Consider the following 144,179-nt stretch of genomic DNA (forward strand, 5'->3'; position numbering starts at 1 on the left):
TAACTCATAATTAATATTCGTTAAAATATACGCTTAACAATATTCATGTCAAATGTTCCAAATAGGTTTATGGATGACTGGAGTGGTTCATTGTATGGGTTCCTTGAGCCTTAGTCTATGCACAACACAAAAAGTAGATGTCAAGAATGTCAACATTACATTGAAACATGGGTCAAGGAATGACATCGACAAGTGTACTAAGGAGCTTACTTGAATCAGTAAATCAAATACATGTTGTACAGTGAAAAAAATTTGCACTATAAGTACCTAATTATAGTTTTTCGACTTCAAGGCACATTGACAACTTGTTGTTCTGTGTCCACGGGACAATATTGTTGTTTGGTTTTGTTCTTTGCATAAGAAGCCTGATTTGCACATCAAGGTTGCAAATGACAGGTTATTTTTCAATTATAACTCAATTACTATATACCAATTGTAGCATAACTGCAAAATAATTTTTATCTTACATACGCTAACATTTTTGTAACTAGTGCAATGAAGACATTAACCACTAGTTTGAATGGTAAGGCTGATCAACCTGTACCTCGGTGAATTGAACCAAAAGTATGTCATTCGTTCATCAATAGGTATTTCCAATTAGTGTCATGTGTAACTTTGAAAGTACAACATGGTAAATATATTTGATATTGCATTTAGAGTCATGTTCAAACCAGAGGCTATGAGTGTGGATATTATGTCATGCATTGGATGTGGTGCATAGTCAGCGGTGGTTTCAAGAATGAATGAAACATGGTATGTTTACTATAACAAGTTATAATTGTTACTTTGGTATCAATTTGTAATTGAATGTTTGATGTACGTGACTAATTTGATATTTTCAATTTTGCAGTTGTTTTATGATGGAACAACATTAGACAATGAGTCCATGACAACACTTCGCAAGAAATGGGAATCATATTTTCTATAAGTTAAAAACATGGCATTTAGACAAATTTAGATGACACACTACGATATTGTTTCCAACGTAACATTTTTATTGTCTACATTATAAACAATTATGGTCAATCGACATTTAATTCAGCAGTAATATATATTTGTTTATTAATATTTGTCTGCATCGAAGTCCTTGCAGAATGGTTTGTAGTTGCGATGTGTACTTGCGTCGATAGGATATAAGTGTTTTTTGTGGTGGCACACTATGCATCAAAAACTCATTGTTATCTGAATTTTGTTAGTCCTGTTGACAGTGCATCTCATTGGGACAAAAATCAGGTAAGACAACTACATTCCATAATTTAGTGAAATTATTTATAGTTATATGTTTTGTTGAAATGTTAAATTAATGAATTCTTTTTATGTATATTACAATGTCATTGGTGCGTCAAAATTACAAATTTCAATGGGAGTGTGGACCACTTTTTCCTTTGAAATGGTAAGGACTGCTCAGCTACCAGTTCCTGTAATAGAAAATGTTTGGTAAGTTTGATTTACGAAAATCACACTCAATCCATTTGCTGTTGGAATTTTGACATGCTCTTTTGCTTACTATTAGCTAGTCAGGTCTTGCCTTTCATATTGTCTAAAGCTATACACATTTAATTAATAATAGTGAATATTATTGGCAAAATATTAATTCTATTTTGGTGTTTAATGTTACAATCACAAATATGGGTATCAAAATTTTGGATCACTTTGGGCAATTTACAGTGACAGTGAATATGTTTGCCCATAAGCCTGCTTGAAGCTCACTTTGACTATTTTAAGGTTTTTCAGAGGTGAAAATAGTTAAGGGTGAGTGATTTTTGTGCACTCAGATAATTGCGGCTGCTAGAGATGTCCAGGAAAAGATAGAGATATATTTGCCTTTCAACATTCTTCCGTTGGAGTCTACCGGGGCTTCTCAGTCTATTATGTAGCTTAAAGAGGAATGTCATCTGCCGTGATTCATGTTGATGTCAATGTTGATATTGAGAGTTTTGTTTTTTTTGGCTTTGCACTCACTTCCTTCCTTGTCTATGTTAACACCTTGTAGATTAAGGATCTCTGTTTTTGCTCCCTGGAATACTCGTGCCATGAATTGGACAACTTCATTTCAGCAACAAAGGTAGACAACTGGAGAATTGGATCTGCTTCATTGGCTTAGAGCCATATTTGGGTTTTAGGCATGTCTTCTACTCCCAAATACAAAGGGATACGATAAGGATTGTGACTTACTTCTTCATCTTTTGTATAGCCCCCACAAATTGTAAATCTATTTGGTTTATTTTGGCTCATAGGGACAAGGTTAGGAACTAGAGACAACATTTGATTCTGCTTCTTGCTAACTCTCACATAAGGCTAAACCCCAAACCCGAGCCTCTTAACAAGGCATCTAGCTATATCTCGCATCTTCATGTACTAGGCAAAATATTTATACATTTAATAGAGCTAAACCAAAAATCAAGAGAACTTCCATCAAAGTTTGACTTAGCTATTAGGATAGCCTGCTTTGCTTTTGGCCCATACTTGAAATTTACTATTGTTTTCTTCTTCTTTCTTTAAACAATTGCAACTTGATGATCGAGCTGTTGATGCAGTGATGAATAATATGTTTAAGAATTACAAAAGCATGTCATCATGGTGACAAAATCTAGAGTCTGTTGATGCACAAAAATCCAGAGTGAATTCATGGTCAGAAAATTAACTATTATTTAATTTTCACATGCCATCATGCATCTTAGTTAGCCATTTTGGTTTTATAAGTAATTGTATGACTCATCACTTAACAATACTTGTTATATAAATTTGTTTCAAAACCATGGGAGAGGAATCAAATCATTTTGTAATTAATCTTTATGATAAGATTTATAAGCATATGATATATACATACATACATACATACATACATATATATATATATATATATATATATATGTGTGTGTGTGTGTGTGTGTGTGTGTGTGTGTGTGTGTGTGTGTGTGTGTGTGTGTGTGTGTGTGTGTGTGTGTGTGGTTGTATATATATCATCCTATGAATTTAGGTTATGGACTATCACAAGTAAGTGATTCTTTGATGGGTAAAAGAATTGGAGAAGATGATAATTATCATGTAAGGGTTTCTGCCATGAAGATGAAGAAAATGAAAGCAATTGTGATGATGACGGAGGCAAGGTTTTGCTTCAAGACTATGAGTGATGTAGATGTCTTGGATGATGGCTACAAGTGGAGGAAGTAAGGACAGAAAATGGTAAAGAACACACAGCACCCGAGGTATACTCCCTTAATTGAAATTTATTTCAATTTCTGTTTTGGCTTTATTAGTGAGTGACTGCATATAGATCAACAAAAGGTGAAAGCATATTTTTTTAAATCCGATATGCTCTCTCTCTCTGTCTCTCTATCTCTTTTTGTCCAACCTCTTGACCCCTCTGATCTTTGTTTCACACTTTTATCATAATTGAATATATGACTCACTATTGGTTTTGGGAAGGTTTAATTTGGGTTAGCTGACATGATTATAATCATTAATCATATTAAAGCTAGATAGATTTCACTTTAATTATGTCGTGGGGGGGGGGGGGGGGGTTCTTTAAAGCATTTTTTCTTTCTTCTTTCTTTTTTGTAAAGTTGACGATGTAAATCTCCCAAAATAGATGGATTTCACTCTTACATGTTATGGTATGTATATGATCACAAAAACACAAAGCTATTTTACACCAAAAAGAAAAGAAAAAGAGAGAACTAAATAAAACTTATCTCAGTTGTATGTTATGGTATGTATAAGTACAAAAAGATAGTTTTTTTTTTACACTTTGATGGCATTGCTACTCTAGGTCTGTGCTAAAGTTTTTCCCCACTGACATCCATCCCTTCATAGGATTTTCGTGTCTTGAGGAATGTTTTGCAGTGTAGAAACAAAATTAATATATAAATTGATGGTCCTGTTTGCCATTGTTTGAAGTTGAATGGGAGTAGTGATTATTGTGAGGTAGAACTGCTATTTCTGATTTACCTCGTATTGTCATGCATATTGAAATAGATTAATGCTAATGCAGAAGTTGTTGTCTGTTGTAGGTGAAAGGGAATTTTGATATATGATGGCTTACATAAGTGCCCTGCTTAATGTATTTCTTGCAGGACCTATAGTTTTTGGACCGGTCATAAGCACTACTGCACTGATTGCCAACCAATGTATATGATCATCATGTGCTATATTGAGTTGAGTGGGAGTTAAGGGTATTATTTGCAAAATCTTATATAGATGGCAGCCATGTTTATTTGTAACTGAACAAGTGCGCACCCATACTTGTGAGTGTTTTAATTAAGTATGGGCTTTCTTATATTAGAGTTATACACAAAGTTCATGCCTCTTGCCTTTGTTTTTCTCTGGTACAACATACCAATTATATGGACCGACCATGATATGCCCTGTTTAATTTCTATCGTCTTTTTTGGGCAAAAGGTTTTTTTTTTCTAGTGCTGCCACTAAGTATGAACTTGTAAATTAGAAGTTATATATATCCAAAAGGTTGAAGGAAAATATATAGACTAGATATGTTACAAAACTTTGTAATCAAAACCCTGACCACACTAAATAGGGCATAACTTGTAACGAGCTTATTCAAATTAATTTATTAAAAGGTTCTCTTAAAAGGTAAAAATATTAATCTCTTCAAATACAAATATTCAATTCATAAACTGATTCATTTTAACAAATGTTCTTTGTTACACAAACAAACTTGATGACCAAATGTTGCTACTATTTTCAAAATAAAGCTTCCAATCCAACTAAAATGAAGTTTTCACTGGTCAAATGTGAGTTAAGTAATACAATGGGCTTTGTTCTTCAAGTCTTACAAGCACTTGTTATGTGTCTTCTTGATGTCAACATTACATCTTAAAAATTTACAAAAATGGCAGAAAAAAAACTCGTTACTTATATTGAACATATGATTTATTATTTTCTGTTTTTGGTGTCTTATCTAAGAATTGATTGAAACAATATGCAATTCACTTTCTGAGTTTGGTGTTCTTGGATTTGAATTGGGTTACTCAATGGAAAATCCCAATTCATTGATAATTTGGGCGGCTCAATTTGGTGATTTTGCTAATGGTGTTCATGTGATATTTGACAATTTTTTGGCTTCTGGTGAGGCTAAGTGGCTCTGTCAGACTGGGCTTGTTGTGTTACTTCCTCATTGTTATGATGGCTAGAGCCCAGAGCATTGAAGTGCAAGATTGGAACGCTTTCTTCAGGTTCTTTTATGAATCTATGTTCTAATTATATTTTGAGCATACTTTTGAGCTTCTGTTGATTTGTTCCATTTACTTGAGTTTGAATCTTGTTGCCAACTTTGACTATTGTTTGCCCTCTTTGTGTATGTGTTGCCAACTTTTACTATTATTTGGGTTGATCAAATTGATGAACACATATCGGTGGTTCTAGTGCATCCTATTATATGTGGTGTACTTTGAGATTCATATGTCAACTTGAACTAAGTGGCACTGTTATATAAAAAGTACTTTGTTGATTGCATGTTGTTTGTTTTGTCTTAAGTGCACACACATATACAAAAGGAAAAAGTGAAAAAAAGAAGATCCAATTGCACTATATGAGAATAGTTTCACATTTGAAGTATGGCATTCTAGGTTGGTTTACAGTCTGCCACCTGTGGGCTATAATACAAAAGGGAAAAGTGTAATTTGCAGATTGTGAATGTCATAACTCTTGCTAATTTTTTGCATGTTCTATGGAGGAAAGTTGGTACAGTAAATTGATTTATTTTTTTAGTGATCAACGAGGCTGAAGCCCAAAAAGTAAATGGGGTTGGGGCAGGAAGGACTAAAGAAGTAAACAACCAATCTCCTCTTCCAGTATAACTCACCTTCTAGTGAAGATATTGGAACTCCTTATACATGAGAGTAATAGTGACATTTTGGGAATTCCAAGCTACAACAATCCCTCTTGAGAAACCACTATCTTTTGAGAATCTAATTTCCATAACCACTTGCAAATCTGGATGGTGGATACCATATATTGCATGCAATAATGAAAGAAAGCACTACTAACAGTTCCAAAGAAAAATATTTTATTTCACGAGTCCACTAAAAATGATCAATATTCATATTAGACTCCCTTCCAGCATCTACATCTACTACCAAACCAACAATATCAAAATCATTTTCTAACTCCATACTGTGGTTATTATGAGTAGATCAAATGACAACTAACTCATCGCTAGTATTAGGCATGTACTCAATACTCATTAATGTCAACATTAGAATTAAGATCTTGAGGGGGTTCTCCATTAGACTTTGATTACTCAGCTTGCTTTTCATCCATAGTCATCGTCATCTCCTGCACCACCTAAAACCATATCCTTACAAGTCTAACTATTGGTCCCTCCACCACATCATTATAGGATGTTGGCAATGAGGACACATGAGAAACTTTGATCATCACCTTTGACCTTCATGCTCCTTGCCACCTGATCTACTTCCACTGTTAAGATCCCTTGTTTTTCCATAATAGGGAAAGCTTTGTCGTCCACTTAATTAAAAATTAATTGATTTAATGGTTGCTATATCACTTAAAGTTATGTTCCTTGTTTTCTCATACTCCGTTGCTTTTGTTCTTGCAGGTATATAGAGATTTTCACAAACCTCTGATTGTAATGTCCCCTAAGAACCTACTTCTTAGCAAGGCTTGCAGATCAAATTTATTTGAATTTGATGATGTCCAAGGCCACCCAGGCTTTGGCAAATAGGGAACTAGATTCAAGCGCCTTATAAAAGACCTAAATGCCCACAAAGATGTTTAGGAGGGTATTAGACGTTTAGTACTTTGCTCTGGAAAGGTATGTGGTACTCATTAAAAACCAGCTATCTGCATATCAATATGTTTTTATGCTTTTTCATTCTGAAAAAGGTGTTTATGACTATAAAATTGGACTATGCCTTGCAGGTTTACTATGAACTTGATGAACAACGAACAAAGGTTGATGAAAATGATGTTGCAATATGTAGGGTGGAACAACTTTGTCCTTTCCCTTATGACCTTGACCAATGAAAGCTTAAACGATCGATATCCAAGTATGTATAATTATAGTTAGAAAATGTTCCCTGGAAGTAGATTTTGATTTCTTTATTTTTCTTGTTGAAGGTGTGTATGAGGTATAATTTGTCTTTTGTCTAGGATATAATTTTCTTGTTTGTTCTTCATTTATAGGTAGTGTTTATGTTTATACCTTTATATTGCATCTCTTACCAAATAGCTCGCTCATATCCCTTACTTTAAAAACAAAAAGCTAGCCCATACCCATAGGGAGATAATTTCACTTTTTGCTGTTAAGCATGACTAACTTTTGCAATAGGAATATGAGGAAATAGTGTATGCACTCACATTGTGAAAGATTTTTACATTGACATCCAATCACAAACCATCATGTATAATAATTGTAATAATTACTTTAGAAGTCTTACCAACGATAATTTCTGATTGATTGACAGTGTATAAAAATTAGTCTCTAGAAATATATTTGTTTCGCCCCCTTTATGGTTTTCATACTTATATTTAATTTTGTTTCTCGTGTAGATGCTGAGGTTGTTTGGTGTCAAGAAGAGCCAATGAACATGGGTGGATCTTATGTTTTACCCCGACTTATATCTTCAATGAAAGCTGTGAATAGGAAAGGTTATGACGATGTCAAATATATTGGTGGTGCTCCATTCGCGGCCACAACCACTGGTTTCCTTAAGATTCACCAAAAGTAGTAGATTGAGATTGCTGAAAAAGTCGTTCAACAAGAACCAATCAACTTCCCATTTTGAAAAATCATTTGCACATGCATCCATATTTTTTGAGAGGGGTAATAATGCATTTAGTTTAATTTATCCACCACGTAAGGGGCTATAGTTGGAAGGAAGGCGACCTCCTAAATTTGCTTTTGAGTTTTGGCTGATAAATATAATATATAGTAAGTGGCACAAAATAAAAAAAAAGTAAAAAAAAATGATCATTCAAAGATGGTTATGTCGTAAAACTGTCTTAGAATGAACAACTTTCTAAGACGGTTTTGGCGTCTAACCCGTCTTTGATTGTGGAACATTCAAAGAACGTTCTGTAGTAAAAAATGTCTTAGAAAGAGGTCCATCCTAAGATGTTTTAACGATAAAACTATCTTAGAATGCTCGACATTCAAAGACGAGTTATACGCCAATACCATTTTAGAATGACCTACTTTTTAAGATGGTTTTGGCGTCTAACCCGTCTTTGAATGTTGATCATTCTAATACGGGTGAGGGAACCATCGTCATAGATACTTCCACATTCTACGACGCTCGCTACAACGATGGTTTATAACCAACTTCGAATGTCGGAAATAACCAACGTAGAATAGCTCTTTTCTTGTAGTGAAAAGATAATATGACTCAAAAAATTTGTGCATTAATGCCTGCAACTAAACTTATAAGTTGGAGATATAAGGTTGGTTTAGTACTTAAGGAAGGGTGAAGATAGAAGAGAGATCACGGGTTCAAATCCCCAACCGATATTTTTAATAAAAACTAACAAACTAACATTTGTCGATAAAAATATTAAATTTATAAGCCTTTTAAGATGTGATGCATAATGCAAAATCAAATTAATTAAAAACAAATGACAAAGTCAAACTTTGTTTCAAATGATTTGAATATGTTTATTCACTTGGCCTTGGAAAAGAAAAGAAAAAACTCTTTATCAAACATCAACTATGCATCTTCTTAATTCATTGCTCACCTAATTCTTCATCTAACTTAAATAAAAAACATACACTACTAAAAAACACAGATTCAACGACGATTATTTTCTACAGTCCACGATGTTTTTAAATCGTTGTCGTAGCCAATGTCACACCACTTTCAATGACAGTTTATTAACCATCTTAGAAGAAAACACTTTTAAGACGATTATGATGTCGAAACTGTCATTAAAAAGACCATATTCTAAGACGGTTTTGATGTCATAACCATCTTAGAATGTGAGCTATTCTAAGACGGTTTCAGCATCATAACCATCTTAGAAGATCTCACATTCTAAGATGGTTTTGACCTCAAAACCGTCTTAGAATGTGACCTTTTCGACGACGGTTTTGACTTGACAATCGTCTTAGAAGGGATTTCTTCTAAGATGGTTTTGACATCATAATTGTCTTAGAAGATCCCCCTGCTAAGACGATTTTTGTGGGTAACCGATGTGGTTTTTTTTTTTTTTCATTTTATTACACCTAAAAAATTAGATAGGAAACCATGCATTTCAATTCAGCTAGTAATAAATGACATCAAAGGGGTAATTACTATTCTATAGTCTAATCACTATCTAATCAACGTTATTACAGCTGATCAAGTGCTAATATTGTAACAAATGTTAATTTCGCTAGAATGATGCCATTATTTTGACCCTACCTTCCAATATTCTCCCTTTAACATTAAATTATTAGGTATTACACTGCTTAGTTACCATATATATGAAGCTTACCAAGAAAAAAATCTTGTCTGAGAAAGATTAAGGGAGAAAAAGTGTTTTAAAGGCCTAAGTTAAGCATGGCATATAACCACAACAATTGTCAATCTTTCATCATTTTTCAAAAGACCAAAGAACCAGATTCGTACATCAAGTATAAGCATAACATCAATATTACTCAAATACACAAAAGATAGTCACATGCAAAGGCATGAAAGATTTTTTTCCCTTCATTTTACCATTCATCTCACTCCATTATTACCATCACCATCCACTTAAAATTTATCAAAGGGAGTAAATCAACTACAATGAAGTTGTCAAAGACCATGGATCACATTCCAATGCAAACAACCTAAGTTAAAACAAAATAGACAAGAAAGGCACGTGTACTAACTAGGTTTGATATTTTATTAAAATATTTATAAAGAAAGAATACTATGAAAAGGCAGAGATGGAGAGAGACAGAGGACAAGAAGAAGCGACCTAAGGGTTTTTTGATTGCCATTTTTAAAAACAATTGTCTATTTTTCAAAACAAAAAAAAACTTATTTAATAAGGTTTGTTTGTTTTTTTATATATATAAAAATAGTTTATTAAAGCTTGTTTTGAAATCAAGAAAATCAACACACTGAGGCTGAGGTGCCAACATAATTAGAATTTCATTCTTGATTGTGATGCCTTTGCAATCCAATTTTGTTTTTTAAAAAAAGAATCAAGAAAATCATAAGAACATAAGATGTTTTCAAAATTGTACTTTTGTTTCCACAGTGGCAAATGTGTAAATAAGCCATAACAACTTCTCCTTATCCTTTTAATTTTGTTTTTGAAATCACCTGATCAAACAATTTTTTTCTATTATTCTTAAAAATAGTTTCAAAAGCTATTTTGCAAAATAGTTTTGAAAAAGAAAAATAAAATCAAGCACATACACAAATTCTTCATCAAATATTAGGGCAGAGCTAATTAAAATCACAACGGAGCACACTTATAATGCAACTTGCCTAAAAATCTCAGTTGAGACTGAAGCTGAGCATAGGCCTTAATTCTAAATATTTATGTTAATTATTAAAATGTTCAAAAAACCAGATGATCAAGTAGAAAACAAATGCACATTTGTGAATAAACAAGAACATCATCATATGAAGTATACAAAACATAACATCTGATGCTCCAATAGTGAAAAAGCCATGACTATCATCGACAAAAGATGGCTAGAGTTTATCACCTCAGCAACAATAGCATCCTAACGGTTGAAATCTACAACAAACATGTCTTTTGTCCCAAACAAGCTATCAATTCTACCATTTTCAAATAGCTCTTCAAAATGACTGAGGGTCATGCCAAAAAGTTCTTCATAGTTCTCAAGATTAAGATCTACTTCATCCATGTTGAAATCATCATACTGATTATCATCTTCACATAGTGCAAGGCATTTTGTAGTAGGACAATAAAACTGTAGATTGAAAATGAGATATTAGAAATGTAAATAATATGATGAAATTATGAGAATTTTAATGTAGAGCATTAGAATTTGGTTAACTCATTTCATTAAACAAGACATAAATCGGAAACTAATTCCAAGAAGTAGTAAGGTTTTAGCTCCAAGAAGAGATCCACTTGCACAAGTTAAAAGAAGTCAGAATAAACCCCGCATATGCCCAAGTCAAGGACCAAAGTATAGGCAAAATGAATTTGACTAAAAGTAAAAATTGCACTTACGATATTTGTTGGCATGCTGAGACAAGGCTGACCACCCGTAGAACTGGTCATTTGGCATTTGGAACTCCTCACCCAACAACTTTGAATAATTAATTAAAGTGAAAGAACTAGACAAATCCAAATTTGATTTATCTTCCAAAAGAGATGTTACTTCATCTTGAGATTTTGACACATCTTGCTCAGTATCTAGATTTATGAGCTTCTACATAATTCTAGATGCCTAAAATAAAGGTGAACATATATCAAAGAAGTGAATCTACGTTTAAACAATTTTTTACTAATAAAAATAAGTAAGAACAGTCAATTTTCTATTATTTTGGAATTATGAAGTAGTTTCCTTTCAAAATTTATTCATTGGTAAGGTGAAGCTTTCGTCATAATTCATTTACCAATCAAAATGAAAGTAGGGAATTGTCTGTGTATCACAAATTCCATGACCAACAACCACAAGAACCATAAAATGGAAGCACTTCATCAAAAAATTGTGATACCACTTCCTCTAAAAGCATTAATTTAAGTTATTCAACCAAGATGATCTACACATATGGCAACAATAAAACCAAGAATGAAGAAGGCCACACGTAACTGTAGATGAGCTCTTGAGCCAAATTTGTGGGAGACAAACCTGATGAATCAAACTCATATACAAAGCCATTGGAATATTGGTAGCAAGGAAAAAAAAAGATATTAACTCCCATATTGGGAGGAAATCTCGTATGCTTTTTTGGAGTTTTTTTTCCCTTTAAAGTGTGCATAACTTGTACCGCACAATAATTATTATCATAAATCAAGTTAAAACCAATATGCCATGTATATATTAACAAGCATATGTAAATTTTTCAGATTGAAATACCTGAATTCCTTGTAGCCTAATAAACTGTAGAAACCCAAAATCCATGCAAGAAGGCTAGAAAACTTCCATTCTTTGGAACAAATGAAGCTATAAAAATTGGTAAGTCAGAGAAGATCATGACTAGAAATCCTTGAGTGGGGGAGAAAGTGCCACTTGTGAGTTCCATAATAATCTCCTCTCGCAGAAAGAAAATTGAATTTTAGAATATTCAGTGGTACTAGAATCCATGTGGCGTACATGAAACAATCTAATAAGCAAGTAAGCCCAAGCACCAGGATCCTGAAAGAGTGAGCCTGGTTGTTAAAATATGTTCTTCATGGATATATCATTCTCCAAAAGCACAATAGTGCTTTTTCCTGCTTAATGATATTTTGTAATTTTCATCAGAACCAAAGAATGAAGTTATAAGCCAAGGCTATATTGACTATAATTGTATCAAGGTCTAATAATATAAGCGTGGGAATCATAAGATCCTACTCTAATACGAAAGCAATATTCAGAAATGGAGTAATGAGAATAGTAAGATAAGGCAATGTGAACAAAAATAAATTTTGTGGCAAAGTCTAGTAATTTTAGGTTTTTTTGTGTGTGTGTGTGTATATATATATTATAACCAAACTTGATTACATAAACTAATTAGTTCCTTCTAGTTCACAAGGAATCTCTTTACCTACCATGTCCACACTGGATTTTATGTTAACACAATCAACTAAAGTTATTAAGTATATGCTGATTCAAATTATTCAATCACATCCAGGACCTAAGACAAGCTTATATAGATCTAGATATGCTTGTGCTTAAAGCTGTTAATTAGCCTATTTTGAGTACCCACTTATAATTATAGAAGGTGCATCCCACTCATATCTCCTTCAAAAACAAGAACTTTGTGAAGTACATATATTTAATTCAAAACATAAAACCTTTCTTAATTTTGTATTATCATCCCTCAAAACTACAACAATCTATTGCTGCAAAACACGTCACCACCTCACCTTAATGAAAATCAAAACCATCTAAACAAATACTTATGGTACAATTGTGTACTTGTTGGGTTCAAGGAGTTTAATGGCTCAATTGAAGCAATAAGGCATTGGGGGTGGTACAACTCAATCATGACCCTAATACTTGGCAAGCATATACTATAAGGGGTAGGAATAAAACTGTTCAATACAAGGATGATGAGAAGTCACACTCAAAGAGATACAGAAGAAAGGGGTCTATCATAAGTTGAGCAAAGGTGCTTTGCAATGTCTAAACTAAGGAGCTATGGGTTGGGTTGAGATCCTTACGACATTGATTACACATTGACAAGAAAAGCCCCTAGCTAGCATCTCAAGGAAGTGGGTACAAATATGGGTACTTACCCATATGACGATGGAGGCACACGACGATGGTGTGACACGTGAGAAACACATGTTCAATAGTTAGTGAGTTAGGGGGAGTGAGGGCATGATGACATATGAATACACAAGCTGAGTGAAGGAGGGTATGAGCGAGAGACAGTGGGTGAAGGAGTACACGACAAATAGTGGGGGAGGAAGTGCATGATGGCTAGTGGGCAAGGGAGACTATGAGGTGAAGGAGGGCATGAGAAACAACGATAGATCAAGGGCATGATGGACATGGTGAGCTAGGGAAAGGTGATGCAGTGACAATTTTGTAAATAAAATGAATGGAAATCACTACGGTTTTACGTAAAATCGTCGTCGTTTTTGTTTCATTTATTTACAAAATTGTCACTGCGTCATCTTATAAGACGGTTTTGCATAACTGTCGTCGTAACGACATTGTTGAATTCATTTTTTAGTATTCGAATGAAAATAATTCATTTCCTCTAATTACAAATTTGTCACCATATGATATTCTAAGACGGTTCTGCATAACCGTCTTAAAATATATGTCATAAAAAACTATATTTTTAATAGTGATATCTGTCAATAAAAAATGATAAAATATATTAAATTTGCTTGCATAGGCTCAACCATTCTCTACTTTCATAGAAAAAATTGACCAGGTCAAATGGTTGATGTACAATCCACTTTCCCTAGGTTTGAATTTGATTCTTTCAATTTGAACCTGCCTTGTGGGGGCTTTTGTTATAATGTATGATTTTTCTTGAAATATTGAGGCAAAAAGGAGAGCGTTGGTTGAGATCCTTTAAAATTGAAACTATATACCAACACACACCAATGGATGCTCTTAAATATGGCTTTTCTTCAGTACCATAGGAAAATAAAAAAGCATCAATTGACCGATTTCACAAAAAGAAAATACCTAATGTGATTAAATATTGTGCTTGCTTTCTTGGATATAAGCTTTATCGTTTACTTGAATGTCTTTTATATTCTTGATATTTCCTACACGCATCAGATATTGCCTAAGATATTTTATTTTATATAGGCACAAACAAAGTGCCTTAGGACATGGTTACTGATTTTTTTTTTGGTAACGATATGGTTACTGAATTAATTTAGTTAGAACATCAATACAAATATTATTATCTCGAAGACCACGTCATTTTTTTTTTTGGTTTGAAAAGACCACGTCATTATAATCAACCAATATAGGGAGCGAATAATATGATTGATGAACAGATTAGAGTAGTTAAGTGGAATATCGTCACACAATATTAGATATGTCTAATCCTTGATTTGGCAGTTTAACCGTTCCTTGATTTTATGAAATAAATTAAGAGTGTTGGCACTTTGCCAGTTTATACTTTGCAAAATCACATGTATACATCAAGCAGACATACAAAATAGATAATATATGGTCTAGTGATCAAACCTTAGGACACTTGGAAAACATGATAGACACAAGTCATGTGAGAGTGCAAGAGAAACTCTAACATGTCTTAAAATACTTATAATGTTCTAATTTATTAACACCGTAACAAAAATATCTAAGAATGAGTTTGTTGAATGTTCTGGACTCTAATCCATGGAAGGGTTCACGTTAACTGCTTCTTTGTTTTGGAATCCTTTACCTTTTCTTTCATTTTCCTAAAAACAGATAACAACAAAACCTTTTCCCGTTAGGTGGGTCGACTAAATAGATGAAAAAAAAAGATCCTATATTGCTATGTGTCAAACTATGTTTATAGTAAAACTATTGACCTCAAAATCCTTGTTAATGATTTCGCCTATAATTTTTCTTGGTCTCTTTCTATTTCTCGCTCAAAATCCTTGTTTGACCCCAAAACCCCACCATTGCCCTAAAATCCCAGCTCGCCTACCACTTTTTATAACACTACAACACAACACTGTTTCTGTAAAAGGCTCCCTTGTTCCAACTCAACCCTTGCACTTTTCTTTGGTTACGTGTAGCTGAAACATCAACACTTCAGTAATCTTTGAACCTGAAGCTAATCCAACATCCTTGGCCACTCTCTTTTCCGGGGTCATTATCTGTTGAGTGCCTTATTGATACCCATGTGAGACATAATAAGACAACAATCCAAATGCAGCCAGGCATCCAAGGAAAAATGAATTTCAACAAATCCCATCGTAAAGAATTTCACTTGACATAGATACCATGAAAACTTGAAGACTCACCCTTGTTAATAATTAAGTTAATTCAGCATGTACATATCACTTGTTTTGAATGGTGAGGCAAACAATAGAAAAAATTAAAATGTCATTGGAATTTCCTTCAATATGGTTTTCTAGCATGAAGCATCATATCTTTCCAAAAACTTTCAGGCTTCTAAGCATTACCAGTAATCTCCACAGAAACATGAACCATTGGAGAAATGATGAAACGTGCTGAAATCTCTGACAATGATGTTTCTTTCCGTAACCTTAGAAATAAATTTTAATGCAGAATGGCAATCGGAGCAAACTCTTAAATTTTTCTTGACAACGATTGGCATCCCAGTTGGACAGGTTAGTAATAAAAATGCCACGGTTAGCCTCTCGCTGTGATAATGAAGAAGCTTCTCCTTCAAATTGTCATCCATTTCAATCAGAACTGATTCTGTTTGAATTCGCTTTATCTGATCAAGAAGACTATCAAGCTTTTCATAAATTTCTTTCTTTTGAGGATGAGACCAGTCTTCAACCCCAAACACATGGGTTTTATTTCTAATATCAACCCAACTATAACCTGGCAACTTGTTCATGTTGCCATTTTTTTATCATCTTCCTCAAACTTCGTACATCTTCCCATTGTTTTTCTTTTGCGTAAATATTTGAAAGCTAAACATGAGCCACACTATTTTCAGGTTCAAGCTTCATCAATTTGTCTGCTGCAAGTCAGGCCCTTTCCATGTCCCCATGAATTTTACAAGCCTCAAGAAAAGAACACCAGCCAAAGGCATGTTATTTATAAAGTCTTCTGCTTCTTTAAGCTTTCCAGCTCTACCTAGCAAATCAATAGCACAACTGTAATGCTCTTCTTTAGGGACTACCCCATAAATCTTTTCCATGGAATTAAAGTAGTTTAACCCGTCCTCAACCATTCCTGCATGGCTACATGGTTAACAAATGTTACTGCATTTGGTTTTAGTCCCCTATGGATCATCCCATTAAAAGTTTCAATGGCATTTCTTCCTGAACCATGGTGAGCAAAAACACCCACTAGTGTATTCTAAGCTATTTCATTAGGATTTTCAATCTCATCAAACAATTGGATTGAGTGGTCAAACAACCCACACTTTCCATACATATCAACCAGTGTTGAAGAAACAAAAGGGTCTCTGTCAAAGTTGAATTTGACAACTTGGCCGTGGAGCTGGCTCCCACGTTCTAGCTTTGCTTGGTTAGAACAAGCCTTGATCAAGCTAGTGAATGTAAATTGATTGGGTTCAATTCCCCTCCTCTGCAAGTCAACAAAAGTGCTTAAAGCCTTCTCAATTTGATCCATCTCAACATAAACATCAATAATAGAAGTCAAAGACACTATATTTCTCCAACCAAAATGGCTTTGGAAGACATTTGAAGCACTTACCGTATCTCCAGACTTTGAATTCATATCTGTCAAGGCATTTCCTACAAAATTCTCGCATTCGAATCCAAACTTGATAATGATAGAATGAAGGGACTTCCCAAAGCTAGAAGCTTTAAGTGCACTGCAAGTACTCAAAGCGCTACAAAGAACATGCTGATCAATAGAAACACCATCAGTGACCATTTTCTTATAAGCTGTTAAAGCTTCTTAAAACCTCCATTTTTCACAAAGCCATCAATCACTGACGTCCACAACACTGCATCCTTACAAGGCATTTCCTCAAAAACTTTACAAGCATCAGACACCTCCACACACTTCTGAATACATATCAGTCAAATTACTACCCACAAACAGTTCATAACCAAACCCACATTTGACAACGAGACAGTGCACCTGCGTACCAAACTGAATTGCCCCAAGTGAGGCACGAGCTTGAAGCACACTTGCAAGTGCAAATTGGGTGGCTATTTCTCCTTCAACCCTCATTTGAAAAAATGAACTCAAAGCCTTCTGAAACCTCAAATTATGAACAAACCCATTAATCATGGCTGTCCAAGAAATCATATTTCTCTTTGACACTCTGTCAAACAGCTTGATGGTGTAATCAAGCTCTCCACATTTGGAATACAAATTGAGGAAGTTATTGCTCAGAAAGGTGCATGGCAAAAACCCTCCTCGGATCAGCCTAGCATGCAACTGCTTTCCTTTGTTTAACTCTTTGGTTCGTGCAAAGGTTTGGATAAGGTAAGCCACTATTTTGGTGTCACTTAGTTTGTGGCCAAATCCAAAAATATTCTGAAAGTAAAATGCCAAATCAGAGTGAATTATATGAACACAAAAAAGAAAAAAAGTTTAACTAAATGGAGTGAAAATAGATATACATACATACATACATACATACATACATACTAAAGTTGTAAACTAATCCCCCAGAAAAAAGAGTTATGCAGAGAATCAAGCACAGGGCAAAGATAAGAACAGAACCAAACTCTTGAAGTAAAAAATTAGGAAAAAGAAAAAACCTTGAGATTTATATGTCTGCATAGTTGAACAAAAAAATTAAGCACTTTTGCATTTCTCTGTCATGATTTTATACCTTTCCATTTGTAATAATTAAGAGGGCATATAGTTTCAGGTGTTAAGTTTTAACAGGAATCGTGGCATGTAAAATCATATAGATTAGGATATGTATATAACAATAAAAGTTTATTGCTGTCAAATAATGTCAATTACCCTTGAACACATTTGTTTGGTTTGATGAATTTTGTCACATGTTGGGTGAGCGTATGGAACGTTTTGAACACTTAAAAAGAACATCACTGTTCATTTGTTGACGTGCCTGCTACTGAAATTCTGATTTCGCGCAACTTTATATTTATGTATTCGACCAATTATCAGTTGGTTTCTAGTACTAGCCCAGAGAAAAAAATGGTACTAACTCAACTCCTTTTCTTTTTTGTTTCTAACGTTGCTTCTCTTGCAAACAATTTTGTTCTAAGACACAATAGATACTGAATGCGAGCACCTTTTTCAATGGCAATTAAAACCTTGATTAACTATGTTGTGAGATATTACTTTCTTCCATTATGATCTAGATCTCGAAATGTTTGTCTTTAACATAAATGCGAAAAAGGTTAAACCAAATTGGTTTGAATCCTACTTACCTTTGTCATTGTCATTTAGGCCATATAGGTGAGAGACACATCTTTAAGCTCCATAAAGATGAACTCTTGGATCCGTTTGATTATGAATTTTTGAGTTGTGTGAATCTTGTCTGTTGAAAAAGATGACTAAGACCCCATTCATCGGTCAAGGTGAGAGGGCTATTGATCTTTTGAAAGTAATACACAGTGATGTATGTGGTCTCCTGAATCGGCATGCTAGAGGCAGTTTTTCTTACTTTGCCACATTTACTGATGACTGTAGTGTTGAATCCACATCCCTTGCTTGAATTATGACAAACTATTAACAATGCAAATTATAAAGATGATGAAATGTCTGTGACGACTAATAAATTTGCTAAGTGTTTCAATGATACATGTGCATTAAAAGCAAAAATAAGCAAGCATTTTGATGAGTTTAGAATAGGCTTAGAAAGGATATCTTAGACATGCTGTCAAGAGTAAAGCCTCACTACTAGAAAAGTGCCAATTTCTTGCAGAAAAAAGTCCGCAGGAAATTCCTGCAAATTTAGTTATGAAAAATAATCCGAAGGAATTTCTTGCGGAATTTTATGAGAAAAATTATTTCAAGGAAATATTTACGGATTTTTAGGTGGAAAAGTAATATTAATATATTAATATTGTAATAATGTGGTAGGAAAATCTGTAAACTTTCATGCGGATTTACCTGTCAATTTATTTTCGCAGGAAATATTAAAACAAATTATTTTTTAAAAATTAATAATTTTAAAATAGTTAAAATAATTTGCTTAACAAAATATTATTTTAATTAATCAATTATAAATATATCATTATCTATAGTTTTAATTAACAATATTAAGTACATTAATTTTTTTAATCAACCATTCACTTAAAAAAGAAATTTATTAACTTGATCTAATATAAAATTAGTTTTAATTACACTTAAAGAGATCTAATGTTTAATTAACTTGATCTAAGGTTTCACTCTTTCTAACTAAAATATCTAAAGCTAACTTTCTCTTTGCACTCAACCTCTTTCTCATCCAAACTCAAGTTGTCCCAACTTGAAGTATAAATCTCTTAAGTCATTCGGTGCTCGTCAATATATAAAGCATGAGAAGTGCCACTATTTCGTCATTTCTCGAGTCACTTCGCTGGATTTGGGGAAAATGTGATGATGTAGAATTAGGCTTCGTTGTGTTGCATTGGAGTTGTGAAATCTGAATCTGTCTTTCAATTTGTGAAGTTCGAAATGGTAACCCTCTCCCTCTTTGTGTTTCAATTTACAAAATCCCTATTTTTTTTTTAAATTTGAAGCTATGAAACCTTACACGCACATCTTGTTTCATTGGTTGATTCAAGTTCTTATAGGTATCACCAAACCATCCTTAAATCTTACATGTTTTGCATTGGAGGTTGAAGATCTTCGATCCTCAAATTGATTCCATTTCCATCTTCATTTGCTTCTTGTAACACCTTGAACGAATTACATTGAAATGAGAGGGATTTAGAGGTTGTACAAGTATGAGATCGTACAGTTGATGATGACTTAAAGGAATTAATTGGTACTACCTATATCACGTAAGAAATTTATAGTTAAGCGTGCTTGACTTGAAGTATCATGGAATGAGTGACTTTCTGGAAAATTTCCCAAAAAGTGTGTGAGTGAGGACAAAACACACTGAAAAGTCTCGTGTTGGTTTGTGAGGATAGTCATTAATCTTGGAATCATCCAAAGCAGATTGTTGAAGTCTCAAAAAGGGCTACTAGATTATTAAGGTCTCGGAAAGGGCTACCTACAAAGGATTCTGACTGGTGGAGGGTTTTGACCAACAAGGATATTGAAAGAAGTGTCATCATGTGAAGTATCGTAGTTTGAGAACCACCAAGAAGTAGACAATTAGAGGCATTAAAAATGCTACCATAACAAATATTTCTCCCAATACAGAGTGGTTTGAGGATGAACCAAGCAAAAACTGGTAGGCATATAACACCTCGAATGAATCATATTAGAATGAGAGGGATCCAGAGGTTGTACAGGTATGCAATTATACAATTAAGGATAAATGAATTAATTGGTACTGCCTATATCGACAAGATGTATATGTTTTTCAATAGCCTATCACTTAAGAATTCTACAGTTTAGTGTACTTGACTTGGAGTAGTTATGAGATGGATGACATTTTGAGAAGGTTTCCCAAAAAGCATGTGAGTGAGGACAAAACACACCGAAAAGTCTCATGTTGGTTTGTGGGGATAGTCGATGATCTTGAGAACATTCGAGCAGTGACTGAGCTGGTTGTCGAGGTCTCGAAACCTACAAAGAGGATTCTGACCAACAAGGATGTTGAGTAAAGTGTCATCATGTGAAGTATTGTAGTGTGAGAGTCGACGAGGAGTTGATAATCAAAGGCATTACAAATGGTATCAGAGTAGACTTCTCTCCCAGTACGATGTGGTTTGAGGACGAACCAGGTGGAAGCTGATGGACATGTAGCACCCCAAACGAATCACACCAAAATGAGAGGGATCCGGAGGTTGTGCAAGTATGGGATGTATAGTTAAAGATGACTTACAAGAATTAATTGATACTACCTATATCAACAAGATACATTTACTTTTTGGTAGCTCATAATTTAAGAACTCTATTGTTAAACTTGTTTGACTTAGAGTAGTTATGGGATGTGTGACCTTCACACACATTGAAGAACAAATTTTATTTTAAAGTGATTTTTAATTTTTAAGTTTGGCACATTTTATTTTTAAAGTTCTCATTGTAACAAGTCCTTTATAATTAGCTTATTTGTAGTGTTAAATTATTAATTATATAATTTATTCATTCAGTGCTATTTTTTGTAATTTCACTTTATTGGAACTTATGCTCAATTTTCACTTTTGGTAGATGTTCACCTTCCTGCCTACCTTTCTCTAGTGGGCTAAATATAAATGAACAATTATGCTAAGGTAATAATCTTGAATTTTGCTACGTTGTTTCTATTTAGTTCACAACTTTGTCTTACATATTGATATGCTCTTTCATTTTGTTGCAATAAATGTTTTCTCACTCTCACATAGATCTTTCAAGATTTCATCTATGTTCTATCATCACATAGTTATTTCTTTGTATTGTTAGCCTTTGATCACTTATTTAATTCATAGATTTAAATTTATAGATATAACTCAGATTGGTGAGCTTCTTTAGGTACTTTAGGTTTGTTTCATAGCCTTGTAAGCTATAGCTTCTTATCAAATAACATAATGCCTGTCTTTTTGGTTCTTGATTTGACCTCTTCTTTAGTTCATGATTTTTCTCCTTAGAAGGATTGATCTTAAAACAAAGACTTGCTTGGTTCTTGAAATTTTACCAATTATTTCTTAAGTTCAATTAAAATCAAGACCCTTTTATAGATAAAGTTTTCTCAAAAGACTTGTTAAGAAAAGATCAACAACACATAAAACCAATATATTAAAAAAAACATAAAAAACAGTTTTATTAATGTACACATATCAATTCCAATATCAAGATTGATTTACAAAACTAAGGATTAGAGAAAGAGCGAATCAAAGACAAGAGTTTATACTGGTCAATGCTCAAGAGAACTTACATCCAGTTGTTCTAAGATCCCTTAGAACATTCCACTATTAGAGAATCAAGTACAAATGTTATGCATATGCATTTCCCTAAATCTACCTTTCCCTTGAAACCCACAAGAGAAAAGCCAAGATTTGAAACCCTATCAACTCAAAGACCCCTTGGTAACTCTAACCAAGATTAAAATCCCTTGAAAGAAATTAGAATTAGATTGAACACAGTTTTGATGTGCAAATCAAAACTTCTTCAAGCTCTATCAATGATCAACCTATGATGGAGATTCCAAGGTTCTTTCTAAGTTGATCTCTTGAGAGAAATGCAGAAGAACCTCTTCAATTGACCCTTAGGAAATGTTTACAAAAAATAAAGTTTGCAAAAGAGTCACTTTAGAGATAGAACAAGTGTGTGTGAATGTGTGTGTGTGTGTGTGTTCGTGCGCGCGTGTATGTGTGTGTGCGTGTTTATGTGTGTGATGGCGATCACAAAGGTGGTATTGGTGGTGGTGGTGATTGCGACATTGGTGGTGGTGGTAGTAGTAATGTCGGTGGTGATGGTGGTGGTGGTGGTTGTGGTAGGAAATGGTGGCAGTGGTGGTGGCATGCAATGATCGAGGTGGTATTGGTGGTAGTAGTAGTGGTGGTGGAGGTGGCAACGATTATGGCGGTGGTGGCGGCATTAGTGGTGGTGGTGGTAGTAGTAATGTCAGTGGTGATATTGGTGACATTGGTGGTGGTGGTAGTAGTAATGTTTGTGGAGTTAGTGGCGATGGTGGTGGTGGTGGCGGTGACTGAGGTGGTATTGGTGGTAGTAGCAGTAGTGGTGGTGGTGACGATGATTGTGGCAATAGTGGTGACATTGGTGGTAGTAGTAACGTTGATGATGATGGTGGTGACAATGACAGTGGTGGTGGTGACGTTGGTGGTGGTTGTGACAACAACATTGGTAGTGATGGTAGCGATGACATGTGATATTGGTGGTGGTGGTGGTAACGGTGGTGTAGTGGTTGTGGTAGTAATGTCAGTGACAATGGTGATGGCAATGACGGTGGTAGTGATGGCAGGCTGTGGTGGTGGTGGGGATTACAAAGTTGGTATTGGTGGTAGTAGTGGTAGGGGTAGTGGTTGTGGTAGGGGTAGTAGAAATGTCAGTGGCAATGATGGTGGTAGTGACGACAGCTAGAGGCAACAGTGTGGTGGTGGTAGTGGTAGTGGTTGCGACGGTGTTTACGGTGGTGGTGGCAGAGGTGGTATTGGTGGTGATGATGACAATGATGATTGCAGTTATGTAGGTGATATTGATAGTGGTGGTGACAGTAATAGGAGCATTGGCGATAACGATGATGGTAGTGTTAGTAGTAGTGGTGGTAGTAAAAAGTATCATTGTCAATATATGTTTTTCTATAATTAAATTAAATTCGCAAAACCTTATTTCTTTGTTTTGAAATTGAGTGCAAAAGTATTTTGAATATGATTTAAAAGCCATTTTAACTCCATTTTTGTAAAACACGTTTTGTTTTAAAAATTACATTTAAAAACTGAAAACCAAAAACTCACAATCACCCTAAATGAGCCCTATGAGATTGATCTTGACAAGTTCAAGCTTTAGAAATTAAACCGAAAAAGTTCAAATTATCTTTTGAGTCGTCCTTATCTAGTCTACTATATATTTTATATTCTTTTTAAAAAAATATAACTTTTTTAAACAATTGTATATTAATAATAAGATTTGTTTTTGGTTTTATAGATAATATTTGTGAACATGATATAGTATTTAAATTTTATTATTTTTTAACTATATATACATAATATTAAAATTGATTAATTTTTTTAACAAAGTTGATATGCTCTTGAACCATATTTTTTTTTGGGTGACAGCTCATGAACCATCTATTATTGGATCTTGATAGGTTGACTTTAAGTTTAAATAAATTCTATCAAAATTTAAAATCAACTAAGAATAAAGATAAATTCAACCAACTCATAACACGTACTCTATACTCTTCGTAATTGATCCACATACGATAGTCGCTAGCTAGTTACATGACCCCGAAGTACTCCTTCTCCGACGATGCCTCTGCCAGGGCCAACTTGAACCATCGCTGCCAGGGCCAGCTTGAACCGCTGTCGCCAGAGGGGTTCATGTTAGGATTGGGAGCGAGGCTTTGAAATTTGAAAATAATAGTGTTTGAGTGCGACTGTAGGGATAGTGTTGTTAGACATGAAATTTACAGCGCGTTTTCTCTATATGGTGTATTAAATCATTATAATGGACATTAGAATGCGCTCACTCAAAGAAACGGTGTATATCACCTCTATGTTTTATATAAATAGCGTTTTATACACAAGGGTTATCTAATATGCGCTATATATAACAAAATTTTGGCATAGTGTGTAAGAAAAAAGCTAAATTATAATTTTATTCCTCAAATTAAAATATTTGGTTCCTCTAATTTTACAAATGAATGATTTTAGTCTTCCTAATCTTCCACCGCATTGTGTCCCACCGATGAGCTTGTCTACTTTGTGTTCCACTGACCAATAATTTTTTATTAATTTTTTTTAATAATTAATAGTTTTAATTAATTTATAATTAACTTAATAACTAACAATATTAGTTAATAGTTAATTATAAATTAATTAAAAACTAATAATTATTAAAAAGATTTAATAAAAGATTATTGGCTAGTGTGGTGGAAGATTAAGGGGACCAAAATCTTCAATTTGTAAAATTAGAAGGATTAAATATTACAATTAAAAACCAATGAGACCGAAATTATGAATTTGGAAAGTTATAGGAGAATTGAAATTGCAATTTAACCTATGAAAAATTAGAAAAGTAATATTGATAAACATCGATTAGATTATCCTACTCTGTCTAATGCCTATAGAGTTCTATGGAAACTTAATTTCTTAATTTCGATGGACATGGGAACTAAAGTTAAAAGGGTGTTGTGGTGATATTTGCAACGTATCTGTTTCATTTTCAAGTAAACCTTTTTTCAACAGGATCACAATGCAACATCCAGAATTTGATACAGTTTATTATGTTGCATCAGGTATTATTGTTACGCAATTTTTTATCTAGGTGCTTATGTTTTTATATCAAGCGTTTCATGGAAGTAACATTCTGATTTTGAAGACTCAGCTGGTGATTGTAGAAGCTATATGTGGTGAGGCAATAAACATGTGGTGGCCCCTCAAGGATGTATCTTTTGATCATATGTTATTTGGCTAGGAGGTTTGCTTATTTTTTTATCTTTGGCGTAGCTGTTTATAACTCTGAGGCATGCTTTTCGGCCAATTTTGGTGTTGTAATCTTTTACAGGACGTACTACTTGCACCAGTTCTGGAAGTTCTTCATAATATGATTTCCTTTGGCTTTTCAAAAAAAAAAAAAAGTTAAAGGGACTACGCTGTCAATTGGTTAATGAAATCCAGGGGAAGTCACGTGTGTAACAACAATTGTATGAGTATGTAGTTTGAATGGTGTTTTTTTAAGGTATCATGCGAAAGAAACATACTTCAACTGTCAGGGGAACAAGATACAGGCATTTCTGGCTTTGTTCTATATTTTTCTTCTCTGTTGTAGCTTGGTGATCTTTAATTGATTCTGTTTAATTACGTAAAAGGGTTGAGTACTCCTTGTAATATATCTACTTTATTTGGCTGTTAAAAAAAATTAATAAATTTGATGATCCTACTTCACACGGTGCATGAACCGAGTAGAATAATTAAGATAAGTTTTCCATCATTATTTATCATACTTTCTTTATTCCCAGTCAAACAAATTGAATTAGGAATTCACATCGTCAAAAGTAATAGTAAATAAATATATGATCAAATCTTCCTTTCATTTATTTTAAAATTTGTAAGGTATGAGTGAATTGGTGCATTTTTCACTTAGCATTGGGGCAAATCAGCTGGTGGCGGAGGCAGCACCCATGGTTCAGGTCCATTTTCAACCTCGAAAGCCATGGCTAACCCCCATGGCAAATGAGTCTCCAAGTGGCAGTGCACTAGCCATATACCTGCACATAGCATATTTAAAATTAATTTCAAAATTTGGCCATAGTTAAGTTTAGGCAAATTGATCAAAGCTGATTTCTTTTAGAAATTTATTTTCAAAAGGGATCTGTTTCGAAACTTTTTTGGGAGGAGATCTATTTTTGGAGGGAACTCACCAGTAGAGTTGGCGAGTTGGACACGTGGCAGTAGTTGAGGGAACTCGTTAGTGGAGATGACGAGACACGGTCCACGTAGCGAGTTCCGTCATTCGTAATGACGGAATGTTTTTTTTACAGAAAATTTTTTTGAATTTGAAACGGGTATAACTTTTGATAGGAATGCTCGTTTGAGGCCCATAATATGTTAAAATGTTCGAAATTGAATGAAAAATCCCCCTGAAAAATTCCCAAAGGGGATTTGGTCGACTCATTTTCCCCAAAAATGCTAAGTAGCTCAAAAATAGGATTCTTTATTAAAAAAATGGGTGGTTGAATTTTTTGGAAAAATGAGTTGACCAAATCTCCTTTGAGAATTTTCCAAGGATTCTTCTTAACTCAATTTCGAGCATTTTGACATATTATGGACCTCAAACGGACATTTCTATCAAATGTTATATCCGTTTTAAGTTCAAAAAAATTTTCCGTAAAAAATCATTTCGTCACTACGAATGACGGAACCCGCCACGTGGACCGTGTCTCGCCATCTCCATTGACGAGTTCCCCCAACTGCTGCCACGTATCCAACTCGTCAACTCGATTAACGAGTTCTCTCCAAAAACAGATCCCTCTGAAAAAAGTCCTTTGAGAATAAGTTTTTAAAAAGAACTTGCTTTGGTTAATTTGTCATTAAGTTTAACTTAAATTATGTTACCCAAAAAAAAAAAATCAATTAATTAACCAATGATACCAACCTGGATTATTTGCTTGGAATCTAATAACGGCCCATCCTCCTACCGGCACCGAAATCGTGTTACGTATTTGAGGGTTATCAAGATTAAACTTTGATTCATCCACGTTGGAATCATAATTTCCAAACCCTTGTGCTAAAACATGGAAATTGAAGCTGTGAAGGTGAATTGGATGGTTCTCCCTTGCAAGTATAGCCGTATTCTGAAGAACAACTTGCACTGTTGAATTGAACGTCAAAGGCTTCACCTTGGTTGATTTAGGTGCAAACGCTATGTCTGTACCATTGGTCTCTAACGTTGGATCGGTGTAGTTAAACACAAATGGAGGATTATCTGGAAAATCTCTAGTGTACACCCCGCTAACATTTCGAAAAAAAGCTTCCATCATCGAGAGCCCTTTAGGCAAAACAAATGACTCGTTATTCATACTTGCGGAGAGTCGAAAATTTCTTCCACCACACCCCTCTGGATCTAGTTCGGGACAATGGTCTAACCCAATTCCAAAAGTTATCAACATATGTTGATCCACATTAAGTGATACTGGGACCCAGTGAGGTCCACCAGCCAACCCAGTGATGTTGGTGTAGAACTTGTGGGCAGTGGGTGTGTCAGTTTGGGCTGGGAGGTCCGGCATGACAGGTGATGCTGATGTGGCATTCTCATAAATGACCACGCCTCGGGTTATGTTATTGTTGATTGAAACGCCTGGGGCGGAATGATATGGAGTGAAGGCCATGTAATAAGAACCCAAAGTTTGGTTTGTGGTTATGATTGCATCCACGGTTTGGCCTGGGGCAAGGATTATAACATCGGTGTTGTAGGGTTGAGTGTAGGAAGCATCGATGGCTACCACTGTGAATGTGTGGTTGGCTATCTTAAAAAAGTGTTGTGCATTGAGTGCAGCGTTGATAATGCGCAACAGGTAGGTTTCTCCATGTTTCACTTGGAGTTGGTATGTCTCTGAAATAATGTCCAAGTTAAAATGTGAAACAACCATATATAAGGGAATCAAATGTATGACAAACTTATCTACAATTTTATAGGTACTACTATTTGTCTATTTTTGGTTAAAATTGAAGGTTTAACTCGATAACTCACAAGATAAAAGTTTGTATTAAAGGATTATACAAATTATCAAAGTGAAATTTCATTTTAATTGGAGAACAAAGCAAACAACACCTGTAAAATTTACATGCTTAGCTTAGTTAAGCATGTTTTTTTAACCTTAGTGACAAAATGTTAGCTTTAATATATTTTTTTATCTATAAAATAATAATTTAATTAAAATGTTCTGATAATTATAGATTTTCATGCATAGTAAGTTTATTAATTTTTATAATAGTTATGATTTTTTGTTGGTTGAAAATGTAATAAAATTTATATAAAACATATATAAAAACTAAATTCTAAAAATAATTAAATAAGTCATTTTTATTTAAATGTTTATAAATTAATTCATATTTAATTTTTAAAAATATTAAAATAATATTATTTGTTAATTTGAAATTACTTAAATATTTTTATTAAATATAGGCTAAAACAAATAATCATTTTTTTATAGAAATTAAAACAAAACCATCAACATTTTTCTAAACGAAAAATACATCCAAACTTCAAAAATATTTTTAACATATCTTTTCTAATATATTTATTATTCAGTAAAAATTACGTAAATTTCATATAAAAATAGGTTAATTTGGAAAAGGATACATGGAGTTGGATAAGAAGGATTTTATATTGTTGAGTATACAGAAATCTTCTAATGTTCAACGGTCATTGAAATTAAAAAGGTAAAATTATATTTTTGGTTTTTTTAGTTGTCTTTAAATTTGATTTTAGTTTCTTTTTAAATTTATTTACGATTTTAATCCTCCAATTATGTAAAATCCTATAAATGTGATTCCCAAACTCAAATTTGAATATTGACGGTCACAAATAAACGTTGACGGTCACGTGTCACGTTCTGATATGAATAGAAAAAATATTGAAACTATTTTTTGGGTGGACTTTTTCATGTCCAATCAAAACATGATTGTCAACTTTTCTTTGTGACAGTTAATCTGAATTTGGGGATCACATGTACAGAATTTTGACATAACTGAAAGACAAAATTCGTAAATAAATTTAAAAGGAGACTAAAATCAAAATTAGAGATAACTAAGAAGTCTAAAAATATAATTTTGCCTATTAAAAAAGCATCCAATCTCTTGTGGGATCCACCTAATTCGGTTTGTTGGGGAGACGCACAACTAAAGTGTTGTATATTTTTCTCTCCTAATGCTTTCAGTTAATAGAGAGGCACCAGACTTAGTTTGTTGTGGGATAATTAAAATTAGAAAAAACAAACTAGATCTTTGAGTGTTGAAATATCTTTAAAAAAATCTTTAAATATATAAAATAAACTTCATTAGAAGGATTTTATATTGTTGAGTATACGGAAATTCTCTCGTGTTAGACACGGTCGGTTTGTTAGTGTGAGATAATTAAAATTCGAAAGAAAGAAAAAAATAGATCTTCAAGTGTTGAAAATATTTAAATATATAAAATAAAATAAACTTCATTTCCTAATTACATTAAAAGCTGATACCGTTAAAGTGTTGACTTACGATTTTGGGAGCAATTGTAAGTATCTCCAGGCAAGCCATTAATTGTGTAAGCATCTGACAAATTTGGACCAATACCGGTTTCAATTGCGTTGTTCTCCACATCAACAACATTACCATTCCACCATTCCCCTGCAATTAATTATCATATGTATTTTAATCACCACTCTTAATAGACATAATAGAATCATAAAACTGTATCAATATATTGTAAAGTAATTAGTTTATTTCATAATATTGTAATCTTTAGAATTAGGTAATTATTATTTTTCAAATAAAAGGTGTTGAATTCAAGCACAAGGCAAATAAACCTGCACATTAAATCATTATGGACTTTTGTTCGAAAAATCATGTTAATTAAAATTAGTTCTTTTTTTTAAGGCAAACATATATATATATATATATATATATATATATATATATATATATATATATGACCGATAACAAAAGAAGGATATACGTCAATTTTGTACAAGCTGTACATACAGTATATCAACCAAAAAGAACCAAAAAGCTTCTGTGTTTAGCCAAAAAAGGACCAAAACAGAGTCCACTAATTGTCTAACTCAAGTACCCAATCTTACAAAACTGGTGTGTAAGAAGAGGTTTAGATATCTTAAATGTAAAACATATACTGATATACATGTTGTTCATTAACAAATTTAAGACTCCAAAGACTATGTTAGAACTTAGGTTTAAGGCCTAATTAATTCGAACAAAGCTTGCTTGAAAGTCAAGAATTGTCCAAAAAACTTATAATTAAATACTAAATTAGTCTTTTTTTTCATCAGTAAAATGAAATTCATCTAAAGAGAGGATAGAAGGTACGGGGTGCCCAACCCTTACAAAACTAAGCCATACACTCATTGATCTTGTCTCTAGTAGATGTTAGCAGATGTGGAGGGAGTGGGGGGCCTATCGGGACGATCGCACCCAAGGTTGTTAAACTTTTCTAACATTATATGTAAAACTATTTTTTCTCTCATTTTTCTTAGTTTTCTAAGTTTTTTTAAATAATTTTTACGAACATATTTCATTTAAAAGTGAACATTTTCTTCATTTTTTACTTTTCTCTATTTGAAAATTATATTTATTTTCTTATACACTCTTCTAGATTCCATAAGATTGCAAGTTTTTCTTATTGTTGTTACTCTTCCAATTTTGTGTTGAGTTTCTTTTACTATGCTTCTAACATTTTTAATCTTGCAAATTTTTATCCCGCCTGATTTTTTTATTGTCCAAACCAAACATCTAATTATAATTATTGGTTTTGCTACCAAATGTAATTTCTTTTTTATGCATCCTGTATGTTCTTTCTTTTTTAATGTGTATTACAGATTTCTACATTGCATTCCATTATTATGAACATTCTTTTTTGTTTTCCTACTTTTTTTTTGCACTTATTAAATTTGATTCTTTCATATTAATTAGACTATTGCCATAGTGAAAGATTAAGTATCTCACTCTCAAAACTCTACATGTGCTTAAGCTTTGTTATAAATACTCCTTTTGTTTTTATTTATAAGATTCAATGATCTAACTTGTTAAGATTAAAAAAAGTGATTAATTTAATTCATAAAATCGAATTTGTCCTAATTTTTCTTCTTCAAAACATCATTCTGGTTAAACTCATCATTCTCTTATAATTGTTTGATGTATAGTACAATTAATTAGGGATATTTTAGTATAAAAATAATTAATGCAATAAACATTATGGATTAGATCTTGTAGAAAAGAACAAACATCACTCTTAATTCAAGTCTTATGGAGGGAGTTATAAAATACTTAAAATAACTTAGTACCTTTCATAAAATGATTAACTTATAAAAAGATTAGCTTTGAACAAATAAAATAAATGATTTCTTTTAGTAATATTTTTTTAGATTTATATTTTCTATTTTTGTTAATGATAGATATATATACTTACTCAACTTATCTAAGCATTTATCATATGTAATTCATTTAATCAAGTATTTTTTAAAGATTTTTTCATGTGTGATTCAAGTATCTATTTTTGAAATATTTTAAATAATGTTTTGACTATAATAAAATTTTCTTTTCACTTAATTTAAATGATTTTTTTCTACTTTAATTTCTTCTCCTTTTGCTACCCGTCTTTTGGACACTTATATGTTAATTGCACTTGTTAATTAATATATCTCTTATGCTCAACACAATAACTTTTTTTTTCATAAAAAATATTAATTATATTTATTTTTTTATAAATGACATACATGCAAAATTTTAACTAATTTTTCTAAGTCATGATTTTTTTAAATTCACTTCCCTTATATAAAAATCCTGACTGCGCACTCAATGTGAGATCTGATTAGTATTATTGTTTTACAATATATACTACTATTGTACCTTCTATATACATGTGCTAATGCGCATAAAGGGAGTCAAAATAACTTATTTATTTATTAAAGGAAACAAGCTAAAAGGGAAAGCAAAAAAGTAATACCAAGCAATATGGGGACTTCTTGGTAAACTGAAGGGAATGGGTGTGAGTTTCCTCTTCTAGGGCGAATGATAAGAGCTCCATAGACGGTTGCACGTAGAAAAGAAGAGTGGGAATGCCACCATAGGGTACCCTCTTGTCCTGTTATGTTAAATCTATAGGTATACTTTCCACCAGGACGTATTGGACATTGAGTTACAGATTCAGGACCATCTGCCCATGCAGTCAAAATTTGAAAAATTCCATGCCTGCATACATATCATGAAAGATACCTAAATATTTAGAATTATAGATATTACAGATATATAGTATAAAAATAAAATATAGTAATAAGACCGCAACTGCATAGTTGTCCAAGAATTAATCATTTGTTATTTTGTTAGTCAAAAAAATAATAACAGAAATGTTAGACACATTTCTATGTAGAAAAATTGCAAAGTAGAAAAGTTAGATTTAGAAGAAACCTAAAAGTCTTTTTCTGGGATTAATTATTCAATACAAGGGTAAACTAAACGTGAAATAAACATCTTAGTTTTTCAAATGATTGAAAATATGTCACAACAGGCCGGTGCGTAGAAAAAGTCCAGTTTTTATTAAATTAAAGGGTATATAACAGATTTTTCAGTTAAAAAAGTAAAGTAAACCTTGACTTGGAATTTATGGTATAAAAACATTTTTAGAAAACTAAATCTCTCCAAATTTAAAATACACGTGTGAGAAGAGAAAGTGAAACTTTATAGTCAACTTCAATATTTGTCGATGTAGTGTTTTTATTTTCATCTATGAAAAAAAAAATCTCCAATTGATTTTTTAACATCTCAAAAGTTGATTAATAAAATTTATCATTTGTAAAAGGTTATTAAATGTATAAGTTTAGTAAAACTCATGTGTTAATGAATCTTGTTCCATATACGAATGTTGTAATTAATGTGTTCATTTTTAGTTATGGTAAATAATGAATTCCAAACAACACCAGTTTTTAATTTTAAGGATTGGATAGATCATTTATAGATAACGCAATAAGCCATAAGGATTGATTTTCTTGAGGTCGAAAAATTTACCAATGAAGGGTAATATTGTAGGGTGAATTGTTGTTTGCATGGACCACAAGAGTGTCACCCTCTTCAACGTAAATCGTTGGTCCAGGCAGGCTTCCATTGACTGTTGTAATCACTTCCTCATTGCACAAGCGGGACACAGTCAAGTTACCTATCTGAAATAAATGAAATTTCGATGAATATCATGCAATAAATGATATTTAGCTGCTTTTAATAATAAAAGACGATATCTACTTTGTTATTTACTAAGAAATCAAAACACACATACTAGTATTTGAATAAGGAGAAATATTAGCAACACTTTCAATTTTTTTTTATGACAAACTCTTGGTTAGAGCCAAAGACTAACATGTGTATTCAATTCAATTCAAATCAACTCAAATAATTTAAATTGACTTTTAAAGGGTTAGATTAAACCTGACTCAACCCAATTATACTTTTTCATATACAGGTTGAGTGATGTTACTAATATTTGCACGAATCGTATAATTTCTACTTGTGATCTAACCTGATCCAATCCTATAATAATAATAATAATAATAACAATAATAATAATATACAACAAAATAAAAAATAAAAGTTCAGAAAACAAAATATATTCTCACTAATTCGGACACTCAATCAATTGTCTCTCTCACACACAAAAAGAGATTTAGGCTAGGGCTCCTTTCTTCTCACATTGCATTGCCCTCTCCCAAGTTGTCACCTTGGTGCATTGAAATTGGAGTTGGTTATATGTTAAATTTCTTTATGCAACAAATTTACATATTGTAGGTAATTATATTATAATTTTTTTATAAAAAAAAATTCCAAAAAAATATGTTTGGAATTTTAAATTTTACAAAATAAAAAATAAATTTTAAATGCTATGACCCTATTGATCCAACCTATTCATGATCTAATTAATTGATTTAAGTTGGTCATGGCTTTTTGACAATAAAATTACTTAAACCCGACCAACCAATTTGAGATTTTTTTATTGGGTTGGGTATGAGTTTAGTCAAACGTGGTCTATTTATATCTTTATTCATATGCACAAATTTGATATCAAATCTCTAATTACATGTTAAAAAATAAGATTATTTATTAATCATGTCACATCATATTGGTCGACATTTTATTTAATCCTCTCTTTTTGACACTTTCCTTACTATTCGCTAAAATTTATTAAAATAAAAATATAGATGAGTCTCATTTCTAATTTGAAGACTAACTTTTAATTTAGAAGTGAAATTCACTAAAATTTATAATTTTCAATAAATTTCAGTCAATAACAGAAAAAATAACGAAATAAGAATGCTAGTAACATTTCTCTTGATTACATAGATGGATAGAAGGACTCTATATAAAGTGAGATTACTAATTAACTTTTAATTTTAATCTGTGATTATGATTTATAATTCTCGATTATTCAAAAATTTTCACTTGAAACGACAATAATAATAAAAAATGTGTCACTCTCTACGATGCTAATAAGTGTTTTCATGAAAGCCATCCTCTCTCTATCTATGATTCTATGTATGTGCCAATCTCTCTCTATCCATATCTATATATTTTAAGGAAAGAAAATTAAAGGAGAAGAACGAAAGAGCCCATACATTGAAAGTGTGTTCTACAACAGCACCAGAAACCAATGAACAAGCTAGCAAAAGAGCAAAAGCCCAGGCCAAAGAAAACACCAAACGTTTCATGTTGAAGAACGCGAACGATAATGGAATAAATCAAGCAAAATATGTCTGTTGTCTCGAAGCAAATTAAAATTTACAGTCTATATATAGAGACCCCTCAGACTTCAAACTTACATAAGAGACACGATTATTTACGCGAACGATTACGTGTTTTATAGTACAGATATGCAATTATGATATTGGAACGGGGTTTTGACATAAGCATTTGAATTTTCGCCACATTAGGGAAAAGGAAATCATCGTTATCGTGCTAAATATGATTATTTAATTATTTAGGCCATCCTCAGAAGGATCTACAATGGAAAAAAAGAAAAAAGAATAACACAGAGTCAATAACTTGTTTTGATCATCTAACCGGAAATTTTGATTGTGATAGATAGGCCTCTGACTCTGACTATAAGCGGCTAAAAAACCATGACACTAATTTTCTTTTGGTTAAAGATCTAGCTAGGGTGAGAAGACGACTTTAACTCCAAGGTAGAAAACAATTGCAAATTCATAAAGTCAAACAATCTCTTAAGGTTGCATGAAGACCCTGGTTGTTTATATTTTTTTTATCTGAATCAAAAATAAGTATTAGAAGCTTTACAACAATCTGATCACATATTTTGTTAATCAAATGAGTTACATTCTTTGATAGATCCTTGTAATTTATATTTTTTGTTGTAAACCAAGGTATCACTCGATCTCAAAACCAATAATAAATTTTAGGAGGTATTAAGATCTATTTAAAAAGTTTACTTATTTTAATAAATATTTTTTCATAGTTATAGTCATGGATGGATTTCATAATTATATAAGAGACATGATTATTTATAAAATGTCGCACCATGTTGGTCATCCTCGTTATTTGTATATTTATGCTAATTAATTTTCTTGATTTCAAATTTCGGAAACTTTTATGGTTTCTAGTTGTTAAAGTTCAATATGTCATAACAGAATCGAGTTGTGATTTAGTAAGCGCGTAGACGTGTCAAGCTTGGTAATGAAAGTCAGAATTAGGCTCCACTTTCAACCATTCAAGCAAATTCATCACAGTCGAAGGGGGAAAATTTAACAAAGGCGAAACAGGGGCAGGTTGTCAGATTGATGTATATATCTTTTACACAAGGAAATAATATTATTTTTCTACTCGTTAGTTATTTTATATATACATATATATTGATAACGATGTTAGTTTTTTTAAGAACATCTTCGTTCATATTGTTGACAAATATTTCATAATATATTTTTCCATGGTCTTAAAATTGACATATTTAAGGCTCTAATATAAAAAAATTGTTCTAATTGTTTGTGTTGAACAGTTAGTCATATTAGTTTAAATATTTATTTATTTTATTGAGCTAGTTCAGTGTAACTATAAACCATATTTATAGGAATACTGCTCATGGACGGAATATGTGTGTGTAAGTATTCAAACCTTTATTAAATAATATTAATTTCATAATAAATATTTAATATTATATTAAAAATAGTTAACATCCAATAAATGGGCCAGCAGTTACTAATTAGTTTTCATAAGTACGTACGATAACATAAATGCATAAAAATACAAATTAAAAATATATATATATATTTGAGAATACGCTTAATATTATAAAAGGAGTTAATAATGACTTTATAATAAGATGCCATTTTTAAGAAAAAAAATAAACTAATTAAGAGATTTAAATACTCTTTAAATTAAGGATATGTACACTATAATCCATTTAATGTATAAAGATAAATTAATTATTTTTCCATTTTGTATAGCTAGCTACTTTGATATTATATATATATCCCATTGAAATACATATATTATAGGTAAATTTTATTGAGTGAATATTTTTTTTGGAAAAAATGTAAATTATATTAAACCCAAAATGATACAATAATAAACGGGGCATATCCCGCAGTTAAAGAAAATCAAAAGTCTTCCTATTACAAGAAGACTTATATCAAGATGCTAAAACAAATGCAACAGGTGCGCTTGTCTATACATAAGAAACTTAATCTTGCTAATAACCTCTATTACAGAAAATTGATAATCTTCAAAAATCAGCTTGTTCCTAGACAGCCAAATACAGTAGACTGTAATTGCTATAGCCAGACAACGTAATTTTCCTTGAACACCTGATGTGGATCTTCCCCTAATTAAAGAGTCAGTAATGCGCTGTAAAGAAGTGAAACGCCTGCGGAAAGGAGCCAAATCACGAATGTGAGCCCAAACTTGGAGAGATTTCCTGCAAGAAAAGAACAAATGAGCATTTGACTCAGGCTCATTTGAACATAAAGGGCAGAGAGAACCCTTGTTCAAAAAAACAACTTTGTCAAGAGTAAGCAGCCGATTCCTTTTAGCAAGCCACAAAATGAAAGACATCTTAGGGGGGATTGCTGGGTTCCATATAACAGAACACCAACTAACAGTAGGCTTGACACCTCTAATGTATTCATAGACTTTGCCAACAAGCAATTGTTCATTGATGCTCCAAGATTGAATCCTCTTTTTGGCCTCTTCCGTACTTAGCTCTTTAGAGATAATAAAGTCTCTTATTTGAATGATTTTCTTTATCAAAACTGAATCTGATGAAGAAGTATTGTAATTCCACACATCGCTTCCTCTGAAATAGTAATGGTGAACCCACCGAACCCATAGAGAATCTTTCTTACAATGAAAGTCCCACAGGATATGGGAAAGAAGCGCAAGGTTCCAATCCTTGAGATTAAAAAGGCCTAAACCCCCTTTTTTTTTCGGAGAACTAACTACTGACCAAGCAACTAAGGGCTTGTTTTTGCCAATATCCGCTTTGCCCCACAGAAAATTACGGCACGAAGCGTTGATCCGGTCCAGAACAGATTGCGGCAAAGAAAAAATCCCCATCTAAAAATTCACAATTCCTTGAATAACCGCTCTGATCAACTCTAACTTACCTGCATAAGATAAAGACTTTTTGTTTCATCCCTAAATCAGGCCAATAATCTTGGAAATATTATGTCGGTAAGAACCATGTTATCTAAAGCAAAAATAATTAATTAACTCATTGAACATAAATGATTAATGTATTGAAGTTAGGTTGAATTGATCGAGTAGTATCTTAGTTCGATTCTTGACAGAAATAATCTTTGATCAGACTTTATTTATCTCTCGATTTTTCCTTGATAAACCAAAAGGATTAAGATGAAAAAACATTAAGGCAACATAAAAAAAAATTAACCTGTTATTTTAGAGAAGTGGCTATCAAGTCACACGGTTGAAAGAACAGCCTGTTTCGTCCTTTATTGAACTTTATTTTTCTCAATCAAACAAATGATATTAGAAATCCACATTATGAAAGTATGTGTATCAACAAAACTAATTTATAATTTTTTTTACTCAAAAAATGTAATGTCCATAGTTCATGAACGTATATATGGCATACGTTCAAAACTTAGGAAGATCAGCTGGTGGCGGAGGCACCCTGGTTGAAGGGCCATTCTCAACCTCGAAAGCCATGGCTAGTCCCCACGGCAAATGTGTTTCCAAATGGCAATGCACAAGCCAAACACCTGCACAATCATGCACGTTCAATGGGTAGAAAAAATTAATTAACGAACATAATATTTGATGATTTGAAATTTAATTTAATTCAATTATTGGGTTAAATACATTTGTAATCTTTATGAATATATAAAAGTAATAGCTTAATCTCTTTTATAATCTATACTTTTTTTAAAAAAAATTAATTTATATAAAATAGGGATCTTATAAAATATATTTCCATAAAGAGCTTAATTTATGTATTATTAATGTAAAAAAAAATATATTATCAATTAATTGTAAAAATCACAATTATCAGTATATACACTATCTTTTTCATATATAAATGAACACCCAAAAAAATATTTTAAAGAAGTAATAGTGAACATTATCTTATTTGGATGGAATAAAGATATATTTAATAAGTTTAATTTATATGCTCTTATCAATGTAGGAATTTTAATCAATAAGAAACGGTGAAATGTATGACTTATAAAATAATTATTTTAAAGTAAAAAATTTATCATAAATATTAACTTATGATAGGATATAAATGTAAACATACTTTACACGATCAATGCATAAGCTACTCATATTTAATTCTTAATTATTTTAGTGAAGAAATTAACCAACCTGGATTATTTGCTTGGAATCTAATGACGTACCATCCTCCAACCGGCACAGAAATTGTGTTACGTATTTGAGGATTCACAAAATTGAACTTGGGCTCATCTCTAGTGGCATTGTAATTCCCAAATCCTTGAGCCAAAACATGGAAATTGAAGCCATGAATGTGAATAGGGTGATTCTCTGCGGCAATGACGTATGGCTGTGTTTTGAAGTACTATCTCAACTGTTGAATTGAACTTCAACGTTTTCACCTTCGTTGATTTAGGTGCGATTAGGAATTCACGAGGTGTATCTGGCGACGTTGTTATGTTTGGGTTGGTATAGTCAATGGTATAGTCAAAACACAGCTGGAGGCTGATCTGGAAAATCTCTAGTGTACACCCTAGTAACATCGTTCCAGAAAAACGCTTCAAGCATTGATATGTTGAAAAATAAAATAAAAAATGAAAGAAAATAAATACGAAGAAGATGCACAGTTTTGAATTAAATAACAAAATAACAGTAATAAAATAAATTTAATTGACAGCACATGAATAATGCATTATAACATATAATAAGCACAAGGAAAAAAAATAAATTAGGGGAAGAAAGATATAGCCTGGGTTGAAGCGCGTAAACGTTATCCTTAGAGAGAAAGCGCCCCACTGCACGCGTAAGAAATATTGATTGCGCTCCTCTCGCAAGATACGACAACCCGTTGGTTCCGATCGTGTGCAGCGAAAGGATCCCCAAACCTTATGAATACCAATGCTCTTACTCTCAAGAAATAAATTATTTTATAAGAGAAGAAATAGAAAATTTTGGGAGAAAGGGATGAGACTGTAGCTCTGTCATGTTCATGTTCTTAGAAAGGAGGAAAGAGAATATATAGACACAGGTCACCTTAAGCAACAAACAAAATATGATCGTTGGAAATATGACCGTTGGAAACTAACATACAGTTGTCAAAACAAATCTAACAAACTAGTTGACTCATTAAAACAAAATCTTAAGAAAATCTAAAATAAATATTTTATTTTATAAAATAGAATTAATATATATTTATAAATTTTAAATTAAAACACAAATATTTACCAACATTCCTCCACATAATTTAAAGTTTTAAAATATATTTTCTGACAGATAATTTGTATAAAAACATAAGAGAAAGAGCATGTGATATTGTATTTCGGTATAAGGAACCTTTCGGGTTTGAGTCTTATACCTAGTTTTTATGAACTTCCATCCGAGAAAAATGTAGTGACTTGATTGTCTTGAACTACATATTCTTTAACCGGACTTTAGTACACAACCCCTACAATATTGGTGTTCAATTAGGTTCTAATCAATGGTAGCGCGTTACACGGCCTTGCGCTTGTATCTTGTTTCGTGAGTGTCACTTAGATATTAGCCCATATCTCACAGTGGCGGCCCCACCACCACACTCACTAGGTGAATCCTCAAAGAGTCACTACTAAAAATATTGGTTTTTACGACACAGTAACAACATCGGTCCACCTAAAACGATGTTGTATAATAAGCGGTGGCAATTTGGTAATTATAAAAATAAGAAATAAAGACGGTGATGTAGAAACCCGTCTTTGAATTAGTTAATCATATATTCGACAACGTTTGTGTTGTCAGCACTGACGTGGTTGGCGCAGCATTAGACTCACGTGCCACGAGCAACAGTCACGTGCGTCGAACCCTAGCCTTTACCCTCCAACAACACTTTCGCGCGCGGTAGCTAGCCACGAACAAGACTCTCGCGCTCCCTATCTAGCCTCGAAGAACACCTCTGAAGACCTTCCTCAGTCACTGAGGTCTCCCTTCCGAAGATGACTCGCACTGTATCTGGTCCGGAAGATGGATCTGTAAGAGTTTGGTCTCTCTTCATGTACTAGTCTCTCCCTTTTTCTATTTTTCTTCCTTTTGTAGTGATTTTTCCTTTTAGGATAGTGTACTGCTTGGGTGCTAGCAGTGCTAATTATGATGGCATATGCTGCTCTGCATTTTGTGGTTCAGGATATTTGATGATTTGCAATGTCAACAAGCAAGTAATCTTTACGGGTATAGTTTTTCATAGCACACCCATAGCAGTATTTTCTCTAGTTTCGTGCTTGCTATTGCTAGTTTCTAATTTCTGATGTTCAATATGATGAGAATTGAGAAGGTTTAGTTGTGACAGCTGCAGCCAGGGTTAGGGTTTTGGAATTGTTTCAATTTTACTTTCCATGCTTAAGTACCTTTTAACTATGGGATATGTTCTCACATCACATCCACATGCTTGAACTGTGGCTGCTATTACTCTTAACTCTTTAACACAACAATGTTTGTAATTTTTTGTATGTAATTCCTTGTTTGATAACTTATGCTAAATGAGTAAGCAAGAGGAAGAAATGTGTACACAAAGGGAAAGATACTCTCTTATTTGTGTTTTGGTGTAGGTACACTTGAATCCCATAGCAGTAATCATCTTCAAGGTCCTGCAAGACGACTTTGGTTTTTTTTGGGGTTTCAAATGCTTGAATTTGGATGTTCTCTCCCCCTTTCTCTTACTATCTTATCCGTGTATCTTGCAGGACTTTGCACTTTGAACTTTACTACTGCTAAAAGTTTGATAAGTGTGACAGCAATTGATTGCTGGGAAGTTTTTGCGCCATTTCTGGCTAATGTGATATGTTGCCCCCAATTGGAAGCCACTCTCACAATTCTTATTGGTCAATCCAATAAACATTCCAATGTACTTGCCTTAAACGAGAACGATGCTAAACATTGCCTGGCAGATGTGGAACAAATTTTGATCTGCCGAGACATGATTTGCGGCATTATAATTGTATTTATTCATTATTACTAATATAGATAAATTTGAGTACTTGACGGGTAATTGAGAGCTTTTAGCTGTGGAGTGATTAGAGATGTATATGTTTCTAATGAATATTTAATTAATAAAGTTTTGAGATGCTTAAGTAGGGAATGGCAGCCCAAGGTAACTGCCATTTCTGAAAGTAAAGATCTTTCTTCTATGTCTCTTGCCACTCTTTTTGGCAAACTGCAGGAACATGAAATGGAACTTCAACGTCTCAACCAAAATGAAGAGACCGACAAAAGGAAAAGAAGCATAGCACTTAAAGCCTCCTCCTCAATGCAAGAAGAAGAAGAAGAAGAATCTGATGATGAAGAGGACTTCTCACTCTTTGTGAAGAAGTTTCATAAATTCGTCAAAAATAGAAGAATGGAGAGACGTCATAACTTCGACAATGGGAAGAGATCTCAAGAAGGTTCCCCAACACTTAAATGCTATAAGTGTAATTGACCTTTTTACATAAAGGCACACTGCCCCATAAATGAATCATGGCCAGAAAAGAATGAGAAGAAAAGCCATGAAGAAAGAAGATCCAAGAAGGCGTATATTGCTTGGGATGACAATGACTCATCCGATGGTTCGGAGAAGGAGATCAACCTTCTATCCAAGGACTACGAGAGTGATGAGAACATCTCTCAAGAAGATTAAGCAAAAAGCAAAAGTCTGACTTCCATCTTTGAAGATCTAAGCACTTAAATCATGAAAAGGGTAGCATCAAAACCATTCTCTTTTAAATTAAGTTGGTTGAAACTTTACTTTCAATTAACTTGTTTATATGATGACTAACAAAATTTTATTTTTTTGTCTTGATTGATTGCTATTATGAGTATGTGCTTATATGTTTGATTGAGTTATTTTCTTTCTCGAAGCATGAAGTTTATTATTAAAACAAATACTTGATAGTGCCTGTGATTCTTGCATGATTTTTAGTATGATATGTGAATTACTTGCTTAGAAGTCATTCATAAAGCTTTTTCAAAAATCTATTATGTTATATATATTTATTTTCATATAAGAGTTTTTAGATATAAAGTATTTTGACCCCATTTCAAATCCTTTCACCCTAAGAATTCATTCAGCACTTAGTTCTCCTAAAATGCTCTCTGGTAATTGATTACCACAATGTGTAATCGATTACAGCAAGGCAGGCTAAGTGTAATCGATTACCAAAAGATGTAATCGATTACAACACGTCCCTGGTGCTTATAAATTCAAATTTTAGAATTCACGAAACTGCAATTTCGTCTCTCTCGCGAAACCCTTATTCCCAAATTTTCTTTCTGCCATAACTTACTCATTTCTTATGCAAATCACGTCCCACAAAGCCCAAAATTCATCTTTTTTCATTCTCTTTCATTTCAACCGATTGAAATTTCAAATAAGTCTCTCAAATGGCAGAACCATTGAAGAAGCGCAAGGGTTCTTCGAGTAGAAGCCAACGACACTCCGAGGCTCAGGATACTCCAATTCCTTCCTCCATTTCCTCCTCCTCATTGTTCTCATCGAAAGAAAAACATACACGGTACACAAACCTCTTCTCCTCTCGTTCTATCATTGACCCTAAGTTCATAGATATGGATTTCTTTATGATGAGAGTTTCGAATGCATTCAAGCATTTCAGAACTCAAATCCCATTCCTTTTATGTCTTTAAAACTGCCTGTGTATTCTGAATTGGTAAAAGCTTTTTATTCTAACCTTGAAATTCAAGAGAGTACCTTGATTTCTGAGGTCTTTGGGATAAAAATGGTCATTGACCAATCCCTCTTCTATGATTTGACCCAATTGTCTAGCAAAGGTGTACCATTTGAAGGTGCACTGGATGATGATTGGAAATTTGTTTTTTCTATTTTTGATGCTTGCCGATTGGTTTGCACCAACCAAGCGGATATGACCCGAAGGCTACTTGCCGGTTCATTGGCTCTTGAAAGCCGCATCCTTCTTTATCTAATTGTTCATATCCTACTTCCTAGATCTTCAAACCTTGCACAGGTTTCTGAAGAAGATCTAATAGTCATGTGGGCCTTTCATACCAGCGACAAATTGATTGGGCACATCTAGTTTGGTATCGCATGCATAAGGCATTGCGATTAAATGCTCCTTTGCCCTATCCTCACTTAGTTACTTTGTTCCTTCAACATTTTAACATCCATCTTGATTCTGAACCTTATGTTCCAATCAAGAGATCTTTCTTGATCGGTGCTGTTGTGGTTGCCTCCTTTGCTTACCACAAAGAGCGTGATAGCTCTTGGGTAAAAAAGGGTGCTCAACCAAATGATGATGAAGGACACTTACCGGTTGAAGGAGACTCTTCTCTCCATCAGAGTATTTTGGACAGGTTTGATGGACTTCAAACCTATATTGGTGAGAGGTTTGACTCCTTGGAACGTCAAGTGGACACACGATTCGAGGAGATGAACTCAAGGATTGCAAAGGTTGAAGAAGATGTCACCATCATTCGCAACTGCTTTGATTTACCTCCACCACCACCATCAGTTTAGACATTACTATTATTATTAGTATTTTGTTTCTAAAGCCTTGTATTTGGCTATATGTTAATGACATTTGAACACTTAGTATTTCTTATATTTGCTTAGTATGACTGAACATGATGATTATATTTACTTGCTTTTTGGTTGTTTATGGTTATGTGTGTTAAAACTTAATTATTTTTTATGATATATATGTCTAGTGGTATGTAATTACATTTGGTATTGTGTTGTATGTATGTTTTTAGAATTATTCATGTATGTTTTTACGCACTTTGGCCTTTTTGATGTTGCCAAAGGGGGAGAGAAAATGGGTATTTTTGAAATCAAGATATTCTATTTTCAAAGCTTTTAAATTAAGCATAAATTTAAAAAGAAAGGGGGAGAAAGAGATGAATGACGGTAGAACAAAACTTATATGTATCCTTTTGATTTCAGGATTGTCATCATAAAAAAGGAGAAGATTATGGAAACAATGCCTTCCAAGATTATTTTGATGATGCCAAAGAATCAAGAGAGTCAAGCAAGTTCCAAAGAATCAAGATCAAGATTCAAGATTCAAGATTCAAGAATAATCAAGATCAAGATTCAAGAATCAAGAGAAGACTCAATCAAGATAAGTATTAAAAGAGTTTTTCAAAACATTGAATAACACAAGAATTTTTTCAAAAAGAAAAATCTTTTACCAAAGAGTTTTACTTTCTGGTAATCGATTACCAGAAGGCAGTAATCGATTACCAGTAGCCAGCATTGTTTTCAAAACTGATTTTACAAAGCTGTAATCGATTACCATAATCATGTAATCGATTACCAATGTTTTAAAACATTAGATTTCAAATTTCAAGAGTCACAACTTGTGATAAAACTTTTTCAAATCATTTCAAACTTATGTAATCAATTACACAATACTTGAAATCGATTACCAGTGTTTCTAAATGTTTTGATTTTCAAATTTAAACATGAAGAGTCATATCTGTTGATGTGTAATGGATTACACTATGATGGTAATCGATTACTTGTTTCTGAAGATTTTTTCAAAAGTCACAACTTGTTAAGTGACTAGTTTTCACAAAAATCACAACTCTTAAAGTGACCAGTTTTAAAGAAATTGTCAAGAGTCACAAACTTTTATTTGAGTCATCAAATGATTATAAATATGTGACCATGACACGAATTTATAGAGACTGATTTCCTTTTATGCTTAACAGATTTCCTTCATCTTTCTAAAAAGTTTTTGTTCAATACTTTCTCTTTCAAGAAAAGTTCATTGATCAAAAACTTGTGCTATTCTTTTTTTTTTCATTCCTTCTCTCTTGTCAAAAGATTTAAAGGACTAACAGTCTGAGAATTCTTTTGTTTCTTCCCTTCTTCCTCTTGAAAAAAGATTTCAAAGGACTAACCGTCTGAGATATCTTTTGTTTCCCCTTACGAAGATTCAAGGGACTAACCGCCTGATAATTCTTTGTCTTATCACATTGGAGCGTACATCTACTTGGGTTGTGATACTGAGAACAAGAGAGGGTACATCTCTTGTGGATCAGTTCAAGTGGAGCGTACATCCACTTGGTTGTTCAAAGAGAACAAGGGAGCGTACATCCCTTGTGGATCTTTGCTTGTAAAGGATTTTATAAGGTTATTGGAAATCTCAAGAACCGGTGGTTGCTTGGGGACTGAATGTAGGCACGGGTTGTTGTCGAACCAGTATAAATCTTATGTTTGTCTTCTTCTTCCCTACACTTTTTACTTTTCCACTGTGTACTTTTATTTCCGCTTTACTTTTGTCTAAGTTATTTTTTTTGTTCTTTACTTTCTCATAACTTAGTAGTAAAGCCTAATTGAATCTAGTAACATTAAGAAGGAAATTTTTAATTAGTCAAGACACGTTCATAATTAATTCAACCCCCCTTCTTAATTATTCCGAGGCCACTTGATCCAACAAGTGGTATCAGAGCAGGTATCTTAAGAAGGAAATTTTTAATTAGTCAAGACACGTTCATAATTAATTAAACCCCCCCTTCTTAATTATTCCGAGGCCACTTAATCCAACAATTTTTTAATTACATAAATGCAAGTCCATGACTTCAAAAAACATTTTCTAACATCCAGTAGCTAACAAAATCGTGGGTGATGGGAGATCTTGTATATGAGTGTCATTTTCTACCAAGTTAAACTAGTCCAGAATGGATGGTAGCATATAAATATATTTTTATACATATCTCAGTTTTTATTGCCAAAGTTTAGCTTGTAATGCAACTCCCTAACGCTACAATGACAGGTGGAGGAGGATAGGAGAGCCATAGTGTATACAACTCTTAAGGCACATTATATCTCCAAGGAGGGAAGCTTAAATTTGTAAGAAACTCTGCAAAACACCTATCACTGGTCATGGTATGTCAAAAGTTAACTTTAAAAGGGATCATCTGCATTTTGCAAAATATTTCTATTAGAATTGGAAGCTTTTTAACTTCCATTCTCCGTCCCATGTTCCTCATTCTCTTCCCTGCCAATATCAGCTTCTTTGTGCTACTTGTTTATGAAGTTCTTTTCACTTTTCATGATTGGAATTCACTAAAATGAAATTATCCAACTTTCTATCATATGTAGAACATACAAATACTATGTTTTCAGAATTTAAAATTGGGTAGGAAAACATCAAATAGGCAATAGGAAAAGGTTTAATTAATGGGTGATGAGATTTTTCTTTTTTTTTTCTTTTACCATTACTATTTACATGAAATGGACAAAAGAAGAGGCACATAAATGAATAAATATGTTTTCAAAGTGAACACTTACTATAGAGATAACTCAGCTACCTTTGCAGAGAAAATCCTACAAAACATGTTCAATAAAACCAAAGCTTCGATTCTAATAGAAGGCTGTAAACCAAGCCTAAAGGGCATGTCCCTCTTTTCATGCTTACTCGTATGCCTATAACAAGTATAAAATTTTATGTTTTCGCATTCTACATTTTGCTGCAGAAAAGGATTTATTGTGTATCTTTAATTGTTGTTAGACAAAGAAGGCTTTCAATTTGAGCCTATGAATCTTAACCTGACCCATGCCTGAAAATATTGAAAGAAGGAACATGGGGAAAAATAAATTGGACCATTTCTTGATAAAAGCGTGTCATCCTTGCGCAAGGGCCATGCTTTCAATTTCCTCGGATGTCCCCGAAGGGACATGTTTTTTATCGTTGCTTGGGGTATATATTTTTGTTAATTAGATTCACCGAAGTGGACTTGCTACAAACCAGGTGCTACCTTAACGAAACGAAGATATCTCACATTCCCATTAAGCTTAACTCGATCTCTTCACTCGGTTCCAGAAAACAACAAATAGACACCCTTTCGACTAAGAACAAACTAGATTCAACCACATCGAAGGAAAACAAAAACTTGACGGACAGGGGTTCTTACCTACATAGACACCTTTGACGGAGACTTCACAGATGAACTGCTTTGGCGTTACTTCGCAGAGATTCAAGAGACAAAGGGCCTAGTCAAAGCTTGAGTCAGAGAGTGCGGGTGGTTTTGAGGGAGTCATTGAATTCAAACAGTCGAGGGAATCCAGAAGTTGGACAACAATGAACAGAAGAAGGTTACGCGAGCGCAACGGAGAGGAAGCTACTTAATTATTAGTGATTTTGGGAATAATAAGTAAGCTTATTCAAAGACAGTCAAAAGGAAAAAACTATCTTTGTACTACCAATACAACTACGACGGTCTTTGTCAACCTGTCGTTGTACTCCTTAAACTCGCTATTAAAAATGGTTATTCAATAACCATCATTGTATACATTCTTTAAAATTACTACACTGTTACCGTGTATCTTTCAACGATGTTTTTTTTTTAACCGTCGTAGTTTGTGTGTCGTAAAATGGTCATTATTGTAGTAAGTGTGACCACAGAGTTAAAAATTGAAGAATTCCGTGCCTGCATAATATTATTGTCAAATGAATCCAAATTTAGTTTTACATATAGAAAATTCCATCCTATATACTACTAGTAATTAAAGATAAAGACCGTATTCTTAGAATTGAGATAATTCCATATTATATTATTTTTCTCTCAAGACACAGGACTTAACCTCTCTCAAATTCCTCCTTTAGGATTCCTTAGGTTTTGTTTCTTTGTATTTTTCCCATAAATAAAAAAAAAACCATTCTCAAATGTTAATAAACATTGCTTTTAAAAAAATCTTCTTTTATGTTAAACTTTCTTTAATTTCCATAATTCTCATATGCTTATATTTTTTAAATAACTGCTTTGGTGTTTAATCATTATACTCAAAAAGTATTTTTAAATTTTTTAATTATATATATATATATATATATATATATATATATATATATATATATATATATTTAGGAAAACACTTTCCTAAATATTAAAAGATAAGTGAGAGGGATGGTCGACTTTTGATTTAAAAAAAGAAACTCTTTTGCTTCTTGGAATGAAATTGGATGATAAAAGAAATGCATATAAACCTATGAAGCAGATAACATAAATCAATAATATATAATTAATTCTTGTATTCAAAACCGTGTTGTGTTTTTTTATAATAGTTTCTTTTTTATCGTAGCACATGCTTTTTTATATGATTTAATGTTATTTCATTATTGATATGATCGATGGAGGAGAAAAGGTATACCAATGAATAGTAAGATTGTAGGGTGACTTGTTGAATACGCGAACGACAACAGTATCACCTTCTCGAGCGTTAATTGTTGGTCCTGGCAGGGTTCTATTGGCGGCAGTGATTAGTTGTTGACGACACAAACGCTGCACAGTAATGTCCGCCACCTATTTATAACATGAGATTTTAATTAGTGAATATATTTCAAACTTAATTTGATTAGCCCATGAAAGGGAGAAGAAAAACTAGAGAATGATAAAGGGTTTTAAACGTGATTAAACTTGAACTGAAGTTTATGAAAATAATTAAGATTTCACTCGAGAGTTAAAATTTTAATTATGGTAATTTAAAAAATATTTAATTATTTATTTATTTTTTATAGTTTCATCATTCATAATTTTTAGTCTTTATAGTTTGAATATAATTTTTTTAGTTCTTATAATTTATATTTTAATTCTCTTTTAGTTCCAATAATTTAAAAGTAAATTTTTTAGTTTTTATATTTTATATTTTAATTCTTTTTTTAGTTCTTATCATCAAAATATTAGCAATATTATTAATTATAATTGGCTACAAACAAATAATTTTTAATTAATTTATCACAATATAATTTATAATAAAAAATAATTTATAATTTATAATTAATTTGTAGCTAATAACTAATTAAAGGAAAAAAAACAAAAAAGAATGAAGAGTTTTAAGTAATGGTCTGAAAAACTTGTGAAAATAAGATTAAGATTGACCGGAGAGCCGAAGATAGCCAAGTTAAAAAAAAAAAAAAAAAAAAGTGTGTTTCGCAGACGCAGCATGGGCCAATGAAGATAGTAGCTAGTATAAGTGCAAAAGCCCAAGCTAGAGAAAACATAAAACGTTTCATGGTGTAATAACAAGAATGCAATGATTGTATTTATCTATCTCTCTATCTATCTATGTTATATATATTAAAAGTAAATGAGTAGAATGAAGGAGCCAATACATTGAAAGTGTGTTCCACAACAGCAGCAGAAATCAAGGAACATGCTAGCAAAAGAGCAAAATCCCAGGCCAAAGGAAACACACAAAGATTCATGTAGAAGAACGCGAGTCATAAATGAAATAAATCAAGCAAATTAAGAAGCAAAAATTTAGAGTCTATATAGAGACCCCTGAGACTTCAGACTTCACGTTAGCACGATTACGTGTTTTTGTAGTATATGCAATTATGATATTGCAACGTGGTCTTGACATTACAATTTGAATTTTCTCTACAATGAAGAAGGAAATTAATTATCATTATCATGCTAAATATGATTGTTTAGGTTCGCCATCAGAAAGATCTACAATGGGGGGAAAGAATAACACTTAGTCAATAACTTGTTTTGATCATCTAACCGGAAATTTTGACTGTGATTGATGAGAATCTGACTCTGACTATGCCCGCGGATTAAATTAAAAGAACATGACCCTTATTTTCTTTTGGTTAAAGTAAAGTTTAGGGTGAGAAGAGTTTAACTAAAGGTAAAAAATACATTTGAATTAATAAATTAAATACTTATACAAATTTTTATATTTATCTCGTTCCAAAAAGTATGAACAAAGGCTCAAATTTGTGACCATATTTAAAGTCAAACAATATGTCTTAAGGTTGCATGAGAACACTTATTTATACTTATATACTACTAATAATTTATCATGATTTCAAATTTAGGGAACTTTTACCGTTAAAATTTTATAAGTCATAACAGAATCAAGTTGTAATTTAGGAAAGCGCGTTGTACGTACACGCAGACGTGTCAAGCTTGGTTAATAAGCTGTATGTACTGTAATGAAAAGCTTGGTTAATAAGCTGTATGTCCTGTAATGAAAAGCTTGGTTAAGAACATCTTGATCTATATTATTGACAAATATATCATAATACTCCTATATATTTTGATAGTCTTAATTAAAGTTGAGAAGTTTAAGGTTCTAATATAAATATTTGTTCCATTTTTTTGAAGTCTTATTTAAAATATTTATTTATTCTATTAACCTAGTGCACTATAATATATTTTTTATTAATAAAAATTAAAAAATATAAAAAAATTATAATAACTCATATATTATATTCAATTAATTTTTCTAGTTGACTATAATATATAGCAGTAACTCGTATTTATAGGAAATTTTATATAATGATTATGGGTAATTTTTTGGTACAAACAGTGCGCATGATGGCCGTATATTTATGATGTTGAGACAAGTTTTCAAACTTTTATTAAATATTTAAAATTCTATAGGGAAAAAAATATAGCTAGCTAATAGCTAATAAATTTGTAGTAGTTGACAACACAACAACAGTAGGAATTGATGAAATAAGTCAGTTGGTTGAATAATATGTATATTATTATAAATTCTGTTTGAATTTGTCCATATATAAAAAAACTACTGAATTTGAGAAAAAATTATCTGAAATTAGATTTTTACAGTTATGACTTAAATAAGCATTAATTATGTCGGTAAGAAGTATCTTATCTAAGAGAAAGATAAGACAGGCCAGCATTCGAGAAAATAAAAAAATTTTAATGACAAATTAACATGTGTTATTTGACAGAGTACAATTGGCTATCAAGTCACATGGTTGAAAGAATATATATATAGCCTAGCTTTCGTCCTTTATTACATCTTATTTTTCTCAATCAAACAAATTATATTAGAAATATCCACATTACGAAAGTATGTATGTCTATAAACATTAACCAATCTATAAAAGAATTTAGTGTAAAACTGTAAGGAATAGTTCATGAATTTATGGCGTGCGCTCAGCACTTAGGAAGATCAGATGGTGGCGGAGGCCCTGAAAATGAAGGACTGGGCCCATTTTCAACCTCGAAAGCCATGGCTAGCCCCCATGGCAAATGAGTTTCTAAATGGCAATGCACAAGCCAAACACCTGCGTACACACAATCATATTTATTTAATTAATGAATAGAAGATATTAATTAAAATTAACACATATAATATTATATGATAAGTTGCAGATAAACTTGCCAAACATGGATTGTCCGTCCAGGGGAAATACCAAGTTATTTTATTTCTATAACTCTATCCTTCTTTTCTTAATAGCATTTTATTGGCTGGTGTAATTGGTACTCTTTTCCTTAAAGATTTACAAAAACTTTCTTCTTGGGACTTTCTATCCCAAGCATTCCATACAAAGAAATATATTTATAATATGATATTTGAAGTTAAATTTAGTTTAGAGTGTGTTTGGATGAGGAAATTTAAAAATTCTAAGAATTTCAAATACTTCAATTGAACTTTTTTTATTTTCAAAATTTTGTGTTTGGATAAAAAAAGTTAAAATTGTGAGGCTGAAAGAAAATGAATACAAAAAGAAGAGAAAATATGATTGGTGTGATTCTAGAGAGAAGAATACTGATGCAGCATGAGGAGTCACAGTGGAACTGAGACACGACGACATACACCACTACACCCGACTACAACATTTAGTCAACGACACAAGGCATGACCCAGGTTCTCCGCGCCGACAAGCACCTCTGTCGCGTGATGGTCAGCGATGACTGCTCCCTTGACTATTGGGTGCAGTTCTATGTATCTCCTACGTCTGCACCCAATCGACGCTCTGCGAGCTCAAACGATGCTTCTTGAAGAAAAGGATCATCGATGTGAGGGAAAAGTCCCGAGTTCGAGAACGAGATTTCGAGAACTTTCAGGTAGAAGAAAGGATGAAGGTGATAAAGGAAATATGCGAATGTTTTGGAAGATTCTTCTATCAAGAAGAGAATTTCAATTTCTCACCTTTTAGAAGGAAATTAAAATTCCACGTTTTTAATTATTCAAAATTTTGTTTTAAAATTTCAAAAATTTAAATTCTTCATAAAAAAAAACATCCAAATAATGAATTTTAGATTAAAGAAATTTAAATTCTCTGATAAATTACTTTCCTCAGTTAAAATTCTCTTTCCAAACGCACTCTTAATTATTTTATAGAAGAAATTAACGAACCTAGATTATTTGCTTGGAATCTAACGACGGACCATCCTCCGACGGGCACAGAAATCGTGTTAAATATTTGAGGGTTGACAAAATTGAACTTGGGCTCATCTCTAGTGGCATTCTAATTCCCAAACCCTTGAGCCAAAACATGAAAATTGAAGCCATGAATGTGAATCGGGTGATTCTTTGCAGAAACGATGGTCGTGCTTTGAAAAACAATCTCAATTGTTGAATTGAACTTCAATGTCTTTACCTTCGTTGATGTAGGTGCGATTTTGAAGGCATTATCTATAGTGCCCGTTATGTTTGGGTCGGTATAGTCAAACACAATTGAAGGCTGATTTGGAAAATCTCTAGTGTACACTCCGTTAACATTATTGTTCTAGAATGCCTCAAGCATTGGTAACCCTTTTCCCCAGGCAACACAAAGGACTCGTTCTTGCTAGCAAAGAGTGGAGGTTGCGTTTCCGAGCAACCATTTGGTGTTGAAACATTTTTGCAAGGGAACTGCTAGGCGCACCCAGCAGTTTTGTTGGTACACCCAGCATAACAGGGAAACGTCGGTTTTGCCCTTTCATAAGTCCAATATGGATTGGTAATCCGTAGGCTCATACGGATTGCTAATTTGTAAGCCTCATACGGATCCTAGCAAGAATTAATTTTGGATTGACAATCTGTATGTTTTGAATTTTTTTTAATACCCATTTCTTCTTCTCTAGCGACGAAAAATCACCAAACTTCACTGTATCAACCATACGGATTGTCAATCTGTATGGCCATACGGATTGTCAATCTGTATGACCATACGGATTGTTAATTCATATATTTTGATTTTTAAAAAAAATTATAATTTTTTATTATTTTTTTATACATTATTTTATTAACAAAATTTGATAATTAAAAAAAATTGATATTTAATTGGATGTTGTATTTAGATGTTTATTACAGTAATTAATAGTTAAATAAATTTGGTATTTAATTGAATGATGTATTTGGATGTTTATTACAGTGATTGAAAATTAAACAAATATGATATTTAATTAAATGATGTATTTAGATGTTTATTACAACAATTCATAATTAAATAAATTTGGTATTTTTTTTACATGTAAATTTTTATTAAACCTATTATTTTTATTTATAATTTATATATGTAAACAAATTAATTATTAGATAAAAATTAATTATCATAAAATTTATTATGTAAATTTACATGTGCATTAAATATACATTAGAAAGTTTAGTATTATATATAACGACATTAATTATTCTACATCATAATTGGTCTATTAGCTCAGTTGGTTAATAAAATCCTCTGGGCCTAATATGGATTGTCAATCCATATTGGACTTACGAAAGGACAAAACTGATATTTTCCTGTTATACTGGGTGTACCAACAAATGGCAAGATGCTTGTTTTTTCGACAATCAGGTCATTATGAGTATTCAGACAAAGTTATCAAATTTGAAATTATTGAGTTAAAAACTGACGATGACGTGCTAAAGGTCTTAGTACAATCTAACTACTGAAAACAATTTGGCCCAATAGAAATTTTAGTTGTTTTTAGTAAACAGGTAATCAAAATGGAAGATGACATACCTCGGTCGCAACATGATTCAATGCAAAATTAGTATCAGTTAATTGTAGTTTTTCATGCATTTTTTGTTTGTTTCAACTATGTTGAAGTTAATGAAATGTTTAAATTTGTGTCCATTAGCTAATGAAACCGTATGTTTATTATTTTCAAAGTACTTAATTATTTCCTAACTTTTAAAAATAATGACTGAAAATAAATTATTATTTACAAAATTATCAACAAAAATATGAATGTCAACAAAATAATTATTTACACAAACATCAGTGGTAATAACATATTTTATGTTCATTGTTCACCTATATCAACAAATTTGGTTTTCAGCATATACAAATTTGTGCAACGCTGCATTCTACCTATGTACGGAGTGGGCCACTACTTTGCTTGAGAATGACAATGTGTATTCTACAACAATGCCAATGGTGGTAAAGGACAATGGTCTCATAAAAAAACCTATTACATAACGACAAATAAATTGAATGTAAGATAGCTAACTACAATGTCACTACTTATACTAACATCATAATTATGCAATTACATGTACAAAATGATTTCCATACACATGACCAATGCATATTATGCTATGCACAGAAGAATCTGGTGGCGGCTTACTTCTAAGAGAAAAAATGTCATGCATTGTTGTCGTGAAAGAGGAACAACGATCTCGTTGTATCGTGAAGCAATGACATATCTCATATCCGTAATATTCATTCACTTGTTCTTGGTAACCTACATGTAAAAGACAACAAATAGTGATTACTTAAATGTTATTTTAAGAAAAAGTGACATAACAATGAACTTACATACCATAGATAATCTGTCAACAAGTAGGGAATACTTTAATTCCTCAAATCTCTCTATGTCACCAACCAGGTTGATATACTCTTCCAACCAGCTTATCAATTCTTTATGTAGATGGTTGCGCACCAATGACCACGATTCTTCACCCATACCCAATAAGGTAGCTATTGCCCAATAACCACAGTTATCATCCACTTTGACATCAATAATATTTTCAATAGAATCCTTGATGCACTGATGAAATTGATCCAACATTGGAATATTTCATCTCTGTATTGGTTCCTCACATGATGATGCACTACGTTTAACTAAAGAATTATTATTTTGCACAGAGTGTAACGCATCAACATACTACCAATAAGATGGATCACGTTTTGTTGACTTTTGTAGCTTGGTCAACAGTTTGTTTTTTTGGAGAACCCTTGGTCTTCACCTTTTCTGGAGCTGGACACATGGAGTTCATATCAGGTAAGCAATTTCTCACAGCTTTGTCTTTAAATGTACTTTGCCACAAACATCAAGCTGCTCAAAGCGTTTCGATATAGTTTCCATCTCCTCAGTTATGGTCACATGTGCCTCACATAGCTCTTGATCTGAAAAACTAAGTCTCTGCCAAAAAATATGGATTATCTCTAGTGGTATGGAGCTAACAACATATTTAGACAACTCACATGTACATGGAAGACCGTGGGTACTCCTCATGACACATCCACAACATGAAGGGTTTTTGCCTGCATAAGGTACACGCTCATACTCAACAGCAATTTCATTTAAAGCGTATCTTGATACCATGTCAAGTAGTTTTTTGTACAAGGTAACTTTAAACACATGTCCAACCACATGCGTGCTTGTCTCAAAAGATGCTATAATATGGGTGTGTTGAAGTGTCATCATATTGTTCATTGCTTCCCAAACACTGCATATGTCACCAAGAGAGTTTTGTAGGAATCTCTTTAATGACCAATGAGCACTCTCAACCCTATAAATGAAATATACAACAACATATAAACAACCGCAACATTTTCATTTAAGTCAACACTTAAACAAATTAACACAAACAAAAAACAATATTGATACCTGTTAGTGGTTGTATTTCCTAGATGCATCACTTTGTTGGTCCATGCTTTCACAAATTTTTCTTTGTGCGGATTCACCCATGTTTGACACACATAGTCCACAAACATAGGTCACGGAAAGCAAGCCATTTCAAAGTTTTTAAGGTACTCATCAAAAGAACTCTCACATGGACAATTAACTAAACTCCCCCAAGCCTCCATCACATAATCCCATGCATTCTTTTGAGCAAGTAGGGTTTTGCACTTCGCCTTCACATTCTTGTCAATGTAAAATCGACACAGCAAGTTCGTAGCATCCGGGAATACAATTTTCACTGCATTCATCAAAGACAAATCTCTGTTGGTGACAATAACCCCAGGGAGTGCATCAACTCTAATGAAAAGACCTCGAAATCGCTATAGAGCCCAAACAACATTATTAAGATGTTTGGTAGTCGTCTTATATGACTAACTTTTGTATAGAAAATTTTTACAAAATATATATATTTTCCCCAATTTATGGTTCTTTTTGTAGGATTGTAAATAAATTTTGCCTTGTTTTTATTTGTGCTCAGTAGAAGCCTTGTGTATGGAATTAATCTCAATTTCTCTTCAATTTCAGGCAAAAATGAGTTATTTTGAAGAAGTGCTAAAGTTGATGTCTCGCTAAGCGAGCTCAATGCGCTTAGCGAGTGTCATCCACTAAGCGAGACATCAACGCGCTTAGCGGATAGGAGGAATCTAGAAGGGAATCTGTCACATAGGCACGTGCTCAGCGCGTCATCAGCGAGTCATTTGTCACCTTCCAGGCTTAGCGTGAGTTTGGCGCTAAGCGAAACTTCACTTACTCGCGCTAAGCGTGACGTTGAGTTTAGTGAGCCCTTTTTAAGCCTGGAATAACAAAAGAGAAAAAGAGGTATGAAGAGAGCGTTGAATAGCCGTCAGAGCTTGAAGAGTGAAATACACAGAGGCAAAGAACAGAGCAAAGAAGCCAAGTTTTGATCTTTTAGGAAGATTTATGAGTTTTTGAGTGATTGTGAGATTCCTAGAGGGGAGGAGACATCCCCACTCCTTTGTAAGCATGCAATTTCTCTTAATTCCTCTTCTTCATTGTAAAAGGAGCTTCCTTGCTATGGAAGACTAAATCCTCAGTTTGGGGATTCTTGCCGAGTAATTGATGTAAACTTTTTCCATATCTAATTAAGGTTGTTTTATGTGTTCATTGTTTCTATCAGTACTTTATTATTGCATGCTTATGGCTTGATCACCCATATGTGTATACTATTAGGGGCTTTAGCATTGAAAGATGTATTGTCTCCTTAGAACTTGATAGAGCAATATTAGGTTACCGTATGTTTGGACACAGAGTGCGGTAATTTAGTTTTTATTATGTTGTGATCATAAAGCTGTTCAATTAAGCTAAGTTCAACAAGAGACATCTGCAAACGAAGTTTAATTAGAATTAGGCTAAACTCACGAGACATCGGTGTTTAGTACTTGAGCCTTCAGCATAGAACACAGAAACATCTTTAATTAGAGAAACATCCTTAATTGCATCAATTTGCTCAGTAAAAGGATCCAATGCCTTTAGATATCTGTTTTCACACTTACTTGCTCACGTTTATTGCTTTGTAATCAGAATAGAACATACTTTTACTTTCATTCACAATCATGATTTCTGGTTGCAAATTCTTGCTTATTGAACAAACCTTTACCAAATGAACAAGTTCCCTAAGTTCGATACTCGGTTCACATCGTTTTAATTATTTACTTGACGACCCGGTGCACTTGCCGGTAGATTTTGCATCCACACAAATAAGTAGTATCCCGGCTAGCGATCAACAATGTTCTCCTTCCAAGTAAGCAAAAGCATCAGAGAATGTCATTCCTGTTGGTGTAACACCAACAATATCAAGCAACGACAGTTTGTACCTATTTGTTTTGTATGTATTGTCGATCAAAAAAACCAAATTACAAGAATTGGTTAACTTTACTGCATCAAGATGAATCCAGAACAAGTCACGTACAACATTATCATCCTTCATCCTATGCCAGTGAATATATTGATCTCGATCAAGCAGCATCATGAGTTGTTGCATTTCGATGTTACTCCCTCTTATGGAAGAACGGTAAGCATGTCTGACATTGTAAATTTGTTTGGTTGTTGTATAACTGTTGGCATTGTGCTCCTTCAATGTCAAGAAAATATTTTTTGGCTTCACCATGGACTTCGTCATATCGACAACAACAATCTTCTCATCCTTTGCCAGTCGACCTACATACGGATGCCTAACTAATGACTTTATCATTTCGTGATTGTGAACCCCACAAATTAACTTCACCATCCATCTTTCTTCTCCCAAAATTGGCTTCGCACGCAACTCAAACGGGCATCCACATTTTCTAGTGTTAGTGCATGTTTTTACCAAATCATTCTTCTTAGGCCTATACTCACCACTCCTTTCACAAGCTATCAACAAAAATGAGACCCTTCCTCGAACACCAGTATTGGTGTCTGACCTCATTATCACGGCAATAAATTCAATGTCATGAGTCACCGATCGAACCCATTGTAAAACTTCATCACGACTAGCAAACAACTATAACACAATTCAAATAAGGTCTGACATCAATAAATATCTATGTAATATAATTACTATACCAACAACAACAAATTACAAATACCTGAGAAGTATTAAAGGTATCAGAGCAATCAACGTGTTCTACTTTAACGCCAGCATCTTTCTCATTTTCAACATTCATATCAACTTCTTCAGACATGATACTATCATACATCCATTGTTCTTCATCCATCTTCATAAAACATTTAACAAATTCAATGACAAAAAATTATACTATCACCTCATTTGTTATCGACACAAATATAGTTGTATACTAAAATAAAATAAACATGTATTGTACATCATATAACCACAAACTACATTTTTACTACACATTTTCATTAAAATGTCACACAAATCTAATAAATAAGTCATTCAATAAAATATCAAGTTTGTTTAATTATTAATCATTGTAATAAACATTAAAATACATAATTCAATTAAACATGTAAATACATAATCATTGTCATATAAATTTGCTTAATTATTAATCATTAGTAAATTAATTTTTAAGCAATCTAATGTTAGTTTTAGCAATTTTTAAAAGTTTATATATATATATATATATATATATATATATATATATATATATATATATATATATTAGCATTTTTTTACCATTCTAATTACTAAATACATTTTTTTTATACCACTATAAAATAATATCACCAAATCAAAATTTCTAAAATTACTAAAACTATTACAAAAAAAAGTAAATATATAATTCACAATATTTAAATTTCAATTTAAAAAATAAAATTAAAAACTAAGCAATTCGTATGAAGATACGGATTGTTGATCCGTATGAACACACGTATTGCCAATCCGTACGTTCCTAAATTTTTTTTGCATACCTCTTATTCTCTAGCGACGAAAAGCGACCCAACTTCACCGTATACTCTTGAACAATGCTCGTACACCACCGGAGACCAAATATGCTTCGAAAACGACCTTAACGGAAGCAAGTTACATTAAGTGAGTGAGATTTCACAGAAAAAAGGTGATGCAGAAACGAAAAAACAGTGCTACCATTTATAACCACCAAAAATACCCATAAGGGTATTTTCAGACTTTATGAAAACTGTTAGGTGCCTCAGCAAAAATGTTGGGTACCCCAAGCAGTTGTCTTCGGATGCGTGGGGCAGAATGGTACGGAGTGAATGCCATGTAATAAGAACCCACAGGTTGATTTATGCTAAAGAGGACATCAACGGTTTGGCCTGGAGCAAGCACTACAACGTCAATTTTGTAGTGTTGAGTGTAGAGAGCATCGATGGCTACCATTGTGAATGTGTGGTAGGGGCGGCTCAAAGACTTGAAAGACTTAAAGCAAATTTAAGAATGAGACCTTTTATTTACTCATAAAATATTTTATTAAAATTATCATTGTTTTATTTAAAATTAATTTTTTAGATTTTTTGTGATGCAAAATTATCGATTAAATTGTTGTAAGTAATTAGTTTCAATAAAGAAGACAGAATTAGAATCGAATAGGAATAGAATAAAAAAAAATTGGATTTCTTTAGCTATTAACTATTAAATCTCTTTTTTCTAAACAAAGCTATGATATTGGTGAAGAATTGTTACTTATTAATTGTTATTTACGACACCAATAAAAAAAATTAACAGTTACTTATAATATTTTAATTAAAATTTATTTTTAAATATAATTTTACAATAAATTATTTTTGAGGTATATTAATACTTAAATCCCTTGTTTTTTAGCCTAAATCCCTTGTTTTGGCCTTAAGCCGGCCTTGATGTTTGATTGGCCATTTTGAAGAAGTGTTGCTCATTGAGTGCAGCATTGATAATGCGTAGCAAATTGGTTTTCCTTGCTTAACTTTAAGCTGGTACATTTCTAAATTTGTGACGTGGTCTAAAGTGAAATATTAGTAACAGTCTAATGTAAAAAGGTTATTATTATTATTATTATTATTATTATTATTTATATATATATATATATATATATATAGACTATAGTCCAAGATTATATAATCACGACTAATTAATCTCAATATAGTAAGACTTGCCTAATTTTTAAATAAATTAAAAATTAAGCATATAACATTTGAACATTTAGTGATTTCTTGTCCAATACAAGATGAGCCAAATTATTTGTTGAGGATTTGATGATATATTGTAGAGTTGAATTATCGATGGACAAGGGCTTACGACTTTCAGAGCAGTTGCAGAAATAGCCGGGTAAACCGTTAATTGTATACGCAGCTGAGGGGATTGGCGCCGTTTGGGATTCTGTTGCATTGTGCTCAACCTCTACAACATTAGCATTCCACCACTCTCCTGCAATTAATGATGGTTTTCAGAATCAAGGCCTTTTGTTAATTGCCTCAAATAAATCATTAATGTCAATAATTAGGTACTACTACATACCTAATTTATCACATGCACATAAAGATAATTCACCGGCTGAGAAATCATAATAACACATTTTGTAATGGAATTCAGAAAATTATTTAATTTAATCGAGAGTATTAAATTTGTTTTAAAATGATTTTTTTTTTCTTTCAAAACTATCCCTGTGAGCATTGATTCTCTTTTCAAAATCATCCATATAAGTAAAACTAACAAACATTAATGAATTGTGATTTTAAAACAGTCATTCTATAGTAGTTAACTTTAACTACAGGTACTTTTGTTATAAAAAAAATCAATGTATGAGGCAATTTTTGGATTGTATCTAGCTAATAATAAGTACTAAACCACTTTTTTATTTTTTATTTTTGGTTATCATGTTTTTCATCTACAAGACTCAAATAGGAGATCTTAATACCCGTTAAATTAATGACTTATTGATAATTATATTTTTTATTTAGCTTTTATAATGAAAAACGAGGGAGTATATATTAATGAATATCTTGGTTACTTTTGGTGAATTAAATGAAGACTTGATTCGGTTTCTTAAAAAAATATGATGACTAGATAATGCATTCCAATCTCATTAAATGTTCATGTAAATATATTTTATGGTAATTAACACTATATTAAACAATCATACTTAGCAGAGAATTCTTCTGATATACATGCCTGCGTTATACGTATTTATTTAAGCAGTCAAATAACATGTAAAACTTGGTAATGATTCAGAAAAGATAATATATATATATATGACAAAAACTACCAATAATTATGGGGACTTCTTGATAAACTTTAGGAAAAGGGTAGGAGTGTCCAAGTCGAGGCCGAATTAAAAGAGCACCATAGACCGTAGCACGCAGAAAAGACGAGTGTGCATGCCACCAAAGTGTCCCTTCTTGTCCTGTTAGGTTAAATTTATATGTGTAACTGCCACCAGAAGGTATTGGGCATTGAGTTACAAATTCAGGACCGTCTGACCACGGTGTTAAAAATTGAATAATTCCGTGCCTGCATAATAAAACCAAAGATAATTCACAAAAAGAAAAAAAGATTACATTCTTGGAAATGAGATAATATCATACTAGTATTTTAGTAGTACTTTTCTCTTAAGACACAAGACTTAACCATTCTCAAATGTTAACAATCGCTCTAAACTTCTTTTTTTTTTTCCTTTTCATGCTAAGCTTTCTTTAATCTCCGTACCCAATTCTCACATGCTTATATTTTTTAATTAATTGCTTTGGTTTTTTATATAAATTTTGTTTGGCTGTTTATTATACCCACAAAAGTCATTTTTATTTTTTTAATATATATATATATATAAACGTTAAACATTTTTTCAACATATACTTTATAAATTTATCTTAATTTCAATTATTTGTACAAAGCACAAAATACTTATTACATTTCATCATTTACAAGTGGACTGAACGAATAAACATGTTTATGTATTATTTGTGTAATGATAACAGTTTACTTTTTTTTCTTCTAAAATTTCAAAAGCATGCGATTTTGTTTCAACTTTGTAATTTACTAAAACACTTAAGACTGAATTTCCTAAATATTAACAGATAAGTGTGAGGGTTGGTCAACTTATAGGGGTTATTTTATAAAATAATAATTTTGAATTTTGTTCTTTTAATTAATAAAAAGACTTTTGATTTTAGGAATGAAATTGGACGGTAAAAAAATGCATATATTTATTTCTTAAGGTCAAACCGTGTTGTGTTTCAGCACCCCCAAAAAAATTGAATTTTAATAATAGTTTCACCGTAGCACTGCTTAATTTCAATAGGTTTTATTTAATTATCGAAAAGGAGGAGAAAATTTTTACCAATGAAGAGTAAGATTACAGGGTGACTTGTTGAATACGTAAACGACAATAGTATCACCCTCTCGAGCGTTAATTGTTGGTCCTTGCAGGGTTCCATTAACGGCAGTGATCGGTTGTTGACGACACAAACGTTGCACAGAAATGTCCTCCACCTATATATATAACAACATAAGATTTTAATTAGTGAATATAATTCGAACTTTGATTGATTTTCCCATGAAAAGGAGAAAAACGAAACGAAGCTCATATGTACATTGAAAGTGTGTTCCACAACCGCAGCATGAGCCAACGAAGAAGCTAGCACAAGAGCAAAAGTCCATGCTAGAGAAAACACAAAAATTGTACTTTAATGAAATGAAGAAATGTTTGTTGATCTATGTTGTCCCGAGAAATGAATGAGTCATATATATATATATATATATATATATATATATATATATATATATATATATATATATATATATATATATATATATATATATATATATATATATATATTGTGAGGAGTCATCAAACATATTGTAAGACACCTTTTGAATATAAAGAGTTTAGAGAGAAAAATTAGAGGGAAAGACTCCGAGCAACAATCTTTATAAGCTTTTTCAGTCATCCATATAATCAGCATACTTGTTAAACCTGAGCAAAATTATAATATATATATATATATATATATATATATATATATATATATATATATATATATATATATATATATAACACCTGGGATTTGATATTTCAAAAATAGGGCAATTTAGGTATATATGGTTGGAAATTTTTGAAAGGGTTTGGGTAGAAGCAATTGAATTTTCGCCGTATTAGGAGGAGGATGCAAAGTTGCTATGAAGCAATGAACGTAAAAATGTACACAAGCTGGGAAGAAAAATTACGATTCGTCAATAGCTTGCAATTTTGACCTAATAGGGAATTTTGAATGAGAAGTGCTTTTTCCTTACCACAAATCATTTACTTTTGTGTCTATGGCGTTATTCTTTTGAATAGTTATTCAGAAAAAGAAGTGATAAATATTAGCCAGTAAGTAAAATTATAGATGTATTCGTTACTACTTTTTTAAATAATTAATCAGAAAAATATTTTAGTCTTGTAATTTCCTAAGCTCCTAAGCTCGGATATCAAAAAGAGAGTTGTGTTACACTACAGCTAATGTAAAATTTGTAAAAAAAAAAAAAAAAAAAAAAAAAAAAAAAAAAACACTAAACATGTATGTCCAACAATTACATGTGCTCATTATTAAAAAAGTTATATTTTTAAAAAAGTTATATTTTACGATGCACATTTTAAGATAATTATATGGAATCGTCTTAGAATGTTACGCGATAGCAATTTTTGTAAATACGAGATCGTTAAACAAAGGTGATTGTACAAAACCCGTCTTAAAAACTACCCTTCTATGATGATTTTTATAAAATTGCCTTAGAATTGAATGGTTGTCATTTGCGGGCTTTAAAAGCTATTTTTCCTTTGGCTCTCGTGAAACCCAGTGCCCAGACTTACACACTCACTGTTAGAACAAATGAAAGTTTGAAAAAAAAAAGGAAAAAAAAAAGCTTCAAGTCCCACATCGCTCAGGATAAACACTTGAATAGTGTTTCACTCCTTATGTATAGAGAGCTCATTTCTTCTTTTTTCCTTGCCCCAGTTGAGAAGCATTTCCTCAACTTTTCTTTTTCCCTCCCATATTTCAGCCGATGCATTTCCGGCAAACTTCTTCCTCTTTCTTTCTATCGCTCTAAAATTTTTGGTTGCCTTTAAGAGTGACTTTGTAAGTCATATTTTTCGGTTGCCTTTAAGAGTGACTTTGTAAGGCATATTTTTCGGTTGGTTTTAAGAGTGACTTTTAAAGTCACATTTCTCTGTTGCCTTTTAGAGTGACTTTTCAAGTCATACAAGAGGGTGTAATTCTAGAAAAGGTTCCCTCAGTGCAGTGGGAATCTTATATAGTGATCTGGACTGTTTTATCCTGGGGACGTCGTGGTTGATAGTCTGCTTGCACAATTTTTGGCAGTGCCACGAAACGTCTTAAAGAAAGCGACATTGTCTGTGACTCAGCCAATAATTTTTTCGGTTTGTCATAAACTATTGTTACAAAGATTTTAAGACGTTTTCGGTTCTGCTATGGCTACCGTAGATATTACTGGCTCGAACAACAATGACCTCAACAAACCTTTTAGGTTTGAAGGTATCATTTCAAACGTTGGCAACAAAAGATTATGTTTTATTTAACTATGAGAAAAGTTGCCTATGTTTTGAACACTGATATTCCGGTGGCACTTGAGGATGCTGAGAAGGAAGTGAAGGATAAAATGACTATGGAATTAGCTCTCTGGAATGAAAATGATTACCTATGCAAGAATTTCATTCTGAATGGGTTAGCTGATGATCTCTATGATTATTATAGCCCATATAAGTCTGCCAAATTAGTTTGGCTGGCTTTGGAAAAGAAGTATGATACTGAGGAAGCTGGGACTAAAAAGTATGATGTTAGCCGCTACCTCAAGTATCAAATGACTGATGATAAATCAGTAGAGTCTCAATCCCATGAGATACAGAAAATTGCTCATGATATCATATCAGAGGGTATGACATTGGATGAGCAATTTCAGGTTGCTGTCATCATAGACAAATTGCCTCCTGGCTGGAAGGATTTCAAAAACCTTCTCAGATACAAGACCAAAGAATTCTCTTTGGAGTCTCTGATCACACGTCTGCGCATTAAGGAAGAGGCACGCAGACAAGATCAGAAAGATGAAGTGTTGGTAGTGTCTCACAACAACACTAAAAGGAAGAACACAGGTGCAGTTCTGAAGCCTATTGGCAAAAACTTTAAGAATCAGAACCGCAATGTGAGCAATACCTCCAACCGCAACAAGAACCCCCCAAGGGTCCAACATGCTAGACAACATCCACCTGCTAGGAATAATCCCGGTGAGCCATTCCTCTGCTACAATTGTGGCAAACCGGGACATATGGCACGTAAATGCAGAAATCCTTCAATGACAGGTGCTCCCCATGCTAACATGACTCAAGAGACATACATAGCTGTGATAACATAAATCAATATGATTGGAGGATCAGATGGATGGTGGATAGACACTGGCACCTCCCGCCATGTCTGCTATGATCATGCTATGTTTAAAACATACACGAATGTTGAAAATAAGAAAGTGTTGCTGGGTGATTCCCACACCACTACTGTTGCTGGAACTGGAGATGTTGAACTGAAGTTTACCTCTGGAAAGACTTTGATTCTCAAAGATGTGATGCATACTCCAGAGATGAGAAAGAATCTGGTTTCTGGTTTTCTTTTAAACAAGGCTGGGTTTACTCAGACCATAGGTGCATATTTATTTACTTTGACCAAGAATGGGGTATTTGTAGGGAAAGGGCACGCCACTGATGACATGTTCAAATTGAATCTTGATATTAATAAAGTTTCTCCTTCTGCGTACATGCTATGTGATTTTAATATCTGGCATTCTAGACTTTGTCATATAAATAGTCGTTGCATATCTAATATGAGTAACTTAGGTTTTATTCCAAAGCTATCTCTAAATCACTTTGAAAAATGTGTTTTTTTGCAGTCAATCTAAAATAACTAAGAAATCACATAAATCAGTAGTTAAAGAATCTGAGCCATTGGATTTAATACATTTTGATATATGTGAATTTGATGGAACGTTGACCAGAAATGGAAAACGATATTTTATCACTTTTATTGATGACTACTCTGATTATACATATGTATATCTTATGAAAAATAAAAGTGAAGCGCTTGACATGTTTAAGTTATTTGTAACAGAAATTGAAAATCAATTCAATAAGAAAATTAAGAAACTTCGAAGTGATAGAGGCACAAAGTATGATTCCAGTTTGTTTAATAAGTTTTATAATTTGCATGGAATCATACATGAAACGACTGCTCCATATTCACCTGAAATGAACGGTAAAGCTGAAAGAAAGAACAGAACTTTTACAGAATTAGTTGTAGCTACTATGTTGAGTTCTAGTGCAACATCTTTTTGGTGGGGCGAAATTATGTTAATTGTTTGTTATGTGCTAAATAGAATCCCCATATCAAAAAGCAAGACATCTCCCTATGAGATATTAAAGAAAAGACAACCAAATTTGTCTTATTTGAGAACTTGGGAATGTTTGGCCTATGTAAGGATCCCAGATCCTAAGAGGGTTAAACTTGCAAGTAGAGCCTATGAATGTGTGTTCATTGGTTATGCTATTAATAGAAAAGCGTATAGGTTTTACGACCTAAACGCAAAAGTGATCATAGAGTCAAATGATGCTGATTTTTATGAAAATAAATTTCCTTTTAAATTAAGGGATAGTAGGGGTACTTCATCCAATTATCTTCCTGCTATTAATAGTGAAAATCTTGCACAACCAGAACCAGATATAGAGCCTCGAAGAGGTAAGAGAGCAAGAATTGCTAAAGATTATGGGCCCGATTATATGGCTTATACATTAGAGGAGGATCCATCAAACCTCCAAGAAGCTTTGTCTTCTTTGGATGCTGACTTGTGGCAAGAAGCCATTAATGATGAGATGGATTCTTTAGAATCTAACAAGACATGGCATTTAGTAGACTTGCCTCCTGGTTGCAAACCAATTGGTTGTAAATGGTTCTTGAAAAAGAAACTAAAACCTGATGGTACTGTGGATAAATACAAGGCTCGCCTTGTAGCCAAGGGTTTTAGGCAAAGAGAGAATGTGGATTTCTTCGACACCTTTTCACCAGTCACTAGAATAACATCTATTTGGGTGCTAATATCTCTTGCTGCTATTCACAGTCTAGTGGTACACCAAATGGATGTTAAAACTACTTTTTTAAATGGTGAATCGGAAGAGGAAATCTATATGGAACAACCTGAAGGGTTTGTGATTCATGGACAAGAAGATAAAGTCTTGAAGTTAGATAAATCTTTGTATGGCCTAAAACAAGCACCTAAGCAGTGGCATGAAAAGTTTGATAACTTAATAGTCTCGAATGGGTTTAAGGTGAATGAAAGTGACAAATGCATTTATTACAAATCTGTAAATAATATTTGCACTATCATATGTGTATATGTCGATGACCTTCTCATATTTGGTTCAAATATTCATGTAGTGAACAATGTGAAATCATTGTTGTGTAACAACTTTGATATGAAAGACCTCGGAGAAGCAAGTGTAATCCTTGGTATTAAGATTACTAGGTCAAAAGAGGGAATTTCTCTGGATCAATCTCACTACATTGAGAAGATCTTAAAGAAATATGACTACTCTGACTGTAAACCTGCTAGTACACCATATGATCCAAGTGTAAAACTGTTTAAGAACACTGGTGAAGGTATACGACAAACTGAGTACGCAAGTATCATTGGCAGCCTTAGGTATGCCACTGATTGTACTAGGCCCGACATAGCCTATGTTGTGGGATTATTATGCAGGTTTACCAGTAGACCTAGTATGGAGCACTGACACACTATTGAAAGGGTAATGAGGTACCTTAAAAGAACCATAAATCTTGATTACATTATAAAAGGTTTCCCGCTGTACTTGAAGGATACAGCGATGCAGATTGGAACACTCTTTCAGATGATTCCAAAGCAACCAGCGGCTATATATTTAGCATAGCTGGTGGGGTTGTTTCTTGGAAGTCAAAGAAACAGACTATCTTAGCTCAGTCCACTATGGAATATGAGATGATAGCACTAGCAACTGCTAGTGAGGAAGCAAGTTGGCTAAGAAGCTTACTTGTAGAGATTCCTTTATGGGAAAGACCGATACCAGCTGTGTTGATCCATTGTGATAGTACCGCGGCTATTGCAAAAATTGAGAACCGTTATTACAATGGTAAGAAACGACAGATACGTCGTAAACACAACACTGTTAGAGAATTACTCTCAACAGGAGCTGTTAGAGTGGATCACGTACGCACTGATGATAATTTAGCAGATCCTTTGATGAAAGGATTAGCTAGAGAGAAAGTCCATAACACTTCTAAAAGAATGGGACTATTGCCCTTACTGCGATGATCATTCATGATGGTAACCCGACCTATATGACTGGAGATCCCAAGAACTAGGTTCAATGGGTAATAACAAGTTATGAAGTGATATGAGATGAACATGCTGTTATAAGTGAAAGTAGCATGATTCCTGAAGTAACAAGAGGATGAGTTATGGAAAAAATTCATAATTCTTAATGAGATCTATGCTCTACATTGAGTGGAGTACCTAGGCTACAGGAGTACTCTTGATAGACTCACCTATGTGAATGTTGAAGTGGGGGCCGCTTCATATGAAATTTTGGGCAAAAATTTCTAGAGCGTTCACTATACCGGGATAGACGTGCATGACCTTTAACGCACGGGCTTTATAGAATACACCTATGAAAAGGTTGTGTGTGGTTTGATGTTGGAGATAGAGTTCAAGACTTTGAGTCACTCTAATAAAATCTGAATCTTACTCACTATGCAAAGGTTCAAGTTGTATGACACCTTTGTTAATGCACAATTTTATGAAATCCTCGAAAATCTTCTTTTCAAATTTCAAGTGGGGGATTGTTAGAACAAATGAAAGTTTGAAAAAAAAAAGAAAGGAAAAAAAAAGCTTCAAGTCCCACATCGCTCAGGATAAACACTTGAATAGTGTTTCACTCCCTATATATAGAGAGCTCATTTCTTCTTTTTTCCTTGCCCCAGTTGAGAAGCATTTCCTCAACTTTTCTTTCTCCCTCTCATATTTCAGCCGATGCATTTCCGGCAAACTTCTCCCTCTTTCTTTCTATCGCTCTAAAATTTTTGGTTGCCTTTAAGAGTGACTTTGTAAGTTATATTTTTCGGTTGCCTTTAAGAGTGACTTTGTAAGTCATATTTTTCGGTTGCCTTTAAGAGTGACTTTGTAAGTCATATTTTTTGGTTGGTTTTAAGAGTGACTTTGTAAGTCATATTTTTCGGTTGGTTTTAAGAGTGACTTTTAAAGTCACATTTCTCGGTTGCCTTTTAGAGTGACTTTTCAAGTCATACAAGAGGGTGTAATTCTAGAAAAGGTTCCCTCAGTACAGTGGGAATCTTATACAGTGATCTGGGCTGTTTTATCCTGGGGACGTCATGGTTGATAGTCTGCTTGCACAATTTTTGGCAGTGCCACGAAAAGTCTTAAAGAAAGTGACATTGTCCGTGACTCAGCCAGTAATTTTTTCGGTTTGCCATAAACTATTGTTACAACACTCACAAGCCCTAATCACATTCTCTCGCTTCCCTCTCCCTTTAGCCTTGCTCGAATCACGTAGCACCATTTTTCGAAACTACGCGAGGAGATTTGAGTCATGCTCGACGACAACGGACTCGGTCTGTCCTCCAATGGGGACGCGGCTGTGGCTGCAAGGCCCAAGACCAAGCCAAAGGCTTGAGATTATCTTCAGTGTGACAAAGGTTTTCATTCTCCCTAACACCGCGTTGCACCTTGCGGTTAGAGAAGGTTTGAGAGATTGTGTGAGGTTGTTACAAGCGAACGAGGCAAGGACTAATATTCTAGATTCAAGAGACGGTGACACGTGTCTACACGTGGCGACGGGTGTGGGGGACGAGAGCATGGTGAAGCTTTTGTTGAATAAGGGAACTAATAAGGAAGTGAGGAATTTTAAGGGTGAGACTACATATGATGTTGCTGTGAAGAAAGGACACGTGCGTGTGTTTGATGCGCTGAGGCTGGAGGATGGGTTGTGTGTGGTGGCGAGGAAAGGGGAGGTGAGGAGTATCAAGAGGCTGATTGAGGGAGGCACGTCGATGGACGGGAGGGACCAGCACGGGTGGACGGCGTTGCACATGGCATGGTTTAAGGGGCGCGTGGAGGCGGTGAGGGCGCTGTTGTTAGAGAAAGGGTTTGAGGTGGACGCCAGGGATGAGGAGGGGTATACAGCGCTGCATTGCGCTATGGAGACGGGGCATGCTGACGTGGCGGAGGTGCCAGTGAAGAGGCGGGGCATGTTTGATTGCGTTGCAGATCTCTTATTTTGTTCTTTGTTGGTGCAGTTGGGTATTTTGAATGTCATTCAAGCTATGGAACTTGCCCCTGAGGTTGTTTATTCTTTATATATTGCTACCTCTGTAGATTAGCATGTTGTAGTTCCTCTGTTACACAAATCGTTTTTAACACTTTCTTATTAACTTGGTGATTTTATATCTTCTAGGTGTTTCATTTGTGGATGATCACATGTGTGGCTGGATCAATTAACTCAAGCGAAGAGCCTGTTATTAAGAGAGGCCAGGAGCTTCAAAAGATTTAAGAAGGCCAATGGTACTAATTTAGATTATTTAAATCTGATCAACAGATTATTTTTGCTATTTAATGGTATGTTATTAATGATTTTGTTAAGATATACAGAAATATGTTTTTGTCTTGCATGATTTTTCTTCAATTTGTCCTGCATGATTTTTTCTTCAATGCTTTATTACTTGTTGCTCCCATTTTTCATAATTAAGGCAATTTCAACACAAAAGCTAAAGGGTCTATGCATTGTTTCGGCTCTTGTGTGAAGGTGTAATAAATATAAGACCATTCTTAGTTGTCCACCTAACAACTTAAGCTATTAGGAGATTGGTCTTTAACATACACTATATGAGGAGTAACATCACTTTCAATCCTCTTTTTATGTGCTGTTATATTGTTTTTCAGAAGTAACGTACGTGTTATATGTCTTGAGTATATAATACAACTTGCAATTCTATTAAATATAAGAAACAATTTAATCCTTAGTTCAAGACTAATAAAAGTAAATTAAGAATCTATTTGAAGTGGTTGTGAGTTTTGAATTTTTGTTTTAAAATGTAATTTTTGAAATAAAACGTGTTTAGAAAAAAATAAAGTTAAAATGTTTTTCAATATAATTTTAAAACACTTTTATATTTATTTTTAAAAAAATGTAAAATTAATTTTAATTTTAAAAAAGAACAATCTCTTTACATTTGACAATGATCAATACTTATCGCGATCACCGCTAGTATCATCACCATCATCAACACTTCTTACATTGTAGTTATTACTATCACCATCATTATTATTGGCATCATCATACTAGCTTTTTTACCGCTTCTACAACTATCACCATCACTATTGTTATCATGTCATTGTAGTTGTTACAACCACCACCACTTTCTATTTTCAAATTTGGAGTGCTCATCAAGAAATATAAATGAAGTGCTTTATTAGATTTAATGTTTCAATTGATAATCCTCCAACATACATTTTCATCTTGAAAGTCATTTAGAGACAATAGTTACTTCCCCTACAATTCTATAAATACTTATACCAGAAGATTTGAAGTGCTAAAGTTACGAACTCTCAATGAATATCTCTATCAACCATTCAAAAAAATTTTGAAACTATTCTCTAAGTTTGTAAAATCTCTCTAAACACCTTGTGTGTCCTAAGAAAAAGAATTGTGAACAAAAATCTTGTACATTCATCTATACGATCATATAGCTTAGTTTGGCCATGTGCACCCAACCTTAAAAAAATCTATTGATTTGTGTAGGGGCAGAAGTGATTTGATAGGAAACTGTACTTTGGTTTTTAGCATTTGGAGAGGCTAGTATAAACACTACTTGGGTGAAACCAAAAGTGGCTAGTGAAAATAATATTTGTACCTTTGAGAAATATAGTGAAAACTGAATGGTTCCCTAAGAATTAAACATAATCTTAGTAAAAGAGACAAATCAATATAAATGTTTGTCTCTTTGTGCTTCCTCTTTCATATATTTTGATGTGACTTTGAATTGTTAATCTTGTTCTAAAAAGAGTTTTATAAAAAATAATTGTTTTGAAACTACTATCTTTTAGAAAAACCTTTAAACTAAAGAAGTGTATTTCAAAAGGTTTGCAAAGTTTTTTATAAATCATAATTTAATCCCTTATGATTTTTTCCTGTACAGTGATTACATATAACGAAATTACTCGTAATCTAAGAATAAATTACTTATATTGTTAATAACTCAATAATGCATTCACTTTCATGAAAAATGAATGATATCTCATTAATAGACGTCACAATAATTAAGGGTATAAAAAGAATTATCAACAACTAATTCATTTGAAAGTGATCATAAATTTCTTACAATTAAGACAAAAAAAATACTCATTTATTTTTAATATGAAATATAAGAGATATTATTAAATAAGTTTGAGTTGTGAATGTATGAATACATGGTTTTTGATGATGTCAAAGTATAATTAAACAAGATTGCTTCAAGAAACATTCAAGGTTAAGTAAAGAGAGATTGCTTCAAGATTAAATCAAGACCAAGAAAACAAAGATCAAGAAGAAAGATAAGCCTTAGTTTATCTTTGTTAAAAGAGTCTCTTAGTGATTTCAAAGATTTGACTTCACAACATAGTTTTTAAATTGATTATAAAAAGGTTTTAGAATATTTTTAACATTTTCTGAAAATGACATTTTCTTACTAGTAATTGATTACTAGGCATGGTAATCGATTACCAAAAGTAAAATTATTTTAAAAAGCTTTTTCAGAAAGTTTGAAATTTGAAAATTTAAAATTGAAATTTAAAATTTTCAAAAAAGCTTTTTGAAAAGACATATCTCTTCAAACCATTTTAAAAATGCATGATGGGTCTATATATATGTGTGTCTGACTTAAAAAAAAAAGATTCTAAGAGAACTTAATTGTCAAATGCTCTCTCAACAACTCTTGGGCAAACACTTGCAAATCTATTGAGAATTCATCTAGGAACTTCAAATTGTATTATCATCTCTAAAAGAGAGAAATTCCTCTAGGATCTTCAATTTGTATCATCCACTCTAAAGGTGAGAAATCTTTTTGTTCACCTCAGAAAGTCAATTGTAATCAAGAGACTGATTGTCTCTTGGATTGTGAGAATTGTAATCAAGAGATGGGTTGTCTCTTGGAGAATCTTGAGCACAAGGATGAGGATCCCAAGGTGTATTCAAAGTCTGTAAAGGAATTATAGAGATAGTGGAAAATCTCTAGTAGATTGTTTGAGGACTAGACGTAGGCACAATAAGTGACCGAACCAGTATAAATCGAGTTTGCATTTCTCTCTTCCCTTATCTTATTTATTTTATTGCAATCAATTTTGTCTTGCACGTTTAAAGTATATTATTAAATTGATTGTTGTTTCTTCTTTTGCATTCTGAGCCTACCATTTAAAAGGGGGAGAAAGTTTGTTAGTGGAAAAATTTTGAAACTTAATTCAACCCCCCCCCCCCCCGTCTTAAGTTATTGAGGTCACTTGTCTAACACGAGTCACTTCAAACAATATTTGGATGTAGTATTAGAAGAGTATGGGTCATCACATTATTCCAAATTATACATGAATGTAAGTGAAAAAGCTAGTCCAAGAATGCTTAATTTAGGTATTTAAAATAAGGATATTCTTCCTACACCTAACAAATTTCTTCTACACCCAACACAATTTAAAAAATTTTAACTTTACCCTTTTTAACTTCCTCTTCTTCATTCCTTCATTTTCTATTTTCTTCGTATAGCCTACAAATTGACAATCCGTAAGGTAATGTTCATTTGGAATTTTTGCACTTCCGTTGGTATCCTCCTTCTCCTCTGCGAAGCTGGTGTTGGTATTGTTCGTGGTGTGTGTTTACTGTCGTGGCTCCTCCCTAGTTCCTCCTCCGGCAAATCCTTGTTGCCCTTCGTGGGTTTCCTCTCCTTCGCCGCCCTGAGCAGTGTTGTGTCGTCACCAATAAGTTTTTTTTGCCTTTGTTTACTCCATACGGATTGACTTGTTTAGCGACAGAATTCATCTTTTGTTATTTTTGTGATACATAGCTATTTTTTCTTTTGTTCTTGTAACTTTTGTGCACCTTTTCCTTCGTTAAACAAGGTCTGATCATCATTATACGAATAAATTGTTTATTACATGAATCTAAAAACTTATAACTTGGACAATATTGGTGTGGCTATCGCTTCCTTTCTTTCTTTCTTCTTTCCTATTTCTACAAAAAAAGAGGACTAAATCATATTGGTGGAAATTTACATGTTGTTATCCTCAATTGTTGGGATGCAATGGTTTTCAGAAACAATCTTATGTAGTAGGTACATAATCTATAGTTCATTAAAAAAAATAAAACTATAACTCATCTTGATAAATATACTGCTCAAATATTGCTCATATTTTGTACTACTTTTCTATATGCTCAAATACAACAACAATAACAAGTCTTCTAGATTTTGTTCTCTGCTCTTTCACTTTGTCACTACAACAATTAACTGTCAAGACCAACAATTAACTGTTGGCTGGGAAGAGCTCTATCGCTACTACAACATGACACCAAACCATTCCATTTGCTTCCTTTATTTTGGTAGATACAAGGAAAATTCAGTCTTCAATATCACAGTTTTCAAGCAAGAACAAGTGACAAAAGACATCTCACAATCAATTCAACCACAACAACCGATTCAAACCCTTGTAGAATCGAGTGTACAAGACAGGATACAATGGGAAGTTACACTCACTGAAGTCAATTGGTTTGAATCTTACCTTATTTTATGTTTACACCCACTACTAAAAAAGGGTTTTCCACGACGCAGTTTTTACGACGGTCGTGACGCTAACATCTTAAATATACACGCGATGTTTGAAACTGCTATACGAAGACAGTGTTACTCAAACCCGTCTTAAAATTACTTGTTCAACGACAGGTACTACAACGCCGTTGTAGAAAGCTCAATAGCATTTATTTTATAAAATAAATTATTTTATTTAAAATGATTTAAGACGTTGCGGATATGCACTATCTTTGAAGCCAAAGAGACAAGGACTATGATTTTATAAACACTGTCTTTAATTTGTTTAATTAAAATTAAAAAATAATGTATGCGTCTCTTTATCTGCACTCTGAAGGTTCTCTGTAAATACCAAGTGTTTGAAGAACTTGGGCAAGGCCATTTTGGCACTGTGTTCCGCTGCTTCCAACAATGAGGACTGTCGCTGCATCGAAATGGAGGCCTTGGAGGTTGGTGGCATGGTGGTGGTGGTTGTCGCCAGCAAGGAAGCGGAAAAGAAGCAGCCACCGTTGCCGCCGGAGAAGAAGTTGTGGTCTGGTGGAGGAGGACGTAGTTATCGGAGCGAAAGTCGCACGGTGCTCCACATATCTCAAATCTAAAAAAAAAAAACTCAGATTTTAGATCTAAAAAAACTCAGATCTTAGATTTTACAGAGAACCTTCTTGTGATGGTCTTACTCTGCGACAAGGGTGGCTTTGTCAGCGACGGCGATGGTGCAATAAGGCTGATGGGCTTGATCGGGGAAGAATGGTCGGAGAAGACGAAGATGCAACAGAGGTATTTTAAAAATGCATACTTTCACCCTCTCCTTTATTTTTTTTCTCAAAAATTTTCTGCTCTTTCTTTTTCTTCCTGTCTCTGTCATTGGTTTCATAGCCTGGCTTCACATTCTGCAATCTAAATCAAAACCTTCATTGCCGACTTTAGTTACGTGTGGAGGTCGATTCAGTTCTATATATTCCTTTTTTTAGTATCTGAGAAAGTTTTGCATACTAGAGGCCAAAGCTTTTGTTTTTCTTGGTAGTATTCTATCTGCACTTTTCAATTATTTTTATATATTTTTTGGTAGAGTTGTTTTCAAAAATTTATCAGTAAGTTTTTAATTGAAGTTCCAATCTAGGTAGATTCAGGGAATATGATATATCGGGAATATGGAAACTAGAAAAATTAAGGGAACTAATCATAAGAGATATTCTATACTATATTTTGGATATTCTAACAGGACATATGTATGTTGGGCTGAGGAAGCCCTAATTCAGTTTATTAGTATCAAGATATTTATGACATGATGTAGCTTGCGTTGATTTTGTCATAGAGTTGGCTGCATGGTGGCTAGCATGAAAGACATTAATGTTTCTGCTGTAGTATGCTTGGGCTACCCATTCAAGGTTTGATGTTCTTTTTTATGATTTCATGCCAATCTTTGAACTACGGGATAAACTGATTGCATATGTTTTGTTTTGCTCCTTTTACCTTGGGGTAGTAGGTGTACTGAAGAAGATTTCCAGCTATTTGTCTATCTTAGGGTATACTATACTCCTTGCCTAATTTTTATTTTCTCGATAATTCAAAAGCCACTTATCCCTTTTGTTAGTGATTATAGTTTAATCACAAATTTCTAGTCTTTTAAATGTGCCCCCTTCTTAAGCATTTTGCTTCCTTTGTCATTTTGGCCTTCCACTGGCCATCTTAATTTGCCCACTTAGCTGATGAAGTTGTTGTCCTTGGAAAGAATGACCTATTTCTAGTCACAATTCTGCAGTTTCATACTCTTGATATATTGAATTACCTGTCAAATTTTTCATATTCTATCAGTATGGGTAATAACACATAAATTGCTTGCTTATGTGTTTAATTCTATCCTTGTGTGTGTTTATGTGTGTCTTGTGCAGGGCAGCAAGGATGGTCTCTATCCACTTGAGAAGTTAGAAGCCACTCGGAAGAAGATGAAAGCACCTAATTAAGCAATGGGCATAATATTGTGTGGTTGTAGGCGCTTTGATGATAACTTTTTAAGTGAACCCATGCCTCTGAACATCAACAATCTTACAAGTGTTAGGGAATTGTAAGTAAAGAACTAATGTACCAAACAAATTTTCACTATTATTTTAGGTATGTCTTTAATATCTATATTGATCAATTTTAACTACATTGATGGAGATTTTAATTTCATGTCTGTCAGGTTCCTATCGAAAAACCTCATGTCAGGTTCCTATCGAAAAATCTCTTATTTACTTCATTTCTCTATAGTAGTTAAGCAATAGTCAAATATATTGCCTACAATCACATCTATTCACACTTCCACAGTTTGCAGCATCTGATTGTAGTTTAGTAGGTTGTATTAGAACTTATGCATGAAAACACTTATGTATTTAGACTATTCCTTAATAATATGCCTGATGTACACTACTACAAAAAAGCCTTTCTACATTGATTATTCGAGTCATTCTACATCGATTTTCAACCGTAGTCGTAGCAGACGATGTAAAAAGGGGAAACCTTTTCTACAACGGTCGTGAACGACCGTCTTAGAATGTTAAACATTCTACATCAGTTATGAGAGGACCGATATAGAATGATAACAATTCTAAGACGGTTATGTACCAAAGACTGTCTTAGAATGATTAACATTCTACATCGGTCGTCAGAGAACCGATATAGAATGTCCAACATTCTAAGACGGTCTTTGGCACATGACCGTCTTAGAATCGTTATCATTCTACATCGGTCTTCTCAGAACCGATGTACAATTCATTTTTTTATTTTTTTAGTTAAAGCTACTTTTATTATTCAATTATTAAAGAATATTTTCATAAATATAAGAAACCCATATATACCACTATCAATGCCCATCCCTCATGAACCACTAACAGTAAATATAGCAGTAACAAACTTTAAAAATTTTCATGGAAATGTAATTATTTATAGTTAAAAGTTACCTTACAACAAAGCAAGCATGAGAGTAGAAGACAAGACAATGGCACATCAAATATGTCAAATAGAAGGAAACCTAATGCAACATGATCATGACTTTCATCAACTATGTCAAAAAGAAAAGGCTCAAGTGGCCTCATTTACAAAACTACAATGTATGCATGACCATGGCTTTCTTTGTTTATAATATTAATGTGCTAAAAAATTGAAAATAAAAATTTAGGCAACCTGATATCAATACGACCTACTTGTTCCCATTCTTGTCATGATCAAGTCCATTGGGTAATCCTTGTACATTTAAGGATGATGTTTCAAAGTTTAAAAAAAATCAAAATAAAGGTTGTACATGCTGACAGGGGAGAAAAAGTGAATACATAGCCTTACCTTGCCCTCTTTCCATTTTATGGGGGTAACAGTTATCTTTGTTGTTCCTTCTTCAAGGAAGGTAAAAGTCTTTGTAAGCTTTGTATTACGAAAATAGGGATTGGGATTGAAATTCTGAACAAGAAATAATTAAAAAATTGGTCATTTTCAGGATGATCTAAAAGTGATTTCTAAATCACTTCTACAAAGAAAAGCACCACTTAAGTAAAGACAAGGGAATTTTTATTTTTGGGGAGGGTGAGAAAGAAAGCAAGGAAAACTTACAAAGGTGATTGAGTAGCCTGATTTGACATCTTTATAATCTTCAACATCAAGAGAACCCAAATACTTAAATATCTACCAAATAGTAGATGCCGACAATGAATTAAACTTCATCAATAGGTATTATGAGTAATCAAAGGAATAAAAACATTGAATGCATGCACTCTCTCATGTAAACCTCACAAAACACCATAAGTAAATAAATAAACTTAATATAACTAAATTTAACATAATTGCAAAACTTCAACAAGCATGAGGAAAGAAGCCAAACCTTTTGATCCTCTACGTTCAGAAGTTCACAAAGGGCAGGATGACTCATAATTAAACTACACAAGCAAAAAAAGTATAAATAATTTTTCAACCTTGTTGGTGTGTGAGTTGTGTATACGCACCAAGGAGTACTAGGAATTGGACTTAAAGACTGAAACTCCTTTTAATATATATATTTTTCACACATATGAACTTAAAGATTGAAACTCCTAAAAAATAAAATTAATTGTCAGTTATGACATATATAACATAATATGATATAATAATTGTGTCCTATCTTATAATAATAATATCAAAATGCCCACTGCTTTGAACAATAAAAATTAGAATCCCAAACCTTCACACCCCCCAACAGATTCTACCAAATAATAACCCCTCCATTTCACTGCTCAAGTTGGCTGTAAACCACAGGCCAATCTCACAACCTATTATTAAATGGGTAACGATACTCATACACGAAACGTATACAACAAATTTTATAAATCAAGAGAGATGAGAAGATATATACACCTTTAAAAAGGTTGATAGATTTATACAAATTAAAATATTTAAAAACAGAATTAATTGATAGATTTATACAAATTAAAATATTTTAAAAGGTTGTGGCAAGGAATTGAGGTAGTATACTATTACAACAAATAAGTAGTCACATACAGTTTATGATGCAAAGTGAGGTTTAAAAGTCACAGGCATCTTAGTCTTAACTTAAGTTTAAAAGGAATCTTAGTCTTAACTTAAGTTTAAAAGTGACAGCCATCTTAGTTCTAACTTAGTCTAAAATGTCTCTTCACTAAATTAGGCAATAAAACATCAAGCCAATATGTCTCAACAGTTAATGATATTATTATTTTAGAAATTGCTAAGTTGAAGCCTGAATGATTGAAAGTCATAGTTTAATGAGAAATAAATGAAAATGGAACAAAAAGAGAAGTTGCACAGGGCTTAATTCATGGATTCTACCTCCATGAGACATTGCTTACTCCACTACGGGACTACACCAATTACATGTGAATTGTCAAATAATAACTCTTACAACTATTTGGCAACTACGAGCATAACAGAGAGCATATAATATATTATTACATTCAAAATGTAAGATAAAAGTAGAAGTATAAATAATTAAAAACATACTGAAATTTTATCAAAAAAAAAAGAAACAAATAATAAACAAAAGATAAAACAAAGTAGTTCCACATCTACCACAGTCAAATTTCCAACCCACTTTACCAATCTAATTATCTCACAGCGTACAACTCAAAAATACAAACAGCAGAAAGAAAATCAAAGAGACCATTGACAAGGTTTTAAAATGTCCGCAACCATAATATCAGGACAACGTCAAAGATTTTAGAGTCCAATAACAAGGTTGTAAAACTTCAAGCGTAGTAACATATATATGTAAGTTTAGTAACATATAAATCATATTATACATATAATGTATAAAATCAAACTCTCGGATAAATATTTTTTATTAAATTAATAATGACAATTTACACTTCACTCACAGAAATGAACAGCTTACCTAAAACTATAATAACAATTAAATTATTATAGTTAAATTAATTTTTTTAATATATTATTATTATAGGTTAATATAAATAGAAATTTTCTTACTGTATGCTTATGAAATTGGTAAATGCACAATTTCTCAAGCCGAGCTCTAGACTATTTTCATTGGCTTTAAGGGATTTCATAAGCTGCAACAAGTTATTTCATCAAGTATTTAAATTTTGGCATTGAAAAAACATTATTACTGTGATTACAATTAATAAAAGTAGAGGATTGATGCATAGTTTATTACGCTTTTAACATAAAATAATTACTACGATAAATATTATTTAAGTAGTTATTGTTAAAAGTAGCTTGTATTTTCTCGATTCTCTAATTCTTGTCTGTGCAATTTTATTTGAAATACACAACGATGTAGTATAAGAAAACATAAAAAAAATGTAATCAATACATGTAGCAGGGTTTGCACACCAATCAGATAAGATACAATTTTATTATTTTTCTTAGTTTATTAGTTTCAACACAAACTCCTTAGATTCAATCATTACAGGTTTTGGACCCTAACTGAAATTATTTTAATGAGTTGGACCTGGTATATCTTGTTTCATTTAGCCTTGGTATAAGTCACTTTAGTTGTGTGCTCTGTTTGACACACCCAAATTACTCAAAAAGTTTCAGTCCAAGATAAAATACGTGGAACTAAGGTTGAATCACTAAATATATAGGCATTTAAACTACAATCAGGAGATGAAGAAGTCAGTCTAATTTAAATTATATAATATTGTTATGTCATAGAAAAAAGAAACTGTGTACAAAATGGAACTTCTTACTCCGGCTGTTGGTTTGAGTGTTTCTAAGAAAATGTCTTTTTAATTAAAAATACATAATAAGAACTATGTATTTAAGCCATTAAACCATAAATGTATATAGCTTTTTAAGTGATTACGTGATGACTAGCTAACTTGTAAATTGATCATTCATGTATGGTTGTATGGCCTATATATACACATAGGGGGCAAATTAAGTGAAAATTATAAACAAGCAGGCCCTTAAATCACATGCCATAACCTATGCATTGCAAGGAAGTTCACAAAGAAATATTAACTTTTAAGGCTTAATGTCTCTGCAATAGAACTATGGAGCAGTCAGTCAGCCACTACTATACCACAGATTGACTGCTGGAGAAAGAAAATATAGCAGGAGGAATATAGAGCAAATAGGGAGAAGGTAAATCGGATCCAAATATATTTACCAACCACTTGAGATTTAAACTAATTTCATATACAATAACTTATATTTCAGCTAAATCATCAACAAACTATTCTAAGTTGATAACCTAATACAGAACAGAAAGACCATGTAACAAAGCTACTGCTTTTAGCTTCTATACACAAGCATAGTTTCACTTCAAGTGAAATTTTATTACTGCACTGTTCTAATCATAAATAATAGTTTCCTAGAAAGAACTTACATGATCTCTGTGTAACGAAGTCTCCATGCAGGAAAACCAAGATGGCTCCTCACAGGTCCATAAACAAGTAAAAGGTCAGGCTCGGGACCTTTGCTACCTAATAATAATGATAACTGATAAGTACTTTCTTGTAAAAGACAATCAACTCTTAAACTATTAGTAGGTTTAGAAAGTAAACATACCAACAATTTGCAATGCTTCATTCAATTGAGGTTCTAACAAGATTTGAAGATCTAGTTCTCCACCCAGTTTATGTTGTTTCAAGTTCTCCACAAAAATCAAGTTAACTGCTTTGGCCACTGCCTCCCTCCCATCTGCTTGAGAAAGAAATTCTAAAGTCATGTTATCTGGATCCTGGAGTGCGACAACTTCATTAACTTCCTGCACTGAGTTAATGCTAGATCAGATCAAACATGTGACATAATAGGATTATGTATAATTCTATAATTTAAATTTAATTATTTCACTCTTTAATACAAACTCTTTTTTTCACTCACTCACTTGTACTGTGCTAACATGAGTACATGAATGATCAAGATTAAAAGAATTAAGTCATGTAAATTTTTAGAAAAATCACATAATATTTTAAGTTGCCAGTAACAATAAATCTTAACCATCTATATATAATTTAAGATCCTTATTTATTTCTTTCACTCTTATATAAATAAAAGTTATGAATATGTTACCCATGAATATGGCTTAACTCCAATGTTGATGGCCTTATCTTTCTCTTCCTCTGTTAATGAAGTGAAGGACACCATTGTTGTATCAAAACCAAACTCAGTTAAAAATGCCTTCTGTTGTAGGCTGCAGTACAGAAACATTAAAGTAGCCAAATTTACCTTTGAGTCGTTGAGCAGATTTACAATCAGAATTCAAAAGCTGAAAATAGTACATGTACCTAATAAGTACCTCTATTTGCCTCTCAAGTGTTTGATATATAAATATAAATTCACCCAGAACTAAAAATGCTTTATCTCAAGAAAATGACCCTTACATGGATAGCCTTCCTATCTTGGACAAACACAAAATCCAGCTCTCCATGATCTATGATAAAGTTTACAGCACCTGGCCATGTGTTTGGTATTTTTATTCGGAACAATGAATGTTGTGTTAGAGGTAAAATGAAGAAAAAAAAAAGACTGTGACTTGATCATTTGTAGTCATAACTCCTAATTGCTGAAAAAACAGAGAAAATAGCAAAAAAAAAGGTTTCTCCACGAATCAAAAGCGTGAGAAAGCAACAAGTACCTTCCATGGGTTGGTGATTATTCTCAACCAAATCCGTGTGTGGGACAAGCATCTCCTCTTCCTCCTGTTGCTGCTGCAAAAACCAAAACACACAAAACAAAAAGAAATCATCACTATCACCCTACTTCGGATCCACCGAAGAACCAACCCCAACCAAATCCCCAAATTCTGAGCACGGAATGCATCATAATTGAAGCAAATTCCACTCGCGCAGATCAAAACCACAACCCCTAATACGAAACCCCCATCCACTCGGCGGCAACCCAACCCTCCCCACCAAAACAACAATCAAAATTGACATCATTCGCCAAAACAAAAAAAAAGGAACAAAAATCAAGCAAGCTAATAAGAGAAAGAGAAAAACGACTCATGAAATTGAAAACGCGCGTGTCATTAATGGCAGCGTGGGGGGATTTGTAGAATGAGGGGTAATGGAACGTACGTCAATAGGAGCAGGAGTCATCACAGTCATGGCGATTGTGCAATTTACCTCTGTGGCATTGCTTATGGAGAAGCAATGGAAGAGAGAGAAAGAGGAGAGAGAAAGCAAAATGAGGAAGGAGATGAGGGGACGCGAGAGGACTACACCGCGCTAGAGGTTTAAATTAAACCTAACTAGCGAGTCGCCCATGTCGATGCATGATGCACGGGCTCATACTAATATTTGAGATTTCATAAATATAAATTATTACTACATGCATACACTTATATAATTTTGTTTATTTGAATAATAATAATAATGTTTAAGTATTGACAAAAAAAATACATTAAATAAAATATGAATTTGAAACTAATATTGAGTTACATGTAAGTAATAAAACTTAATTTTAAGGTAATGTGTAAATATTATATATTGTTTGGAATAAAAGAAAGGATGTATAGTAAAAATATGTGAACCAAAAGATTACATGATTGAATAATATGTACCTCATTAAGTTATGAAACATCAAGAACACTAAGTCATGAAACATCAAGGGTGTATTTCTTTTTTTTATTTATTGAAGAAACCTTTGGAATGCACATAATTAAAATAAGATATTAGTAATATTAGCTCATGCCTTAAAATTGTTGACTGTATTTTTTTGTCTTTTTTTATTAAAGAATCTTTGGGATGGACATGACTAAAAATAGATATTAGTAGTGTTAGCCCGTGCCTTGAAATTGTTGGCTGTATTTTTTTCCCTCTTTTTGATTAGAGGACCTTTGGGATGCACATGACTAAAATCAGGTATTAGTAGTGTTAGCCCGTGCCTTTGAATTGTTGACTGTATTTTTTTTTTCTTTTTAACTGAATCTCCTCCACCATAAATTAAAGAAAATAATACACACACAAAAATTACAAAGCATAAATCTTTCGTCCAAGTTTAATCTACAATTAAAATTCATAGAACATAACAGATGGTAACCGAAATAAGACCACACAAAGAAAAGAATTGAGATCTCATCTGGAAATACGTTTGGTTGAAAAGTATGGGTTATTATAAGTCGTCTTATATTGTTATTAATTACTAAAGATAAAACAAAATAAAAAAGGAATAAGTCAACGTGCAAACTACGTTTATTTCGATATCCTAATAAAATTGTTAAGTAGTTTAGAATGAAATGAAAAATAACCAAAATAAAAATAAAATATGGTTATTAATTAAATGTTAATAAATTGAAAATGACTTTGGCAAAAATAAATACAAAATTGAAGCTTATTTGAATAAAATGTTAAAATTGATAGTGTAATATTTAAAATTGATTGTTTAGTTCAAACTAATTAGGAATAAGTCAATGTCTAAATTATCATTATTTTGATATCCTAACAGAACATGCTTATTAAAATTGATCAAACTTTTATAAAGTGATAATGATTACGACAAAAATAAATACAAAAGTGAATCTGGTTTTAATAATTGGTTAAAATTGATATGGTAATATTTAAAATTTATTGTTAAGAACCTACTAATTAGGAATAATTTAACTGCTAAATTATTATGTTTATTAATTAGAAAATTATGAATATTTTAATATACTAACTGAATATTTAAAACTGATTGTTAAAGACACATTCATGGAAATGTTTAAATTATGATTATTTACGTATCTAAACAGAATATGTTTAGTAATTTGTAAATCATGATTATTTTCATATACTAACAGAAGATTTAAAATTGATTGTTAAGTACCTATTAATAGAAAAGTATTTTAAATTTGCCTAACGTTTTGTTTAATTTTTAAATTCATAAAACATACTTTTTAAATATAATCGATTGTTAAGTTCCTACTAATTAGGAATAACTGAACGCCAAAATTACTTTTTAAGATTAATAGTGTAATATTTAAGATTGATTATTAAGTAAAATGATATTATGATTAAATTTTTATAAATTGACGATGATTAAGACAAAAATAAATACAAAAGGGAATCTGATTTTAATAATACGTTAAAATTGATATGGTAATATTCTAAATTGATTGTTAATAACCTATTAATTAGGAATAATTCAACGTCTAAATTATGATTATTTACCAATCCAAACAGAATATGTTTAGTAATTTGAAAATCATGATTATTTTAATATACTAACAAAATATTTAAAATTGATTGTTAAGTACCTATTAATGGAAAGGTCTTTTAAATTTGTCTAACGTTTTGTTTAATTTTTAAATTCACAAAACATACCTTTAAATATAATTGATTGTTAAGTTTCTACTAATTAAGAATAATATGTTAAGTTCCTACAAAAGTGAACCTGGTTTTAATAATATATTAAAATTGATATGATAATATTTAAAATTAATTGTTAAAAACCTATTAATTTTGAAATATCTTCTCTTTGATTCAAGTATGAAACTTATCCTTGATAAAAAAAAACTAACTACACTTAAAGTTTTTTTTTCATCTATATGAATATGCTTTAGTGGAAATGATGTAATACAATCGTACATGGGTCAAGGTTTGTCCCGTAGACTTGTTAATGACAATTTATTTAGAGTAAATAATCAATTTCGTAAAAAAAATAAACACATTATCAAGTTATTCCTTGAAAATAATAAAAAATTTCTCAAAAAACAATTTATCACTCATTTAAGTTCAAAATTCAAAAAAAGTTAACGTAAAAGACAATATTAACATAAATCAAAATTCAAAAAATGTTAACGTATAAACAATATTAATATTTCCGAGAGAACTAAAATGATAATAAAACCCTTCGCTCATTTTATTACTTTGAAAATTAAATCAACAGTAATAGACAATCTTATTATAATTAATTTATTATAATAATGACTAAAAGCACCATGACAGAAAAATGCATTGGAAAGGCAAATCTTGGGAACAGAAAAATGCATTGGAAAGACAAAGAAAAGCACATTGAAAAGCCAAGTCTCGGGAACAGAAAAATGCATTGGAAAAACAAACATCTTGGGAACAGAATTATTACATATTTACATTTACAATGGAAATAAATGAATAAATGCATCGTAACCAAAGCAAAAGCAACGCAAAAGACAAAAAATATTAAATGCACAATAAAATTAAAATTAATAAAAATCATTAATATAAATGGAGGTTGACAGTGAAGCTTTTGGGCGGAAATGAGGGCTCTTGACATTGCCACACGTAAGCACTGACGCATCCACGTTAGCATCGGGCAAAGAAAACAAAGTTTTCTCCTGCAAAGAAAACGAAGCATGTTCAGGAACACCAAAAAGATCAACATGGTTCAGGAACACCAAAAAATTAAATCTTTTTCACTGCGAGAACTAACAAAACAAAGGCAGAACAAAAGAAACACGAAATGCAAAGGAAGAACAATACTCAACCACAGTGAAATAAGGCCGAGAAAAAAAAATCAATATTTTCCATTGTCATAACCCAAAAATCAAAGCTTTTTGGAGAAAAAATTGCAGCTTTAGAAGAAACAATGAACATGCAGTGAAAAAATAAAAAACTGAAATAAAAAAAATGCATACAAATGCAAAAAGAGGTAAAATGAAAACGCAGAAAGAGACGAGGAGGGAAAACGAACCTAACAATGAACATGCAGTGAAAAAACAAAAAACCGAAATAAAAAAAAAACGCATACAAATGCAAAAAGCGGTAAAATGAAAATGCAGAAGGAGACGGGGAGGGAAAACGAACATGTAATTTATCCAACATACTATGATATGTGGCTTTTGTCTTGCAAAAGAAGAAGAATACTCAACCACGGTCAAATAAGACTGAAGAACACACAAAAATTCAATCTTTTGTACCGACAGAACCCAGGAATCAAAAGGAGAAATGAAATACATCACAAACTTGTTCTTTTCATGTCGAACACTATTTGTTGTCTTCATTGTTGTTGTCAGTCACAAAGATACCCAATGCTACATATCTGAACCCAAAATGCAAGAAAACCAAGAGAAAGCAACGTCGGAAAAGGCTCAGGAACACAAAAAAATTTAAGCGTTGACAGAGAAAGCAAGAAAACGAACCTGTGTTCATGAAGTTTGGAGATAAGAATCAAAGCTTTCTAAGATAAAATGACAGCTTTGGAAGAAACAATGAACATGCAGTGAAAAAGAAACCAAAAAAACGCATACAAATGCAAATAGAGGTAAAAAAAGAAAACATAGAAGAAGACGGGGAGGGAAAACGAAGCACATCAAAACCACATCAATAGGGATAGAGGCAAAAACCAAAGCTTTTTGAGATAAAGCAAGAAAACGAACCTCTTTTCATGGAGTTTGGAGATAAAAATCAAAGATTTTTTAGATAAAAATGACAATTTTAGAAGAAACAATGAACTTGTAGATAAAAAAACAAAAAACCAGGAAAAAACGCATACAAATGCAAATAGAGGTAAAAAAAAGAAAACGTAGAAGAAGATGGCGAGTGAAAATGAAGCACATGAAAACTACATCAACAGGGATAGAGGCAAAAATCGAAACTTTTTGAGATAAAGCAAGAAAACGAACCTGTATTCATGGAGTTTGGAGATAAAAATTGAAGTTTTTTGAGATAAAGCAAGAAAACGAACCCGTGTTCATGGAGTTTGGAGATATAAATCGAAGCTTTTTGAGATAAAAATGACAGCTTTAGAAGAAACAATGAACATGCAGATAAAAAACAAAAAACCGAAAAAAACGCATACAAATGCAAATAAAGGTAAAAAAAAGAAAACGTAGAAGAAGATGGGGAGTGAAAATGAAGCACATGAAAACTACATCAACAGGGATAGAGGCAAAAATCGAAACTTTTTGAGATAAAGCAAGAAAACGAACCTGTATTCATGGATTTTGGAGATAAAAATTGAAGTTTTTTGAGATAAAGCAAGAAAAGAACTTGTATTCATGGAGTTTGAAGATAAAAATCGAAGATTTCTGGAAAAATGAAAATAAAAAATGGAGAGAAAGAAGAGAGAAGGGGGAGAGAACGGTAAGATGGTGGAATACCAAACGGGGGAGAGAAAACAGTGGAGTACCAAATGACAGAGAGAGAAAAGAAGAAATGCAATGCAATAAATTAAAAAACATAATAAAAAGGATGCAACTGAAATAGGGAGAGGAGGAAAATGAAAGGCCTTGCATTGGTATTGGTACTGCCTCGGTAACGCCAAAGCATCAGTAAGTGGTTTTCATTTTTTTAATAATTAATAAAATAATAAAATCATTAATAATAATAAAGTATGATGTGATGTTTTTAAGCGGGAAGTTGGATAGATGATTGTGCGACACGTTAGCCCTGGCAATGCCACGTCAGCATTGTCAGGGCCTTGTTTGTATCATGATAGATGATAAGGAGGGATGCGAAGGAGAGGCGCGAGTGAGAGAAACCCAGCACCAACAATATAAAGATGGTCGCCAGGGCAAGACCATCTTTGTATCAAAATAAAAAATTTCATCAACGACGGGTTTGCAGAGACGTCTTCGTTGCATTCAAGTTAATTACAAAAACGCCATTGCTGCGCTTTCTAAGACGGTCCTTTCTAACTGTCTTAGAATCAGTGACGTAAAAGGCTCAATTTTTAGTAGTGGTAAAAAGATTATATGATCAATTATGCCTTACGTGTTCTCTTTTCTTTTTACTTTTTAATTTACCGATTCTCTTTTAGAATGAAAACTTTTCCTTCAAAATATTTTGTGGATAATGTATTGAAACTTGGAAGCTTCATGTTAATTAATGGAAATGCTAAATTTTAAGAAAGAACTATAACACTATAACCAATATGGGGAGTGAATCTTCTCATGGAAAAATTTCACAAGACCTTGTCATGTAAATTTTTTTTATTTTTCTCTTTCTTTGTAAATATTAAATAGGCGAGGCCTTATAAAAAAATTGTAAATATTAAAAAGAGAGAGATAGTGATAAAATTTTAACATAAATAGATCCATTCCCAACCAAGATGACACATTCAATTAGTGTTATAAGTAGTGAAGAAAACCTTATTTTCCTGCCTCGTGTATTTATCATCAATATCTCCACATAGTTATGTTACTCTTTTAGGAAGAGAAAATGAGACATTTTGTCTGCATGTTTATAGCTATAAATAATCACCTAACATAGGGTAATTTGGATCCATGTGTTTATTACTTTAAATTCTCTATCCTTGGTGTAGATGATGCACATGGTTTACACCAAATTATGGTGTATTGTTCACTGCAATAACTACTTGTTTGAAGAATCCATTAGTAAACATTATTAGAGTTTGAGATAGGTAATGAATTTTCTTTTATTGCTATTATTGTTAGGGAAAACTTTAGATTTAAAATGAGTGGTTTGGTCTGATTTCATTTGTCATTCTATTCCCCTGAGCTTTATTTTGTTATCACTTAATTATGAGGTCTTTTCCAATTTATAACTAAATTCAACAATCAACAAATGAGTGGCACGTGTGATATAAACCTCTTTTCCCTCTGTTCTTTTTTCTCAAATTAAATAAATTCTTCATTACTGCATTCTATTTTATAAGTTATTTTTAGTAAAATTTGGATCACAACAGCTCAGTTATTTGAGTCCATGAGGTTGCATAGTGATATCATGTCTAATCCTAGGAGAATTGTTGGATAGATACAATGTATTATGTGCATTTTTTATTTTGGGACCTTTCATGTAGAATATGCAGACAAACTAGATGTTCATATTGGTTTGTTTCACAAATTCAATGTGTCTTTGTTGTGTACCCACTACCCAAGGTTGTCTTCAAACCCAAATGTGCAAGGTGAAATCTTATTTTTATCTGTTATTATTTTTTCCTCTTATTGGTTTGTTTCATAAATTCAATGTATGTTCTTATTGGTTTGTCTTCAAAAGATGCTCTGATTAGTTTAGTGTACCATCAAATAATGTAACTTGCATGTTGTCTCATTCATATCTACGACAATGTCTCTAGTCAATTTATCTGGCTTGCTTATGAGTGTTTAATTTTCAGTAAGTCTTATTTTCTTAATCTCTTGTAATTAATTTTAAAATTTATTTATAAAATTAATATTTAAATGATAGATTAAATATAAATAACACACAAACCTCTTATTTTGATTTAATCTATCATTTAAATATTTATTTAAAATAAATTTTACTATTAATATTAATTACAATCATGCTAATATTAATTATTTTTAATTATTTATATTTTTTATGGGATATCAAGTAGAAAAGATATCAATAATTAAAAATAATATTTAATTCAAGGACGGTACTGACGTAAGCACCGTCTTTGAAAGTTCATCGCTTTCTAAGACGATGTTTTTTGACCCGTCATTGAAAGTTTTAAGTTTCCACGACGTGGGATTCTATGACGGTCAATGACCATCGTTGTATCTTATTTTTTACCGTCTTAGAAAAGTTTCTTATAGTAGTGGCAATTTCATTTTCCTTTAAAATTTGTTTACTTCTAACATTGTTCCTTCTTATTCTGAAAACAACATTTTGCAGAGTCTACCAAAGGATATTGCAGATGTGTTAAAGGTGTGGAATCTACACTCCTTTATCCTATTTTTCAACAACAATGAAAATGAGATCCACTGCAAGTTGAATATTTGCTACACCCATAGGAAAATTGTCAAGATTGCTAAAAGATGGAAGGAATTCTGCACAACCAACAACATTTTGAAGGACACAACGCTTCAGTTTGATTTTAATCGCGCTATGTCACTCAAGTTTGATAATTAAAATGCTGCCTATGACTGCTTAACTTTTTTGTATATTTTGTCTGACGAGCATATTATATTTGCAATGCTAATTTCATTATTTACTGGGTTTGTTCATTTATTTATTTTTATTCTATGTATTTTAATTATTAAAATTAAAAAAAAAGCGTCTGATCCGTGTGTATGCACAGACCCAATACTAGTTATTACGTAAAAAGCTAAGAGTGTGTTTGGATGGAAAAATTTAAAATTCTGAGAAATTTTAAATTCTAAGAATTTCAAATACTTCAATTAAATTCTTTTATTTTCAAAATTTTGTGTTTGGATAAAAAAATTAAAATTATGAGGATGAAAAAGTTGAATGAAAAAAAAGAGAAGATATGGTTGGTGTGCTAGTTATATGTGTTCCTATATGCTCACACCCGATAGATATTTTAGGAGGTCAGACGGTGTTTCTTGAAAAAATACTGTAAGAAGAGAATTTCAATTTCTCACCTTTTAGAAGGAAATTGAAATTTCAGATTTTTATTTGTTTAAAATTCTGTTTTAAAATTTCCAAATTTTAAATTCTTCATAAAAAGCATCCAAACAATGAATTCTAAATCAGTTAAAATTCTCTATCCAAACGCACTCTAAGTGTCTTGTGTGAATATACGAAGGTAAACATATTTTGCCCTGCCAATAATTAATCTTTTCAATTTTTTTATAAATTAAGAATTTTTAGCTTTTATTTTATGTGTTGGCAAGGGTTTTCTTGACTTGGTTTCAGTTCTTCAAAACTGTTATGAGAAGGAGGAATTCTATTTCTAGAAGTCAGGCGTCAAATTCCAATTTTGATGGTCTAATTCCAAGTTGGTAAGGTGGCCAAATATGTTTTTCTTTTTCACTTCATTTTAGGATCTGATGCCGTATTTTGTCTTTTAAAAAAAGATGTGCCAAGTGTTATTAATGGCTTCTTTTCTTAGTTAAGGGGAGATTGGATTCCCAATCTGGCTTAGTGAACAATAACTTAGGCCTAAAGTAGAATCTAGAACTGTCCCAACCATAAATTATTTGTAAGCAGGAAGTGTCTTCGATTTACCACGGGTCACATATGCTCGATCTTTGTTATGAAATACTCTCAGTCTCTCACTTTCTAAAATATGAAAAGAAAGAAAGATTATATTAGTAACACATTTTTTAATATATATTTTAACACACTTTTTATTACTAATTAAAAAATTCTAAAAAATTAAGAAATTTTATGGGTCTTGTTTCTTATTTAATAACTCATACTCATGATTTTGAAATTTTTTAAAAAAAAAATTAACTAATGATAGAAAGTATGTTAAAAAAAATATTGCTTTAAAAAATCAGACAAGATTGGCAATTCAAATGATAACTCGAAACTAGTCTAGTAGTTGGTTTGTTACCTCTAAAAAACTAACTCGTCTCAAAATTGTTGGAAACCGGTCATGATTGATACAAAAATCAATACCAAAAAGTTATTTGAACTTGTATTTTAAAATTTTCCATTTTTTAATATTTTGAAATTTAGTTATTGATATTAATTTATAATTTTTTATATCTTGATTTTCTAATTATATATTATTTTATTATTTGAAATATTATTAATATTAAAAATATAGATTTAATTATTGTAAGTTTGATCATATGATTTAACTACAGTTAAACTAACAAAGCGTAAATCAATATTTTTATTGATTTAATCCATTTAATTTTAAAACATTAAAAAGTTATGATAGAGAATGCGTTGCTATCACTATTTTTTATATCAATGGTGGAGTATGAACCCATATATGTGACTACTCTGCAAAATTAAGCAAAATGATAAGAATATTTACGTAGCACATATTAAGACATATTTCACATTATTACTGGTTCATAAACGAATATACTAAGCATAAACAAATCCAATTCCAAAATTTGAGAAACTTGGAAAACAACAACATAACATAAACCTATCAACACCACGCGCAACTCTTGATTACCGTTACATTAATCGGAACTCAACCCATAAAAATGAAGCAATATACTCTCCATTTTCTAATATAGTGACACAATAACAATAATAATAATGGTAAATGTCTCCCTCAATTTCACACCATCTCTGCAAAAGGAGAGTGAAATTTCAAGGGACCAAAATTACAGGGCAGAAGGGGCAGGTGCTGATGCAATAATGGCCTCTGACACGTCAGAAACAGGGCCAGGGGCAGCTCCTGAGCTCACAAGTTCAACCATGGCACGACGAGGGTTGGTCTTGTGCTTTTCACACAGTTCTGGCAAAAATACCCCTGCATCACATCAAAGAAAACTTAGTTATTATCTATGCTTAGAAAAATATATAATTTAATTAATGATTAGATATTTACACTATAAAATAATTTTATAATCATCTAATCACAAATGGATGTTAACATGACTTTGAAGGTAATTAACTATTGTAAAAGTCAATAGATTTATCATGTAATTTATGATTATTTGATAAAATAAAATTGTTTTTCATTATAAATGCATGATTTTTTTCTCTCAAAAATATATATAAATAAAGACTCCCCATCAGGTAATCAAATAAGAAAAATACAAATATTCTGTCACAGTTATTTTTAAAAATTATTTCTTTGTTTCATAAAATATATACCTTGATTAGATTTGAAGTTAAAATGTTCTAGGCTTCTAGTTCTAGGGTATTTGGTGTCATATGGCTTTCATAGGAATGGTGAAAGCATGAGACAAAAAGCAGAACATGAATTAGAATTGCCCTATGATTAAGAAAAGGTAACATGCAGCATATTTTTTCTTGTTTTTTTATATTTTATTTTTGAGATGGGGTTATTGTATTAGTTAAGAAAACACAAACAACAACGCATGTATTAACACGCAGAAGAGTAATTCAGAAGAGGCATCACTATTCTTGTTAGTTAAACTTCCACTTATGAAAAGTTATTCAGAAGAGACATCACTATTCTTTTTCTTTCTCTTTATGTTGAGACGGTACCTAATGACCACGACTATTAATTTTATTAATGGGTCAATTCTGCAACCAAAGTTCAAAAACAAACGACTACCAAACATGTTAATTATGATCGTGCATACATGTTTTGGAAATTAGAATTATTACCAAATGATTTCCATGTTTTGTTTATTTATAATTATTTTATATCACCTTTTTCTACACCTTTCTTTATACTGGTTGAAAAAAGAATCTACTGGTGACGAATTTTATTTAACAATTACATATAAATGGTTTTGCCATTAATATTTTGTTTTGTATGTATTGTACTCTTTCTATATGTAAGATGATTTGACATTTTATAAGGAATTATAGAGAAAAGCTACTTGAAATATACATTTAATTTGGCGTTGTGTTGAAAAGTAATTTTTAGAGTATGTTGAATTGGACAAAAGAATGTGATGATGATAGAGCATTATCAAGGAACAATTCTTACCCTCTCCAGCAGCCAAGTTGAAGAAAAGGTCAACAATGTTGGGGCACTTCTGGTAACATGCAGGAGAGCAAAGCTTGCCGGTGAATTGAGGCTCAAAGAAGGCATCAGATGAAATCCCAACAGAGTTCCTATCAACCCCACATGCCTCCACACATTGGTCTGTCTCTATGTAGTCTGCCATCCTCTCCACCACCACTTCCGATGTCCGGCATTGGTACTCGACGCCACCGTCGGCTGCCTTCTCAGTCTCCAACAAACACCTCTTCCCTGATGAAGCTACTGAGAAAGCACACACTTCCTTTGGCAGGTCCTCACACACCATCTCAGCTGCCAATTCATAAATTCCACACATGTCATCAGAAAACTTAAAGACAATAACAACAACAAAAGTCTTATTTAATCAGGTGACGTGGGTTACATAGATCACACTTAATCAAAAAACTTATCACTAAATTTCAGGTGTCAATTCATAAATTCCATTCATGTAATATACATGAGAAACCTTAAAACCATAACAACAACAAAAGTGCTTAGCCAAAAAAAAAAAACACAACAAAAGTCTTATCTCATCATGTTATACCAATTACATGGATCACACGTAATGAGAAAACTTATCACTAAATTTTAACTGCCAATTTGTAAAGTAGTATTTTATTTATGTCATGAGAAATCTTACAACAACAAGAATAAGAAGTGTTGTCGGTTACATGGATTATATGTAATAAGAAAATTATCATTAAAATAAAAATGAAAAAAATGAAAAGTAGAATGGTGCATTGATGTACTCACCCAAAGATGCATGGATGAAAAGGGATGAAAATAAGAGGACCAAAGGCAATTTGGTAGAGAAAGACATGGTTCTAAATGATGTGTGTAGTTTGGAAAATAGAGATATTGTTCTTTTGTGGAAGAGGGAGTAAAATGGGTTTTGCGTATGTAATGAAAAGAAAGGAAGAAATGGGCACAATGATTTGGGAAAGGAACTAAAGGGGTATATATATTTGTCGGAAAGTAAAACTGCGCGTCCCTAATGGACTTATGCACGCGTTTGGAAGGTTCACACACGTTGGCTAAGTCTTAGACCTTTCTCAATTAATTAATTATTTTATTTTTCATTAAATAAACAAAGAAAAATCTTTCTCTAAAAAATTGGTTCCATTTTCTTGCGGTTTGAATGTTGAGTTATTTCCCTTTTCGTGGTTGCATACGAGTGCGTGATTATTGACGACTACCTAAGACGTGTTTGGATGTCTTAGAAAAACTTTGAAGTTTCCAACAAACTAAGGCATAGAAGTCAAGCACCATTTGTTTATTTTCCCATTCATTCATTTACCGAAAACTTGTCCACTTCAGTGTATCGGGAGCATCGTTGGTTCCAAAAAAATTCGGAGAAGAGACGAGAAACAAATTTGTGATTAGTGGGGTAACGTGTTCCTATCAAAAATCAGTTTTGAATTTAATAAGGCAAGCTTGGAAAGTTAACACGGATGCAACTGAAACATATGACTATAAAATCAACGAGGTGAATTTTAATTTTTAACCAGAAAGTAAAAGCGATTAGGAGGATCTTAATGTTTGGAGTTTAAGATAGTGATGTGTAACAAATTAAGTCCATGCCGTGTTTTTTTTCAAGGACAGAAGACAAAAATTAAGCTAATTTATGAAATATTATGCAATTAGTCATAACTCAAAAGCTAATCTATCGGTGAAAAGAAAATATAATTAAAGTTTCATGTTAATTGATATGACTGAAAATATGTGCACACGCATAGCGTGCGTACACGTGTCAAGTAATTTTAATGGGGGGAATCAATTAGTAGGAGATAGTCAAGTTTCCCCAACCAATTATACATGAAAACTGTACAAAACTGAAATTGATTGTCAACACTCAAGAGTTTAACTGCCCCTTATAGGTACGAATATATCAAGAAGGATAAATAATAAATCCATAAATTATTGTGACTTTAAACGGTGTATGAGTATGAAAAGAGAAAAAGGGAAAAATATCGTATTTTGTAAGTTATATTTTCTCTCTGAAAAAATTCTCTCCAAACATATTTATGAAGCATCATAATTTTCATATAAAAATCTCCATATTAAAGATCTATTTAGTAAAAAGTTGTTAATTAAAATTAGTTATTGAATTAGTTAATAAATGTAAAATAATATAAAAAATACTGGCTTGAAGAGATACGAAAGTTCTTTTTTCTTCAATTATAATGTGTTTGGTTCATCATCAAGATCCACCTCTCTATTTTAAATTCATGATCAGATCAAAAGTGAAGAGAGAAAAAAAAAAAGACACAAGAGGCTATGTAACTAGCTTTCACGTACGTTTATTGCAATGGATGTGCATCCAAACAAGTGCTAAGAAGATAAGGGAGGAATTTTGTTAAAATCAAAAGATAAAAATGAAAATAAAAACTATGAAGCAATATGGAAAAAAGGCAAGTTAAAGTTAATTCAAAGCATTCTTGGTGAAAATATAATCCAAGATTAAGTCATTTAATTTCAAAGAACTTGGGAATACGTAAAGTGATTAGTTACAATGAAAGGGACTTTAACCGTACAATGTGTAAAGTTTGAATTCTGGGATCATCACAATCGCACAACTTTGCTTGTGAGAATTATCGATCAAAAATCAACAGAATATATCGTATCTTAATTAAAAAAGAAAATTATATATACGAGTTTTTGGTGTATACTAATTAAGATTATCTTCTAATGGATAGTAAGAAAAACAATTCAAATGATTATTTTTTTCTGAGGGCAACTCTTTCAAATGATAAAAATCTGTAAAGTGAATTTAATCTTCTTATGAAAATCTTTTCCATACTCATATACATATGTGATGTATAAATAGTTTTTTCTAAGGCGAGCGCGATATGTAAATATTGAATAAAATAACTCAAAGACAATTGCATCGCTGTTTTTTTTTTTTGTCGGTACATAGTTTATTAAAAAAAAATAAGTAACACAAAATGTTTGGAATAATATAAAGGAAAGAAAGGTATATTAAATCCCCTTCACAGTTCAAATTTGTTTTCTTTTACAAATTGGTACGTAAAAGAAACTTTAAATTTATGTTAATTACTATCTAACTTCAATTATTAATAGTATAATGGCTAGTTTCTTTCATTTAGGATCCGTTTGCTTGTTAACGGTGATATACTAACGACATGTAACAATGAGTCTGTTGTATTGTTAACTAACCATTGCATGATCATGTTAGAGTAAGATAGAGACATTTTCCTTATCAAATATAATTAATGGATTCACAAGTCACAACATTAAGCTATGATAAGTTTTTATTTAATAAAAATATTTAATCTCCTACATTTTTAGAAATTTATATATGTTTTTTTTTAACAGTTTTGGTTTGGAATCTTCGTACAAAATTTATTAGGGATGCTCTATATATATAACCAATCATGGTTAGAGGGAGATTTAAAGTAACAGTTTTAGTTATTGTTTAAAATGAAACAAATTACTTACTTTTTTTTAGTTATTGTTTTTACAAAAATACATTTATTTCATTATATTTCTCTTATTTTAATTTAGAATGTTTAGTATATCAAGTTATCAACTAAAACAATAAATATATAATGAGTAAAAAAATCAATTACAGTACACTAGATTTACAGTGTGGCATATTCAATGCAAAAGAATTTTTATCACTAATGAATTAACAGATTTTAAATGAAACGACATAATAATGAGTTTAAAGTTTGTTGTGACTATTTGGAAAAAAGGACCAAATGAGTGAAAAGAATTACTATTGAAATGATTAAGTTAAAAATAAATTATAAAAATTGTAAATTAATTTTATAAAATCCAAATGAGTTAAAGTCTTCCAACAAATGCCATAAAAAATTACTCTTCCAACTATATCATCCTGTCAAAGCTTTTGACTCAAGCAAGTGTATGTTCATATATACTAGTTTTTTTTTGTTTATTCCATAATTAAAAAACTGTTTATTTTGCAAAACAAGAAATTATTTCTTTCAAAAATAATTATTATTGAACAAGTAATTAATTGACATCGCGAAAATATTTAGCATATTTTTTTTTAATTTTTAATTAAAAACCCATTTTATCAATTTTCTACGTACTAAATTATGTTATTACTGTATCTATTGTGAACTTCCCTATAAAACTACAACAGACAAAAGATTCCATAGGAATAGAGTGTAAGCCACTAAAATTTCAAATAAAATGATAAATGATTAAAACTTTGGCCAAGGTTTTCTCTCAGGCGTACTGATTTTGTGGAAACTTGCGGTTGCAAGTATGAAACTATTAATACAAGTAACGATATTTTGAAAGACAAAAAAGAGAGGAAGAAACACTAATAAGGACACCTATATATCAACAAGATAATAAAACGGATAAAAAAAATCAAAAGTTAATAAATGGTCGGAGAGGTTACACCAAAAAAAATACAAAGTAGGAAAAGGAACAATTAATATGGAACTGACATACAACATCACCATCTATTAGGTAAATCTAAAGTACTAGGTTTAATATTTAATTTGATCCTCAAATTTTATTAGAATGTTTAATTGAGTTTTCATATTTTAAAAATTTTTAATTAGGTCCTTAAATTTTTTAAAACGCATCAACGTTGTTTTTTTTTTGTCAATTTAAACTAATGTCATTAAAAAAAAATATTTTTGTCTCCATCTCTTCTTTGTATTAACGCAGATGACCCCTACCTAATACTACCGCACCACCCAAACCAACAAGGGATCACAAATTTGAATCTCATCTTCCTAAAACCCTCTTTCTTCTTCACTCATTTCAAACCTAATCCTAATTATATCAAAAGAAGATGTTGACAAAATTCAAGACGAAGAGTAATAGAGTGAAGACCAGGGTTTCCACCCCAAGTGGACATGGATCCTTGTAAGTCTCCACAGCATTGTCATCCAGCTTTGGGACTAATGCATGGGATGTAATACTCCAAACAAATCACACCGGAATGAGAGAGATTCAGAGATTGAGACTGTGTAAGTATAGAACTGTACAATTTAAGATGACTTAAAGGACTTAACTGATACTACTTATACCAACAATATGCATCTATTTTTCGGTAGTTTATTATGTAAGAACTTCACAGTTAAGGGTATTTGGCTTGGAGTAGTTATGGAATGAGTAAACTTCTAGAAAGTTTTCCAAAAAGCGTATGAGTCAGGACAAATCATGTTGAAAAGTCTTGTGTTGGTTTGTGGGGCAATCATTGATCCTAGAAGCAGCCGAAGCAAATAGTTAAGGTCTCAGAAACAGATACCTATAGAGGGTTCTAACAAGTGGAGGATTCTGATAAATAAGTATGTTGAGTGAAGTATCATTGTGTAAAATATCATAGAGTGTGACCCACTAACAAGTTGACAATAAGGGGTGTACATGGAAACCCTCATCGACAAGTTCTATGAGCACGACGACCTCATCCATAGCATCCATTTCCACTACTTCCAAATCCGAACTAACTAACTAGATCTATATATCATTTCCCCAGACCCAACCCTCGTTAACTCTAATCTAATCTCACTGGTAGGCGATGCTTACAAAATCAAGGTGTGGAACTACAAGCTCCAACGATGTGTCTTCACACTCCTCGACCTCCTCAACTATATTCGCACCTCATAGTTCCACCACAAGAATCCCTAATTGCCAATTCCATCGATGACCAAACTATTTAAATCTGGAACTGCCAATCGCGGCCATACAAAGAGAGGTATGTTGTGGCAGCAACGGTGGAAGTTACAGAATCTAAAATGAGAGAAGAGGGATCTTAGATTTGGAACATCTAGTGTTCAAAGATGCCGACGACAACCGTCACGACTACCTTGGGTGGTGCGGCGATGTTAGGTGGGAGTCATCGGCGTTAATACGAAGAAGGAGAAGAGACGAAGACAAAAAAGCATTTTTTAACGATGTTAGTCTAAATTGACAAAAAAAAGGCAACCTTGATACATTTTTAAAAATTTAAGGACCTAATTGGAGTTTTTTAAAATATGGGAATCGAATTGATAACACTTTAATAAAACTTGAGGACCAAATTAAGTTTTAAGCTAAAGTTTTAAATTCAATTTATATTGTTTCTCACATATATATAGAGGGTGAGAGAAGAGATTCACTTACTCCAAGAGTAACTCTTTAAAGAGTTACTCCACATCCTAACCTTTTTGTTTTATTTAAATCCAATGGTTGATATTAATCCAATTAAGTTATTGCGTCACAATGTCTTACTCTTACCGCATCCTCTTAAGACGTTTATTTCGTTGATACACACACACCCCAGGACCCATTAAGATATGTATAAAAGGGGTTAAATTCTTGAGGTAAATCAACTTTTCACTATTGTTTATTATTCTTTCTATATAATTGGTTTAAAATCTAACTTGAGTATTGGAATATCTTTTGCAAGTATTCATATCCAATTCTTATCAATTTGGACAGTCAAGGAGTTACTTCAAATGAGTGAGTGAACAAACCATTTATCACTAATATTTAATTTTTCTTTAATTTAAAAAAATCTTTAAAAAAATTTAGTAAGTGAACAACTAAATAATTATAATAATAATAATAATAATATGTCACATAAAAAAAAATCAACAGACAAGGTTCATAAATTTAAAAATTAATGTCTGTGTTTCAATCTGTACGTAAATGTGTTTGAAGGCTTGGGTAAACATTAAATAAACTTAGTTCAAAGTGATTGGATCCGTTTGAATTAAATTAGGTTTGTAGATTACTTGTACATCCCTATTTTAGTTTATGCATAATTTTAATCATATAGTTTTAATTATTTTTTATCTAGTTGGGTTTTAAATTGTTAAAATTTTCTTACCATATACTACATTCAATAATTAATGAGAATATAATGGAAATTTGATACAATATTAATCTTATAGAGTGATAAATAAAAAATATAAAGTACTTATAAAAACATATACATAAAATGTAATATTAGAAGTCATATTTTTTTCTTAATTTTTATTTAAAAATATTTCATATATTTTTAATTATCTGTTTATAGTTATAAAAATTAAATGTTACCTCACACTTCCACTATTATTTATTATGCTGAACTTGAAACGAATGACTTAATGATTAAAAGTTATGATGAGTAAATATAAACAATTAATAGGAAAAAAATACATTGATGATATAAAATAGTTTTACATTCTCATTTAATTACAAACCGTCATTTATCATAAGTTTGTTAACTTTTATAAAAGTATCTTAAAAATCATATCAATCATGATTTGTGATTGAATGATAATATAAAAACATTTTATATTTTATATTTTATACTACATTGGCGTTAAAGTTAACAAGTAATATTATTGTGACCACTATCATGCATAAAGTAAAATATAAAGATTTAAAGTATAACTAAATCAAAATTCCATTGATGGGGACATGGTTGTTAAACTCGGGTTTTAAATCGTAAAATCGGATGATTTTACGATTCCACTAAGGTTCGGCGAGTTAAATTGGAAGCAAAATCAAAAATGGAGTAGACTCGTCTGATTTAGCGCAGACTCGGGTGAGTTTGGGTAGACTCGCGAGTCTGCTACGAGTCCACGAGTTTACAAAAACCAAAACGGCGTCGTGCTGGTGTTGAGCTACTCACTTATGAAAACCCGAAAATGACTCTGTGCTGAGGTGCTCTGATTCGGCCGCTGCTTCGGCCTCTGATTCCGATGAGAATACGTGCAATGACGTTGTTGAGGATGTTGCGATACGCATAATCGGGGCCGACGAGCAGGAGAGCAGTTTGTCGCCGTCCTCGTCGAGGGGCCGAGGTGGGGAGCTGGGCGGTAAGGAGGCGGTGGTTGGGAGGAGCAGGATGTTGTCGTCTCGCCAGTGAATGACGGAGGAGAGGGTGTTGTTGGTGTCTTTGGATGATGGGATTGTTGGTGCTAGGGATTCTTCTTCATCATCATCGTCCTCTACTTACCAGAGGTATGATATTCAGCAGATTCTACCGTTTTCTCTCTTGTTGTTGATTATTTTCATCTGCCAGCATTTGCAAGGTATTGCTTCTTTAGTTTAGTTTTGTTGTCTCTACAATTGGTTTTTGCATCAAATGCAAAGTGCGTGTTCAACTTGTTCGATTAGATTGGATTTATATTGTATGTGCTAGAGTTTGAGGATGTGGGTGGAGAAAGTTGTGTAACTTAGATATTAGAGAGATTGTATATGCTTGACTTGTTGGCAATATTTTGATGATATTATAACTTGTTTAGGGTTATGTTTTTTTGCATTATGCTCTTGATACAAATACTTTTTTCTTCGATATAGCATTCCTTTGTCTGCCTCTTGTATTTAGAGGCCTGTCCAAGTTTTCTCATGGGATGTGCTTAGGGGAATAATAGTTTGTTAAAGAAGGGTTGCTTGCCTTGTGGAGGGGATGGAAACTATGAAGTTAGTATTCACTAACATACGTGCTACCTAATTCCCCAATTAAATTATTTTTTGATGTTTCTGCTGCCGTGTGGCTTTCAACACACTATGTTATTGCCAAGGAAAAAGGTAGAGTGAAAGACAAGATTACCCGAAACAGTTTACTGCTTCTCCTACTTGGAGCCTGGAGGTGCCTCTCCTTTGTAAGGAAATTGGAGTTTCCCTATCATAAGAGATGTAAAGATGATTTTGTAGAGTTAATTCAGAGATAATCTTGATCCCTTGTGTTTTTTTTAAGATACTATTTGATTATGTCAGTTTTACTTAATGAAGAATACTGCACCGCATGCTTTGTATGCTTTAATATGTTGAATTGGTTGACTATAGTCTAGGAGAGTGGCACAATGGTTCTCTTGCATAGTCTCACTTTGTTCTGAATTTCTACTTTTGATTTGACTCTTTCCATATAACTTTGTGATATTCATTTTTGGGAACTTGTAGGTTTCTTTCACTACTAGAAAATAAGATTTTTACATCGGTTATTTAAGACTTTCAACATCGATTATTAACCGATGTTGAAAGTAATATCGTTAACATCAGTTTTTCAGAACTGATGTTAACTAATAAATACAACATCGATTATTTAAATAGCTGATGTTATATGATAAGAATTTTGAAAAAAGAAAGTTATAAATTTACATATCAACATCGGTTTTTTAAAAACCGATGTTAACTGGCACTAACAACATCGGTTTTTTAAATAACTGATGTTGATATGTAAATTTATAATTAGCATCTTCAGTTGCATTATATGTTTGTTGTTCTAACTGTAACAACATAACAATTAAGTTATTACTTACAAAGATGGATCAATTTGTTACAGTATAATGCATTCAATTTAAAGAGTCATCAGACTTGTAGCTAAGCCTTAACATTTAAAACTATAGCATAAAAGAATATAAACTTGAAGGGCAATCAAAGATCTCATTATTCAAACCACTAGGGTCGGCCAAACAGTGGGAGTTAGAGTAGTTTGCATGGAATCTTAAGTACAAGCCCCATTACCACTATTATACACCCAAAAAAAAATCTCATATGCATGCACATAGTCAAATAAACTAGCATTCTATCCAACATGCCAGTGAGCTTACAAACACATTCATAACAAAATTTTAGTGAACTTACAGTCTCTCTCTTTCACTTGTTCCTTCTGGTGGCATAATATCTTGTATCCATTCAACCTCTGCAACACGATACCTGCATAAAACATTTAAAGAATAAAGTCATATTTCCATGAAAGAAAAATAGTCCGATCAACAGCTAGAGAGTTCATGAAACACCCAGAGACAACTCACCCATCTTGATCCTAGGAGCGGATGATACGAAATTGTAGAAGCAAGTTTCATGATGATGAACCAAGCAATTTTGATGATGCCAAAAAGCCCAAGTGATTGATTCAAGACTTCAAGATCAAGCATCAAGAATTCAACCCAAGATTCAAGATTCAAGAGAAGAAATCAAGAAGCAACAAGTCAAGACTTCATATAGGATAAGTATTAAAAGATTTTTTTCAAAAACCAAATAGCACAGTTTTGTTTTACAAAAGAATTTTCTCAAATTTTCTAAAGTTACTAGAGTGATTACTCTCTGGTAATCGATTACCAGTTGGCAGTAATTGATTACCAGTGACCAGATTGGTTTTCAAAATATTTTCAAATGATTTGTAACGTTTCAAAATGATTTTCAAATAGTGTAATTGATTACACTATATTAGTAATCGATTACAAGTGAATCTGAACATTGGAATTCAAATCCAATTGTGAAGAGTCACAACTTTTCATAAAATACATTGTGTAATCGATTACACCATTATGGTAATCGATTACCAGTGAATAGTTTTGAAGAAAAAGTTAAGAGTTATAATTCTTAACATGATTTTCTCAAAAGTCATAACTCTTCCAATGGTTTTTTTACCAGACACGAAGAGTCTATGAAAGCAAGACCTTGGCACTCATTTTACAAGCATCCAAAAAACACATATCTCTTTCAAATCTTTTTTGACCATTGCCCATTGTTTTTCTTTGCAAAAACTCTTGCCAAAAAGCTTTCTAAACTTTGGTTTCAAGACTTTGTTTTTCTGCAAGTGGAAATTCTACAGAAAACAAAAGTGTGTTATCTTTTCTTCCTTCTCCTTCTTGCCAAAAGAATTCAAAGGACTAACCGTCTGAGAATTCTTTTGATTCTTCCTTCTCCCTCTTGCCAAAAGAATTCAAAGGACTAACCGCCTAAGAATCCTTTTGATTCTTCCTCCTCCCTCTAAACAAAAGATTTCAAAGGACTAACCGCCTGAGATATCTTTTGTTTCCCCTTACAAAGATTCAAGGGACTAACCGCCTAAGAATTCTTTGTCTTAACACATTGGAGCGTACATCATTTGTGGTACAAGTAGAGCGTACATCCACTTGGTGTTTCAAAGAGAACAAGGGAGGGTACATCCTTTGTGCCTCTTTGCTTGTAAAGGATTTAACAAGGTTAAAGGAAATCTCAAGAACCGGTGGTTGCTTGGGGATTGGATGTAGGCACGGGTTGTTGCCGAACTAATATAAAAACTTGTGTTTGTTTCCTTCTTCCCTACACTCTTTAATTTCCACTGTGCACTTTTTATTTCCGCTTTACTTTTGTCTAAGTTATTGTCTCTGTTCTTTACTTTCTTATAACTTTGTAGTAAAGCCTAATTGAATCTAGTAATATTAAGAAGGATAAATTTTTAATTAGTCAAGACACATTAATAATTAATTCAACCCCCCCCCCCTTCTTAATTATTCCGAGGCCACTCGATCCAATAGAAATCTCCTACGACTTTCAATCTGCATGTAACAACACTTTCTTAAACATTGAAAAAATTTAAAATAAAATTAAAGAAAAACCAAGTCTATTTTAATAGAATCCAGGTTAAAATAGAAAATTCTTAGGAGCCTCCAAAGTATCCTAGGACCACTAACACTAGCCCAACAGTGAAAAAATAAAATGAGAAACAAACACCATTACAACTGACTTAGAGTGAAGTTGTACAAGTTGTCAATTGTCCACAATATTCTCAAGTCTTTCTGGCAAGCACATATGATATAAACAAGAAATAGTTATAAGTTTCAAAAAATTGCTTTCTGGATTTATCAAAATTGTTAGAAAATGATTAGGATAATATTTTTACCATGTGAGAATAGTGTAGACAATCAGTATCATAACCAAAATATTTTTTCCCTCCTAAGCAATTTTTTCAGTCAAATATTTGTTCCTTGTCTCTGTTTCAAGTCAAAAAATCCTAGACCCTATGGTTTCTAAATTTGGAAAAGAGGCATATTAAAGATAGGAGAATTTTTTTTATATTTTGTGAATCTCCTGTCATACGGAGAATCACATCAGAGAAATGTTCTTAGAAAATAGAGAAAGAACAACTAAAATAAATCCTGCCAACAAAGAAGAAAGTTGAGAGAGAGACACATTTTTTTTTCAAATTTCATCTTCAATAATAAAGTATTATAACTAGAGCAGTGAAGTATATATAAGTACATGGATAAATCAGTTAAATTTTCACCTCTATATAAAAACAACCATCTAGAAGTGGTTCACACCTATAACAAATAAATAAAATTATTTAAACCAAGTGACATACATGAGAAAGAATTTCAGATGGAGAAGGGGATATGTATATGAGATTTTTTATTTTCATGTGAAAAGGATGTCGAGCACCTACTCTGTTATTTCCACTTCACAGGCAAACTCAGCTAAGGAACCTATTGAATCAAGTATAGCCTACAAGATCAAAAGACAAGTCACGTACACACACAATAACAAAAGAAAATGGTTGGTGCTATATAGAGAGAAAGGGGAAAAGGGGATAAGTGAAGTAATCTACCATTCCCATTCGATGATTGCCTTCCATTATTCTTCTTACTTGTTTTATTTAAATAAATAAATAAATTAGAGATATGATGACCTTCAGAGTTTCATACTATCTTATATTAGTAGTTTGGTACAATTTATAATTATGTTAATGGATTAAACCTTTGCAAAATGGTAAAGGTATAAACAGAAGTTAATTAAGTGCAATTAAATGAAATTAAAAATTAAGACATCTGCATTCATAAGTGATTCAAATGAAAAGTTTTTTCTTCTGACTCTACAAGCTTGGTCATTCACACCATTTTTATTTTATTTTTTATTATTCATAGTAACTCTCAGATCAATTCAAAAGAAAAATGTCCAGATTATTTATGATATTATTCTTCACTTATGCAGCTCAAATCATAATATATATATATATATATATATATATATATATATATATATATATATATATATATATATTACTATGCATTTTCTAGAAGAATTTTAGCTAGTTAAGTATAAAAAAGGGAAAGGCATATATTTTGTCTGACATATAGACTTTGGAACCATAAAGATATTAAGGCATGTATCTGATATGCTTGGCTCTGATCAACATTTTGATCCCATTTTTGCATCCCAACAACTCGAAACAGTATCAAAGCTCTAACCAGTAGTTTTTGGATGCTAGTATTTATTGTTGCCAAAATAATGTAGTAAGCAACATGTATATGATAATAATATATAATATTTACTTTAAGCTAGCACACTTGCCATAACTAACACAAGTGACTTTGAGGTGAGTAAGCTTGACTAGAACTTGAAGTTTTGAATTTTTTTTAGGCAAAATTGCAAAATTGGTCCCCCCCCCCCCCCCCCACTTTATCTCTAATTACGGATTTGGTCCCCCTATAATTTAATTCACAAATTTGGTCCCCCAATTTTATAAATCCCTGCAAATTTGGTTCTGAAAGCCCGATTTGGACGTTGATTGTTAACCTCAAACGTTGACTGTCACGTGTCAATGACACATGTGATTGCCATGTGTTAGTGTCACATGTCAACGTCTGAGTGATTCCTTGTAAAGGCTTCATTTTTTGTAGGTAAAATTGCACTTTTGGTCCCCCAGTTTTACTCCAATTTCGATTTTGGTTCCCCTATAGTTTAATTCACACATTTAGTCCTCCAGTTTTATAAATCTCTTTATAAATTGTTCCTGCAAAATTGGTTTTTTGAATGATTTAGCCATTAGTGCTAGAGACAAGGTAGGTCTTGATAAATCTTGCACTTCTTTTTCATCATAAGTTTTTCACTCACTTGAAATCTAGAAAAAAAAAATCACTCTTTGTCTCTCTCCCACTTCCAGGGTTGTTCAACTTAGGAAAGTGTCGCATGAATCCCAACCTGGGTCTGAAATTTTCAGATCTCTTACTTTAACAGGTTCTGTAATAATCCCCTATTTTTTTTTCTTTTTTTGCTCCCCCATGCGGCATTATGTGTAAACGACTACTTAAGTGACCTATATATGACAATGGTATTTTTGTTTAAAATTTGAAATACAACTTCTCCAGTAATGAAATTTGGCTGAATTTATAAAGGGATTTATAAAACTGGGGGACCAAATGTGCAAATTAAATTATAAGGGGACCAAAATCGAAATTGGAGTAAAACTGGGGGACCTAAAGTACAATTTTACCTACAAAAAATGAAGCTTTTACAGGGAACCACTCCGACGTTGACACATGGCATTGACATGTTGCAGTCAACGTCTAAGGTTAACGGTCAACGTCCAAATCGGGCTTCTAGGACCAATTTTGCAGGGATTTATAAAACTGAGTGACCAAATTTGTGAATTAAATTATAGGGGGGCCAAATCCGAAATTGGAGATAAATTGGGAACCAAAAGTGCAATTTTGCCTTTTTTTTTAATCTAAACAACATGTATCATTTATTGGAGATGATTATGTTCAATTCAAATGGGATAAGATCACTCGTGACACAACTCTCTTTATGCAGTTACATACTAAAATTCAGAAATCAAATTTTTTGGTTTAAGTTGAAACTTTTTTCAACTAGTAGTATAAGTTGTGGATTTAAGTCATAATAAATGAAAAAATTAGAAAAAGTTTGATATCCCTAGCTCCAAGGGTTTGAAGTTGGTTCACGCTAACACTAAACTCTAGAATCACCAGATTCAATGATCCGTTTTGGTGAGGCCACAAGAAAATAATAATAATAATTGAAACATTCTATGAAAACTACTTGACAGTCCCTTAACTTAGAAAGTTCTTGAGAGAAAAAATGTGAACTTGTAAGATTTTATTTTTTTTTACATTCAGCAACTAAGTTATCACTAGGAACAAAATTTTACTATTTTCCCAAACTTTTAAAATAAATAACTCAAATATCATATTTACCATAATTTCAATTCTCCCGCAAAAAAATAGCCCCTTTCTTTTAAATTTGATTGACAAAGGCACTACACTGAACCCAATTAGCAGAAAAACCACAAAAATTGGAAAAAAGATTCGACGAAGGGTAAAGGGAGATGAGAAGAAGACCAGGAATTGGAGGGTTGTAGACGCACGCTGCTGCAAGAGATCAATTCCGTTTGCTGGGTCAAAATGTCACAAAGATCATAACTAATTTGATGAAGGAGCAACTTGCCACCTTTCGCTCTCAGCTCGAAGATTTCGCTCGCAAACACAGCTCGAAGAAAGTTAGAGCGAGAAAGCGAGAGAGAGGCTGCATTGTAAGGGATGTTGTGTGTGGAGAAAAAGGGAAGAGGGGAATAAGAGGAAGTTTATTTTTAAGAGGGGAATAAGAGGAGAAGGAGGTTTAACCTAAAACCCTCAATTGAATTGATTACGGACGGAAAGGGTATTATAGGGGAACGAACAAAACTTGCTAAGTCTTTATTTTTTTAAAATTATGTTTACTAAAATATCTTAAACAAAAAAAATCGTTATAAATGTTAGATGAATATGGTGCGAGGAACACGTTCTGCTTTCTGTTGATTTTTACAAATTGTTATAAATCGTTCTAAATGTTTAATTTTCTAACGTGTACTGAATTTAATAAATGTTTTTTATATAATAGTGACAATGAATATTTAATACTACTAATTCATTTACTTCAAAGGGATAATTACTTCAAAGTGACATAAGATTGACATGTGGTATGTTTGAATTTTTAGTTAATAAAAAATTAGCATCTGTGGATCTAAAAAAATTGTTTACTTCATTAAAAAAAATTATTACAAGTAACATAATATATAAAATTCACAAATATATATAATTTCAGTGCAACAATTCATGCATGATGCATTTAATTACTTGTTAAGATGTTGTAAGCGTGAGTATTTATTATCATGTATTTTAATATATATGTTAATTTTAATGCTACAATATGTAATATTAAGATTAGTATATTATATTAATAAATTAATAAATAATATAAATATATGTAGTACATAAGATAGATATTTATTTTTATATAAACCAAAATTTATATACTTATAATTTGTCTTGTTATACTTATAATTGAGTGAAAATGTTTTTATGGAAAATTTATTTTTTTTCTTTGAAATAAATTATTTAAATAAATAAAATATTATAACTAAGTTACAAATTTTATATTTTTTATAAAATTCAAAATTTAATAAATAATCTTAATAATTATTTATGCATATTAAAATTAAAATCAAAACATATTTACATCAATAAAAAATATAAATGTATGATAAACTTTTTATTTTTATAATAATTAAATAAAATATACTAATAATAAATTTTAATTCTTGGATGATATAATTGTTTTTACCAACATTCTATAAAAATTCAATAAAAGTTTACCTTTACTATTAAAAACATTTTTTTTTTAATTTTCGAATGAACTAATATGCAATAATTAATTTAAATGTGTGTTATATTTAAATTATAATCATAAAATAATAAAATTAAAATTACATAATTTATTTTAAAATTTTAGTTTAATTTTTAAATGCTTACCTTTTTGAATTTGTTATTTTTTATTAATTATTATATTTTTTAAATTAAATTATAATTAATAAATCAATATATGATTTTTATAAAAAATATATAAATTAGTTAGTTTTTAAATGCTTACCTTTTGAATTTGTTATTTTTTATTAATTATTATATTTTTTAAATTAAATTATAATTAATAAATCAATATATGATTTTTATAAAAAATATATAAATTAGTTAGTTTTTAAATGCTTACCTTTTGAATTTGTTATTTTTTATTAATTATTATATTTTTTAAATTAAAATATAATTAATAACTCAATATATGATTTTCTTAAAATATATATATACATAATTAAAGAAAAAGAGTATAATTAACATCGGTTATTTTAAAATTGTTGTCCTTAAGAACTTATCACATCGGTTTTAAAATAACCAATGTTAAAATCCGCACTAAAGTCAATTTTAACATCGGTTATTTAAAAATTGATGTTGTAAGTTCTTAACGACACCGTTTTTCAAATAATTGATGTTAATAAGACGATGTTAAAACTCATTTTTTAGTAGTGTTTGTCACAATTTGTATACCAACAGTGTTGTTCAAGTCAAATGAAATTTGTATATCAATTGTGATATTTTGTAGGGAGATCAAAAAGTCTATGTTCTTCTCGGTATCTCTTTTCCCTTTATGTTGCATGTGATAAGCATTTACTGGTGTTATTGAAATGATGATATTTTGCATATGATTTATTTTAATAGTTAAGACGATTCATTCATGGCCTTGTTGCATTCATTAAACCATTCAAATTGTTTAAAATCACATAATTGTTTTGCTTTGTCGTATTGCTAGTCTGATATAACCGCGTGGCTCCATGCATATTCCATAAGGCCTTTATAGTCATAGTAATCATCAGTCTCTGGGTTTCCTACTTGAAGATGTGAACATATCCATTTAGAAGGCAATGAAATCATCTGGGGTGCATGTTCTCCTATAATTTTTAGTTTTGCACAAAATATGATGGTGGTGGTGACATTGGAGATGATTTTATTAGAGGATTGATGGACATTTGAATTATTTATTTTTTTAAGTGTTTTTATTTTAAGAACTTATGTTTTGTATAGTATAAATTTATATTAGATTGAGTGTGGATTGTGAACTATGTTAGTTTATTGAATTATTGTTAAAGTTTATTATTTTCATTTATTTTAGGGTTGAAATATTTACTTATGATTTTATATAAAAGAATATTAATATTTTTTTATTTGAGTAAACTCAACTTTTATGAATTTATGATTTGATTCTACGAGTCGAGTTTATGAAGCCTTCAAGATTTTATGTAGAATCGTGAGTCTAATAATCTTGGATGGGGATGGTTCTTTATCTTGAGAGAAAGAGTGAGAGGGGTATTTCTTTAGTCCTTTAAATTAAAGTTATTTATTTATTTTTCTTGATTTAAAAATGTTTTTTTAGTCCCTCCCATAAATATGCATTAAATAGAGAATAATAGTTTGACAATTTGTAATGATTTTTAGGGGTCAACATTTAATTTTTAATTTTATGGTATGAAAATGCATACAAAAGGAATTAGACCAATAAGAGAAATTTATAACCTTACATGAGTGATTTAAAGATATCATAAAATCATAATTAAACCATTCAGCCACATTATTCGTACAGTTTTTGTGCATCATTTTGTTTTTACCATCCAACATTTTTCTTTTAATTTATAGCCATTGGAATTTACATTTTAAAAATATCACAATTTGTTAATCTATTATTCACCGATCACTCGTGAGAATGACTAAAAATAGTATTTTTTTTTTCAAATTCAAAGACTAAGAAAATACAATAAATTTGAATTTAGAAGACTAAAAAACAAGACTCCTAAATTAAGAAACTAAAATGGTAATAATTAGTAAAACTTAGAAAAATAATAGTCATTTGTTGATAAAAGGTGGATCGAACGATTAAAAAAATAATTAATTAAATTTTTGTTAATAAAAAATTAATAATTAATATTTATTCATAAAAAAATAATTTCTCTTATTGAATGTATTGACCCACACAAATTCGTACGTCATTGGCTTTTATTGGAGCCATCTACGTTTTCGGATTCTGCGAGTGAAATAAAGTGACGAAGACTTGTGACATTGACGTGGAACCGTTACCAACTAGTCGTACTAGTATATACTATAACGGGGAAAAATCACAATTGGGACTTAAATGAACGTAGTTGTGATGCTACTTGTAGTTGTATAGTTGACATCGTAAATGACAATTCTATTCTTTTCTTGATTTTTATATGTGTTTCTCGATCCTCGTTCCGTGTGATGATGGTTGGTAATGACTAATATGAAATTAATTAAAGCATGCCAATTTGATTCCTTTGTTTGTTTAAGAGCAAAAAATTTAAATACATATGTATTTTAACAAGACTTAAATATGATTTTTTTATCTAAAAAATATGTTGTTTTTATATTATTATCTAAAATTTATTTTTGGTCAAATAAATGTCTGAAAAATGTTTCAACGTAATTTTTGTCGTTAGTTTCATTATGTTATGTGATGACGTGACTAACGGAGTGTCAGGTTATCAAATCTTATCACTAACGCGTCATTGTCACGCCATCTCTTTTTTTCTCTTTTCCAACGACAATCACCACCACCGTCAACCATGCCATCTAACCTCTCATTTTCCTCTAGAAACCTCTTCCGCACCACAATGGAATTTTCTTGTTTCTCTAGCAAAAAACACACATTTGTAGACATCAATCTCATGAATAATCCAAACATCATCACCATTTTCGTTGATCTTCGAGCGGAGGTAGTAGTCAATAAGCTCATCATTGGTAGGACGGAAACATAACCCTAACAACAAGGTGTTTAGGGATAGCACCTTCGTGTGCGACTGTGGGTGAACCTCGACGAAGGCACCCATCATGGTTTTTAAGCGCGTTTTGAAAACACCCAAAAGGCGAAAGAGAGAGAAGAGGGGAGAAAGGAGAAATCTTTGAGATAAATAAGTTGAAAATTGAAGTGGGGGAATCAAAAGGGATCCCGAGGATTTTGATTTACATTGTGATGCAATCCTATCCCGCAAGGGTATTGGATAGAAGACTCCAAGTAGATTGGGTCAGAGATGCAAGAGAAGGTCCTAGGGTTCTTATGAGTCTTAGGGTAGATTTTGGACCCATGGGCTAAGTACGAACCAACTTATCTTTGTAAATATTAGATTAAGGTTTTATTATTTTTGGGCCTTGTATTTAGGGCTCCATAATGTAGGTATGATACCTTAGAAATATAGAATTTTTCAGCCCTTGTATTTTAGGGCACCTAGACTAGTTTTTGTATTAGGGGTAGTTTTGTAATTTCACATGCACTAAGTGAATATTTGATATGTGTGGTTGGAAATAAATTTAATTGAATTGGTAGAAGTCTAATCCAATTAAATTTTAGAGGGGGAGGTGAGGATTTACTTACTACACCCCATTGTCACATCATATAGTCACACTTTGTGCATGTCCTTCATGCTTTACATGTCTCATGACACCTAAGTACACTTAGTAGAGAATCTTGGAATTGATCTTAGATTAGTGGGCTGAACCATAACTAAAATTCACTAATCATAATTAGTGAAATTTTGGCTCCAAAGTTTGGCTCCACAAATTCAATTTCAAATTCAAGTGAAATTCAAATTTCCCTTCAATTTTTGTGACACTTAGGCTATAAATAGAGGTCATGTGTGTGCATTTTCTTAAACTTTGATCATTTGAATATTAAACTTCAGATTTCAAAGCTTATTTAGAGCACAAAATTTCGTGCTCTTCTCTTCCTCTCCCTTCATTCATCTCTTTCTTCCTCCAAGCTCTTATCCATGACCTCCTATGGTGGTGAACTTCTTCTAGACTCATCTTCTCCTTGAAGTGGCGTCTCCTCTCTCTCTTCCTTTCTTCATTCCGCTGTCATTCATCTTTCAAGAAGCAAAGGAATCCATTGATGAAGAAGATCCTAGGCCTACAAGCTCCAATGGAGCTTACATCACATTGTTTTTTGAGTTTTTCCATCACAAGTTAAAGAGAAGTTGCTAAGAAAGTGAAGGTTGGGTGGTGGGTGCATGTGTTGGTATTTTTTGATGGATGACATGGTTGGCGGTGCTGACGCTGGGTTGGACGGCAGTGGTGACACGATGGTGGTGATTTCTGTTGGAGAAGGAAAAGAAAGAGATGATGTGGTAATGATGTGTTAGTGATAAGGGTTGATGATGTGACACTTCGTAAGTCACATCATTACTTAACAAAATGGGACTAACGACAAGTATTATGTTCAAACAAAAAAAAATTCCAGATAGTTATTTGACCAAAAATGAATTTTAGGTAGTAATTTAAAAATGATCTATTATTTAGGTATAAAAATCATATTTAAGCCTTTTAAGAATGTATTAAAAAAGTTATTTATGTTTTATAGTTTTTTTTAGAAGTAGAAGATGTATTTGGTCAAGGTGTTCAAATCCAAACTGGTTCAAAATAAAAATTGAAAACCGCTCAAAAAAACCAAAAACCAAACCAAAGAGATTCTTTTTTAATTTCTTTGGATGATTTTTTTCTCAAATCGATTGGTTCGATTCGGTTTGCGATTTGTGTTTTTTCAAACCGAACCAAATTGCAACACTTGTACTAACACTTATATTACTTTAGTGTTATGCAATTAATGTTTGTACAACTTGAGTTTCACAATATTTTGTAGTGTGATGTATACGAAACTTATACAATGCATACTACTTTCTTTTTTAGTTGACTTTTTTAAAGATATGTTTGATTTAAAATAAATAAAATTTTACATATTTTTATCATAGAAGGTTCAACATATTAATAAGTTTCGTCAATTGTTATCAATAATTTTTTAATGTAATTTTATTTAAAATATGAAAAGAAAGTATAAAAATGTTAATGAAATAATATTTTAATAAAAAACACAAAAACCAAACTGAACCAAACTATAAAATATTGGTTTGGTTTGGTTCGAATTTTATTTTAAATGAAAATTGAACCAAACCGAACTGAATATGTTTTTAAAGTTTGGTTCGAATAACTTTTCAATTAAAAATCGAATCAATCTGAGTCACAAACACCCTAGTATTTTTGTGTGGTTACTTTATAAAAAAAAAAAGCTTTATTTTAAAAAGTAGTGTAATTTGAACTGTTTTTTTTTTATAAAAAAAATACCCAAACTAAATAGAATAATTAATTTAATGTTTGTTTGAATTTTTTACTTTCTTAAAGCTTAAACAAACACGCTAAAATCTCTTAAAATATTTTCTATATATATATATATATGTAACTAAAGAAATGATCAATCTTAATCAACATATTTTTTTGGAAACTCTTACTCAACATATTTAAAGAATTTAACTTCAAATTTATCATTTAAGGATGTATACTTAATTAGCACGTTCAAGAGTTGAAGATTTAGATAAATTTGCCTCAATTATTAATTTAACTTAAAAATGACAAAAGGAAGGTCAAATGTCTTACTTAGGTTAAGTTTCTTTGAAAAGTTCTACCATTAGAGAAAATAGTATTTTCTAGTGTAGTGTCCCTCTAGTGTAGTGTTTTACTTTCTACTACTTAATGTTATAATTTATTATATTATCAAGTATGTGAATTAATTGGTGTGAAATTATTTTAATTTAATTAGAAGTCTCATATTTGAGTGATTGCTTCCGGTGAAGAATATCTACGGTTTAAGCCAAAAAAATAATATTATATTTTATTATACTAAATATTACTAATAAGATTGATGTAGTGACATAGGAAAAAAAGAATGAGAGAGATTGTGGGTTCAAATTCTTCCACTAACAAAAATTAATAATACTAATAATTAATATTTATCGATAAAAAAAATAAGTATTTAGTATTTTAATATGTGTAATGCACAATACAAATATTTGATTTTATAGAACTAAAATTTTAAATAAATAAATATTTTTTAACATATCATTTTTTAAAAATTTATAATTAATGATTTAAATGGCACAATACACATAAGGATTAAGAATGTCCATAACGAAACCAGCAAAACTCCAGACACTCACAAAAGAACACAGCATTCATATACAAGGATTACACAACGTACTAAAAGGGACAACAAAAAGGATGAAATATATACATTCACTCGACTCACAGCTAATTAGTATTTGTCATCAAAGTCTTTACCTAGTGAAATCAACTTTTTACATTTACATTTAACGACAAATTTCTTTAGAAAAGCTTGAAGTTTTATCTCCGTCAACTAGAAGAATGCCAATTAATATATACGCAAATATAAAGAATTAAAGAGTAGCTAAATTACCTTGTATAATTATTCTTTCATTCTTTTAAAGCATTCATTCGTTGAATATAAAAATATTGTTCACCATCATTTGTTATATAATTAAGTATTCATGTAAACGTTTGATATAATATTAATTTCTTTTATTTATGTTTTCTATAAGTGTAAAGTCCATGGCCATCTCTTAAAAAAGAGAGTGTAAAGTCTAAAAAGAAGTGTACAAGAATACTTCCGAAGGTATTCTTATCTTTATGAAATTATCCGAATAGTGAAAATATTGAATTGTTTCTTAAGAACTAAACATGGTTATAAATTTGAATGGTAAACCAATATAAATTATTTGTGTTCTTTCTTACTTTCTCCCTTACTTGCAAAAGAAGTATTGACTTAGAGAATTTGATTTTTTTTAATTTATATATGTAGAAGTTTGTTCAAATTTTCTCTTTAGTTTTTTTTTTAAAAAAGAAAATTTAATAAAATCTCATGTACTGTTTAGAATCTACAAGCACTCAGAGACTATTTACCCTCCACGTCAGTTCAGGAGAACAGATGCCTGACCCTTAGTAATCGGGCTTCACAACAAACAGGTTATCTCTAACCTAACTAATGTATTTGAATAGATTATCTATTGGCAAGTATTAAATTATCTATAATGTCACATTATCTATAAGATATGATTATTTTTTACTTTTATCTATCTTTCAAATGTTTATTTTTAACATTATCTCTAAGTTCCCGACAATTATCTATAAGCCAAAATTTATCTACAAGACTACATATGTCCCTACAAACAAGGACCAACGCCCACACTCAAATTACTATAAATACAAATTTCATTGAATCCATTTACACGACCATACACTTGGCACACAGCAACAAGCCTATGCCCCTCTCTTTCTCTTTTGTTCTTACAAGCACCATTATAACATATACTTGTTTTACTCTCCTTGGACACATTCTTACTTGAGTGTTGGAGTAGTTTGTTTTGTAGATCTCCCTTTCTATCAAATGCACATTTTCAAGTCAACGTGTGAAGTTTGGAATCCTACTTAACTATTTCTATCCTGACGTGTTATAGTTCTAGATTTTGGTAAAAACACCTCATTTTTGCATTTTTTTCTCTCTCATTTTTTTCAAAAATATATTTAAAAGGGTAATAATTTATAGTCTTAAATTTCTAAATAGAAAAATATAGAATTAAAAAAAAACAGATAAAACAAACAAAAGAAGTATATATCTCTTACATACTTTGTAAAGAGATATAGCATTATATTGTTTTATTTTTATTTTATTATATAGAGTTTAATGATGATACACTAACAATATTTTTTATATTATCATTCAATTATAATTTATCGTTAATATAATATTTTTTAAAAATTATCATAAAAATCAATAAATTTAACATATATAATTATTTTTTCTCTTATTGTTATTGTAATAAAGTTGTCAAAATAAATTATTATTAATGGAACGGGCCACTCTCACTTTCCCGAAACTTACATTAATGGAAGATTTTATTTTGGGTACACAATATACTTAAACTTAATTAAACATATACTTGGCAAAAAAAAAAAAACTTAAACTTCAAATATTGATTAAAAGTTTTCATTTTATTATATTACAGTATTTGTGTTATAAGGAGTAGTCATCTTAATTCTTAAAAAACATCTTAATTAAATTTTAGCAAAGTCAAATTCTTAAGAAAAATATTTATTTATTTGCATTTGTGGGACCTATGAACCGGTCGCAGTAAGCGATAGAATATAATCACCAATGATTGATGACACATTATGATAGGAAGGAAATGAACAGTATTTGCCAAAGCAGCGCTCACCCACGCTGTTCACGCATCCAATCCTACCGAATGAATGATCGATGTCTTAGTCCACTCTGTTTGGTATGTATAAAAATACACACAACTGATTATATACATAATTGATTAACAGTTATTATTATTACTATATTAATTATATATCAAACAACCTCTATTTTAACTTATTTCTCACATTTTTTTTCTTTTATTTTCTTAGTTACTTAATTCTTCACGTATCAAATACAGTCTTACATTGTTAGTTATATAATTCACGTATAATGAAATTTAAAAAATTTAAATGGAATGATTAACATATTGATGTAAGGTCTAATTATGTTTAAATGAGTGAGAACATATTTATTTAGTGAGAGAACTTATGTTTATTATCCATGAGTTAGATTAGTTTATGATCAAGTGAATTTAATTAGTGAGAGAAAATTTATCAACATGTGCAAAATTTTATTGGGTCACGCACCGCAAATGATATTAGTCTATAATCCAGTAAATTATGAGATACTTATGATTTTTGGCCTAGAAAAAAATTAAAAATTTATAAAGTTACATAATAACTTTAAATATTCACATAATTTTTTAGAAAATTCATTCACTTTAATTTTTATATTTCATTCTTAATATAACTCACATGTAATATTAATATCCTTTATATATATATATATATGTATATATATATATATATGTATATATATATATGCATTATTAATTTAATGCGTTTATTATGTGTTTACGTGAGTATGCGATACTATTTTAATTTTGTTAGTATAATATTTATTTAATAGAAATTAAATTCTTAATATAGACAATATAAATTTATCCTCGTGATACATAATACTAAGATAATTTTGTTATTAAATTTCAAATATATATATATATATATATATATATATATATATATATATATATATAAATATAAAGTTGATATATTATTAGTATATTAATTATTAAAGTAAATTATACTTGTATCCCTGTGTTTTTCTCAATTGTATCTGATATTTCTATTTTCTTTTACATTATTTTTATCCCTTTTTCTGTTAATGTCAATAATTAACGTCAATTAAAATAACCAAGTAGACAAAATTATCCTAAATATCTTTGTTACACTCGTATCCCCTGTGTTTTTCTCAAATTACATCCGATATCCTTCCCTTTTTTTACATTACTATTACCTTCATTCTGTTAATGTCGTTAACTAACGCCAATTAAAATATGTGAGTGAATATAATTGCCCTAACATCTTTGTTAAATACTTAATAATAAATTAACAATTAACTCTGTAAATGGACTTTTCTTAAGACAATAACAATTTTTCCTTTAATATTTGATTCTTACTTCATTGTTGCTAACACTAGAAGAAGATGCAACTTTTGATTAAGATATTATATCAAATACCTAGCCATCAAAAATAAATACTTCAAAGAAAAGAGTTAAAAACACAAATGCAAGAGTAAAACACTAAAATTTGAAGCAAATGATTATATTGAATTAATAGGCATTGTTGTGAACATGCCTAACAAAAATACAACAACCAAACGATCTAACATGCATAAAAAATTGAACTAAGAAGAAGAAGAAGAAGAAGAAGACGACGGGTGTTAACACATGCGTACAAATAAGGTGAATTCACGTCCAATTAGAGAAAAAAAGAAGAAGAAGAAAGAAGAGTGTTAACATATTTTAAAGTTGAAAATGATGTCATGCCTTTTATGGATTTAAGAGGAAGAAGATGTAGGTATTTTACACACAAATTTTCATTAAAAGTCATGTGACCAACATGTGTTTACTTTATGTTAAATCATTAAATAGTGTTTAGGAGAGAGGAGATCTAAGTGTAATGTGAGCTAAATAATTAAGGGGATTTTGTGGGATGCAAAAAAGGAGGAGTATCGAGTGTAATTTGGAAAAAACACATGGGTGAGAGTAAGGAAGAAGATGAAAGTATTTTAAACTTAAATTTTTATTGAAAGTCATGTGACTAACATATGTCTACTTTCTGTTAAATTATTAAACGGTGTTTAGAAGAGAGGGAGTATGAATGTAATGTGAGCTAAACAATTCAAGATTTTTTTTAGGATGCAAAAAATGAAGGGATGTCAGGTACAATTTAAAAGAAAACAGAGAGTGAGCAAATGTAATTTACTCTAACTATTAATATACTATATATTATACCTTTTTATAATATAATTAATGTAAAATATCTAACAACTATTTTAATGAGTCAATTACTAATGGAACCTAAGGATGTAAATCAATCAAGTTATTCCTTAACTACTCGAGCGCGACTCATTAAATACTTGATTGAGCTCATTTGTTTAATTAAATAAACAAACTCAAGCTTGAGATTGAACTCAATTATTTAAATGGGTCAAGCTCAAGTTTTACAAGCTCACATTAATAGCTTGTGAATAACTCGTTTATATATATACCATAAAAAAATTAAAAAGCATATATAAGTTTCACAATATCATACCACATGTTTTATTCAAAAAAACATGTTTTATTAATTACTAAATTGATTAAGTTAAAAAATAATTTAAGATTTTTTTTTGCAAATTAAAAAAATTAAGTTATAGATGAATTAAATCAGTCAAGCTCAAATTTTTAATTAGACTTGTTTAAATAAATGAGTCAAATTTGATATTTCCATTTTTTTGATAAACCAAACCTAATTTTTTAGTGTTGGACTAGTTGGACTCATTTACACCATTGGAACCCGAATAATTAAGGGGGTGTTTGGTTTGATTGTTTTCTGTTTTTATTTTCACTGAAAACAAAAAATGATGATGAAAATGTGTTTGGTTTGATTTCTGAAAACATTTTCATTAAAAATGAAAACAGAAAACAACAAGAAAATGAAAACAATAAAATCTCGTTTTTAGTGTTTTTACTTGAAAACAGAAACCTCATTTGCGTAAAATGAAATTGCGGTGGCAATTAATGTAATTTTAAACAAATCTAAAAATACAAAAGACAAGAAGTCAATATATTATAAATTTTCAGTATTTTTATTTCATGAAAACAACAAACAAGAAGTCAAACCAAACATGTTTTCAGAATTCTAATCTTTTGAAAATGAAAACAGTTTTTCAGAAAATGAAAATAAGAAATGAAAACATAAAATGAAAATGCAAACCAAACACACCCTAAGATATCCAAGTCTATTTTCCCTCAAATCACGACAAATATAATATATTATAATAATAAAGTGTAAATGTATTACATGAATACTAATTGAGTGCTAACAATTTAATTTTCATTAAATAAATGTTATAAGAAAACATGGTAAAGTTTAATATTTTTTATCAGTAAAATATGTTTCTGAATTTTAGTGACGTTACATGCATATGATACTCTTAAAATTTTCATATATATAAGTAATACTTCTTTTATTTCAAACTATCTATTATTCTAGGAATTTTAGCTTGTTTTAAAATGTTTATTGATTTTAAAAAGTATAGTTAGCATTAGTTTTTCAATAATATATTTATTTATTAATGTCTCACATAAATATTTAACTACATTAGGTTACATTTAATTTGTTTTTAAGTATTTGCTGGATGTGAAGTGGAACATCAAGTATAAATATAAAAGTTCAATATCATATAAGTGAAAAGAAGATTAGTAAACTTGAGTATTAAAGTTTTGGATTAAAGTGTGATGTGTTGCTTATGACTTATTCAAGTATATTTTTCCTATGTTTACCTTCCTTAGATGTACAACAATATTTTAATAAAAAAATATTTTATCAAAATAATTGATATTATTTTTTTCTTAACATATGTAGTTGTTTATATATATATATATATATATATATATATATATATATATATATATTAAAAAAATTCATCTAAATTGATTGAAAAATGTATATAAGTTGTTGTAAATTTTCTAATACCAAAATTCAATTCTTATTTATAAAAGAATATTATTTTTTTAAAATGGATAAACTGAATATTTTTTATATGCATATGCATTTTTTATGTAGAATTTCACATTTTGGGTGTGAAAATATACTAATATTAATTTAAACATTGAAATTACTTAATATTAAGAAAATATTAAGTGTATGTTTGATAGAGTAAAATTTTTTTTTTTTTAATTAAAACAAAATAAAAATGTAAATGTCATAAAATTTTATTGTTCATTCACTTCTTTTATTTTTTTCCTCTACCAAACGGAGTGTAAAACAAAAAGGGAAAAAACATGACGTGCTGGACTTGTAGCTGCAAGAAAACATGTTTAAAGACACCTCTGAAATTCTAGAGGTTGACTATGAACTTTCAGGAAGTCATGGCGGCATATCCGCGAAGATTCCGGTGGAAAGATGAGCATAGCACTGCCAATTGCTATATATCTTACCATCTACGAACTAAATAGTATACAATACTAATCTTCAAGAAAAATTGTAATATTTATTTTCAAATTAAGGGTAAAGATTTAGATATATTAATTCAGTTAATTGGAAATGATGTATGGATTATTTTTAATTTTTATAAATAAAAATATAATTTTAATTTAATTTGGAGGACGATGTTCTTTAGTATCCAGACAATAATATATTACTACCTTTGAAGGAAATAAACATACTAGAGATTGTTCGGCGAGGAAGGAAGAATGTGCAGCGTCGTTGACTTATTTTGTTATCAATCAATTAATCAGGAGTGATTGCTTTAACTTTACTAAATATTTGATATTTGAGTCCTTCATAAACAATTTCGTTAAATATTTATAATTTTTTTTATTGTTTATAATAATTTTATTCAATTAAATAAAATTATTTCAAATATAAAATACTTATAGTCTATAAAAATTTATCAAATATAAATAAATAAATATATTGATGAATAAAAATTCATTCCATTTTATAATCACCCAGGACAGGGGAAAAGTAAATTATAATTTAATACGTAAACGTTAAAAGAACTATTGTCATTATTATTATTATTGAAGAAAAATAAAATATATATTGAGTTCACGATAGTATTACAATTTGCAAGTCAAACATGGAGCAGTCACACGCAAGCGATGGCTTCCTGTCTGCGTCTCTATAGAAAAGTGGAATGGCGTATCTCATTTTTTCTTTTTCTTTTGTGTTTTTTTTTCCTTACTTTTCCTTGGTGCAGCAGTGTCTTGATCATATTATGATAACGAACTTCTAGGTTTAAGACTCATCATTAAAAAACTTTCAATATTCAGAAAAAGGATTTTAGATGATGTATCAACGTGACAACCAAGCTTAAAGGTAAGAGAAATATTATATATAGTAATATACTTTATGATATATTTTTCGATACAATTTTTTCTTATTGATTAAAATTTATTAAAAAAATATATAAAATTTTATAGTTTTTTATTTAATAAATCTTAGTTTTAATTTTTAATTAATACTAATAAACAGTGGGTGTGTTAAAACATATTTACCAATACTTCTAGAAATTCTATAAATTAATTAGAGTTATCCACCTTTTAGGCTTTGGTTGTTGCGATAGAAAATAAAGAATTTTTCACCCAAATAATGTAAAAAAAATAAATATTTATCTAATAATATGTTCCAAAAATTATTTACTTTAATGATACAAAATAATATTCACCGTAAGAAATGGATTCCGATTTCTTAACCTGAATAGTGCTATTTTTTTAATTGATTTTTAAAATAAGTTTTTTGTTTTTTTTTAAACTGAGTTCAGAATGAGAATTTTGTGATAGATATATTTAGGCAGAAAATCAATAGAAACAGAAGCAAAAGTTAAAGCAGCATCGTTCACCAATTTTTTATTATAAAAAAATGCAAGATTTATGAGTTAAAAATGTTAGTTTTATTGTTATATTCATTCTATATTAAAATGGAACATGTTTTATTTATTTTATTTATCTAGTAAAAGAATTAGATCAATTAAATATATGCATTTTTCTTAAATTCTATTCTAAATAAATTATATTTTCTTATAAATTAGTAAAATAAAAAATTAAAACAAAAAACAGTTAATTTTTTTTAAAAATCAATTTTGAAAAACAAAAAAAATACTAAAATAAATAATAAAAAAACCAAAAAAATAAAAATCAATTCTCATTCTAAGTTTTTTTTTTTAAAAAAAACCTAATATAGAAATCGGTTCTTAGAAAGAAAAAAAAAATAGATACCTTTATATATATTTTTTTGAAAAAAGAGACGTACGGTTTATTTACTTTATTATAACTATTATGTAGTTAACTTTTTTTTCTTATTTATATAGTTCTTTATTGAATAATAATTTTGTTTTGGAGCATTATTAAATATATAAAGTTAAGACTAATGTTTTGTGTGCATAGAATACATGTATGATTTACCGAAGAAAATATTATTCGAACTCAGGTAGGATTATTATGTATGACAATTCTTATATTTATTCAATAATCTTAATAATAGTTATATGCTTATTTTTAAATAATAAAATTACTTATTGATAAATTGTTGGTCCTAATGATCTGAAAAGTAAAATCTTGTGTTGCGAATGAATAAATAAGGTTAGAAGAAAAACTCTTACTAAAGGCTACTGAGATTTTTTTACGGATATTAATCATCAATAAAATTTATAGATATTTCATGTTAATGTTATATTGATCAACAAATGTAAAAATTACTTTCTTTCCAATTATATTACTAGATTTTGAAAAATATTGTAATACCAATATTTTCAATTTACATGTGTCGGACCTGTTTAAATATAATTTGCATATTATCTTTTTTCTTTTGATCGAACAAAATAAATGAATAATTAAAAATGGAATTTTTTTAAAAAAAAATTAATAAAGAATTAAAAGTTGTAAAAAAATGAAGGACTAAAAATTGAAATATGAAAAAATAAAATAACTAAAAACTTAATTAATCTTACTTTTCATATACCTGTGTTTATTATTTATTGCATAAAAATTTGTTTAATGTAAATAGTCTAACACGTGATATTTATTATTTAATATGTATAATTATTATTTTTTAAGTTTTGTTGTGATACGCTGTAAAAAAAAAATTTAGTTGTGATATACTGTATATTATGTTATTGTAAAAAAAAATACGGAAAATTGTTAGCCACAAGATCAGAGGTTTTTATTAGGCACTCCTAGCAAATATGAAAAAAAAAATTATACAATCATCAAATAGTGTTATTTTTTTAATATACTTTAAAAAAATAATTAAAGATTATTATTTTTTAAAGTATATCTTAATCTCTTAATATATATATATATATATATATATATATATATATATATATATATATATTATTTTTATTTTAACGGTATAAATCAATATCAATATGTCCTCCACTTAACCCTTAGATTTTTATCGATGGAATTCTGGTAATTCAACCGTACATGTAAATTATTCTGCTTACAAAAGCCGATCGATTTTGGCATTATTCTTCCTTGTCGAAGTTCATGTTATCATGTAGGATTACTAGGATACACCAACAAAAAAGAAAATAGCACTATATCAATAAACTGACAATTGAATAAGCTATTAATTTAAGTTATTGCTTGATCAATTAACAATTGAAGAAAAACTTTTTAAAAAATAAATAAATAAAATTTGTTATAATCGCTAGAAGGAGGGCTTGAACCTCCGACCTTGTGGTTAACAGCCACACGCTCTAACCAACTGAGCTATTCCAGCTTTCGAATATGATTGTTCATAATATATTATATAACAAAATTACTATTATGCATTGAATCGATGTGCCTCAAATAATCCTAACCCACACCACATCAGCGATTAGGGAAGTTGAAATTGACAGAGTAAGGAAGGGGTGGATGAAGAAGATATTTGGGTTTGGACCGCAGATGTTTCAAGTATTTATACTGTTAGATTGGTGTACAAAGTTATTGTGTCAAATGAAAATTTGGTAAAGGAGGAATTCTTTCAAAAAACTGTGGGCCAGAGGTGTTCCCCCAAAGGTACAATTTTTTGTTTGGAAATTATCACAAAAAGGCTTTCAGCTCTTCAAAATCTTGCACGACACGATATTATTTCACTAAATGAAAGCATATATGGCTTGAAAAATGACGACGCAACACAGTTTTTGGGTGAGGTACATAGTATGGATTAACATTTTGAGATGGTGGGATGTCAAACCTGTTACACAATGCAGTAAAGGATAGATTCTTGCCATTTTTTAGGTTTGTTGTGGACTAGGAAAGTGTCTAGAATTAAGTAGATGTCAGTATGGTATGCTACTTTACATGGGCTATCTGGGTATATAGCAAGAAATGCAGTGATGTTCTCAAATATCCACAAGGATGTAGATGAAATTGTAGAGTAGATGAAATTGTTGAGTAGATTAAATTCTATTCTTTACGTTGCAATAAAGGCCAAAGTGGGTTTTTTGTGCCTTTCTCGAGTTGGTGTCTGCATTATTGTGTTTGGCAGATTTTGCATTATTGTGATTGGATGAATGAAAGATGAGAATTTGTATGAGACTTGTTGGAGTGTTGGAGGAAAATGTGATGTGAAAGAATTCCTTTTGACACCTCTGGGGAACACTTCTGGCCCACATTTTTTTGAAAGAATTCCTCCTTTAGGAAATTTTCATTTGACACAATAGCTTTGTACGCCAATCTAATAGTATAAATACTTGAAACATCTGTAGTCCAAACCCAAATATCTTCTTCATCCACCCCTTCCTTACCCCCTCAATTTCAACTTCTAACTCCTGTAGCAGATCATATTCCCATAATAGTGGCCGTTCATGAATACTTTCCTTGCTCATCATGACCGCAACAAACACTACCTCCCATTATTTAACGTTGTCATGTCACTTAACAGCAGGAACTAAAAAAAAATTCTTTAAACATTAAGGATTAAAAAAAATAAAAAATAAGTTAAAAACATCTTATTTATAGGAATCAAAAAGTTATTTAAAACCTTTTATTATATCACAAATTTTTATCTTTTAATTTTACAAATTGTTCTTCAAGTTATTGTACAAATTTATCCTTAAATTATAGACATTTTAACAGGCTTTATTTATATATAAAAAAGAGATAAGTTTAAAGAATTAAACAATAAATACAATAGCCCACATATAGGGTCATTGATATTGCATTTCAATTAATTTCTATTTTTTTAATAGATAAAATGTTTATTTACCTTATTACTAATATAATGTTTGCTAAATTAATATTTTTTTTAGTAACTTTTAATATTTTTTTTAAACTTTAACTTTTAGTTTCTTAAAAAAAATTCTTGAATGAGATTAATCACTTTTACGTTGATCAATGAGATTAATCACTTTTGCATCTTTCTCAACTCCTATTGCTAGAGGGAGGAAGCCTAGCTGCACAAGGTGGAGCGCGTTTGAGAAATAGGGCAACATGAACAAGGTTGATCTTTTCCATTCCAAATGACTCTACTGTATTTGGTTGGTTAGTCTTTCACATTGTTGTTTATGGAATTTTCAGCAACGAAGAAGAAGAAGGAAGAGGAGTCTGGTGATCGATGAGAGATAACGTAGAGGAAATGAAAGTGCGGATACTCCTTACGGGAAAATTTATATTTTCTTTCAATTTGTTTAGTTCATTTATAAACAAAATAGTCACACACAAACACATGTTCATTTTTGTTATCCTACATTTATCAATTACTTTAATAGATAATTTTATTAAATACTTATAATTCAAAAATATATTTTAACAACGCTCAACTATCAATGTTCAACTTTCAGTTACTAAATAATTGTTAGCTTTTAACTAAATTTTCCAGTTTACAACTATTTTTTTCCAAGCATAGCCTAACTAAATAATTTATGTTTGTTTGCTTTTTTTTTTTTTTTTTTTTTTTACTTAAAACTACTTTAAAATTATAGTTCAAAATAAGAACTTTGGAAGGCCTGATAACTATCATTCTTTTAGTTTTAAATTTTCTTTTCAGTTAACTACTATTTGGAAAAAATTGAAATTGATTATCTCACTCAATGAAAGAATATATTTATAAAAAAATAAAAAATATATGTAAAATGAATGAAAATAATTTTAAAGATGATTTACATATAATTTATTATATATAACATTTTTTAAGGCTTTAATGTATAGAATATTATTTAAAGAAATTTAAGTATAAATTACAGAAGTTTAGTAAACTGTTTAAAAGCTTCATTTTTTCAATAATATTTCTATAAGATAAAAAATAATTAATTAAAAAACATCATTAATGTCAAACTATATTAAAAGTAATTAAAAATATTTAATATATATATATATATATATATATATATATATATCTGTATATATATTATAATTAAGAACTTAAAAGCTTGACCACAAATTAAAAGTTATATAAAATTTTAAATCTAAATTAAATTTGAATAATAAAAATCTTAAATACTTTACAATATCTAAATTTATTTCACTATTTATTTACTTATCTCAGGAATTTTTTTTATTTTATGTAATGAAAAATAAAAAAAATATTTGAAATTTTAAAATAAATAATTTAAAACTTCATAATAAATAAACATAACTAAAAAAAACTAAATCCACTGAATTATTTAATAGTAAATTCTAACATGTTTTGAGGCCTTTTGAAATTACACATAAATTTTACTCTTTTTTTACCATTACATTACAGCAACCTCTTATAAGGATACACATAATATGATATTTTTCAAATAATTAAGGGGTTAATATAATGTGTAAGTGGTATCAATATAATATATATAATGGATATAAATATAAGTGAGAAATAATTATATATTAATAGTTATACTGCCATCTAATCATAATCAAAAATAATTATATGTTTATTGACTTTTATAATATTTATTATAAAAATTATATTAATAATAAATTATTTTTGTAATTTATTTACAAAAATCAGCAATATTGGGAAGTAATTTTCTTATTTAAAAGTTATTATAATTATTAATAGGAAACGGATTCTTAAATTTTAATTCAGAATTTTTTAATGCAACAACCAGCCCGAATTCTAATAGGCAAAAATTAAAAAACTACTGTTCAAACTTGAAAGTATGGCGGTGATTCATGATGGTTATCTTTTAGATCTTTTTCGCGCCAAAATCCGTATTTCTTATCTTCCCATCCATTTAAATTTCATTTCTCTTTGGGAAGAAATTCTCTTTACCGGGAATCACACATCTGTTCTTCGTGGGAAGGAAAATGTGGAGGCAAGTGAAAGCCACAAGCCAAGATGAGTCGATTGGAAGAAGGAGGAACATCAATCCCGTTCATGTCGCCTTCATTGTTGATAAGTACCTTTGCGACAATAATTTCTCAAGCACGCGTTCCATCTTTCGCAACGAGGCATCTTCTCTCTTTGCCACTTCGTCAATCAACCAGGTTTCTTGACCACCTTTCTGTGTTTTTGGCAACCTTCTTGGTTTCTTTTTCCTTGTTTTTTGTTGTTGTTACCAGGGTATTTAAGAGTCCACCACACACAAACACAAAAATTTAACGTAGGGATTTAATCAATCAACCTAATTTGATTCTTATGGACAATAATCAAGATGAATAAAATCCCATTGTGTTGATTTCATACTCAAAATCATGATGAAAATTAAACGCGGAAGCGTATCTGGATTAACCATAATGGAATGATGAAAAAAGTTGATGAAAATCAAGATTAATTTTATAATCTTTGAGTAGAGAGCTTTATTTTTTCTCATAGTTTTCTCTTTTGATGGAAATTAGAATAAGACAGTAATGTTGTAACTTCTCTATGCATATGGGATCATAATCACTTCTATTGGTCACTATCATCACCTATTCCAAATGTAAATGTAATAATTATAAGTTGGTCATTCATCAAATTATAATACTAATGTTATCTATACAATTAGCCTTTCATAACATATAACATATATACCTTTGGGTATAATTTTATAGTATTAGACCACTTTAATATTTTTTGGCTAATAAAATAATGATCCTAACTCATAATTATATCAAAATTGTTAACATTTAACTAAGTATCCCATGAGTTTGAGTTCTTTGGGCCGGTTATTGGACTAATGGTTGAGTCTTTGCCTTCCTTAAGAATATATTATGTGAAAATTGAATTCAAGTATTCCCAAAAACTTAAATACATTGGGTTTCTCAAAATATGGTTTGCCATATTGTCTCTTGACCCAATTTTTTTACTTGTTTTTTGCATAGTTGCCGAAGACTTTGGAGGAGATGCTGGATGAGTATATATTTTTGAAGAAACAAAATGCGATCCTGAATCAAGAAAGAGTCATGGTGATGGAAGAGAAAAACAGGATTCAAATACTGTTGCAAGGCATGCAGAATGCCCTGAACACTTACAATGCTTTTCAGAGGCCACCCTCACTGAATGTCGCGGGGATGAATGCAAATTTTGCAGTAGTTCCTCAACCGAGAGTTTATAACAAAACTCCTCAAGGTACAACGTTTTTTTTTTCCTTGACTAATCATGAGTTGAAATATTGGTTATCATTGGATGTTCTTGTTTTAATTCAAGGAGGTTTGCAACTGTAATTGCTTAGAGCTGTCATTGAGTCCAAAGCTCCCAACCCATTCCCATTCAGCCCCTACTTAATCCATTAAAATTATTGTCCCTTATTGTGAGTTATTTTCATCTCCAACCCAAATTCTTTAAGGGGTTGGGGCTTTTAGTGGTTGTTGCATTAGCCTTATTTGCTTGCAATCATGAGTTGACATATTGATCATTATTGTATGTTCTTGTTTTAATTTTTATATGTCAGTTGTTCTTGGTTTAAAGGTGGTCTACAACTCCAATTCTTTAGTGTTGTCATTTAGTCCATAGCCTACAGTCCATTCTGTCCTTCCTTACTTAACCCATTGAAACTGTAGTGCTTGTGTGGATGGAAGCTAGAAGAGCTTTTGAGAGTTTTTCTGTTGGAAATAGAATTTTTTTTCTTGTAGAAAAGCTCTAAAAAATTCTTCTAGCTTTATATCCAAACATGCTCATAGTCCCTCATGTGGGTTGGGGTTTTAGTAGGCTGTTGCACAAGCCTGATTTGCTTGGGATTTTCCTCAATTTTTATAATCTCAACAGTAACAACTACTTTAAACTGTTTAAATTGTGGAAGCAATTATCATTGTGAATGATTTTGTTGTCAACTTTAAATCGAGGTTGCAATGTTACAGCTGAGGATGCGTGGCGATCTCATTAGCTGGTGTTGATGGGTTTAAGTTATATGAATGATGTTTTGACGTTGCTTTGCTTTTTTATTAGGTGTTTCTACTATTACAAGTATTTCTGCTGCCATGCAAAACACATCTAATACACAGTTGCTTACTAGAACTGTCAACACCAATGTGGACACTGGAAACTTCTCAACACCCATGATTAGTGTGTCTGACAAGAAGAGAAAAGATACTGAAGCAGTAAATGGGCCTATAGTTGCAAAGAAACCTCGTGGTAGACCACCTGGCAGGAAAAATCAAGTCCAAGGTATAATTTTCTGTGAATCTATTAAGTATATTCTAAGCTTTCATAATGTCATCAATTGCATTTTTACTCTATCTTTATTTGAATCTATTAGTTTCTTGGCCATCTTCTTCTGCAACTCAATCATCATCTGGGAACTGTGCACCCAGCGGATCACTGGTTCAAGGATCCAATGCTGTCAAAGGCTCATTCAATCACCCTCCACTTTTTGTTCCAGACAATTCCCCAATTCCAAAGACACCTACAACACAATCCTCTCAGAGTGATACATATGTATCCCCTACTAAAATTTATCCTGCTGCATCTTGCAATGGAGAGGCTAGTCCTACTTGTTGCACTATGAATCCAACCAACAAAGTTATGGTTGGCCCTGAAACACAAATGGCTTATAAAGAGAACAGTCATTGCAATTCTCCTATCGAAGTAGATACAGGCAAATCAAGTAAGAAGGATGACGTAAGGAGCAAACTGAACTTTGATGCCTCTAATATGCCTGAGAGCTTGGACAAATCATTGTCTAATGAGGTTTATACATCTGAGTCTGACAAGGAAGTTGACATATCTGACATTGATTTTTCAAACTTGATGGATTGCTGCCCATTCCTAGGAATCACATCCGAAGATTTTTCTTACCATCCAGTTCCAACTCATTCCAAGGATAATGCTTCAACGTATTGTTTCTATTTAATGTTGCAATTCCTTCTTTGTTATTTAATGCTTGTATCTGGCATTGTTTTTATCTTTATTTAATAGGTCTTCTCATGAATGCAATGCTAATCATTTGACTTACCATCAAACTGCAAACAATCACCGATAAATATTTGAATATACAGGAAAATAAAGTTCATTCTGTATTCTGCATAATTTTGCTCTAAACCACTGTTTACTGAGAAGTTTTTACCTTTGCAGGCCTTGATAGTCAACATGTCTGACTCTTAATTTGGGATATTAAACACCATTCATTTGTTCCTTAGCCTGTTTGGTCATTAGGTAAGGCTAAAATGATTACTCTTTTAGTGATTGTTGATGACTTTAGCCTTTGTTGTTTCTGGTTACTTAAACCAAAAAGGAATAAGTTACTGTAAAGGAATTCATTTGAAAAACTTCTCACGAATCAACTAATTATGTTTTTGTGTAGAAAATTATTGCATGCCAGATCACAACAGACTTGTTTGATGTTAGCTGTTACTCTGTTGTCAAATTTCTTGGTCTAAGCCTTAAGCTAGTTGTGTATCTGTTTTCTCTCAAAGAAAATTAACTTTCTTCAAGTCTGGCTTTGATTTATTTTATTTTATTTTTATTATTATTACAGTGGCTTTCATTACTAATTACTATAATGGAATAAATCCTGCTAAGTTTCATTATTTTTGTTTGCCATTTCCAATTTTCCACTGATTATATTTTCTCCACTCTTGTGCAGGCAGTACAACTGAGAATTTGAAGTTACCAGTCAGCAAGGTTTATGTTACTCATATGTTACGGGAAATGGATCATGTCCAGCTAGTAATTTGTTATGTGACTGTGATAACATTCAGCAATTAAACAATTGGTTTGACGAGGGATGTATAACTAAGCATTGTAGTGAAAAGCTTTCAGATAGTTGTGTTTCTATTCACTCTCGAGAGTAGAACTAGAATTGACTTTGTTCAAGTCTGGCTTTGGTTACTAATTATTGTAATGGAATAATTCCAATTTCCAGCTAATAAGTTCCATTATTATTTAATTTGTCATTTCCACTTCACTTATTATATTTTCATTACTCAGCACAACACAGAATTTTGAAGTTACTTGTCAACATGATTTATGACGTTACATTACTTATATGTTAGGGGGAAATGAATTCAGTGTAGTCATGCACTCACACGATCAGTGATTTGTAAACTATGTGATAAACATCAGATGATTCAGATATTAAATTTGCGTTTTAAATCTGATTTATTCGATAAAATGAGTGACTTGATTTTCATCTGATGTTTTGGACTGCTGACTGCTTATAAATGTAGATTGCAGACAATGGAGAGACTTAGGCAGAGAACTTTGTTTTGTTTTAATTTATAGTTTAGAATAAAACAAAATTTTATAATGGCTAAGGATGTACAGTTGTGTAAAATTGTCTAATAACCGTAGATAGATTGGATTCTTCCCATGTGATTTTTCTTTTCCATTTTGTGATTCTAATTACTTGAACTCTGCAATGGAAATGCCATGAAATGAGGGGTCCTTCTATTCTTTTTGGTTTCATTTTCATTATTCAATGATTCCACCCTCGTTGGAATTTGGAGATGATATACTATGTGTGCAACTTTGGCTATGTGTACAACAATTTGGACTATTTGAAGGCAAAAGTAGGTGTAGCTGGCTTTAGCGGTCATTCCAATATTGCATATATATAAAATAGAAAAGAAAGAAAAACGAAAGGTTAAATTAGTTTTTTTTTCTAATTTATTTTTTAGGTTCAATTTCATTCTCTAACTTTTTTTATGTTCACTTTGATATTTTAATTTTTAAAATCGATTCAATTTGATACCTCCATCTAAATTAAACTGACACTATTAGGACATGTACGTTTTGTAGCAGTCTAAAGTCACTTAGTGGTGATTTTAAACTATCACAAAGTGTGATTTTTTAACATTGTTGGTCCGACTTAGACAATAGGACTAAATCGAATCGATTTTAAAAATTAGAGAACCAAATTGAACTCAAAAAAAAAAATCAAATTAATCCTGAAAAATAAATTAGAGGACCAAAAAATTAATTTTAACCAAAAGAAAAACTCAATATAAGATGGTGAGAGATTTGTTTATGCAAGTGTTGTGTTCTTTCTAGAAATCGTAGATAAGGGTGTTCACGGGTCGGATTGAGTTGTGGTTTGCTAAACCCATTACCCAATCCCACCAAATTTGAACAATTGGGTTAGGTTGGAATTGTGCAATTTTTTATAGACCTGCCATTGAATCTCAAGAAAATGAATGGTAAGGATGAGATTTAACTCTAAAAGAATTATTTTTGAAGTAAGTGGATCCCCCTTTTTATTTATATATAATAAATTTAATTTTATGATATGAGTTGGATCGGATAAAAAAAAAATTAACCTTATTATCCTACCCATTTATTATCAAATCTTAATTGGATCGATTTAAATTTAAACTAAACACTTAAATAACTTAATTTAATATAAATGGATTAAATTGGATCACAGATATACCCGAGATGTGAACATCGTTAATCACAGATGTCTGAAATGATTGGGATGGAGATAGCGTTGTCAAATGAGGTGAAAGACCATTTTCAACCATTTAAGGGATTGGCTCTTAATACTATGAACGTGTAGTACTATTTTTTTTTGTCTTAATCTTCCAATTTATCAATAGAAAGAGACCTCTATGTTACCTCTCATCGATCATCAGCCTCCTCCTCTTCCTCCTCCTCCTCCTTCTTCTTCTTCTTCCTCTTCTTCTTCGTTGCTGAAAATTTCATAAACAACAATGTGGAAGACTAACCAACCCAATACGACAAAGTCGTTTGGAATGGGCAAGATCAGCCCTGTTCATGTAGCCCTGATTGTTTACCAGTACCTTAACGACAACAATTTTTTCTCAAATGCGCTCTACCTTCCGCAACGAGGCTTCCTCCCTCTTTTCTGATTCGTTGATCAATGAGGTTAATTCCTTTTGCATCTTTCTCAACTCCTTTCATCTAAGGATCTTGTTAAGAAATTAAAAGATGACAGTTGAATAATTTTATTTTTAATTGTTTAGGCATCGAAGAGTTGGATGAGCTTGGGGCAGATACTGGATGATTATATGTGTTTGAAAGTGCAAAAGGTGATGCTGGATGAACAACAGGTCGAGGTAACGCAAGAGAAAAACCAGATTCACATGCTTTGGCAAGGCATATAAAAGGTTATGGATGTTTACAATACTTTTCAGAAGCCACCCTCACCCAAGGTCAGAGCGAGATTAGCCATTTCTAATTAATGATAGGTGTCAAGTGGAAGTATAATGATGTATGCAGATAAGACATCCTAACAGACCGATAGTCTTGAATCTTTTTCCTACATGATCTAATCAATTCGATCATGTACTAGTCATCCATTTTCATTGTTCAACTCTTTGACAACATCAAAAAACCAAAAACTTTGCCCCTCCTCTCTATCTATCCAAGGGATGGAAGGGCAAAGGCCTTTGGTGTCCCCTCTAGTTGATAATTAGGGTCTCCCAATGAATAGCCAGCAATCATTTTAATCCAACCATTACAAGTAATATTTGACTTGACATATATCTCCAGGACAAAAATAATGACAAGTAATCATGTCTAAGAACTTAAATGAAATAGCTGAGAGTTTTAGAGATTTATTCAGGTAGTGTTTGGTTTAAAAGAATGAATTAAGGTAGGAAGTGAATTCAACTCAAGTGAGGATGTTTGATAGGGTGAAAGGTAGATATAGATTTAAAAATGTGAGACTTGTGACTTTTAAGTTTCATCCCAAAAAGATATGAATGAGAGCGGAAGTCATAGTCAACAAGAAAGCGCAATAAAACAATTTTTCACTTATCAAAATTGATCATTTCTACACTTGTATGACTCTTGGGTTTACAACACAATCAATTATGCTTTTAGCATAGTTGACTATGTGATTACTCATTTAGACTTTAATTTCGGGTGACCTCAAATGAAATTGAAAAATTGACTATGTAATTTACATAATTGACAACAAACACTTAAATAATTATAAAAATAAAATAAAATTTCATCACACCATAAGAGAAAACATGTGTTCTTAAAGTGGTAGAATATACATTTGTTCCAAGTAACATTTCTTGGCCCAAAATGAAAATGTTATCGCTTGTTTAAATGTATGAGAATCAAATGATATCAAAAGGCCTTAAAACTAACTATTTTGCACCCATAAAAAAATACATATTCAGTATAAATAATCAAAATATATAATAATTAAAAACAATCATCAAAAGTAATCAATAAAGGCAATCAACATAACTCTCAAATACAATCATCAAAGATAATCAAAACTCAATAAAAAACAATCAACATAACTCTCAAACACAATCATCAAAGACAGTAAAAAACTCAATAAAAAAATAATCACCAAAAGCAATCAATCAAAGACAATCAACATAACTCTCAAACACAATCATCCAAGATAATCAAAACTCAATAAAAAACAATCATCAAAGGCAATCAACATAACTCTCAAACACAATCATCAAAGACAATAAAAAACTCAATCAAAAAATAATCATTAAAAGCAATCAATCAAAGACAATCAACATAACTCTCAAACACAATCATCCAAGACAATCAAAACTCAATAAAAAACAATCACCAAAAGCAATCAATAATCATCATAACTATCAATCATAATCATCAAGGACAATCCAAACTCAAGCAGAAGACAAGCATCAAAACTCAATAAAAAGTTAACAATCATAAACAAAAATAATAAAAAATAGACAAACATTAAAATCCTTTCCATGGAAAACAAAAGGCCTATTAATAGAATTTCCCTCAAGAAATGGAAAGTTAGATGAGACCATAATTATTCTTGAAGTTTTTAAACTTTATACAAGAATCCCGCTCTGATACCACTTGTTAGACAAGTGGCCTCAATAACTTAAGAGGGGGGTGAATTAAGTTTCAAAATTTTCCCACTAACAATCGTTAACCCCCCTTTTAAATGATAGGGTTAAAATTCAGAAGAAGAAGAAGAAACAATCAATTTAACAATGTTCTTTTAAATGTCCAAGACAAAGTAAACTACAGTAAAGTAACTGAGATAAGGGAAGAGAGAAATGCAAACTTGATTTATACTGGTTCGGCCATTTTCCGTGCCTACATCCAGTCCTCAAGCAACTCACTTGAGACTTTGTAAAAACCTTTTTACAACTTCTAAACACACAAGGAATCCCTTTCCCTTGTATTCAGGGAAATCACAATTCAAGAGACAACCAGTCTTTTGATTACAACTTACTTGAGATGAGCAGAAAGATTTCTCTCCTTTATATAGAGTGGATAATACAATTTGATGTTCCTGTATGAACTCTCAATAGATTTGTAAGTGTTTGCCCAAAAGTTGTTGAGAAAACATTTGACAATGAAGTTTTCTTAAAATACCTCTCTCTTACTTTTTGAAGTCAGACACACATATATATAGGCCCTTCGTGCCTTTTCAAAATGGTTTGAAGAGATGTGTCTATTCAAAAAGCTTTTTCTGAAATTTTTCACTGGTAATCGATTATACAGTTATATTTTAAAGGGTCATGACTTTTCAAATTGAATTTCAAGAGTTGCTGGTAATCAATTACACATCAATGATAATCGATTACACATTCAAAATTCAAATTTCAAACTCTTTTAAGAAGCTGATTTGCAAACTTGTCTTTTGATAATCAATTACCAGAGCCTTGATATTATATATATATATATATATATATATATATATATATATATATATATATATATTACATTGACACCACTTACACATTATATTAACCTCTTAATTATTTGAAAAATATCATATTATGCGTATCCTTATAAGAGGTTGTTGTAATGGTAAAAAAAGAGTAAAATTTATGTGTAATTTCAAAAGGCCTCAAAGGATTTTAGAATTTACTATTAAATAATTCAGAGGATTTTTTTTTAGTTATGTTTATTTATTATGAAGTTTTCAATTATTTATTTTAAAATTTAAAATATTTTTTTAATTTTTTAATACATAAAATAAAAAAATTTCCTGAGATCAGTAAATAGATAGTTAAATAAATTTAGATATTTTAAAGTATTTAAGATTTTTATTATTCAAATTTAATTTAGATTTGAAATTTTTTATAACTTTTAGTTTGTGGTTAAGCCTTTTAGTTCTTAATTATAATATACATACATATATATATATATATATATATATATATATATCTTAAATATTTTTAATTACTTATTAATATATTTGGGTTTGGACCGCAGATTTTTCAAGTATTTATACTATTAGATTGACGTACAAAGCTATTGTGTCAAATAAAAATTTGGTAAAGGAGAAATTCTTTCAAAAAAATGTGGGCCAGAGGTGTTCCCCCAAAGGTACAATTTTTTGTTTGGAAATTATCACAAAACAAGCTTTCAACTCTTCAAAATCTTGCACGACACGATATTATTTCACTAAATGAAAGCATATATGGCTTGAAAAATGAAGACACAACACATATTTTGGGTAGGTACATAGTATGGAGTAGCATTTTCAGATGGTGGGATGTCAAACCTGTTACACAATGCAGTAAAGGATAGATTCTTACAGTTTTCAGGTTTGTTGGGGACTAGGAAAGTGTCTAGAATTAAGTGGATGTCAGTGTGGTATGCTACTTTATATTGGCTATCTGGGTATATAGCAAGAAATGCAGTGGTGTTCTCAAATATCCATAAGGATGTAGATGAAATTGTTGAGTAGATTAAATTCTATTCTTTTCGTTGGAATAAGGGCCAAAGTGGGTTTTTTGTGTCTTTCTCGAGTTAGTGTCTGCATTATTGTGTTTGACAGATTTTGCGTGAAAGGAGTTTTATGGTGATTGGATGAATGAAGGATGAGAATTTGTATGAGGCTTGTTGGAGTATAAATATGATGTGAAAGTCTTACATCGGATTTTGAGATGGTGGGATGTCAAACCTGTTACATAGTGTCAGGTTCAATTAGTGATTAGCTCATGGCCCAGTAACATTACTTGTTTCTTACTGGCAAGTAACATTAATTAAAGTTATTGCATGATAAATCAACGGAGAAAAAAAATAATATAATCCTTTAATCCACACCAGACATGCTATTCATGTAAATAATATAAAAGTTTTTCTAAGATATTGAGATGAAAATTAAAATGGGTAGGCCTGCTTCAGCTACATCAACATACTGATGCACGTATACAGCAAAAATATGCACTACAACCTGATATTCTGGAAGAAGCTTCAATTTTGGTTGAAAAGTACAATGTTAGCTTCAAATTGCCCAAGTTCATGTACTAGACCAAAATATAAAGAAAGGAGTTATAATATAAGGAATATGGAGCAAAACGTTTGGATAAACTTATCCACATTCCAAAAGTACTTCTATGATAAAAAAAATAGGAAGAAAAAATGAAATGAACTTCTCCATAAGTTAAAAGTATTTTTGAAGAAATTTATCCAAACATGCCCTAGAAGGATCCCTCCTGGCATTTCCACCACAGTTCTCAAGTAGTTATGATCACAAAATGGGAATGCAAAATCAGATAAAGAGAATCTAAATGTATGAAACTAATAAGTATTGATTCCACTATAGTTATCATGGCCCTACTCTTAAGAGAGAAAACAGATCCACAATTTAGACCACGTATTATCTAAAGGCTCTTGAGTACAACAAATTGCTAGCTACATGGTATCTAGAATTGGAGGTTAGGTATTGAAGTCATAAGTACATCACATAGATCCCACCTAAGAGACTTTTTTAGCCACATGACAACATGATGGTAGTTAAATCAAAGCATACTTGTTCTTCATAATTATAAATTATAATTCTGATTATAAAACTAACACCAAAAGTACCTAAAGAACTGCATTTAAGTTTTTCCTAAAATTAAATTATAGCTACTAACAAAAATTCTAAAACAAGCTGGCATTGCAGAATCTTTATCTTTTTTCCATTTTAACTTGGGGAAATGGTTCTTAGTTTGCAGTTAGTGTTTTATGAAAAGTGCATGAAGTCTAGTTGTTTATTTAAATGAGTTTAGCCTGATTGGAAACTCCTAATTATTTTCACATCTGCAGAAAGAGACCCATCAATATACTAATACTGAAGATATGGAGGCAATCTGTAGACAAGCAAAAGAAGAACAAGAAAAAACTGACCATGCTTTTGAAAAAAAGACAAATGCAACCCTAAACTGTAGGATTTGTAACGCAGCCCTAAGCTTTTGAATATTCATCATTTTGAATTTCTGTTTTGACAAGTCAATAATTATAGCAACGTTGGTTGTTAGAACTTAGAAGAAATCCCTAATGGTTCTATGAATAGGAAGACAGTGTTAATTTTCTAGTCACACGCAAGGCATCAATTTGAATCCATAAATAAGAAGAATCAATGCATCACTTGAATCAATTACACATTGGTAATGTTACCATTTATCAATGTTTTGAAAATTAATCTAGTTTTATTGTAGTCAAACAATCCAGGCCTATGAAATGAACTTTATTACCTTGTATATTCATGTCTTTTTGAGTGCTACTGTAGGAGTTGTTCAAACTTAGCATTGCATTCATGAGGATCTATTCAAATAATGACAAAAAGAATGTCAAATGGAAACATTGAATTAATAACAAAGACGGAATTGCAATATTAAATAGAAACAATAACCTGAAGCATTATCCTGGATATGAGTCGAGGCTGAATGGTCAGAAAAATGGCTTCTTCTCGATTACCTAACACATCACTGAGTAAGATGAATTTTCTCCCAGTCTGAACATTCAATATCAGATTTGTCCAAGCTTTTATGCTTATCAGAGGCATCCAGCCTATCCCTTACACGATTCCTCTTACTTGCCATGTCTGAATCAGTATTAACAGGAGAAATGCTACGACTACTCTCTGTATAGGACATTTGATTTGTAGGACTAACCATAACTCTCTTGGTTTGAATTACATTGCAACAAGAGGGACTAGCCTCCCCATTACATGTTGCAACAAGAGAAATCTTAGGATGGGATACATATGAGCATTGGGTAACAATAGATCCTTGAGTCTGTGATTTGTTGGGGGCAAAATTCCCATATGATGATTGAATTGGAGAAGGGGGCCGAGAAATTACTTTATTATTGATTGTATTACTTGATGGCAACAATGTGTTTTGACCTGAGAGAATAAGGATAGACTGAAAAGGTAATTGATGAAATGATGAAAACTAAGCATATATAATTAATAAAGAGTTTAATGGTCATTTACTAATAGTATAAAACACTTCTACATTGTGTTCAATATGATTTTTAAACTAATTATCATAAAAGTTAATAAATTGATCATATATAATGGATTGAGATTAGATGATAATGTCCAACTTTTTACACTTTTAGAGTATAATCCTTTTTTCTTATTAATAAATGTATAAACTAGGAGACAACTATACCTTGGACACGAAGTTTCCTGTCGGGTGGTCTACCACGAGGTTTCTTTTCAATTGGTACATGGAACATTCATTGCTAGAGCATCTTTTCTCCTATTGCCATACACATAAATCATGGGTGGACAAGTTTCCAGTTTCTGCATTAGTGTTGACAATAGAAACACCTAACATTAAAGCAAAGCAAAGTCAATGCATCATTACTTGATTTCAACACATGATTAGTCGACAAAAAAATGTTGTACCTGGAGGAGTTTCATTACAAAGCCTTGATTGAGGAACCACTACATACTTTGTGTTCATCACCTCGACATTGGGTGAGGGTGAACTCTGAAAAGTATTGTAAATATCCACAGCCTTTTGTATGCCTTGCCTAAGCATGTGAATCATTACCTCGACCCATTGTTGATCCATCATCACCTTTTGCTCTTTCAAACACATATACTCATCCAGTATCTACCCCAAGCTCATCCAGCTCTTCGACGCCTAAACAATTAAAAATAAAATTATTCAAAAGTCATTTTTTAATTTCTTAACAAGATCCTTAGAAGAAAGGAGTTGAGAAAGACGCAAAAGGAATTAACTTCATTGATCAACGAATCAGAAAAGAGGGAGGAAGCCTCGTTGCGGAAGGTGGAATGTGTTTGAGAAAAATTGTTGTCGTTGAGGTACTGGT

At 31.4% G+C, this 144,179-nt stretch overlaps 7 protein-coding genes, 2 long non-coding RNA genes, 1 other non-coding gene and 3 pseudogenes across 10 annotated transcripts in view; 2 read left to right on the forward strand and 11 right to left on the reverse strand.

The window, feature by feature from the left end:
- Positions 1–10,681: 10,681 nt before the first annotated feature.
- Positions 10,682–16,130, reverse strand: LOC114369271 (pentatricopeptide repeat-containing protein At2g22070-like). The gene is made up of 2 exons (XM_028326499.1): positions 15,852–16,130; positions 10,682–10,891 (listed from the first exon to the last, which is right to left on the reverse strand). The coding sequence occupies exons 1-2, from the start codon at positions 16,128–16,130 to the stop codon at positions 10,682–10,684; spliced, it is 489 nt and encodes a 162-aa protein (XP_028182300.1).
- Positions 16,131–25,905: 9,775 nt separating this feature from the next.
- LOC114415315 (laccase-7-like) lies at positions 25,906–35,004 on the reverse strand. Its single transcript, XM_028379944.1, has 6 exons — positions 34,824–35,004; positions 33,229–33,380; positions 32,171–32,415; positions 29,710–29,838; positions 27,107–28,063; positions 25,906–26,219 (listed from the first exon to the last, which is right to left on the reverse strand). Exons 1-6 carry the CDS (start codon positions 34,914–34,916, stop codon positions 26,092–26,094), a joined length of 1,704 nt encoding a protein of 567 aa, XP_028235745.1. The 5' UTR covers positions 34,917–35,004; the 3' UTR covers positions 25,906–26,091.
- Positions 35,005–37,481: 2,477 nt separating this feature from the next.
- On the reverse strand, positions 37,482–39,964 carry LOC114415323 (annotated as a pseudogene).
- Positions 39,965–47,045: 7,081 nt separating this feature from the next.
- LOC114415333 lies at positions 47,046–50,153 on the reverse strand. The gene is made up of 3 exons (XR_003667349.1): positions 49,983–50,153; positions 49,022–49,173; positions 47,046–48,303 (listed from the first exon to the last, which is right to left on the reverse strand). It is a non-coding gene; the product is annotated as an uncharacterized LOC114415333 (long non-coding RNA).
- On the reverse strand, positions 47,466–47,551 carry LOC114368999 (annotated as a pseudogene).
- A 1,630-nt stretch (positions 50,154–51,783) lies between the features above and the next one.
- Positions 51,784–65,319, reverse strand: LOC114369347 (annotated as a pseudogene).
- Positions 65,320–70,641: 5,322 nt separating this feature from the next.
- LOC114369533 (ankyrin repeat domain-containing protein 1-like) lies at positions 70,642–71,397 on the forward strand. The gene has a single exon (XM_028326796.1). It carries the CDS (start codon positions 70,642–70,644, stop codon positions 71,395–71,397), a length of 756 nt encoding a protein of 251 aa, XP_028182597.1.
- An 11,124-nt stretch (positions 71,398–82,521) lies between these two features.
- On the reverse strand, positions 82,522–84,392 carry LOC114369633 (dehydrodolichyl diphosphate synthase complex subunit nus1-like). Its single transcript, XM_028326900.1, has 6 exons — positions 84,363–84,392; positions 83,921–83,993; positions 83,356–83,405; positions 82,852–83,050; positions 82,670–82,766; positions 82,522–82,534 (listed from the first exon to the last, which is right to left on the reverse strand). The coding sequence occupies exons 1-6, from the start codon at positions 84,390–84,392 to the stop codon at positions 82,522–82,524; spliced, it is 462 nt and encodes a 153-aa protein (XP_028182701.1).
- A 9,474-nt stretch (positions 84,393–93,866) lies between these two features.
- On the reverse strand, positions 93,867–96,461 carry LOC114415338. The gene is made up of 3 exons (XM_028379975.1): positions 96,277–96,461; positions 95,488–95,814; positions 93,867–94,332 (listed from the first exon to the last, which is right to left on the reverse strand). The coding sequence occupies exons 1-3, from the start codon at positions 96,341–96,343 to the stop codon at positions 94,184–94,186; spliced, it is 543 nt and encodes a 180-aa protein (XP_028235776.1). The 5' UTR covers positions 96,344–96,461; the 3' UTR covers positions 93,867–94,183.
- A 10,284-nt stretch (positions 96,462–106,745) lies between these two features.
- On the reverse strand, positions 106,746–107,704 carry LOC114406026. Its single transcript, XR_003665323.1, has 3 exons — positions 107,657–107,704; positions 107,498–107,534; positions 106,746–106,769 (listed from the first exon to the last, which is right to left on the reverse strand). It is a non-coding gene; the product is annotated as an uncharacterized LOC114406026 (long non-coding RNA).
- Positions 107,705–127,509: 19,805 nt separating this feature from the next.
- On the reverse strand, positions 127,510–127,583 carry TRNAN-GUU. The gene has a single exon. It is a non-coding gene; the product is annotated as a tRNA-Asn (tRNA).
- A 3,497-nt stretch (positions 127,584–131,080) lies between these two features.
- On the forward strand, positions 131,081–135,029 carry LOC114369719. The gene is made up of 6 exons (XM_028327000.1): positions 131,081–131,260; positions 132,077–132,323; positions 133,140–133,358; positions 133,450–134,026; positions 134,265–134,345; positions 134,776–135,029. The coding sequence occupies exons 1-5, from the start codon at positions 131,081–131,083 to the stop codon at positions 134,269–134,271; spliced, it is 1,230 nt and encodes a 409-aa protein (XP_028182801.1). The 3' UTR covers positions 134,272–134,345; positions 134,776–135,029.
- A 7,787-nt stretch (positions 135,030–142,816) lies between these two features.
- LOC114369805 overlaps positions 142,817–144,179 on the reverse strand; it is a 1,445-nt gene continuing 82 nt past the window's right edge. Inside the window, exons 1-3 of the mRNA XM_028327096.1 lie at positions 144,088–144,179; positions 143,568–143,643; positions 142,817–143,238 (exon numbers count right to left, since the gene is read on the reverse strand). The exon at positions 144,088–144,179 is cut by the window's right edge and continues 82 nt beyond it. Of these exons, the coding sequence (XP_028182897.1) occupies positions 142,817–143,238; positions 143,568–143,643; positions 144,088–144,179 (590 nt within the window). The remainder of the gene's footprint in view (positions 143,239–143,567; positions 143,644–144,087) is intronic.

The sequence above is a fragment of the Glycine soja genome, chromosome 1 (assembly GCF_004193775.1).
Source record: "Glycine soja cultivar W05 chromosome 1, ASM419377v2, whole genome shotgun sequence".
NCBI lineage: Eukaryota > Viridiplantae > Streptophyta > Magnoliopsida > Fabales > Fabaceae > Glycine > Glycine soja.

What these genes read in the sequence shown, in the direction of transcription:
- LOC114369271 (XM_028326499.1), bottom strand. Translation starts at nt 16,130, where the DNA reads ATGAACAAGTTGCCAGGTTATAGTTGGGTTGATATTAGAAATAAAACC. An exon ending in TTGTCAAGAAAAATTTAAGA is followed by an intron (nt 10,892 to 15,851) that starts GTTTGCTCCGAT and finishes TTCAATCTACAG; the next exon opens with TTTTATTGTCCTACTACAAA.
- LOC114415315 (XM_028379944.1), bottom strand. Translation starts at nt 34,916, where the DNA reads ATGAAACGTTTGGTGTTTTCTTTGGCCTGGGCTTTTGCTCTTTTGCTA. An exon ending in TTGTAGAACACACTTTCAAT is followed by an intron (nt 33,381 to 34,823) that starts GTATGGGCTCTT and finishes CATTTATTTCAG; the next exon opens with ATAGGTAACTTGACTGTGTC. An exon ending in AGAAGTCCCCATATTGCTTG is followed by an intron (nt 29,839 to 32,170) that starts GTATTACTTTTT and finishes AATTAATTGCAG; the next exon opens with GGGAATGGTGGAATGGTAAT.
- LOC114369533 (XM_028326796.1), top strand. Translation starts at nt 70,642, where the DNA reads ATGGGGACGCGGCTGTGGCTGCAAGGCCCAAGACCAAGCCAAAGGCTT.
- LOC114369633 (XM_028326900.1), bottom strand. Translation starts at nt 84,392, where the DNA reads ATGACTGTGATGACTCCTGCTCCTATTGAC. An exon ending in GAGTTAAGCCATATTCATGG is followed by an intron (nt 83,051 to 83,355) that starts GTAACATATTCA and finishes AACTCAGTGCAG; the next exon opens with GAAGTTAATGAAGTTGTCGC. An exon ending in TGAAGCATTGCAAATTGTTG is followed by an intron (nt 82,767 to 82,851) that starts GTATGTTTACTT and finishes CATTATTATTAG; the next exon opens with GTAGCAAAGGTCCCGAGCCT.
- LOC114415338 (XM_028379975.1), bottom strand. Translation starts at nt 96,343, where the DNA reads ATGTCTTTCTCTACCAAATTGCCTTTGGTCCTCTTATTTTCATCCCTT. An exon ending in TTTCATCCATGCATCTTTGG is followed by an intron (nt 95,815 to 96,276) that starts GTGAGTACATCA and finishes ATGAATTGGCAG; the next exon opens with CTGAGATGGTGTGTGAGGAC. An exon ending in CAACTTGGCTGCTGGAGAGG is followed by an intron (nt 94,333 to 95,487) that starts GTAAGAATTGTT and finishes GATGTGATGCAG; the next exon opens with GGGTATTTTTGCCAGAACTG.
- LOC114369719 (XM_028327000.1), top strand. Translation starts at nt 131,081, where the DNA reads ATGTGGAGGCAAGTGAAAGCCACAAGCCAAGATGAGTCGATTGGAAGA. An exon ending in CCACTTCGTCAATCAACCAG is followed by an intron (nt 131,261 to 132,076) that starts GTTTCTTGACCA and finishes TTTTTTGCATAG; the next exon opens with TTGCCGAAGACTTTGGAGGA. An exon ending in CAGGAAAAATCAAGTCCAAG is followed by an intron (nt 133,359 to 133,449) that starts GTATAATTTTCT and finishes TGAATCTATTAG; the next exon opens with TTTCTTGGCCATCTTCTTCT.